The sequence below is a fragment of the Hyperoodon ampullatus genome (genome assembly GCF_949752795.1).
Source record: "Hyperoodon ampullatus genome assembly, chromosome: 10".
Classification (NCBI taxonomy): Eukaryota; Metazoa; Chordata; class Mammalia; order Artiodactyla; family Ziphiidae; genus Hyperoodon; species Hyperoodon ampullatus.
This window is the reverse complement of record NC_136923.1, coordinates 68,210,662-68,354,840: the sequence shown is the minus strand read 5'-3', so window position 1 is coordinate 68,354,840 and position 144,179 is coordinate 68,210,662. Positions and strand designations below refer to the sequence as shown.

At 46.1% G+C, this 144,179-nt stretch overlaps 3 protein-coding genes and 1 pseudogene across 5 annotated transcripts; 2 read left to right on the top strand and 2 right to left on the bottom strand.

The window, feature by feature from the left end:
• Nucleotides 1–11,671: 11,671 nt before the first annotated feature.
• ETV7 (ETS variant transcription factor 7) lies at nucleotides 11,672–17,013 on the top strand (the record flags this gene model as incomplete). The annotated part of the gene is given in 7 exon segments (XM_079712637.1): nucleotides 11,672–11,807; nucleotides 11,810–11,947; nucleotides 13,718–13,812; nucleotides 13,816–13,860; nucleotides 16,684–16,765; nucleotides 16,768–16,783; nucleotides 16,896–17,013. Coding segments are annotated over 7 exon segments (630 nt in total).
• A 34,720-nt stretch (nucleotides 17,014–51,733) lies between these two features.
• LOC307058940 (large ribosomal subunit protein uL6-like) lies at nucleotides 51,734–52,308 on the bottom strand (annotated as a pseudogene). The gene has a single exon. The product of its transcript is annotated as a large ribosomal subunit protein uL6-like (transcript).
• A 13,255-nt stretch (nucleotides 52,309–65,563) lies between these two features.
• On the top strand, nucleotides 65,564–77,869 carry BNIP5 (BCL2 interacting protein 5; the record flags this gene model as incomplete). The annotated part of the gene is made up of 10 exons (XM_079712636.1): nucleotides 65,564–66,191; nucleotides 69,831–69,895; nucleotides 70,131–70,371; nucleotides 71,395–71,526; nucleotides 72,710–72,768; nucleotides 73,092–73,332; nucleotides 74,199–74,330; nucleotides 75,231–75,295; nucleotides 76,702–76,944; nucleotides 77,834–77,869. The coding sequence occupies exons 1-10, from the start codon at nucleotides 65,567–65,569 to the stop codon at nucleotides 77,867–77,869; spliced, it is 1,839 nt and encodes a 612-aa protein (XP_079568762.1). The 5' UTR covers nucleotides 65,564–65,566.
• Nucleotides 77,870–79,308: 1,439 nt separating this feature from the next.
• PNPLA1 (patatin like domain 1, omega-hydroxyceramide transacylase) lies at nucleotides 79,309–122,830 on the bottom strand (the record flags this gene model as incomplete). Of its 2 annotated transcripts, XM_079712751.1 has the most annotated exons (10): nucleotides 79,309–80,945; nucleotides 81,644–81,749; nucleotides 85,203–85,328; nucleotides 86,536–86,614; nucleotides 89,190–89,759; nucleotides 94,064–94,124; nucleotides 95,002–95,211; nucleotides 96,158–96,223; nucleotides 97,715–97,947; nucleotides 122,611–122,815. In XM_079712751.1, 10 exons carry the CDS (start codon nucleotides 122,813–122,815, stop codon nucleotides 80,931–80,933), a joined length of 1,671 nt encoding a protein of 556 aa, XP_079568877.1. The 2 variants fall into 2 exon arrangements, with proteins under 2 accessions (XP_079568877.1, XP_079568878.1); XM_079712752.1 differs by lacking the exons at nucleotides 81,644–81,749; nucleotides 85,203–85,328; nucleotides 86,536–86,614 and having other exon boundaries at nucleotides 80,917–80,945; nucleotides 122,611–122,830.
• Nucleotides 122,831–144,179: the final 21,349 nt, after the last annotated feature.

Here is a 144,179-nt window from a genome sequence, read left to right as displayed (position 1 = left end):
GTCTCTGTTGAAAACAGTATGGCAGTTCCTCAAAAACTTCAACATAGAATTAACATATGATCCATCAATTCCACATCAGGGTATACCCAAAAGACTGAAAGCAGGGACTGGAACAGATACGGGTACACTCATCTTCATAGCAATATTAATCACAATAGCAAAAGGTGGAAGCGACCCAAGTGTCAATGGATGAATGGATAAACTAAACGTGGTATACACAAAAAGCACTGAAAATTCATCCTTAAAAACTAAGGAAATTCTGACACGTGCTACAACATATATTAACCTTGATCCATTATGATAAGTGAAATAGCCCTGTCACAAAAAGAACAAAAATGATATGATTCCACTTATATGAGGTATCCAGAGAAGTCAAATTCAAAGGCAGAAAATAGAATGCAGTTGCTGAGGGGAATTAGTGTTTAATGGCTACAGAATTTCACTGGTGAAAATGGAAAAGATCTGAACGTGGATGGTGAGGATATTTGTACAACAATATGAGTGTGGTTAATGCCATAGAACTGTGTACTTAAAATGGTTTAAATGGTAAATGTTATGTACATTTAATCACAATAAATAATGAATGAAGTGCTGATACATGTTACAATACAGAAAAGGTCACCCAGATCTTACGCATCCTGTGTACTTTCAATCCATCAAGGTTGTGATAATGAGGGAAAGTATCACTCATGGTTTCAGAAGAACAAAACAGGATCAGAATGAAAAGAGACATATCCTTAGAGTTGGGGCAGCTGGTGAAAGTTGAAGTGGGCCTGTGGATTGGATCATAATGTGGAAACCATAATATTTTCCTCATGTGGAGGTTTCGTGCTGGTTCCCTGGAAGAGTGTCCCTATTTGGGGACACTGAAGTGTTTTGTGTACAGTGGAAAATTTGAGTACTTTGTACTGCTATTTTAAATTTTCTATACATTTGAAATTACTGGTAAATAAATTACTTTTCAAAACAATCATGTCAATAAAAGGACAGAAATGTAGAGAAGACAACAACCTTTGCTATAGAGGCCAAGCCCTACCCAGATCCTGCTCACCCAGAATGATGATGCAATTCACCCTTGTAGGACTTCACATGTTTTTAAGGGACACTGTGGGAAGATTATATTAGTAGCCACTATGTCTTGGGTGTTGTGTATGACCTGGATGTGGTAGAAACAGTGGGATTTCTAATTCCAGTTTTCTGTATTAAATCATCAAAAAACTGTTAGAACCAATAAATGAATTCAGTAAAGCTGCAGGATACAAAATCAATACACAAAAATCAGTTGTGTTTTTCTACACTAATAATGAACCATCATAGAAAGAAATCAAGAAAACAATCCCATTTACAATAAAATCAAAAGAACCAACTACCTAGGAATAAATTTAACCCAAGACGTGAAAGAGCTGCACACTGAAAACCTTAAGATATTTGATGAAGAAACTGAAGACACAAATAAATGGAAAGATATCCTGTGCTCATGAATGGAAAGAATTAGTAGTGCTAAGATGTCCATTCTACCCAAAACAGTGTGCACATTCAATGCAATTCCTATCAAAATTCCAATGGAATTTTTCACAGAGGCTGAACAAACAATCCTGACATTTGCATGGAACCACAAATGTCCCCGAACAGCCAAGGGGATCCTGAGAAAGGAAAACAGCAGCTGGAGGAAACTCACTCACTGACGTGAAACCATACTACAAAGCTACAGTAACCAAACAGTGTAGAAATGGCACAAAAAGAAGCACACGGGCCAGAGGAATAGAATAGAGAGCACAGGAAAAAACCACACATATGAGGTCAGTTAATTTATGACAAAGCTGCCAGGGATATACATCAGGGAAAGGACTGTCCCCTCAATAAATTGTGTGTGTGATAGACAGAAGGAGAGAATTACTGTGTTGGTGTCTTGGGGACATTTGGAGGAGTTTCTGACAGTGGGGATGCAATCTGTCCATCTTTTCCCTCCTTGGCATAATCTCCATGACATGAGCCTCTCTAAGAATCCTCCCCGAATTGGGGCCTGAAGAAATCAGAGCTGAGATTCCAATTGTCTTTACAGACAATATCACAAGTATAACTATTACTTCAACAAGATAATTTAAAATGCTATTATTGGGAATTCCCTGGCAGTCCAGTGGTTAGGACTCCACGCTTTCACTGCTGCGGGCGCGGGTTCAATTCCTGGTCAGAGAACTAAGATCCCACAAGCCGCGTGGCATGGCCACACACACACACACACACTCACACACACAAAATGTTATTATTGCCCTTTATTCCAAATGTGTAAGAGGGGAAGTGTCAGCAGGAACCTAGTGTTTAGAGCTGTCTGATTTGATTGGACCTGTTCATTCATCCCCGACTGGCTTCAAACCCATCTGAGTGACCGGCGATGACCAAGCTGAATCCAGAGACTCGCCAGCGGGAAGGACACTAGTGGAAACTTTCCTATTACCTGTCCTGTTGCTTTCTCTGCACCTTCTGGTCACTAGGTTGTGTCACTCCCTATGGTGCTGGGGTATCAAGTTTTTTTTTTTTTTTTTTTTTTTTTGTGGTACGCGGGCCTCTCACTGTTGTGGCCTCTCCCGTTGCGGAGCACAGGCTCCAGACGCACAGGCTCAGCGGCCATGGCTCACGGGCCCAGCCACTCCGCGGCATGTGGGATCTTCCCGGACCGGGGCACGAACCCGTGTCCCCTGCATCGGCAGGCGGACTCTCAACCACTGCGCCACCAGGGAAGCCCAGGGGTATCAAGTTTTTAATACGATTATCACCAATTATGAGACTAGAAAGAACAGAAATTCAGGCTATCCCTGAATTCTCTCTGAAACTAGAGGACAGAGTCACTTTATTTTCCTGGTTTAACAGGTCAGTTAGTTGCTGCTCATTACTAAGTAGCCCTCTTTTACCATCATGCCAGGCAGTCAAGTGAGACTGACTCATAATTATATTTACGCTAGTTCTGCCTCAAAGAGCCTTCTGGATCAAACGTGTGCACAACATCACCTCAGTCTGGAAATACTGGAAAGGCAGAATAAATCCAGTTTAATGTGACTTATGTAAATCATTTCTTACAGGGAATTCTCTTGGTGGGAAAGGTCAATGTTTTCCACCAAGTAAAAATAAATATAATACTGATCTGATCTCATCTGATCTTAAAATCGTGTCTCTATATGCACACATACAAACACACACACACTGGTATGGGCACACACACGTGCACATGGGCAGACACACACCCTCTGCTAAAGTTACCAATAGCTTTTAAGGTCAGTGAAATCCATGATTATGAGCTTATGCTGTGATATGAGCTGGATCTGGGTTTAAATCCTGCTTCTGGCTGTGCAGCAGGGCACTTTACCTCCCTGCATGGTTTTCCTCTGCTGGTAAACAACACCCATGACAGAAGGGTTAATGTAAGGATCAGACAGAATACTGCCCACTAAACTGGTGCTTCTCCAACTCCAAAGTGCACACGAATCATCTGGGAATCGTGTTACACTGGAGATGCTGATTCCGATTCTCAAGTGGGGCTTGATGTTCTAAGTTCCTAAGTGACCTTACACTGCTGGTCCATGCACCAAACTTTGCGTAGCAAAGCACATACTGAAACCTTACAAAAGGGAAACCAAAATCGCTATCCAGTGGTCCTGCCAGCCAAGTAAGAGAAGAAAGCTAAGAGGATTTTTTTGGTGCCCAGTGTGAGCTTGGTATAAACTCAGTTTCTCTAGGTGGGGAGAAGATGACACGTCTGGGGCCAGGCTTTATTCTGTCCCCTCATGAGCCTCAGCAATGACTTAATTTCCATTCTTCTGCCCAGGGTCAGTCAGGGGCCATGCAAACCCACAGAGATGGGGACTCTCATACCTGTCATAGTCCTGGCAAATCTCCCCCATGGCCACCAAGGCCTTCAGGTACTCGCTGGGCTGCTACGGGTAGATGTATTGCAGGGAACAGCTGTTCCTGGGGTCCCCATTTGAGGCAGTGGACTCTACAGCTACCTGGAAGAGAAGACAGGCAAATGGGTGGATTTAAAGTGAACGCATCTGTACGACAAAGGAGGCAAGACTATACAATGATGGAAAGACAGTCTTTTCAACAAACGGTGCTGGGGAAACTGGTCAGCTACATGTAAAAAAATAAAATTAGGGGCTTCCCTGGTGGCGCAGTGGTTGAGAGTCCGCCTGCCAATGCAGGGGACACGGGTTCGTGCCCTGGTCCGGGAAGATCCCACGTGCTGCGGAGCGGCTGGGCCCGTGAGCCATGGCTGCTGCGCCTGTGCATCCGGAGCCTGTGCATCCGGAGCCTGTGCTCCGCAACGGGAGAGGCCACAACAGTGAGAGGCCCGCGTACCACAAAAAAAAAAAAAATAAATAAATAAATAAATAAAATTAGATCATTCTTTAACACCATACACAAAAATACGCTCAAAATGGATTAAAGACTTAAATGTGAGACTGGACACTATAAAACTCCTAGAGAAAAACATAGGCAGAACACTCTCTGACATAAATCACAGGAATATCTTTTTTGGTCCATCTCTGAATAATGGAAATAAAAACAAAAATAAACAAATGGGACCTAATTAAACTGAAAAGCTTTTGCACAGCAAGGGAAACCATAAACAAAATGAAAAGACAACACACAGATTGGGAGAAAATATTTGTAAATGATGTGACCAATAAGGGATTAGTCTCCAAAATTTACAAACAGCTCATGAGGCTTAATAACATCAAAACAAACAACCCAATCAAAAAATGGGCAGAAAACCTAAATAGACATTTCTCCAAAGAAGATATATAGATGGCCAAGAGGCACATGAAAAGATGTTCAACATCGCTAATTATTAGAGAAATGCAAATCAAAACCACAATGAGATATCACCTCACACCAGTCAAAATGGCTATCATCAAAAAATCCACAAACAATAAATGCTGGAGAGGGTGTGGAGAAAAGGGAACCCTCTTGCACTGTTGGTGGGAATGTAAATTGGTACAGCCACTATGGAGAACAGTATGGAGGTGCCTTAAAAAACTAAAAATAGAGCTACCATATGACCCTGCAATCCCGCTCCTGGGCATATATCCAGAGAAAAACATGGTCCGAAAGGATACATGCAGCCCAATGTTCACTGCAGCACTGTTTACAATAGCCAAGACATGGAAGCAACCTAAATGTCTATGCAATAGAGGAATGGTTAAAGGAAGATGTGGTACATGTACATAATGGAATATTACTCAGCCATTAAAAAGAATGAAATAATGCCATTTGCAGCAACATGGATGGACCTAGAGACTGTCATACTGAGTGAAGTAAGTCAGAGAAAGAGAAATATCATATGATATCTCTTATATGCAGAATCTAAAAAGAAATGATACAAAGGAACTCATTTACAAAACAGAAACAGCCTCATAAACTTAGAGAACGAATTTATGGTTACCAGGGGGGAAGGGTCGGGGGAAGGGATAGTTAGGGAGTTTGAGATTGACATGTACACACTGCTATATTTAAGATGGATAACCAACAAGGACCTAATGTATAGCACACGGAACTCTGCTCAATGTTATGTGGCAACCTGGATGGGAGGGGAGTTTGGGGGAGAATGGACACATGTATATGTATGGCTGAGTCGCTTTGCTGTGCATCTGAAATTATCACAACAGTGTTAATTGGCTATACCCCAATATAAAATTAAAAGTTAAAAAACTAAAATAAAGTGAACGCATCTTGTAGGAATTGCAATCAGCCCTGAGAGAGACACAGCCTGAGGGGGTGGGGGGAAAGCAGAACGTTATACACACTGCTAAGTGATAAGTAGGGTTAAAGAAGAAATTCATTAGCTTTAAAAACTAGTTACTAGGGAATTCCCTGGTGGTCCAGTGGTTAGGACTAGGCGCTTTCACCACCGAGGGCCTGGGTTCAATCCCTGGTCGGAGAACTAAGATCCTGTAAGCCAAAGGATCTTTTTTTAAAAAAATTAATTAAATTTGTTTTTGGCTGCATTGGGTCTTCGTTCCTGCGTGCAGGCTTTCTCTAGTTGCGGTGAGCGGGGGCTACTCTTTGTTGTGGTGCATGGGCTTCTCATTGCCGTGGCTTCTCTTGTTGTGGAGCACAGGCTCTAGGTGCACGGGCTTCAGTAGTTGTGGCACACGGGCTCAGGAGCTGTGTCTCGCGGGCTGTAGAGAGCAGGCTCAGTAGTTGTGGCACACGGGCTTAGTTGCTCTGCGGCATGTGGGATCTTCCCAGGCCAGGGCTCGAACCCGTGTCCCCTGCCTTGGAAGGTGGATTCTTAACCACTGCGCCAGCAGGGAAGCCCGGAAGGTCAGTTCTAATGTCTTTAAAAATGTGAAATTTTATTGGAAGTGCATTTTATGTTTTTGTTTTTTTGGCCAAGCCATGCAGCATGTGGGATCTTAGTTTCCCAACTAGGGATGGAACCCATGCCCCCTGTAGTGGAAGCACAGAGTCTTAACCACTGGACCACCAGGGAAGTCCCTGGAAGTGCATTTAAAATTTTCTGTCTTGATATTTGGAGACTCCAGTGGACTAGCTACTGTTGCCAAGGCAGTATGACTTTGGGCTATTGCAGGGATCCAAAGGGGTTTTTGTTGGTTTTTAAAAAAAATATTAACATGAGAAAAATGGAAAAAGTAAATATAGAAGCCAAATTCAGCCTCTTTTCTCTTCAAAATGCATAAAATACAGATCCTCTGGTTATATCTCTGATTAAAGAATACAAAGGCTCATGAAGTGACTTTCCCAACTGGCAGAGAGACTTTCTCCCAGTCTATGGAGCTGGTACCATTAGAGTTCTCTTCTCATTCTTTGTTCTGAATTGAGGTCCCTCTGAAAATGTGGGACATTGATTCTACACAATATTAACTCCTCACCTCCCAACATGTTTACCTCCAAATGGAAAAATCCTTTATGTGAATAAAGGTGGCCATCGAGGTCCAGAGTGTTCTCTTTGAGGGAACTCGTGAAGAGAAAACAGAGAAATGCATGGTGCAAACCATACAAATACATTCAGTTGGGTTCCAAAAGATTCAAATGCAGATGAGAATAAAGATCCCACCACCAACCCATTTTTTTTTCTCTGTGATTATTCCTTCTAGTCAGTATAATGTAAAAGTGTTTGGTCACGAAGGTGGGCTCAAATCATCTGATGATGGGAAGAATCAAAGCCTCTATTTCCTGGAATACTACATAAAAGTTCTGTGGAAACAAATTACATCTTTGCTTCCTACTAACTGGAATGTGGTATTTTAAAATCAGAAGTCCAACTGCAGATCAAGAAACCCTGTAGTACAAGGTGCTTTTTTTAAAAAAAATAAATTTATTTATTTATTTTTGGCTGTGTTGGGTTTTTGTTTCTGTGCGTGGGCTTTCTCTAGTTGCGGCGAGCGGGGGCTACTCTTCATTGGGGTGCGCGGGCTTCGCATTGTCGTGGCTTCTCTTGTTGCAGAGCACAGGCTCTAGACGCGCAGGCTCAGTAGTTGTGCCTCAAGGGCTTAGTTGCTCCGTGGCCTGTGGGATCTTCCCAGACCAGGGCTCGAACCAGTGTCCCCTACATTGGCAGGCAGATTCTTAACCACTGCGCCACCAGGGAAACCCAGTACAAGGCACTTTTTAATCAAAACCTCCGAAACCAGGGCCTCCTTAAGACAAGCCAAGGGTTCAAACAAAATGCTACGTTGCTACCAGAGACAGGGAGATAAACAGGAAGTCTTTGAAGTGCAATGAAAATACAGCTCACAAACCTCAGAGTAACGATTTTTAAAGAACAGTTTGGAAGCTCTAGGAAAGTGCTTGTCTCATGTTGGGAAGCTCGCTGGACCCCAACGGCTCCTGCTCCCAATAAATGAGGCTGGGAGTGTGTCTGGAAGAATAAACATGAGACTGAGCATTCATAGGAACAGTATAGGTTTGATGTCCATGTGCATCTTCACACGGGAACACGTGAGCAGATCTTTGGTTCCATTCTAGGCAAACTCCTCTCATCCGACCATTCAAAACTGCCCAGCCACTCCTACCATGGACAGATACTTCCTTTCACTGAATGCTCAGGGGAAATCACCTGGTTTGGATGCGGTTTGAGTTTGATCCTGTGACACCATCAGAATTTCCCACCAGAGATAAATGAGGAGATTCTGGCCTTTATTAGTATGCTATGAACACAGGTGTCCTGGCTGTACTTGCCAACCCTCCTTCTATTTTTATTCACCTACCTACCTGTGAGTGCCTTTGACCTACTCTGAGCTCAGACCCCTGATCTCAGTCTTGACATCTGACAGTCTTGCTTTAAAAATGAACAGCAATAAAATGAATTTAACCCAGAAGCAGCAGCTCAGCAAGGGAAATGAAAACATCAGAAGCACCTTTTCGGCCGGGGCCAGAGCTTCAGGGGTCCCTCCAGTCCCCTCCCCCGCCCCCTCCTCCCTGGTACTTTAATAGAGGAAGGAGCACGGAGGGACTTGGCTGAATCAAGGGACCTGCGAGACTACGGATGAGTTTTAAGCCCGAGACGCAATTAAATATTATTGGAACCTACTGTGAGGGGGGCGGGAAGGGGAGGTTAGGAGGCTGAGAGGCTGAGTCCCAACGCAGCGAGTCCAGCCCCGGGACCCAGCACAGACGACCCCACCCCCACCCCGCCCCCTCGATTCCCAGCAGTCAGGAGGAGGAGCCCTGCGACTCCAACCCGGACTCTGCGCCTCCCCCTCCCCGAGTCCCCTCAGGACGCGCAAGTCGGGCCCCTTGCTCACCCCAGCCGGCCCGAGCAAGCCGGGCGGTGGGCAGGGGCGAGATGAGGGACCGAAGTTCCCCTGGACGAAGATGCTGCGCGCAGCTCTTCCTAAAGAGCAGGGGCGGCTCGAAGCGAACCCCTGTGCCTCAAAAGTTGGTCTCGCCCGGAGGCCCGGGGACGCGGCGCCGGGGCCGGGCCAACTTACCTGGCGCACGGCCCGGAGGGCGGACGGATCTTAGCTGGCGGGGTCAGTCCAGCCCGCGGCGGCAGTTTGGCCTTGGGCGCGGCCGGGCCTCGTGCCGCCCTCCCCTCGGGCTCTGGGCACTCTGCCACGGTGGCGGGAAGAGACGCCGAGCCGGGAGTTCAAGCTCCGCGAGACCCGGGCTCCATTCTGGACGGCGGGGGCGGGGCCGCTTGGCCTTCTGTCACGTGCCCGGCCCTATTTCAGGCGCCCTAGCTTTAGGGCTGGTGCCCAGCCTTCAAATCATGTAAACCGGCTCCTTGTCTCTGAAAGGGCTCCAGGTCACTGTTTGCCCCTCCAGCCTGCAACTTCAAAAGTTGTAACTTCCTCGTTGACCCCAGCGCCTAACATAGCTTTTGGCAGAAAGGCTGAGACCCTTCTCTTGGGGGAGGGGTGTGGGGACAAGAGGAAGAGGCTCAGATGGAAAGGGAAGAAGGAAGTTTGGGGAGAACTCAAGAGAAAGGGCAGGGATGAACACAGCCCGCCCACCCAAATACTGCCGCTTTTACACGGTCCACTGTTCTCGACCACCAGCCCCGTTTTCCAGATGCCAACACCCACGCAGGCCTGCGGCTTGCAAACTGCAAGCCCAAGAGTCAAGCCAGGTAGTTCTGCCTCTGGAGAAACAAAGGGCAGTCAGACTGCAGACAGCCTGTGAGGCTGTCTGGCCACTGGGCCACCCGACCAGTCTGGAAGTGCCTCTTCGGATGCTGAAGGCTGAACTCTGTCTTCTCTGTGAGGTGAGGCGATTTGAGCCAGAGAGTCACAGGCACCCCGTAGCCAAGCCCTCCTCTCTGGGCACCTCCTTGCGGTTCCGTCAACCCCATCCAGCCCATGCTCTCCAGCAACGAGGACGAGCTGCACTGGCTGCGCTTGGCTGAGCAGGAATATTCTCTGCAGCACACCAGGGAGCAGGACTTTGAGATGAACGGCCAAGCCCTTTGCATCCTCACCAAGGACGACTTCCCATTCCGCTCCCTGGGTTCAGGTCAGGGTCACTCACTGGCTTCTCTGATGCAAACCCGGGGGAGCGGGCGGTGGGGGTGGGGAGCTCTCCTGCTCCCTCCGTCTCCCCTCCCCATTTCCATCCTACAGCCTCTGCCTAGCATCTCCATCAGCACAAATCTTATGAGGGACATGCCAGCTGTCACCTGGTCAGCAGCCTGCCCTCCCGCCCCGCCCCCAGCTGACATTCTGTATGAGTTGCTCCAGTACATCAAGACCCAGCGGCAAGCTGTGGCATGTGGGCCCTTTTTCGGAAGAGCTTTCAGGCAGAGGGTGCCCACTCAGCCCTTCCCCTGCTGCCTAGAAGGTGAGGAGGCTCTCTTTGGACCTCTGAGACCCTCCCCCAGATTGGCCTCATCAGAGGGCAGAGCTTCTTCCAGGCAAAATGATGAAAGAGGCAGCAGTGTGGGCCAAGCTCCCCATCTCCCCCTGCCCTGCCTCCCCAACTCTCACCCCTGCCCTCTGGGACTGTCCTCTAGCCGAGGGGCCTTGCCTCTCATCTCCCCCTTTTTCTGCTCTCCTCTCCAGCAGAGGGTTGTTTATGTGGCACCCCTCTCTTCTCCTCCTGATCTCTCCGTGGAAATTGCTCTCCTCAGGGTCTCCAGGGACCTGCACACAGGGCTGTTCATGTCACTCCCAGTCCTTACTCACTGCTGCAACCTTCCAATTGCTCGGGCCAAAACGCTGGATGTCATTTTTGATTACTTTCTTTCTCTCTCATCCTCATCCCAACTGTCAACAACTCCTGCTGGCTCTACCTTCAAGATCTACCCAGAATCCAACCACTTCACACATCTGTAGTGCTGCCCAGGGTCCAGCCCCTGCCTCCTCTGGAGAACCTCCTCACTGGTCTCCTCGCTTCTGCCCTTGATCTCCTATGATCTATTCTCAACAGAGCAGCCAGAGATTCATAAGTCAGGTCACGTCACTTCTTTGCACAAAATCTTCCAGTGGCTCTCATCTCACTCGTCAAAGCCCCAGTCCATACAATGACCTCCCTGCCCTCTGCTGTCCTCTCCCACTCCTCTCCCTCTTGCTCATGCTTCTCCAGCCACACCAGCCTCCCTGCTCATAGAACAAGCCAGAGACACCCCTGCCTCAGGGCCTTTGCACTTACTGTTCCCTCGGCCTTGCAATCTCTTCTCTATATGCCCACATAGCTCACTCGTCTACCTCCTCAGGTGTCTGTTCAAACGTTATCATGTCTGTGAGGCATTTCCCAGAATTCCCTATTTGCCTTGTACAGTAGTGCTTTATCCCTTCCCCCCATATTGTATACTACTTCTATTTCCTTTTTTATTTTAATCATCTGTCTTCCTCCCCCTCCCTACCCCACTAGAATATAAAGCTCCATGAGGGCAGAAGCTCTTTTCAGTTTAGTGATGTGTCCCCAACATTCTTAGAACAATGCCTGTCTCACTGAAGTTTCTCCATCAATAGTTATTGGGTGGATGAAGAGGGCACCTGGGTTCTGGACCTGGCTCTGTCACCTCTTGGCATTGTGAACAATTTTACAGATGAGGGAGCAGGTTTGAGAATCTAAGTCACTTGTCTGGGAGCTAGGGTTAGCACCTGGGCTGTCTGGCCCTCACCCACAACCTCCAGTGCTTCCCTTACCTTCTAACCAGGGGCTGGGTGTGGGGAGAGCACTAGGAGTGCAGCCCCACGGGCTCCTGCGCATGTCACTGAGGGGGTCTGGGTTGGGGGAGGCTCTGGGCCCAAAGAATCGATGGTGCTCCTCTGCTTGCAGAGGGGATCGGGGCCTCCTGCAGCAGCCACCAGCCCTGGGGCTTGCCAGCTCCTTGAGCCATGTGGATGCCCTGGCCTGGCCAGCTGGCCCCTCAGCAGGCAGGAGTCCCTCAGTTTATCTCACTGTGTGGAGCTCAGCTGCAGGGCTGAGGGAGTCTCCTCCTTCCCCACGATGCCACAGGCCCCCATTGATGGCAGGATCACTGGTGAGTAGGAGGCTGTGCTCCCCTGGCACACAGGAGGGAGGTGTGCTGAGGCTGAGTCCCGGAGGCGGGTGGGTGACAAGGAGGAGGGTTATTTTGATCTGGGGAATGAGAGGGTCTGTGCTTGGCAGTGGTGTGTGGAGTGACTCTCCTGTGTGCTGGTCACAGCAGGCACAAAATGCTGCCTGGGATTGCCAAGCCCACCCTATGTCCAGGCCAGGGACGATTTACCAGTCATAGTTCAGACAGTCAGACTGGCCTAGAGTATGCCCCCTCCCCCTTTAAAACTTTATTTTTATAATTAATTTTTAAAAATTAATTTGTTTTTGGCTGCTTTGGGTCTTTGTTGCTGCGTGCGGGCTTTCTCTAGTTGTGGTGAGTGGGAGCTACTCTTTGTTGCAGTGCGCGGGCTTCTCATTCCAGTGGCTTCTCTTGTTGTGGAGCATGGGCTCTAGGCATGTGGGCTTCAGTAGTTGTGGCTCACGGGCTTAGTTGCTGTGCGGCATGTGGGATCTTCCCAGACCGGGGATCGAACCCATGTCCCCTGCATTGGCAGGCACATTCATCACTAGGGAAGCCCAAAAACTTATTTATTTTTAAAATAGTTGAGTGTTTACTATGTGCCAGGCATGGTTCTAAGGCTTTTATTTAACCCCACAACAGCCCTCTGAGGTTGGTATTATTATTAGCCCCATTTTACAGATAAGGAAAATGAGGCACAGAGAGGTTAAGTGACCTTCCCATGGTCACACAGCAGTAAGTGGCAGAATTGAAGTGTGAATCCAGACAGTCTGACTCTAGGGCCTGAGCTCTAATCAGGTGATATACTTCTCCACGTTCATTGTTAAAGGACTGACTAACAGACAGGTAACTAGATGGACTGACAGATAAGCTGACTGCCTTCCCAAAGTGTGTTTTCTAGTCATGGTGGGGCCACTACATTTATCCTAAGACACCACAGAGGGGGCAGAAGCTTAGCTCCTGGGTTGAAAGTGACTGGGAGTCACTGAAACACAGTTATTTAATTTTAATATAATGCTTAACATTCTTTGAGTACTTACTCTGTACCAGGCACTGTGCTAAGGGTCTTTTGGTCGATTATGTGACTTAATCCTCATATCACCCAACACAAGGAAACTATGGCTCAGAAGAAGTCCGGTAACCTGCCCCCCATGCCCGAGCCAGGTGGCCCAGGTGGGACTTAAGAGCTTGCGCTCAGGCTCCCTCTGCCACTTGCCCTTCATGATAGGGCATGCCCTTCATGCACATTCGATTTTCCAGAACCTCCTACTAGGGTGCTGGCTGGATAGGATGGATGTTACAATCCTGATTTAATAGAGATCCAGGAGGTTGAGTGACTGGGCCAGGGGCAGAGAGGGACCTGGAGACAGGGTTCCAACCGCCAGCCACTGGCCAGTGCCCCTGCCACCTGCCCCCGGGCGAAGGGAGTTGGCTTTGGTGTCTGAAGAGCTGGGTTAGGCTCCCCATTCTGCCTGCTCCTTAGGAGTCTGGTGACTGGGATATGTCCATACCTCTCTGAGCCCATTTCCTCATCCCTTCCTGGGGGTAAAGGTCTCCACCTGTTAGAGTCAGGATGATTGAATGAGACGAGTAATAAGGCCCCACGCGTGGCTGTTTCTGTTAGTACCGTCGTCTTCACCATCCCGCTGCACGCCTGGGCCCTGGCTTCGAGAGCCCCAGAGCACCTTTCTCATGCTTGTCCTCACAGCTCCATGAAGGCGCCCCGTCTGCACCCTCTGTGCTCAACTGCAGACTGCCAGCTGCTGTGGGATTACAAGTATCAGCTGCTCTCTGACACCTGGTACGAGCCCTACATCAAGTGGGAAGACAATAATGCCAAGATCTTCTGAGTTGTGGATCCAAATGGGCTTGCCAGATTCTGGGGAAACCACAAGGTGAACCTCAGCCAGCGGGCAGGATGGTCTCAACACACATGACAGGGCAGGGCTCACAGTGGACCCCTCAGCACTAGGGGACAGGCCTCAACTGATGGGAGCTTCACCAGCAGCCCCAGAAGTGTTGGGATCATTTTTTTCTTAAATTTTTTTCTTTTTTTAAAAAATTTTATTTACTTAGTTTTTATACAGCAGGTTCTTATTAGTTATCTATTTTATACATATTAGTGTATATATGTCCATCCCAATCTCCCAATTCATCCCCCCACTCCCCACCCTCACTTTCCCCCCTTGGTGTCCATACGTTTGTTCTCTACATCTATGTCTCAGAAGCCTTGCAAACTGGTTCATCTGTACCATTTTTCTAGGTTCCACATATATGTGTTAATATACGATATTTGTTTTTCCCTTTCTGACTTACTTCACTCTGGATGACAGTCTCTAGGTTCATCCACGTCTCTATAAATGACCCAATTTCGTTCCTTTTTATGGCTGAGTAATATTCCATTGTATATATGTACCACATCTTCTTTATCCATTCGTCTGTCGATGGGCATTTAGGTTGCTTCCATGACCTGGCTATTGTAAATAGTGCTACAATGAACATTGGGGTGCATGTGTCTTTTTGTTTTTTTTTGTTTTTTTTGGGTTTTCTTTGCGGTATGTGGGCCTCTCACTGTTGTGGCCTCTCCCGTTGCGGAGCACAGGCTCCAGACGCGCAGGCTCAACGGCCATGGCTCACGGGCCCAGCCGCTCCGCGGCATGTGGGATCCTCCCAGACCGGGGCACGAACCCGTGTCCCCTGCATCGGCAGGCGGACCCTCAACCACTGCGCCACCAGGGAAGCCCGCATGTGTCTTTTTGAATTATGGTTTTCTCTGGGTATATGCCCAGTAGTGGGATTGCTGGGTCATATGGTAATTCTATTTTTAGTTTTTTAAGGAACCTCCATATATTCTCCATAGTGGCTGTTGTTGGGATCATTTTATTTTGGGAGATTCCGAGGGACAGGCAGTTACTTCTTGAGGATGGGGACTGTCCCTGGAACTCAGGAATCTTGCCTTCTAATTGCTTAATTCCACCTTTGCTTAGCATTTGAGGCTTTCAAAGCACGCTTACATGAATTGTGCATCATTTGCTGTTAAGCCAGATGAGGAAGCTGGTACCCTGGAGGAAGCTGGGACAGAAACCCAGGTCTCAGGCCCCGCAGGATCATCAGCTGTCAGGGCTGGAAAGGCCTGGGGATGACCGAGGCCGGCATTCCTAACGCGAGGAGCGCCCATACCTAAATGGGTGTCTGCCAGGGGATTTTAGGTGGTTTACTCCAAATTCTAATAATTATTTATTTTAGTAAGCATTAGGATTACAAAATTTAACTACTTTGTCAATCTCATGATTGACAGTGGTGATATAAAACCAGTGTGCTGGTCTATAAATAAATTCATTTAGGTTAAAAAGAGTCTTTAAAGGAAACTATTAACAATAATGATCAGACTTCCCCGCTGGCTCAGCGGTTGAGAATCTGCCTGGCAATGCAGGGGACACAGGTTCGAGCCCTGGTCCGGGAAGATCCCACCTGCTGTGGAGCAACTAAGCCCATGCACCACAACTACTGAGTCTGTGCTCTAGAGCCCGCAAGCCACAACTACTAAGTCCACATGCTGCAACTATTGAAGCCCTCGTGCCTAGAGCCCGTGCTCTGCAACAAGAGAAGCCACCACAATGAGAAGCCCCGTGCACCACAGCGAAGAGTAGCCCCTGCTCGCCACCATTAGAGAAAGCCCATGCACAGCAACAAAGACCCAACATGGCCAAAAATAATAAATAAATAAATTAAAACAAACAAACAAAAAACCAATAATGATCATCTGCAATATATAGCATCTCCTAAAATGGCATAGCATTTGATTGCCAAGCACTGCTCAGAGGGCTTTGCCTGTATTAACTCATTTAATCCTCACAGCAACCTCATGGGGTGGATATTATCAGATGGGGAAACTGAGGCACAGAGAGGCGTATCAACTTGTCCCAGTGTTTGCAGCCAGTAGGTGGCAGAGCAGAGACCTGAATCCAGACCATGAAGCTCTGGGCCCCACCCTGTTTTGTGGCCTCTGGGTAGTGCTGGTGGCTGGAAGGATGCAAATGACTAAAGTTTGGGTGTGCTTAACTGGAGGGAGGGAAACTGAGGCCCCAAGAGCAACAATTTCATTTAGTGAGCACAGACCACATGTTAAGCACTGTGCTAAGTGCTCTCATGGATTAGCTAATTTAATGCTCACAACAAATCTGTGAGATTGATGTTTTTAACTTCATTTTATAGCCGGGGCAACAGAGGCAGAGAGGTAAAGAAACTTATCCAAGGTCACACAGCTGCCAAATGGTGGAGCTGGGGCTTTAACTGACACCAAAGCCCAGCCTCTTTGTCCCTACTCTGCACAGTCCACTCCCCAGAGAGAGGAAAAACTGACTTGGTCAGAGTCACACAGCTAGGTGGCAAGGCCCTCATGCTACCCCACCATGCTGTCTCTCCTACTAACTATATATTTATTTGTTACTACTCGTGACATTTGCCATTTAAAAGCAACATGCAATTCACTCCTGCCCCATGGGTCTCAGTCAAGTAGGTGACAGAACCATCCCATTGTTTCTCTCCCCGGCCTTCCCCTGCCTTTCTCCTTCCCAAGGCATGAGAACTTTCATATTCCCTAACAGACCCCTGGGCTGAGGGGCTTAAGAAACCGTCCAGTCCAACCTGCTCCCTCCCAGGCCCGGAAGGAGAAGGGTGGGGAGTGGGGGGTGATGTGGGGCTGCTTTTCCTTCCAGAAGCAGGTGAACGTGACCTATGAGAAGATGTCACATGCCTTGTGCCCCTACCATAATCTGAACATCATTAAGAAGGAACCCGGCAGAAACTCCTGTTTAGGTGAGTGGCCTAGGGGCCAAGATGTCAGGGGGAGGAGAGCTGGGGTGGGGTGGCCTGGAAGCCCTCTGCAGCTGGGGCAGGGGCTGATTTGCAGCTGGGGCCTGAATTCCAGATTTCTGAAGACACCCAGGAAGATCAATCAGGACAAGGGCAGCAGCAGGGAGCTTCTGGAGAGCCAGGAGCAGGACAGGGTGGACTTCAAGGAGGAGATGCTGGAAGTCTCTCTGTGAAGGACATGTGGACTCCAGACACCAGGCACCAATGGGGCAGAGACTGAGTCTCCCACGAAAGCAACTAGCTGTTCCTCCCTCCTCCCAGGGCAGCAGGGAACCCCAGCTGGGTTTTGCACTCTTGGATCAGAGCTGGTGTCTCAGACCTCAAAGCTGCCTGGGGACCTGGAATAGCTGAGAACCGGCAGGCCTCACCTCCAGGACACTGTGGGGGAATTCTTTGGGTAGGGCAGCCCTGGTTGCTAAGTGGGAGCACAGGGAGTGAACTTTCTCCCTACCCTGCCCCTTAGTACCTGCCCAGCTCAGGAGAGGAAGCCAGTCGCTGAGAGAACATCCAGCCCAATTCCTTCAATTTATGGAAAAAGGAAGCAGAAGTCCCTCACTGAGCCTCAGTTTTCCTCATCTGCAAAATGGGCATGCTCATGAAACCCACCCTCAGGGGGCTGGTGCATGAAATGGAAAAAAGAATTACTGCTTTGTCAACCTTAGTAATGATAACAATGATGATGCCTGACAGTTAAGTGCTTACCATGTGCCAGGCCTTGTGCCAAGGGTTCTACCTATATTTTATCTCATTCAATTCACATACCAACCACCGGAGGCTTAAAGATGGGGAAATGGAGGCAGAGGCTTGCAGAGCTGGGATGCTTCCCTCAAACCCAGTGCTGTGACCTGTTTTCTTTTAGTGCCTCTGAATGTAATGGGCACTTCTCAAGCAGAGGCCATAGCCCTACCTCTCTGCCCTCAGCATCTTCATAAACAGTTTATTTCACCTGGCCCAACTCCCTTGTCCTCAGTTTTCAGTCCTTGGCGACTCTGATCATGACCCAGTAAAGATCGCCCACCCCGCCCACATCCTGGCTTCCTATGCTCCTACACCCGTATCTGCCAATTGACCTTGGGCAAGTTATTCTATCTCTTTGGAGCCTCATGTTTCTCATCTGCAAAATGGGGATGCTATTCCTAACCCGACCTCACAGGATTCCCAGAAAACTTGAATAAGATCGTAGTTGTGAAGTACATGACTGCCATATAAGGAGTTAAGAAAACTCTGCAAACCCAAAGCTGCTCTAAAGCATGAATATGCCTCTGCCATTGGTTCAGCTCCTCCTCACTGTTCCCCAGCCCCCCAGGTAACTCCTGATGGGGTCAGAGCCTCTGCCCTTGCAACCGCAGGGAAGCTGGGGGAGAAAGGGAAGGGAGTGTTTTCAGTTCACTGAAAACAGAACTTCCTGGATTCCCATCTTCTTTTCTGGAAGGAGGAAACCACCTCTGCCTCTTGCCTCCAGCAGGTCAGGAAAACACCCCCACCGGCCACCCCCATCTGGCTGGGCCTGATCTGGCCTTGGGTCACTGTAGCCAAGAAGCTGATTTGGGACTCAAAGCTGTGACTGCTCATAAGCAGGGAAAATCCTGGCTTAGTCCCGTCTTGGGCCCTGGACAATTCCACACTAGAAGGGGCCAGGCAGGGGCCTCGGCCAAAAGGTTTAGCAGGAAAATCCTAGGTCCCTTTAGTCTTCCTGAGACTATTCCATCTCCTTGACTTTGCTCCAGGATGAACCCATGCCCCATAGCTTTTCTCATCATCCCCAGCCCAGAACTACATAAGTGGACTGGGAGGGACCATCGAAATCAACTTGTCCAGCCTCTCCTCTTACAGACAAGGCAGCTGAGGCCAGAGAGGGGGAGTGACATGCCCAAGGACATACAGCCCAGCTCAGCATGCTGCCTTCTCACGGTGCCTCATTTCTGACTGTCTCGCATCTCATGGGTCCAAGATGTAGAGGTTTAAATAAGAGGATGGACTCATAAGTCACTTCTTCCAGTTATGATGTTGGCATCTGCCTACTGTTGTGTTAATGGTTGTCAACAGCTGCATATCCCAAAGACTATGTCTTCACGGCGGGGGCGGGGGGAGTGTTAAATCTCACCCAACGCTGGGACCGTTGGGGCCAGGAGTGAGCAGTGGGCTTGAGCAGAGTCCACCACCCCAGACCCCAGATCCCTGGACTCTCCACTCAGCTCTGGACTGAGCTGCACCCCGTTTCTCCAGGAACTTTAGGCCCTGGCCTGGGATGGATGCCTGGGTGCCAGGAATAAAGGGATTCATTCAGCCTTTCCTTCCATGAACATTAATTGAGCACCTCCTGTGTACCTGGCACGAGAGGAAGCTCTGGGTTTATATCCATTTTTTACACAATTAAATTCCTGAAAAGTGGTGGGTCACTGAAAACAACATATATCAAGATGGACTTCCTCACAAATCATCTTAACAAGCAGGAAATAGAGTCCCATGGTTTGAAAAAGTAGCCAGCCACGTCCTTTTTTGCCAGATTACATTAATGTCGACAGGAAATAAAGAGTTCATGAAAAAAAAGTGAGCATATTAAGAAGTTCATGATACAAGTCACTGTCTCCATCCAGTCAAGCCATTTACAGCACTAACCCAGGAGCATGGGCTCCATCATGTCCACCTTCTCCTTATGTGGATTCTTTTTTTTTTAAGATTTTTTTTTGATGTGGACCATTTTTAAAGTCTTTATTGAATTTGTTACAATACTGCTTCTGTTTTATGTTTCGGCTTTTTGGCCACGAGGCACGTGGGATCTTAGCTCCCCAACCAGGGATCGAACCCACACCCCCTGCATTGGAAGGCAAAGTCTTAACCACTGGACCACCAGGGAAGTCCCTCCTTATGTGTATTCTTGCCAACAAAGTCTTTTTCTCTTGAAAGGAAGCTCCAGATCTAGCACTTCCCCCCAGCTTTACTGAGACATGACTGACGTATAATGTTGTGCGACTTTAAGCTGTACAACGTCCACCACTTTCTCCCATCCTAGTGGCCCTGCCACGTCTCAGGCTCTTACTGCAGGAAGCCTGGGCTGATGCTGGTGACCTAACATCTTTCTCATGCAGGATCCTAGTTGTGACGCCTTTCTTGGCTTCTTCCTCTGGTTCCTCCCTATGGCGTTAGTCTACATTTTCTAGTCAAGTGTTCTCTTAAGTTTTATAGAGACACACAGAAAACACACACACAGAGCGAGGTCCTGATGCCTCCAAGCCATCCAGGGTCTGGTCGTGAACGTGAAGGTGGCCCAGGCTCAGGAGGAGCCCTGTGCAATGCTGGTGTCAGGTCCCCTCGGTCCCCTCCTCCACACTGGCTTGACCACTCAGTTTGATGACCTCTGAACTAAGCCACTCCTGGGACAGCCCCAAGATTTGGGTGGGGAGTTTTAAAGTGGGTTGTCCTGAAATCAGAATATGCATGTTTAAAAAATATTTTTATTTAAAAAAGTTTTATTTATTTATTTAGGCTGCACCACTCAGCATGCGGGATCTTAGTTCCCTGACCAGGGATTGAACCTCCACCCCCTGCAGTGGAAGCTTGGAGTCCTAATCACCTGACCGCTGGGGAAGTCCTCAAAATATGTTAATCGTGATTTTAATTTTTTAAATTCCCTAATGCTTGTAAATTAACTGCTCCTATGGGGAGGGCTGGGGGTGGTATACAAAGGAGAGTTGGGCCCTGCCCTTGGGAAGTTCACACATCAGTGGGGGAAGCAGAAGTAGCCGATGAGAGGACTTTGTTGCAGTCCCCAGGGGGAGGTCACTGAGAGGTGAATGTGGAGAATGTAGTGGCTCTGGTGAATTCTGCTTGGGGGGCAGGGGCAGGGAGAGTGTCCTAAGGAGATCACACAGGCTTCTGCTCTGTTTTTTTCCTTCCCTTTTGGAGGGGTGAAGTCTGGAGGTGCAGTGTGGAGGAGGGCCTTCTGATCATGAGGGGTCAGGGAGAATGCGGGGTGCAGGGCAAATGGGAGCAGGGCAGACTGCAGAGGCCCATCCCTGTGGCTTCTACCGGCAGTTACAGAGGCCTTTGATGATAATAAATGATACAGTAAGAAAATAAACAAATAATAGTGTAAAAAACATAATGAAAATATGCACTTTGGCAGACAAAATCTTTCAGAATCTGATACCCATGTAGCAAAAACATGGAGCTTTTTTTGTTTTGTTTTTTTACTTCTAGGCAAAGAAAATTCAAGGTCACTCCCAAATACAAAGATGAGTGGAATGAACAAATGAGCCTCGTCCTGCACCCTTCCCCCGCCCTCAGGTAGCTTCCCAGTTTGTCATCCCAGGAATCCAGAATAAAGTGTGGGAAGGACGCGTTCCCTCCAAATCCAGGGATATGCCTCAGCAACTCCTGAGCCCTGTTAATAAGTCCTCCCTGTACTAGTGACCTCTCTGATGCCTGCTGGTGCCTGGCCCAGTGCAGGGTGCCCCCCTGATTTCTCACAAACCCTGTGGTCTATTCTGGTTTCACTGCTTAGGATTCTAGGGACACTCAGGCTGCAGGCTTCTCTCCATGGAAGGGCCTGCAGTTTAAAACTATGTTCACCAGGTGGCGCAAAGCCTCTTGTGTTGGTGTTCGGGCCACTTTCTGCTGAGTGTCTGTTCTGTGACAGAGCATGCCTGCCCTCTCCTACTAAGATGTGAGTACAACTCTCCAGCTCAGGCATGCTCTGTAAGGAGACATCCAGCCCCTGCTTGAATACAGGGATGAGAGAGTTAGTAGCAGGAGTGAGGGTGGAATTGAAGGTACCAAAAAGCTACCTGTTCAGTGATGTCACCCACCCTTTCCCAACCAGCAGGGCAATGGTTTCTGAAATTCCTAGATTCCCAGTCTCTTTGTTGGGAATAACTTATCTGCTTTTCTTATGACCTTTTCCCTGAGTAGTTTACCAAGTTTCTGAACAGAGGCCAGAGGTGTGTCAAAAGTCTATCTACCCTCACCCGACACACTCAGCCACTGATTAGGAATCAAAAGGACTGAGGCTCCCTCAGTTCCCTGGTGGCTTTAGTGAAGTCAGCCTCCTGGGCCTAAGTTTCTACATCTGTAAAATGAGTAACAGCATCTTCTGCCCTGCTTGCCACACTTTCTTGAGAAACTTCAAATGAAATAATGTATTCATTTACTTCACAAATATTTACTAAGCACCTACGATACACTAGGCACTGTTCTAGAAACTGGGGAATACAGTGGTAACCAAGACAGATGAATAAGTGATAAACACAGCATATGATGTCAGGTGGTGATAAGCACCATGAAGGAAAATAAGACAGAGTTAAGTGAAGGGGCCAGTTTTAAATTGAGCTGCCAGAGATGTGAAACGCTTGTGAAAGTAGAAGCAAGTCATCGTCACGTACATCAACTTTTCCCCTGTAGTCTGCTAGTTATTTATTTTTGGCTGAGTTGGGTCTTCATTGCTGTGCACGGGCTTTCTCTAGTTGTGGTGAGTGGGTCTACTCTTTGTTGTGGTGCGCGGGCTTCTCATTGTGGTGGCTTCTCTTGTTGCAGAGCATGGGCTCTAGGTGCGCATGCTAAGTAGTTGTGGCGCACGGGCTTAGTTGCTCTGCAGCATGTGGGATCTTCCCGGACCAGGGCATGAACCTGTGTCCCCTGCATCGGCAGGCAGGTTCTCAACCACTGTGCCATCAGGGAAGCCCAGCAGGCGGATTCTTAACCACTGCACCACCAGGGAAGTCCCTGCCTGACCCCTTTTATTTGGCCTATGGTTCCCACCATAAAAGTCACGCCTGATATAGTCAATGTTGTTAGTTTCTGTTATGTGCAACCAAACTCAATCCTAATGGGTATGAATAATGCAGATGGGAAGGCCGGGAGGAGAAGACCAACATGGCCCAGAACTATCCCTCTCTATCCCCCTCCTTTGCCCATGGGGGAGCCACAAGATAAGACCAATGAGGTCATAAAGTCTCCTGAACAGACTTTAACACTTCAGGTTACTCTAAACACCCCAACTCAAGGAAGCCCTGTGTATTTCTTGTTCACAGTGCTCTGGCTGGAAAGCCCCAGGGTTCTAAATATGGCCCTTGAAATCCCAGTAATTCTGATCAGGAAGGGATTTCCCCTCAGTCAGATGATTGCCCACTCCAGCCAGTGACATGCTTAGGTTCTCAACCTGTGGCATGGGATGGGGGGGGGTGCATATCAGGTTCTCAGGGAGCAGATGGCCACAGTATGCAAATCTCCAAGAGATTCTGAAGCAACTGAAAGGCACTTTTCTTCCCACCAGCCCTCCCAAGCATCAGGATCTGGCCCAGTTTTAGGGATGGGGAAACTGAAGATCAAAGATGTCGAGGGGAGCTTGAGGGTCTGGGATCTGGCTTTCACTCAGAGCCCCCTCCAAGCTTTGGAATAGACCACGCCAACTCTATCCCTCCACAAACACTAAAGTGATTTGCAATTTTTAAAAAGTTTTGTTTCCCTGGCTGAACAGTGAATAAATCACCAACTCGGGTCTTGATCGGCATCAAAAAGAGAAAAGGGACTTTGACAAAGCAGGAGATCTGAACCAGAGCTGAAAGTGGACGGTCCTCAAAGAAATAACAGAAACAAAACTTGGTGGCTCAACCACATCTTATTTTGAGCAAGATGAAGTTCTTTTCTGATAATACAAATTAATTCATCTGACTCTAGAGTGAGGAAGACATGCCCAGGTCAAAATCCAGCTCCCCTTAAAGGGAGCCAGTCCTGATGATTCTGCACCTACTGTATTAGTTAAGGTATCTACTGTATCAGTTACAGCCGTAGCATACAAACGGAAATCTCAGCAGCTTATTAGCATGATAGACATTTTGTTTTGTTTTGTTTTTCTTCCAGTTTTTTGGAGATATAATTGACATACAGCACTGTATAAGTTTAAGGCGTACAGCATAATGATTTGACTTACATACACCATGAAATGATTAGCACAAGTTTAGTGAACATCCATAATCTCATATAGATACAAAATTAAAGAAATAGAGAAAAACTTTTTTTTTCCTTGTGATGAGACTCAGGATTTACTCTCAACAAGTTTCACGTGTAACATATAGCAGTGAAATTATATTTATCATGTACATTACATCCCTAATACTTATTTATCTTTTACCTGGAAGTTGGTACCTTTTTACTACCTTCCCCGACCCGACACACACTCCGTCTCTGGTAACCACAAATCTGATCCCTTTTTCTATGGCTTTGTTTGTTTGTTTGTTTTTGAAGTATAATTGACCTACAACACTGTGTTAGCTCCTAATACACAACATAGTGATTTGATATTTCTATACCTTTCAAAATGATCATCAAGGGCTTCCCTGGTGGCGCAGTGGTTGAGAGTGTGCCTGCCGATGCAGAGGACACAGGTTCGTGCCCCAGTCTGGGAGGACCCCACATGCCGCGGAGTGGCTGGGCCCGTGAGCCATGGCTGCTGAGCCTGCGTGTCCGGAGCCTGTGCTCCGCAGCGGGAGAGGCCACAGCAGTGAGAGACCCGCGTACCGCAAAAAAAAAAAAAAAAAAAAAAAAAAAATCATCAAGATAAGTCTAGTTACCTTCCCATCACCATACAAAGATATTATGTAATTATTGACTATATTCCCCACACTGTACATTTCATACCCATGACTCATTTATTTTGTAACTTAAAGTTTGTACCTCTTAATCTCCCTCACCTATTTCTCTCCTCCTCCCATCCCCTTCCCCTCTGGCAACCACCTGTTTGTTCTCTGTATCTATGACTCTGTTTCTGCTTAGTTATATTTGTTCATTTGTTTTGTTTTTTAGATTCCACAAAGAAGTGAAATCATACAGTATTTGTCTTTTTCTGTCTCACTTAATTCACTTAGCATAATACCCTCTAGGTCCATCCATACTGTCACAAATGGCAAGATTTCATTCTTTTTTATGGCTGAGTAATATTCTGGGGTGTGTGTGTATGTGTGTGTGTGTGTGTGTGTGTGTGTATCACATCTTCTTTATCCATTCATCTATTGATGGGCACTTAGGCTGCATCCATATCTTGGCTACTGTAAACAATGAATATCTTTTTCCATCCCCTTTTGGTCTGTGTGTCTTTAGATCTGAAGTGAGTCTGTTATAGGCAGCATATATATTGGTCTTGTTTTGTTTCCATTCACCCACTCTATGTCTTGATTGGAACATTTAGTCCATTTACATAAAGTAATTATTGATAGGCACCTACTTATTGCCATTTTAAAAATTGCGTTTGGGTTGTTTTTGTAGTTCCTTTTTTGTTCCTTTCTTCTTCTTTTGCTCTCGTCCCTTGTGATTTGATGACTATCTTTAGTGTTATGTTTGGATTCCTTTCTCTTTTTGTGTGTGTGTATCTATTACAGATTTTTGGTTTGTGGTTACCATGAAGTTTATATATAACTATACAACACACACACACATACACACACACACACACACAAAACCCTGCATAATCCGTGGCCTGCCATGTATCTTCTAACTTCCTCTTATAGATTGAATTGTATTCCCCCAAATTCCTGTGTTGAAGCCCTCACCTTCAATACTTCAGAATATGACTATGTTTGGAGATAGGGTCTCTAAAGAGGTAACTAAGTTAAAACAAGGCCATTACAGTGGGCCCTAATTCAGTCAGACTGGTGTCTTATAAAAAGTGGAGATTAGGAACTCAGAGGGGTTCCAGGGATATGTACGCACACAGAGTAAAAACCATTTAAGGAAATAGAAGGTAGCTGTCTGCAAGCCAAGGAGAGAGGCCTCAGAAAAAATAAACCCTGCTGGCACTAGCATCTTGGACTTCCAACCTCCAGAACTGTGATAAAGTAAATATCTGTTGTTTAAGCCACCCAGTCTGTGGTACTCTGTTCTGGCAGCCCTAGCAAACTAGTACCCTATGTTTAATTCTTACTGAAGCCAGTCAACACATGTTCTTTATGGCCATTTCCTTCACTCTCTACAGATGGTCCTGCTACCTACTTCCCAGAAAAATAGAAGAAATCAGGTGTGAATGAGCCCCCACTTAATTTAAACTTACACATGTACCCATTCTTCCTTTTGAGGATTCTCTGTGTTATGGTTCAGTACTTTGATAAATTAACCTGTGATGATGTTTTAATGGAGGTGATGGAGTCCCTCAAATTTCCCTCAGTAACATATCTAAACTTGAAACATGAATCTTCAATGCCTAACCCCTAAAAGAGATTGGCAGGGAGGTAATACAGGTATCAGCTCAGCACCCCTCTTGCCATCCTCCTGCTAATAATTGATTTTGCCTATGGAAGCGGCTCCTCTCCTACTCCATCACAGTCTCCTGGTCCTGGCAGTTGGGGAGGGCCCTGTAACCTAGGCAGGGCCACTGAGAGCAGCTCATTCCCCTGACCACAGTGATTGATCCAGAGATGGCACATGACCCAGGACAGGCCAATCAGAGATCTTCCCTGGGATTTTTCTAATTGGAGCTGGCAAGGAAGTTATCCCCAAGCTGGTGGTGGCATGTCCTCTGCCATGAGGGGACGCCAGGGAAGCAGGAAGGTGATGTGGGGTCCCAACAGGGGTTGGTCTGTCACGTCCAATTGGTGGGATTTCTGAGCTGTCCGAATCCCTGTGGATCTCCCTTCAATTCTTTGAAAAACTCAATAGCTTTTTAATAAATCTCTCATTTAAAATAGTTTGAGCTGGGGTTCTGTCTTAGGCAAATAAGAAGAATCTGACTATATTTTGAGGAGAAGGTATAATTTTCAGTCAAACAATTGCTTGGAACCTTTCAAGTTCACTCCCAAGCCTGATACTTTTCTCTTTCCTAGGAGGTAAGTTCCCCATGATTAGAGGTTTTCAAGCAGAAAGGGATGCCCTTTGGGATGAAACAGAGGGAATTATTGCATTGGAGCTCAAGAGATTTAACTGGATGGCAAGAACATTCTCAGTAATAATCACTGATCCCATTGTGTACAGTGTCCTCCTGCTAGGGATTAGAGGCCTAGTATTTGAATATGGTCCTAGTATTCTCTCAAACCCATGGACCAAGAGTTTATGATCATCAATGTAATACACCATATTAGTAAAATGAAAAACAAAACCCACATGATCATCTCAAGAGACAAAAGAAGCAGTTGACAAAGTCCAAATGCTTTTATGATAAAAATACTCAACAAACTAATACTATAAGAAAACGTCTTCAACCTGATAAAGGCCATTTATGAAAACCCCACTGCTACCATCATAGATGCTTTCCCCCAATATCAGGAGGTTCTATCCAGGGGAATTAGGCAAGAAAAAAAAAGGCATCCAGATTGAAAAGGAAGAAGTAAAACTACATCTGTTCACAGATGACATGATATTGTATATAAAAATCTTAAGGGAAAAAAAATTTATTAGAACTATTAAATGAGTTCAGCAAGGTTGCAGGATACAAGATCAATCTACAAAAAGTTAACTGTATTTTTATAAACTAACAATGAACATCTGAAAATGAAATTTAAAAGCAATTCCATTTACAGTAGTATCAAGAAGAATAAAATATTTAGGAATAAACTTAAACAAAGTGCTAGAGATATACTCTGAAAACTACAAAGCATTGTTGAAAGAAATTAAGGAAGACCAAAATAAATGGGCAGGGACTTCCCTGATGTCCAATAGTTAAGACTCTGCACTCCCAATGTAAGGGGCTGGGGTTGGATCCCTGGTCGGGGAATTAGATCCTGCATGCATGCCGCAACTAAGAAGTCCATATACTGCAACTAAGAAGTCCGCATGCCACAACTAAAAAAGATCCTACATGCCGCAACTAAGATCTGTTGCAGCCAAAATAAATAAATAAATAAAATGGATTTTTAAAAATGGGCAGGGCTTCCCTGGTGGCGCAGTGGTTAGGAATCTGCCTGCTAATGCAGGGGACACGGGTTCGAGCCCTGGTCTGGGAGGATCCCACATGCCGCGGAGCAACTGGACCCGTGAGTCACAACTACTGAGCCTGCGCGTCTGGAGCCTGTGCTCTGCAACAAGAGAGGCCGCGATAGTGAGAGGCCCGCGCACTGCGATGAAGAGTGGCCCCCGCTCGCCGCAACTAGAGAAAGCCCTCGCACAGAAATGAAGACCCAACACAGCAAAATTAAATTAATTAATTAATAAACTCCTACCCCCAACATATTCTTTAAAAAAAAAAAAAAAAAAAGGGCAAACATCCCATGTTCATGGATGGGAAGATTTAATATTGTTAAGATGGCAGAACTCCTCAAACTGACCTATAGATCCAGTACAATCCCTATCAAAATTCCAACCTTTTTTTTTTAGAGAAATGGAGACACTGATACTAATAGTCATATGGAATTGCAAGTGACCACCCAATAGCTAAAACAATCTTGAAAAGAAAAACAAAGTTGGAGGACCCATATTTCCTGATTTCAAAACTTACTGCAAAGCTACAGTAATCAAAACAGTGTGGTACTGGCATACTGATAGACATGTAGATCAATGGGATAGAATTGAGAGTCCTGAAAAAAAAAATAAAAGAATTGAGAGTCCTGAAATAAACCCATACATCTATGGCAACTGATTTTCAATAAGGGTGCCAAAAGTATTTAGTGGGGGAAAGAATAGTCTCTTCAACAAATGGTGTTGAGAGAACTGGATATTCACATGCAAAAGAATGAAGTTGTACCCTTACTTCACACCATATACAAAAATTAACTCAGAATGTATCAAAGACATAAATATAAGAGCTAAAACCATAATACTCAGAAGAAAATTAGGAGTAAATCTTCATTACTTTGGATTAAGTAAGAGTTCCTTAAATATGATAGTAAAAGCACAAGCAACAAAAGAAAAAAATTGACAAATTAGACTTCATTAAAATTTAAAACTTTTGTGCTTCAAAGGATACCACCAAGAAACTAAAAAGACAACACAAAAATTGGAGAAAACATCTCCAAATCATGAATCTGACAAGGAACTTGTATCCAGGATAAAGGAAGAATTCTTACAACCTAATAAAAAAAAGACAAATAGCCTAATTAAAAATTGTTTCTCCAAAGAAGATATAAAAATGGCCAATAAGCACATGAAAAGATGCTCAACATCATTAATCATAAGGAAAATGTAATCAAACCACAATGAGGGGCTTCCCTGGTGGCGCAGTGGTTGAGAATCTGCCTGCCAATGCAGGGGACATGGGTTCGAGTCCTGGTCTGGGGAGATCCCACATGCCGCGGAGCAGCTAGGCCCGTGTGCCACAACTACTGAGCCTCTGCGTCTGGAGCCTGTGTTCTGCAACAAGAGAGACCACAACAGTGAGAGGCCCGTGCACCATGATGAAGAGTGGCCCCCGCTCGCCGCAACTAGAGAAAGCCCTCGCACAGAAACGAAGACCCAACACAGCCAAAAATAAATAAATAAATAAACAAAATAAAATAAAATAAAAATAAAAACCACAATGAGATACTACTTCACATATACTAGGATGGCTGTAATAAAAAAGACAGACAATAACAAGTGTTGGAGAGGATGTGGAGAAGTTGGAACCCTCATATATTGCAGATATGCAGCTGCTATGAAAAAACAATTTAGCATTTTCTCAAAAAGCTAAAGTAGATTTACCATATGGTCCAGGAATCTCATTCCTAATCAATAACCAAGAGAATTGAAAATTTATGAATATATATATATATATATATATACACACACAAATGTTCATAGTAGCATTATTCATAAAGCCCCTCCCCCCCAAATAAACCCAACCCAAAGAAACAAACAACTGAAAAATGGATAAACAAACATGGCATATCCACACAATGGAATATTATTTGGCCATGAAAAGGAATAAAGTTCTGATACATGCTAGAACATGGATGACCTTGAAAACATTATGCTAAGTGAAAGAAGGCAAATACAAAAGGCTACCTATTGTATGATTCCATTTATATGAAATGTCCAGAAGAGGCATATTCATAGAAATAGACAGTAGATTGGTACCTGCCAGGGGCAGGAGGGAGGAGGAAACAGCAAGTGACAGCTAATGGGTATGGGATTTCTTTTCAGAGTGATGAAAACCTTCTGGAATTAGACAGTGGCAATTGACACACAACTGTATGAATATACTAAAAACCGCTGAACTGTACACTTTAAAATGGTGAACTTTATGGCATCTGAATTAGAGCTCAATAAAGGTGTTACTAAAGAGAAAAAGAGTTTATGAGCAAATAGAGCCCCTGTGTAGAGTGTCAGTTTCCTCTAAGAGAGCAGCTGGTCAGGGGCACTTTCCTAGGGATGCGGGAGTGGGACACAGCATAAAGGTTAAAACCCAGACTTTGAATCCTGATTGTTGTGAGTTTGAATCCTGCTTCCACCTCTTCTGAACTGTGAAATGTTAGGAAATTGACTGTGAGCCTCTCATCTGTAAAATGAAAATAATCTCTACTTTGTAGGGTTCTTATAAGGATTAACTTCATGGTAGCTTAGAGTATTCAACAAATGATAGTTATTTTTATTATTATTTTCTCTTGGACACAGAGGAAGGAGGTCTCTGGAAGGAAACTCTGGCCTTGGATGAAAAATGGGAAGAAGAGGCCCAGTTTCAATAGGCAGACAAACAGACTTCAGGTTAGCTTGGGCTAAAGGCATATGAAGGGGCCTCTCCAGGCATGGGGAGTGGTCAGTGTGCGTCCAGGGAGGATGATTGAAGAGAGAAACAGTACAGATACTCAGCCTCCCACTACTGCTGCCAGGTCTATGGGTTAGAACTAGGAGACAAATTGGATAAGTTATTATTATCCCATTCTGCTGCCACAACTTTTCTCCCTTATTATTGGGAAGTGGCTGGGAGCTGCTCTGCATTCTCAAATTAGATGTGAGCACCAAAATCAGCACAGGTTCCCCTTGGCTGAGCTGGTCATTCTGCATTCAAATAAACAGCAGCAGCTGATGATTAGGACCAGCACTTCAGAGGGGCTGAATGTTTTCTTCTCATCAATATTTGATTCTTGTGGAAAAACAGATGGTTTTTATTTCATTCTTTGCACGCTTTATGTACTTTTCAAATTTCCTACAGGGACAAGGTATCTGATTAAAGTGTTATTAGGAAAATCATAATAAGCATGATTCATGCCTGCACTGCCATTTGTCTAGACTTTTCTTTCTCGTATCTCACATGACTCCATCAAGACAAGTATTTGTGAGCTGTATCAGTCAGGGTTCAACTGGAGGAAAACAGAAACTATGTCAGCTAATTTTAGCAGAAAATGAATCAGAGGTTTACAAAGTCATTGGAAGGGCTGGAGGGGTAGGTTCCAGGTAGGACCTCCAGCAATGTTCCAGAACACCACCACCAGACAGCAACATGCTGGAATCCTGCTGCTAAAAAGTACACAGCTTCTCTTAATCTTGCTTGTTCCAGCAGCAGCTAAATCCACAGAAAGATCTGGGAAATGTACTTTTCAGTTTTCCAGCCTATGAGGTAGAGGAAGAGACCCTTGGAGGAGGTTGGGATGAATGTGAATGGGGTCAATCCATCAGGACAATCAAGATTTTAATATTTAATAAAATTTAAATAAATTTAACATTTAATACATTAAAGTACATTTAACTTTGCTCAATACTTACTTGAGGCAAAAACTGATGGTCCTTTTTTTGTGTGTCTGTGTAAAATTTGTATCTGCAGTGTGAAATGACTTTTTCCTATCTGTGAAGTCTATAAATTTACCCCTGAAGCCCTATCTGTGACACAAGCCCTTGAAATGTGGAGAAGTGGTTTCCTTTGAGAAGTGCTCATATCTGACTCTGAGTGCTTTGCATTTGGCTGACACTGAAGTGAAAAATTGCTTTCTCTACAGGAAGTGAGAAACTCCTGTGCGTTTTGGGAAGCAAGAGCTTCCTTATATTCTCTTGAGAATAATGAGCACTTCCTGGAGGAAACAATATAACTTGATAAGTTGAATATTTTTTTCAATTAAAGAACCAGCTGCTCAAGAATAAATTCAGAGTCCAAGAAGCATCTGAGAAGATGCTTAGCTTCACCAATAATCGAATAATTCAAACGAGAGTGAGTGACTCATGGATTGACAGCAATGAACAGGCTCAGTGGTGTCGTAGGTGGGAAGAAGCAGCCACACTCACAAACCACAGCTGGAGGTGTGAAGAGGTGCAAAGTTTTGGAAGGCAATTCGGTAGAGTCTAGTAAACATTTAAACGTGTCTCCCTTTTAACCCAGCCATTCTATTTCTAAGAATATACCTTTCAGAAATGTTCTCACATAACACAAAAATATATTTAAAGAGAGATTCTCCGAAGCACTGGGTTACAATCACAAAAGCTTGGGAAAAATCCAAATGACTAGCAATGGGGTTTGGATAAATAAATACAATGAAATACTATGCAGCTAATGTAAAGAAAAGCAGATCTGTAAGTAGTGACGTGGAATGGACATGTGGACCCCAGGTGCAGGGCTGGGGGTCTCTTGGTCATTTGCCAAATGTTGATGCTATCCTTGTCTATGAATGTTTGGAATTGGTAAAACCGTGATTCAGAGAACATGGCACAGCGAGGCTTAGGTTTTGTTATATAAGATAATTTATATAAATTGTGTCAAGGAATTAAACTAAGAGCATGGGATATTCTCTAGTCTTCATGTCTTCCACTAAGTCATGAGAATTTTACTTACCTCTCAGTGCTTCAAGTGAAAAAGGAAAAGTTGAACTTTGTCCTAATTGTCAACCACCTTGGGTTTAAAAGAGGGAGGGGTGTTACCTTGGGGAGGGAGGTAGTGACCTAGCTGTGGACAAGCTGATTCGGGCCCACCCCCTTGTCCCCTCCCTCCCCCCTGCTTGCCTAAGTTGAGTTGGGAGTGGGGGCTGGGAGTTCCACTCCAACTTTTGAAAATTTCAAGGAGAAAAGTTAGTCTGCAGAAGGCTGGGGCGCCAGTGTGTGTTAAATGCAATTTTCTTCATGTCACCTTGTGTGGGAAATACAGGGACATTGCTGAACACCCCTCCTGAGTATTGACTGTTTCTTGGAGTTCTGAACCCTTTCACACACTGAGTTAAAAAAAGAAACTATCTGGGGCTTGGAAGGGAGAAGGGGTTCTTCCCTGCTCTTTGGCCAAAAACTCCCTTAAGACAATGTTTATTGTGGAACCACCACCACAAGAACATCTAGGGGAAAAAAAAAAAGCAAGTTGTGGAACAGTATATATTGAATGCGTCCATCTGTGAAGATGATGATGATAATAATAAATGAGACTATGCTATTTTCTATTAAAAGTATCCCAGAAGAGCATATTCAAAACAGCGACTCTCTCCCACGTGTCCGGGTGTTATGGGGTCCCTGGTGTTTTAAGTCTCATACACAGATATGCATTATTATAGCAGTGCAACAGCTCTGCTCTCAGCAAAGTTCGCCCAACAGGCTTGCCTGCCTGTCAATCAGAGCTCTTGCTCTGATAAGATAAGACTTTCAAAGTCTGTCCTGGATAGCTCATTTTCTGGTTCCCTGGTGTAAGTAGAGTGATCTTATCTATCAATTGAGAGCACAGTCACCTGCTAATGTGAAGGTCCACCTATTCCTTGAAACACAGCTCCTCCTGGGTTGGATCCTAGCGCCTGAAATCCCACCATCTGATAAGATTCCCCAGGGAATTTCAGGACAGTCAGAAAAGACTGGCCCTCAAGTCTCACCTTGTGGGCAACCTCTGCAGGTGAAAACCTGGTCCTACCCCGTACTTAAGTGGAAGGTCAGCGCTGACTAAGAATGAAAGTCACTAAGGGCAGAAAAAAGCTGTGAGTAACACTCTAGGGATCAAATTTGGCTTTAGTTTCCTCAATACTGGTTTCACATTTTTTATTTCAAGACGAGTTATTTTCTTTTTTATTTCATTTTATTTGCTTATTTTTTAGAGCCCATAAAGGGAACACTTTGAAAGTAGCAGGATGGCACTGTCATCTGTCTGTCACGCACCCCTTCTGCTGGACAGGCAATTAAAATGAGTGCCCCTAAGTGCTTCCTCCAGCAGGAAGAGGACTATCCCAGTGGGTTCCTGACTCAAAGGAGATGGGCAGCTGAATCGTGAACCTGGATCAGAGTTAGCTGGGTAGGGGTGCCGGCACCTGGAGACCCTGGAGACTGCTGAATGGCCGCCTGTGAAAGAGTGTATGTTAGTTCCCTGTAGCTACCGTAACAAACTGCCACAAATCTGGGGGCTTAAAATAACCAATTTATTCTTTCACTGGAGACCAGAGGTCCAAAATCAAGGTTTCAACAGGGTTGGTTCCCTCTGGAGGCTCTGAGAGAAAATCCATTCCATGCCTTTCTCCTAGATTCTAATGGTAATCCTTGGCATCCGTTGGTTTGTAGATGCTTCACGCCAATCTCTGCCTCCATCTTTACGTGGCCATCTTCCCTCTGTGTATCTAAAATAGCCTTCTGCTATTCTCTTGTAAGAACACCTGTCATTGGATTTAGGGCCCACTCTAAATCCAGGATCTCTCATCCTGAGGTCCTTAACTTAATTACATCCACAAACACTTTTTCCCATAAGGTCACATTCACAGATTCCAGGGGTTAGGACTTGGACATATCCTTTTGGGGGTCATTGCTCAACCCACTAAAGAGAGGCATCCACTGGGACTGAGGACAGTTGCTGCTCTCATTGCCCTTCGAGCTACTGCAATTATTCCTGGCATGTTGCAAATCTCTCTTTGCCTAATAATTTGCATAACCTCCTATCTGTAAAAGAGGTCCCAGCTCCTGGGGACTAAACTGTATCATTTCAGTCTAGACCTGGCAGGAAGATGGGTGTAATGAAGCCCATTTGCAAAGGAAACTGGGATGCTGAATGGAAGGAGAAATAGACAGGCATCTGGGGTCAGGCGGCCAGCTCCTGAGGAACAGGGCCTTCTTGAAACTCCTCTCTTCCCCTCTGCTTATTGTCACTCCCAGGCCTTGTCCTCCCCACAAACCCTGCCAGATGGGAAGATTTGATTTGGGTTTGTTCAGTGGCCAGAAAGCCAGAGCCACTGCTTGGCATTCTCTTTGGGAGGGAGGTTGTGACAGACAGGGCCCAGCTCACAGCCAGAGTTTCTCCAGGGTGACATGTTTGAGACCCCATGTGGACAGGAAGGAAGCTTCCTGTGAGACATAGCAAACTGGAAGCTGTCACTGGGGGAGATACTCCAGGAATCCTCCCTTCAAACCTGCTTTGTTAAAGGGGCAAGCCATTTCTATAATTTGCCCGGTGGGGACCAGCCAGGGAAATACTGTTAACTAATTTTCAGTAACAGGGGACTTCCCCGGTGGTGCAGTGGTTAGGAATCCGCCTGCCAATGCAGGGGACACTCGTTCGATCCCTGGTCCTGGAAGATCCCACGTGTCGCGGAGCACCTAAGCCCGTGCACCACAACTACTGAGCCTGCGCTCTAGAATCTGTGAGCCACAACTACTGAGCCCGTGTGCCACAACTACTGAAGCCTGCACACCTAGAGCCCGTGCTCCGCAACGAGAGAAGCCACAGCAATGAGAAACCCACACACTGCAACAAAGAGTAGCCCCCGCTCGCCACAACTAGAGAAAGCCCGTGCACAGTGATGAAGACCCAACGCAGCCAAAAATAAATAATTTTAAAAATGTCAATAACAGGATACGTAAATAATACACATTTACTATAGAAAAGTGGCAAAGAATAAAAAAAATAAAACCATCTATAATTCCAAAGGAAAGTTATCTAAAATATTTAGGTGGTTGTATTTCCATTTAAAAAAAACACACATGGGCTTCCCTGGTGGCGCAGTGGTTGAGAGTCTGCCTGCCAATGCAGGGGACACGGGTTCGTGCCCCGGTCTGGGAAGATCCCACATGCCGCGGAGCGGCTAGGCCCGTGAGCCATGGCCACTGAGCCTGCGCGTCTGGAGCCTGTGCTCCACAACAGGAGAGGCCACAACAGTGAGAGGCCCTTATACCGCAAAAAAAAAAAAAAAAAAAAAAAAAAAAAACAACAAACACAAGTGTAGGGAGTTGCCTGATGGTCCAGTGGTTAGGACTCGGCGCTTTCACTGCCATGGCCCTGGGTTCAATCCCTCCCTGGTCAGGGAATTAAGATCCCACAAGTCAAAAAAAAAAAAAAAAAAGAAATTAAGAGTCCCCCTGTCATGGGGCTTAAAAAACAAACAAAAACTAAAAAACACATGTGTATGTTTTAACATCATTCGGATTACTCTGCATATGCAGTTTTATATCCCGAGTTTTCTACTTAATGTTGTGTCATAACATATATAAATGAAAGTAAACTGTGTTTATGAGGTGGAGTTAAACACTGACAATGAAGTTAAATGTTTATTATGTGCTTATTGATTACTTTTAAATTTGTATTTATTTTTGCATCCTTTATAAAATGAGAGTATTGCCTCTATTATTCATTGCAAATAATTTTTTCTAGTTTTGTTATTTGTCTTTTAACCTTTTATGGTGTTTTTGATGGGCAAAAGTTTATAACTTTTTTTTTTTTTCTTTTTTTGCGGTACGCGGGCCTCTCACCGTTGTGGCCCCTCCCGCCGCGGAGCACAGGCTCCGGATGCGCAGGCCCAGCGGCCATAGCTCAGGGGCCCAGCCACTCCGCGGCACGCGGGATCCTCCTAGACCGGGGCACGAACCCGCGTCCCCTGCATCGGCAGGTGGCCTCTTAACCACTGCGCCACCAGGGAAGCCCAAAAGTTTATAACTTTGACTTGTAAAGTCTACCATTCTTTTCTTATGTGATTCCTCTCATTATTGTTGGTTTTTGTTTTTATTTCAACATTCCTTTATTGAACCATGTATACTAGTGAAATATAAAGAAACCATAAGAGTTTACAGGAAGATTACCAAGACTGATGTCATTAATTTAATATGAGGCTTCATATACTGAAAACAATTCATCTTCATTATAGAGCATAGAACCTTAAATTTTTGAAAAGCTAAATAAAGCAGTCTGCCTAACTTCAAATCTGTTCCATGAACACGTCTTGCATAATCATCTGACATACTTTTAGGTGCTATACTAACAGCAAATAATTTAACAATAACTTTAACAAAACAATTTTAACTAAAAAAAAAAGTATAAAATTCTGGTCAGGGCTTCCCTGGTGGTGCAGTGATTGAGGGTCCGCCTGCCAATGCAGGGGACACAGGTTCGTGCCCCGGTCCGGGAAGCTCCCACATGCCACGGAGCGGCTGGGCCCGTGAGCCATGGCCGCTGAGCCTGCGCGTCTGGAGCCTGTGCTCCGCAACGGGAGAGGCCACAACAGTGAGAGGCCCGCGTACCGCAAAAAAAAAAAAAATTCTGGTCAGTCGTATTTTTTTTTAGTGATGTGGTAAAGGCTATAAATTATTGAGTTCCCTGCCCCCTGAGGATCTGGAGTATCCCTGTATACAATCAAACAATGTAAGTATAAAATGTTATTGTTAAACTATTAATTGCATAAGGAAAAAACATAGACTTCACTATAGCAAAGATGACTACTAGCTTTGGTTACTATTAGATTCAACCATCATTCATTCACCAAATTTTCTGAGTACCCACTACAAGCCTGGCACTATTCTAGGCACTGGGGATACAATGAACAAAAACAATAATAGTTTTTAATGATCATGGGACTTGCATTCTGCTGTGGGAAATAGAGAAAAACAAACACACAAAAAATAAGAATTGTAAGTGTGGTAAATGCTATTAAGGAGACAAACAAGGCTTTGCTATAGATTAATCTTTGAAAGCTGAATTGTGGAATCCTAAAACCTAAAAATAAAAAATTCATGAAGAGTTACATCAGGATGACATAGATTCTGGGACTTCTCTGGTGATGCAGTGGTTAAGAATCCTCCTGCCAATGCAGGGGACATGGGTTCGAGCCCTGGTCTGGTAAGATCCCACATGCCGTTGAGCAACCAAGCCCATGTGCCACAACTACTGAGCCCACGTGCCACAATTACTGAAGCCTGCGCGCCTAGAGTCCATGCTCCGCAACAAGAGAAGCCACCGTAATGAGAAGCCCGAGCACCACAACGAAGAGTAGCCCCTGCTCACCGCAACTAGAGAAAGCTGGCGTGCATCAACAAAGACCCAACGCAGCCATAAATAAATAAATAAACAAACAAATAAATAAATAATGACCTAGATTCTACAGAGCTTTGTTAATGTATAAGAAAACTACAGACACTGCCAGTGAAAACAGAGATCAATCTTTCATTGTCAAAGCTATTGGATGGCATTACTTGGCAATATAGTAGCCTCAGAAGATAATTAACCTCACAGTTCCACAGAGTTAAAAAGCATGTAAACATGCTACTAAAAAAAAAAAAAAATTTAAGAGGCGCTTAAGGAGACAGGACAACCAAATGTAATGTGGTATCCTGAATGGAATGCTGAAGCAGAAAAAAACAAAAACTAAGGAAGTCTGAATAAACTACAGATTTTAGTTAATAATGTATCAATATTGGTTCATTAATTATAACAAATGTACCATACTAATGTAAGATGTTAATAATGGGAAACTGGGTGGGGCTATTGCATAATCTTAATTTTTCTGTAAATCTTAAACTGTTCTAAAAAAATCAAGTATACTTTAAAATATATATATAAGATGGCTTCAGGAATTACAGTGGAAGGGGGGGAGTTAGTAAAGACTTAAAGAAATTAAGAAATGAGAAGCCATAAAACTCTGCAATGTGAATTAAAATATAACTCAAGAAATTCAAAGAAAACCTGCAGATACTTAAGTTATGATCTCTATTCATACTAAAATCTTCCTAGGACAGAGATCAATGGGTTTTTCATGCAAACGAAATAACTCTGCATCACAACATAAGCAGGCAATAACATCCCTGGAGTGTACAATAAGCACTTTAGATCCTATTTAACAATAATGACCAATAGGCTATGCTTTATGTATGGCACTGTCCTGAAATTGTCATAAAATGCCTGGACAAGGATCAACCTCATAGGTCTTACTAAGTTTTGCTTACTTCAAGAAACAAGTTTATACTTACTTCAAGAAAAATAAGCAAAGAGGAGACTTGGTAAGGGGGACAGGGAGAAAGGATTATGTATGAAAGGAGAAAAATGATTTCCAGGTCTAACTGGAAGCAATTTTGCCACTATTATTAACCTACTTTAATGCCATACAAATTAGTATAAATAGTTCAAGGTAGTAATAAAAGCTCTGAATTTATATCAGTTATCTTCTTTCCAATCAAAAGAAATAAATGTTTTCTATAGCCTAACTTAAAACATCTAGCAGGTAACTCAATGTCTGATGACTTGGGAGGAACTAATCTCTCAATGTCTCAGTTTGAAAGGTGGTCAGGAAAAGTGTGAGGAAAACAACGGATGATGATAATCTCTAAATTGTAGAGTGTGAAGTTTGCATAACACAGCATAAAATTGGAATTACCACAAGAAGTAATTTTAGAGACAGCCATCGCAAAGTTAGAACCTTATATCTAATACAAAGTACAGCCACAGCAGAAGCCTGATCAGGTAAATGAGATAACAATTTCACTCATCAGATACTATGGAATATTAACCACAGAAGAATCATTTAGCCAAGATAGTATTATATACTTAAATCTAATTGAGATAATTAGATGATGAAGTCTATTCCTTCTCTATTACTCCCCAACCCCAAAGGAAATCCTACAAAACAAAGATGTTTGTTATTCTAAAGCCTTCTCTCACAGGAATCTAAAATATATAATTGGAAAATATTCAAGAAGAAATGCAATAATTAGCATTTCCCCAGCAACTCCTGTTTGCCCCACTGTGAGGAGAATCACACACTGCTTCCTGCTGAAACGAGAAAAAGGAGAGGTGAAGTGTGAAAACTTCCAAGTAAATCCATCAATGACGTTGCATCTGGCAGAGATTGGAAAAGCATCAACATTGCCAAAAGAACTGTCAGTGATGGAAGTCAAGAGAAGAAAACGAGGTTTTCCAATAAACCATAGCCCAACCCAAGGGACAAAAATCGCCCCTGCTCCCGCCACTCCCTCACTCCCCAACCACTCCATCCTCAAGCCGCCTCCGAGCCAAATAGACATCCTCTATAACCCACACCAATTCCCCATCCAGGTGAAAACAATCCAAGAATCTTCTAGAACCTCCACTTCCCACTTTCCATAAGATCTGCACTTCTGGGGGCCCAGCCTCTGGGGAAAACGGTGGCCAGATCCCACCCTCCTTTCAAGGTGGAAGAGGCCGGGTCCCTCGAGTGGGGCTTCCCGGGGGGGTGCCTCACGGAGCTGACCTACTGGGACGAGAGCAGGGAACAGGGTGGGGCTCAAGAAGGGAGCTGGGGTTGGTGAGACCACGCGACGGCGGCGGGAAGAAAGGGATGCACTGGAGTCTGGGGCTGGGCGGGGTGAGGGCCGGGGAGGCAGGTGGACGGGAGAGGGCCGGGCTGCGGGAAAGGAGCCGGCGGAGTAGGGGACGGACGGGAGGTCAGAACCTGACCCTCGACAGCGGCGAAGAGGAACCGGTGGCCAAGAGGGGTCGGCCATCGCGGGCAAGGGCTCGGCCATCGCGGGCAAGGGCTCGGGGGTGGAGCTGGGCGCGGACTGCAGGGCCGCACTGGGGGAGGCACTGGGGAGCCGCGCACTCACTGCTCTGCGACCCCAAGAACGCGGACCGGAATTTCCTCAGCTGAGTTCGGAGGCCTCCGCCCGCGGACGTGAGGGAGCCGGAGGAGCTGCCGCCGCCTCAGCCCACGGGCCTCTCGCGCGGACGCCGCTCCCACCCGCTGACAAGAGATTTTTCGAGGAAGGGCGAGCGCCGAGCTCCAGCAGCTCCTGCAGGGCCCGGCGGCGAGTGAGGCTGACGGCGGGGGTTCTCTACACAGAGCAGCAGCCCTCGGAGTCGTCTAGCGCCGAGCGAGGCCCGCGGCTGGGAAGCGAAGGAGGGCGGTGTCGGAAGCAGCCATGGGTGTGCTTGGGCATCCGGAGGCTCGAACCGCTCCCTTCTCAGCACCCGGACTCGGGTGAGGGCGGCGGGGCCCGAGCGCGGACGCGTCCGGACCCTCTACCCGCGCGCAGCCTCAGTGCTGCCGCTGCCACAGCCCAGCCAGCTGAGTGCGGGGCGCGGGACGAGCCTCTCATTATTGTTTTTATTCTTACAAAGCCCTTCATCCAAATTTAGTTATCTATCTTTTTTTTTAAAGTTTTTTTTAAAAGTGACGTTACTGTTAGATTGAATGCTTTAATGCGTCTGGAAAGTAGTGTTTTATACTACAGCATAAAGTGTAGATCTAAACTGATCCTCTGATTTCCAGCCACGTTCTCCAGCATCATTTGCTGCATAATAAATCCCCTCTTCTTTTTGGTTTGTGAGCTTTCTTTCTCAATAAATTCGTATGGTACTTTGAATGGCTTCAGAGCTTTTTTTCTTTTTTCCTGATTGATTTGCCCATTAATTCTTGTGGTTGCAGCCTTGTTTTACTTCTTTGTTTATAATACATTTACTATCCAGCAGAGAAAATGTCCCTTCCTCGTTTCAATTACTTTTGTTTTCCAAAATTTTTATAGTAAACTCATCTGTTAATTCTCCAGTGAAATATATAGCCAGGGAAATTTTGTCAATTTCTATTTATTTTTAAAATAAATTTATTTATTTTTGGCTGCGATGGGTCTTCGTAGCTGCATGGGGGCTTTCTCTAAGTTGGTGGGGGAGGAGATGTGTGTGTGTGCGCAGGCTTCTCACTGTGGTGGCTTCTGTTGTTGCAGAGCACAGGCTCTAGAAGAGTGGCCTTCAGTAGTTGTGGCACGCGAGCTCAGTAGATGTGGCTCTCAGGCTCAGTAGTTGTGGCTCACGGGCTCTACAGCGCAGGCTCAGTAGTTATGGCGCATAGGCTTAGTTGCTCTACCGCATGTGGAATCTTCCTGGACCAGGGATCGAGTCCGTGTGCCCTGCATTGGCAGGCAGATTCTTAACCACTGTGCCACCAGGGAAGTCCTCAATTTCTAAATTCTAACTGTGTCAAATTCTTTTGAATTTTAATTGGAAATGTGACGAACTAGGAATTAACAGAGAGTTGACTTTTTTTTCCATCAGCTTTCCATTCAAGAATATGGATGTTTCTGTATTTTCTCACATCTTTCATATCGTTTATGGATCTCATGCATTTCTTTTTAGGGGTAATTAGAATATTTTAAAATTGCTTATTGTGGCTGGAATATTTTCTGCCATCATACCTTCTAAGTGGTTATATAGAAATACAGTAGATAGTAAATAGAAAATAAAGTAAATAACAGTAAATAGAAAGATTTGACTTTTTTGTGTATTTATTTTGCACAGAGACTCTTTTGTGTTATTCTTAAAGTTTTCAGTAGGTTCCAATTTTCTGGCTGTATAATTATATTTTTACAAATGATAACAATATTACCTTTCTATATCTGTATAATCCATATCCATATCTATAAAGGATTTCAATCTAACATGAATGAAAATATGAAATGGAGAATCTCACATGTGTGCCCTCAGAAGAACAGTACTTAAGAACAGCGAGACTGATTTCCATTAAATGTCTGATTTACAGAAGACTGAGGCTTATCTCCTTACCAAAGAACATTTGCCAAGAATCTCTCCCCATCCTTAAGCCAGTGAACTTACTGCTTGGACTCTAGCTGGACTTTCCCACTCTTTGCACTCCTTGCCCATAAATAGAGTCCTTCCCAAACCCTCAATTGACTCAATTGACTGTAGCTTGCTACAACATGCATTTCCCAAATTGCAATTCTTCTGCTACTCCCAAATAAACTCAAGTTTCTGGTAATTTGAGCTTGCCTCGGTTTACCTCCTTGTTTAGGTTGACATTCAATGGTGTCAGAAGTGGGATCCAAAGGAGATGACCCCTGGAGGGACAGTGACTCTCAGAACTGAGCCAGGAACCTGCACTGAGCCCCTTAAGCTCAATGCACCTTAGAGTCACCTTCTTCTTCTGGCTTGGTGAGTCTCCTCTTGGCTTTCAACCTCCCTCCTTTTGGTCAAGCTCTCCAACTTTATTCGGGATTTGGATAAGGACAGATTGTCCTTCTGGTGAGTGCTCTTTTGGTTTCTAAATTAGAATACACTTGGTTTAGATTTAAACTAGTGGATTTTCCTGAGAGCAAACCAAAAACCAAAATTGGTGAACACAGATTGAGCGCCTAAATGCTGCCAGAGTGCTCACCACCTGTATATGAGAGACAACCATCCTCCAAGCACAAGATTCCTGTGTAAGGATAAAATGGTCACAGGTGAGCAAGTTTTCCAGTTTTCCTCTTACCACTCACAAGAAAATTCCGTGCAACAAGGAACACCTGGTCATAGGTTGGGCAAATAGGGCAAAGGCCATCTGCCAGAAAAAAGAGGTATCCCATGAAAGGCACACTGTGAAACAAAACACAAGTTCCAACCATAAACATATCCCTTTGGCTCTCTAGGACTTCTTTTTCTTCACTCTCGGGAAAACTCCAAAACTGGGATCCCACTCATTTAAATGCTTTAAGGGTGGCCCCCTCTTTAGGGACCCCAGCCAGTTTTATGTTTAAAAAATTATGGTTTCTCCACATGTGCATGGACCAATCTTACTGAAGACAACCTAGAATTACAATGGCCACTATGAGGTATGTTCCAATTAGACAAGATCATTCATTTAAGAGGTGAACTTGAAGACAAGGGTTCCCAAATCAAACAAACAGAATGGGATAGCTATTTTAATTGGCATGCAGAAACCCCAAAGAAGCTTCAAAATTCCAAAAATTTGAAGACTTCGTTGAAAGATTCATTGCAAAAGGCTAATGAGAAATTAAAGATATAAAAGGTACATATAACAGAAGACTATGAGACTGATGTAGCACCTACTGCTCCCCTCTATCCTCCTTTACTTGGTACTCATTCTATTGATGCTAATCCTCTGTCTGAATTGCCTTTCTACTCTGAAGAGACTACATGACTGCAAACACAAATTCACCAAGTTAGTTATCCTCATATCTACCCTCAAAAGAATGGCCCCTGTATTGGTCTGTCCCAGAGTTGACAGGACTCTGAGGGATATTCTGGTAAACTGCTACTGTTCCCAGTGAATCTGAGGTTCTTTCTTCGTCGTGAGAGAATTCAGACAAGTGATACATAGAAAATGGATGTTTTTAAGAGAGTAACACACTCCACAGACAGAGTGTGGGCCATCTCAGAAGGTGAGAAAGAGCCTCAAAACATAGCATGGTTACTTTTTATGGGCTGGTAATTTCATAGGCTAACGAGTGGGAGGATTATTCCAATTATTTGGGGGAAGGGGTGGGGATTTCCAGGAATTGGGCCACCACCCACTTTTGGCCTTTTATGGTTAGCCTCAGAACTGTCATGGCGCTGGTGGGTGAGCCATTTAGCATGCTAATATATTACAATGAGCGTATAATGAGGCTCAAGGTCTACTGGAAGTCGAATCTTCTGCCATCTTGGACCTAGTTGGTTCTCACTAGTTTTTGTCATGTACTATGGCTATGTTATTATTTTAGAGGTTGTGCCCTGCCCCCTTCCCTCCTGTTTCACTACCAGTTATTCCCTTAAATAGCCAAGGAGAAACTAAATTTAGAAGTAATGGAAAACCTTGCCAAATTTTAGTAAATACCAGAACTACACTGTATTTTAAACCCCACTCACTTTGGAGCCTGCAGATTGGATCCTAGAAAAACTGGCAGAAGCCAAGTGAAGGGTGAGAATTCTTACCAGAGTCAGCTCTCCTGAATCTCTGTCTATAGTACCCAGTCGAGGGAGAAAAATAAAATTTCATATTGTCCCTGCCTTTCCAAACCCAGATCCATTGGTTATTGGTCCTTTCTCTCCTGGGATAGCTTTTACCTTCTTGTTTGTCTCATTTTGTGTCCTTAGAACTTGGCTTGACAATCATCAGGTTGGGGATCCCAAACTATGGCCAGACAGAAATGTCAGTTGCACCCCATTTATGACTAGATGTGGCTGGACAGAAATGTGGATTCCAATGCATTTGCAGTTAGGGTCTATGGCCAGCCCTCAGGGCAATTGTCTAAGTCTTTTTTTATTTGGTTATCTTTGGGAATGGCTCTGGATCCTGGGAAGGCAATCCCTTTTGCACTCTCTTTGGGACGCCTATATGTGTTTATCCCATGTATGTCTTCCTCTTCCTAAAGAACCCTGTTTATTGTTGAATGTGTATCTTTTTGCACGTGTTCTTACAAACCTGGCATTGTTGTTTTGCCTGTTTGTATTTTTAATTTACATAATGTTATTTGGTACGTCTCATTCTGTTTCTTACCTTTTTTCAGTAAATACTACATCTCTAGGATACTTCCGCATTGCTATGTGTTCATCCAATCAGTTGCCTCTAATATGTAAGTAATTCCCCAGGGTGTACATGTACTACATTTTATCTGTCCTTCTCCCAGGATCTTTCAACTCCCTGCTAACACAAATAGTGCTGCCATGGACACCCTTATTCAGGTGCCCTTAAATAGCTGTATGAGAATGGCTAGGAGAGGAATTGCTAGTCCCTGGGGAATATGGACACCAGTTTTCACTAATACTGCCTGATTGTTGTCCAGAATGGCTACACCAGTCCACATGCTCCCCCACCCCCAGCAGAGCATGGAATTCCTGTATCCCTACAGCCTCACTAACATTCAACACATCATAGTAATACATGAAACCCAGTTGAAGAATCCTAGCATTGCAGGAAAACTACCCTCACTTCCAATCCCTGGAGCAACTGGTCTCAATTTTTGTTTTCAGTTTTTCCAGTGGTTACTTTCATTTATCTAAATAATATTTTGGACATTTTTTAAGATAAATAATTTTTATCACAAAAAAAGAAATACCCTTCCATGCCTAGTTTTAAAAATTCCCATTAGGATTGCATATAGAAATTGTCAAGCAGTTGTTTAAACCTATTGACATGGTTCCTTGATAGTAACAATTCCTTAATCTTAAATCATCTTGGATTTCTTAAATACAGTCTAAGTATGGGATGGCTAAGTCACTTAGTGTACTTTCAAGTTTAATTTACTTCTTTTTTTTTTTTTTATTAGTTTCTGCTTTATAACAAAGTGAATCAGTCATACATATACATCTGTTCCCACATCCCTTCCCTCGTGCATCTCCCTCCCTCCCACCCTCCCCATCCCACCCCTCCAGGTGGTCACAAAGCACCGAGCTGATCTCCCTGTGCTCTGCGGCTGCTTCCCACTATCTATCTACCTTACGTTTGGTAGTGTATATATGTCCATACCTCTCTTTCCCTTTGTCACAGCTTACCCTTCCCCCTCCCCATATCCTCAAGTCCATTCTCAAGTAGGTCTGTGTCTTTATTCCCGTTTTACCCCTAGGTTCTTCATGACATTTTTTTTTTTTAATTCCATATATATGTGTTAGCATACGGTATTTGTCTTTCTCTTTCTGACTTACTTCACTCTGTATGACAGACTCTAGGTCTATCCACCTCATTACAAATAGCTCAGTTTCGTTTCTTTTTATGGCTGAGTAATATTCCATTGTATATATGTGCCACATCTTCTTTATCCATTCATCCGATGATGGACACTTAGGTTGTTTCCAGCTCCGGGCTATTGTGAATAGAGCTGCAATGAACATTTTGGTACATGTCTCTTTTTGATTTATGGTTTTCTCAGGGTATATGCCTAGTAGTGGGATTGCTGGGTCATATGGTAGTTCTATTTTTAGTTTTTTAAGGAACCTCCATACTGTTCTCCATAGTGGCTGTACCAATTCACATTCCCACCAGCAGTGCAAGAGTGTTCCCTTTTCTCCACACCCTCTCCAGCACTTATTGTTTCTAGATTTCTTGATGATGGCCATTCTGACTGGTGTGAGATGATATCTCATTGTAGTTTTGATTTGCATTTCTCTAATGATTAATGATGTTGAGCATTCTTTCATGTGTTTGTTGGCAGTCTGTATATCTTCTTTGGAGAAATGCCTATTTAAGTCTTCTGCCCATTTTTGGATTGGGTTGTTTGTTTTTTTGCTATTGAGCTGCATGAGCTGTTTATAAATTTTGGAGATTAATCCTTTGTCAGTTGCTTCATTTGCAAATATTTTCTCCCATTCTGAGGGTTGTCTTTTGGTCTTGTTTATGGTTTCCTTTGTTGTGCAAAAGCTTTGAAGTTTCATTAGGTCCCATTTGTTTATCTTTGTTTTTATTTCCATTTCTCTAGGAGGTGGGTCCAAAAGGATCTTGCTGTGATTTATGTCATAGAGTGTTCTACCTATGTTTTCCTCTAAGAGTTTGATAGTTTCTGGCCTTACATTTAGGTCTTTAATCCATTTTGAGCTTATTTTTGTGTATGGTGTTAGGGAATGATCTAATCTCATACTTTTACATGTCCCTGTCCAGTTTTCCCAGCACCACTTATTGAAGAGGCTGTCCTTTCTCCACTGTACATTCCTGCCTCCTTTATCAAAGATAAGTTGGCCATATGTGCGTGGGTTTATCTCTGGGCTTTCTATCCTGATCCACTGATCTATCTTTCTGTTTTTATGCCAGTACCACACTGTCTTAATTACTGTAGCTTTGTAGTATAGTCTGAAGTCAAGGAGCCTGATTCCTCCAGCTCCGTTTTTCGTTCTCAAGATTGCTTTGGCTATTCGGGGTCTTTTGTTTTTCCAAACAAATTTTGAAATTTTTTGTTCTAGTTCTGTGAAAAATGCCAGTGGTAGTTTGATAGGGATTGCATTGAATCTGTAGATTGCTTTGGGTAGTAGAGTCATTTTCACAATATTGATTCTTCCAATGCAGGAGCATGGTATATCTCTCCATCTATTTGTATCATCTTTAATTTCTTTCATCAGTGTCTTATAATTTTCTGCATACAGGTCTTTTGTCTCCTTAGGTAGGTTTATTCCTAGATATTTTATTCTTTTTGTTGCAATGGTAAATGGGAGTGTTTTCTTGATTTCATTTTCAGATTTTTCATCATTAGTGTACAGGAATGCCAGAGATTTCTGTGCATTAATTTTGTATCCTGCTACTTTACCAAATTCATTGATTAGCTCTAGTAGTTTTTCGGTAGCAACTTTAGGATTCTCTATGTATAGTATCATGTCATCTGCAAACAGTGACAGCTTTACTTCTTCTTTTCCAATTTGGATTCCTTTTATTTCCTTTTCTTCTCTGATTGCTGTGGCTAAAACTTCCAAAACTATGTTGAATAAGAGTGGTGAGAGTGGGCAGCCTTGTCTTGTTCCTGATCTTAGTGGAAATGGTTTCAGTTTTTCACCATTGAGGACAATGTTGGCTGTGGGTTTGTCATATATGGCCTTTATTATGTTGAGGAAAGTTCCCTCTATGCCTACTTTCTGCAGGGTTTTTATCATAAATGGGTGTTGAATTTTGTCGAAAGCTTTCTCTGCATCTATTGAGATGATCATATGGTTTTTCTCCTTCAACTTGTTAATATGGTGTATCACATTGATTGATTTGCGTATATTGAAGAATCCTTGCATTCCTGGAATAAACCCCACTTGATCATGGTGTATGATCCTTTTAATGTGCTGTTGCATTCTGTTTGCTAGTATTTTGTTGAGGATTTTTGCATCTATGTTCATCAGTGATATTGGCCTGTAGTTTTCTTTCTTTGTGACATCCTTGCCTGGTTTTGGTATCAAGGTGATGGTGGCCTCGTAGAATGAGCTTGGGAGTGTTCCTTCCTCTGATATTGTTTGGAAGAGTTTGAGAAGGATGGGTGTTAGCTTTTCTCTAAATGTTTGATAGAATTCGCCTGTGAAGCCATCTGGTCCTGGGCTTTAATTTACTTCTTGATATTAAGAAATACTGTTATATTTATTGCTCTAAGTGATCCTGCTGCATCCCTAGAATGATTTGGAAAACCCAAAGCATGTGACCCTCAGTATTAATCAGGGTCAGTAAACTATGTTTTGTCACCTGTTTTTGTATGGCCTGAGAGTCTTTGAGAATGGTTGTTACATTTTTCAGAGGGTTGAAAAAAACTTTTTTAAGAATAGTATTTCATTGGGTCATTTGTAGAGATGTGGATGGACCTAGAGACTGTCATACAGAGTGAAGTAAGTCAGAAAGAGAAAAAGAAATATCATACATTAACGCATATATGTGAAATCTAGAAAAATGGTACAGATGAACCAGTTTGCAAGGCAGAAATAGAGACGCAGATGTAGAGAACAAACATATGGACACCAAGCGGGGAAAGCGGGGGTGGTGGTGGTGGTGTGATGAATTGGGAGATTGGGATTGACATGTATACACTAATATGCATAAAATAGATAACTAATAAGAACATGCTACATAAAAATAAATAACTAAATAAAATAAAATTTAAAAAATAATATTTCATGACATGAAACTAATATGAAAGTCAAATTCAATGCCCATAAATAAAATTTTATTGGAATACAGCTAAGCTTATTTGTTTTCATGTTACCTATGGCTATTTTCTTGCTCCAGCCACAGAGTTGAATAGTGGCAACAGAGATAATATGGCCCACAAAGCTGAAATTATTTACCATCTGTCCCTTTACATAAGACCTTATTGTCAGCCCCTGGTATAAATGATTCAATCAACAAAAGTTTATGGCGAACCTACTAGTGAAGGACGTGCTATTCTGGTCCCCATGGGTGTTTACTGTCCTGCTAGAGAGACAGTCACAACCCAGGGTGACAAGTGCTAGGATGGGACAGCAAGGGGCGGTCCAGGCGGATAGAGCAGAGGCCTGTAAGCCAAACTGGGGAGTTCAGGGAAAGCTTCTCACAGGTGTTTCTGTCCAAGCAGAGACCTACAGAGTGAGAAGGAGCTGGCCATGTGAAGATGGATGAGGGGAGGTGACAGGAAGAATGTTCTGGGTAAGAGAACAGCAAGACCAATGGCCAGAGGGATCAGACCATGTTGCTGGAGGAACAGGGAGATGTTTGCATTATCATTTGCATAATAGGCTTATTTGTAGTTAAACCAAGTTTAGTTTGCATATGAATAAATAACTGATATATAGGGCTCTTAGTGATCTAAGCAAGGAAGGAAGAAAGTGTTATCACTGATTGATTGATTCACTCATCCACTCATTCATTCATTCATTCATTCATTCTTTCAATAAGAATTGACTGAGCACCTTTGTAGTGCTGAGCACTGGGCTAAGTCCTGAGGATGCAGAGGAAAACCTGAGGAGGGCTCCGTCCTAAAGGTGCTCACAGTTTATTGAGGAGAGCAGACAAAAAAATAATTTCCGCAGGTGCGAGGACTGCCCATACTGCCGTATCATGGAGGGCCCACCGCATTTCCAACCCCCTTCTCTCTGGCCACCTAGTCATTTTCCCAGCCTCCTGTGCAGCTAGGGGTGGGCATATAACCGGTTTTGGCCAATAAAACGTAAGAGAGATCTGCTGAGAAGTGTCTGGGAAAACTCTTCAGATTAAAGGTGAAGCCACAGAAGATACCACCACTTTGCCCCTCTTGCCTGCCTTTGAATAGAATTGTGATGATGGCACAGTGGGTTCTGTGGCAGCCACCTTGTGATCATGAGGTGATGAACACCAGCATAAAGCTGGTCCCTGTTGGCTTCATCGACCTGCTGCACCAAACCTGGAATTACACCTACCTTCAGGGACTCCTGGTTGAATTAGATAATTGCATGTTATTATTGTGTAAGCCAGAAGTTCTCAGCTGGAGGTGATGACATACAGGGGACCTTTGGCAATGTCTGGAGACATTTTTGGTTTTCACTATGGGAAGGGGGTTACTTCTGTCATCTAGTGAGTAAAGGCCAGGGATGGTGCTAAATATTCCACAATGCATAGGACAGTCCACACAACAAATAATTATCCAAAATGTCAATAGAGCCACGGTGAGAAAGCCTAGTGTAAGCCATTATTGACCAAGTGCTTTCTTTTTTGATATAGGGAGTGGGAGAGCCTGGCCAGAGCGACGGGACGGGGAGATAGGAGGAGGGGCAACGTCTACCTTAGGACACAGGAAAGAGGAGTGCAGGGCATTATTCCAGCTGGCTTCACTCACACTGTTAGGCTTGGAGCAAGCTCCATGAGAGAGTTGTGGACCCCAGTCCCTCAGGTGAGACCCCACTGTGGGCTCCTCTAGACCTAACCCTGCCTGTACTGTGCCCCAGGCTAAGTGCTCATGTGGATCGCCTCCTCGAAATTTCCCAGTGATTCTGAATGGTCAGTATCATTTATTCCTGATGAAATAAAATTTCATATTCTAAGGCAAGTCAAGGAAAATTTAAACATAAATAATTTTCTTTGTCCTTTGGCCGCCTCTCTCCCCTCTGCTGTGCATTGTGTGTCTGCATTATGCATCGACCAAACCTCCCCACTGGCAGAAATACCTGCTCAACCATAAGGAGCAACTTTCTCCACTCCTTAAACTATAACATTCCTTCTTAATCTTGTAAGGGGCCACCATGACCCATGACCATGACTCGCTTTGTGTCACCTGTCAATAATACGTCACTTAATGTACAGCCCTCTGTCTCAAAACCTTATATAACTGTGCTTTGACCTCTAATGGGCAGAACAGTCCCTAGAGCTTTCTGAGTGGCTGTTCCCAGGTTATAATCCTCAATTTGGCTTGAATAAAAATTTCCATTTCTTCCTTAGACTGGTTAATTTTTTCGTTGACATTCCCATTGTACAGCTGTGAAAACTGAGGTGCAGAACAATGGGGTCCCATGGTTAATGACATGTTTTAGAGATTGACTAACACGTTTTTTTAATCGGCCATTTAGCAGTGTCCCTTAAGCATCTTAGTTTATCATTTTGTTTTGTTTTGTTTGTTTGTTTGTTTCCCAAGTCAAAAGAGCTTTTATTCATTTTTAAAATATCACAAAAGAGTCTGGCCTCTTGCGGTTTCTGTAGCTGGATCACTCAGATCTTATTTTTCAGCCTGCTGAACTGTTTCTTTTTCAGAAACATAGATACCATCCAAAAATTTTCTGATATCCTTGTTTTTAACTGTTGTGGCTTGCTGAATCAAAGCAGCCAAGTTTGACACAAGTTCAACGTTGTTTCCTTCAAGAATCAATGCATCTTTCTGGGCTTGAGATACTGAACAAGCAACGCCTGGCCTCATCCGAATCCTGAGGATATATTTTTCACCCCAAAAATTTCGGATTTCAACAAGAGAAGCATTCTCCTGAATAACAACGTTGATGGGGAAGGAAGCATACACAGACCTCATCTTGCAATGGAAGCCCAGTGTAACACCCTTGATCATGCTCTGTACATGGCTACAGATAGTGCAAACAGTCACCTGTTCCCTTCTAATCCCCGAGCATTTGTCAACCGGAGCCTCTTTTTCTTTCCAAGGAGACTGAGTTCTACGTTGATGTGATTGAAGTCCCTCTGCAGGGTACCTCTGGGGCCCTTCACAATAACTGTGCATCCCTTCAGAGTAATGTTGACATTTTCTGGAATGTCGACAGTCTGATTGCTGAGAATGGTCTTCATTCTCACAGTAGATAGAGCAAAAAGTTATTTTATCATTTTGATCATCACTTTTCAGATCTGTAAAACAACACTATCTACTTTATAAACACTATTATGGGGTAAAAATAAATAATGCATGTAAAGGGCCTGACATATAATAAACATTTCACAAATGGCTGTTGTTGTTCCTACTATTTCTTTTTTTTTTTTTTTTTCGGTACACGGGCCTCTCACTGTTGTGGCCTCTTCCGTTGCGGAGCACAGGCTCCGGACGCGCAGGCTCAGCGGCCATGGCTCACGGGCCCAGCCGCTCTGCGGCATGTGGGATCTTCCCAGACCGGGGCACGAACCCGTGACCCCTGCATCGGCAGGCGGACTCTCAACCACTGCACCACCAGGGAAGCCCCCTACTATTTCTTAGTATGCCCACTTGGGCTAAGGAGCTGGGGCTGCAGTACAAATGTCAAAGCCAGGCCATCATCACAGTCGCCTGAGTCACCCACTTACAGTGGGGACCCAGAAACAACTGAGGGAGGGGAGATTCTGGGAGCCACTGTGGAGACAGAAAAAGTCATTGAGATAGGGGAGTGTGAATGCAGACTGAGATTCACTGAGTACTTTAGGCACAAGACCTAAACACAGTTATTTTGCACAGGAACCAAAAGACTTTTTTTTGGCCACGCCACACGGCTTATGGGATCTTAGTTCCCTGACCAGGGATTGAACCCTGGGACCCTTGGCAGTGAAAGCACTGAGTCCTAACCACTGGACTGCCAGGGAGTTCCCCCAAAAGACTATTCTGAGACTACCTTCTGGCTGGGGGACTTTGGTCCTTGGTCTTTACCTGGCTTGGGAAAGAGTGAGGTCACAGTCTTTCAGGTACGTCTCACCGAGGAGAAGGAAGAAGACATCCCTCCAGGAAACTTGGAGGGTTGGAGTCCAAACACAGATGGGGGGTGGACCTTGCATTGGTTGATTCCCGGTAGAGGGTGTGGCCCTGGGAAGGAGGGTGGGTTCACACTCTTTTTTTTTTTTTTTTTTTAGTTTCTGCTTTATAACAAAGTGAATCAGTTGTACATATACATCTGTTCCCATATCCCTTCCCTCTTGCGTCTCCCTCCCTCCCACCCTCCCTATCCCACCCCTCCAGGTGGTCACAAAGCACCGAGCTGATCTCCCCGTGCTATGCAGCTGCTTCCCACTAGCTATCTACCTTACGTTTGGTAGTGTATATATGTCCATGCCTCTCTCTCGCTTTGTCACAGCTTACCCTTCCCCCTCCCCATATCCTCAAGTCCATTCTCAAGTAGGTCTGTGTCTTTATTCCTGTTTTACCCCTAGGTTCTTCATGACATTTTTTTTTCTTAAATTCCATATATATGTGTTAGCATACGGTATTTGTCTTTCTCTTTCTGACTTACTTCACTCTGTATGACAGACTCTAGGTCTATCCACCTCATTACAAATAGCTCAATTTCGTTTCCTTTTATGGCTGAGTAATATTCCATTGTATATATGTGCCACATCTTCTTTATCCATTCATCCGATGGTGGACACTTAGGTTGTTTCCATCTCCTGGCTATTGTAAATAGAGCTGCAATGAACATTTTGGTACATGTCTCTTTTTGAATTATGGTTTTCTCAGGGTATATGCTCAGTAGTGGGATTGCTGGGTCACTCTTGCTCTTTGTTCCTGGGAGTCACCAAAGACACGTGTGCTCCATTTCCATAACGCAAATTCTCTTGCCAGGTTGCGGGCAGATTTCTGGGGATTGAGGCTCCAAACATAGACAGGTGTGAGTGTCTCTTGTGAAAATTCTTCTTCTCTTAAATATGTCACTTAGAACTACTCTACCGATGGCTCCTGAGACTGGGGCCCTCTCTTCTACCCACTCCTCTGCATTTTCACTCAAGAGCAAGTTTATCTTCTGTGTTGCACACCCAGGCCACATAAGAGGGTAAATAGTCTTTCTAAACAAACAAATATACAGACTCTCAGGGGGAAATAATATCCATTTTGTGACTATACCACCATTTATTTATTTACTCACCTTATTGTTCTGGGGCATTTGAGTAGTTTCAAGTTTTTGAGTTTTTGGCTATTACAAATAGTGCTGATGTAAGCAGTCTTATTAATGTTGTTTTGGGGGAGCACATGCCTGCATTTCTGTTATGCACGTATCTAAGAGTAGAGGTGCTGGGTCAGCTTTACTAGATGTTACTACTCAGTTTTCCAAAGTAGCTGTACCATGGTCCACTCCCACCACCAGCAGTACATGAGAGATCAGGTTGCCCCACATCCTCTCTGACATTTGGTGTCACCAGTCTGAGAATTTACAGCTACAGCTGCACACAGGAGCATGGCTGCATCTCACAAACATGAAATAGAGTGAAAAAGGCCAGACATAAAAGTAAACATGCCATCTAACTCCCACTTACATAAAGCCCCCAAACAGGCAAAAATAATCTAAGGTGTTAGAAGTCAGGATAGTGGGACGTATGAGAAGCAGGAGGGGGGCTTCTAGGGTGCTGGTGATGTTCTGCTTCTTAATCTGGGTGCTGGTTACACTTTACTCCCTTTGTGAAAATTCATCAAGCCATGTAGTCAGGATTCATTCACTTTTCTGTTTGTTATACTTAAATAAAAACTTCAAAAAAAAATTCTCTCAATCTCCTTCTCTCCTTTCCTCTGTCATCTTTCCTCATGGTACTTGGTTGGGAACTGTCCCCATCAGAGTCCCCTTCATGGCCCTGCGACCTGTACAGTTGCACAGGTTCTACACTCAGAAGAACCTTTGATTGGTCTCATGCTCTGCCATCTTTGTCTTGAAATTCTTAATACTTTTTGAACAAGGGGCCTTTTGCTTGCTTGCTGAGCCTTACACATCACGTAGCCACCCTGGCCACGGGCAGCTGCCAGTGTCTCTACACAGATCCCCACCTAAGGCTTGGTCTCTGCTGGGCACTGAGGACAGGGCCAGGTTGCTGATCTGCCTGATCAGGGAAGGTGCCAAATGCCCATTTTGGCCCCAGGATGGTTCTCCCTCCTGCGAGAAGCTGGGATTGTATTTACCTGCAGATGGAATTACCGGGTCATAAGGTAGGTTCATGCATAATGCCCCTTATGGCTCTCTGCCCCTGTGCTTCCATCTGCCTTAAAAAAATTTTTGTAAAATGTACATAACATAAAATTGACCATCTTGGGCTTCCCTGGTGGCTCAGTGGTTGAGAGTCCTCCTGCCGATGCAGGGGACGCGGGTTCGTGCCCTGGTCCGAGAGGATCCCACCTGCCGCGGAGCGGCTGGGCCCGTGAGCCATGGCCGCTGAGCCTGCGCGTCCGGAGCCTGTGCTCCGCAACGGGAGAGGCCACAACAGTGAGAGGCCCGCATACCGCAAAAAAAAAAAAAAAAAAAAAATTGACCATCTTAACCATTTTCAAGTCTGTAGCCCAGGGGCATTAAGTACAGTCACATTGTTGTACAACCATCTCCACCATCTGCCTCTTGAACTTTTTCATCTTCTCAAACAGATACTTTGTACCCATGAAACAATAACTCCCATTCCCTTCCACGTGCTTTTACGATTTTTTACCTGTTTGTCTCTCTTGCCAGTTACACTGTGAACTCCGTGAGGGCCGAGTGGGGCTTACTCCCCTTCAAATAAGGAGGAGCATATATGATGTACACAGGGCCTGGAGGACGGGGAAGAAAATAGTTTTGTTAAATAAATTAAAAATATGGGATATAATTTAACCCTTGTTTGAAATCTGGGCTGATTCTTGGGCTAATAAATTCTCTAAATTCAGTGTTGAGCCAGTACCCAGCACAAAGCTGGATCCAAAACCTCTTTGCTGACAGAATGAATAAGGCATTAACTCTGCTACCAATAATAAAATATTGACTCTTTATTAAGCACTTACTAGGGGCTCAATATTCAGAAAGGACTTAGTATTTGACACTCAGTATATTTTCTTCTTTTCTTTACGAGCATTATCACGTTTGACCCTACGGTCACCCTCTAAAGCGGCCACTCAGTTTTCGAGTGAGAAACAAATTCAGAGACATTGTGTCGCCTGCCAGAGGTCACGCAGCTGGCAGATGGTTCCAGTCTGGGCGACTCCAAAGCTCAGTGCTTTCAGTATTTACTTTACAATGCCTCCCTGGCTCAATTAACCAAAACAGAATTTCTGACAGTTTTTTACTTTTGTTTGAATAAAACTAGTTTTCCTTTTCTGATTACAAACATGGATAAATTCTCTTTAAAAAAAATTCAGGCACTACAGAAAGTGAAAATGTGAACTTTTAAGACTTCTTAGAATGTTCTGTCAAGACTCATGGTAACCCTACCAGGGGTAGCAGAATTTGGAAAACATGTTCCTCATCAACTCCTTCTGAATTTTTTTTTTTTGATTTTTTTTTTGCGGTACGCAGGCCTCTCACTGTTGTGGCCTCTCCCGTTGCGGAGCACAGGCTTCGGACACACAGGCTCAGAGGCCATGGCTCACGGGCCCAGCCGCTCCGCAGCATGTGGGATCTTCCTGGACCGGGGAACGAACCCATGTCCCCTGCATCGGCAGGCGGACTCTCAACCACTGCGCCGCCAGGGAAGCCCCCTCCTTCTGAGTTTTATCTCCAGGTCAAGGAATATATATTACATACAATGACCTTTCTTTCTAGATCATTCCCTCTTCAGAGTTCTTTGGAGAGAACCGAGGAAGGTTTGCAGGTGCTAAAACTACCTCCTCCTCCTCCTTTCCCCTGACTCGTGTTTCCCATAAGAGTTTTTCTTTTCTATTCCATGGACTGGCCTTCCTCCAGCCAGGCCTAAGTTTGTTTTCTGAGCATTGGTTTCTCTTTGTAGGTAATAAGGAAGTTGTCAAGCAAAACTGTTTTTTCCAGGGTAGCTGAGGTAAGCCTCCTATCTGTGGAGGAGCGGAGAGCAGCCCTGGGATAGGATGACAGGGCTGTAGCTGGTGGCCCCTGGATTGGCTGCCCATGAGCTCACCTCCTGGGACGTATGATATATATGGCTCTGACCAAAGCATCTTCTGAGACAGTCTGGAAACTGGTAGCATATTCTCCCTGGGAGAGCTGGGACTACTACCCCTCATTGGATACAACTTGCAGCAGACAGGGAGTGGTGCCTACACGTTGCTGAGAGCACGCAATGCAGAGCCCCCCAGTTGGAAGGTCCGGACTAAAAGTGTCCTGGGACAGGAGCAACTTTCATGGTCTGAGGTTGGTTGAACAATAGTCTCCCCTTTGAAGGCTGGAGTAGTGGGTAGGTATCTTGGGGTCCTGAAAGGAGGGTAGACCCTGAATCTAGTCCCAGTGCTGCTTCTAGCTTGCTAGGCTTCAGTCTCTTCATCTCTAGAAAGATAGAAAATTCAATGATGTGATCTCAACCAGGCGTCATGCAAAGAGCTCTGAACTAACTTGGACACAGAAGCGCTGAACTCAAGTCCTAGCTTAGCAATCCTGAGCAGGGAACTTCACTTCTCTGGGCCTCAGTTTCCTCATCTGTAGAACAGGGACAGCATTACATACCTCTCCTGCTCATTTCCCTAATGGAGGTTGTAGAGGTCAAGTTATAGGCTTTATGTGAAGGTACATAGTAAAGGGAAACCACATAAATGAGGGTGCTGTTATTACCTATGGCTGGATTAAGATTTTATCATTTTAAGTTTCTTGGAAGCTAGCCCAAGGACAGGGAGATCTTATGAAAAGAGTTCTGGTGGCCTGCTGCTCTGACAGGGATCTGAGAGGGGATTATAACATTGCATGGTCTGTGGTCTTGCAAAGAGGACAAGACGGGGTGAGAGCACAGACTCTAGTGCTGGATGGAGGGGAGCCGTGGTCATTTTTGGAGCTCTCCAGCTTTGTATGTGATGACGCCACTGTCCCTGCAAGTCTGCCCCACTGCTGTATCATGGGGCCTGAAGTTCCACCATTAGGGAGTTCAATCTTTTGGGTTTCGAAAGATCCTCAAAAGATGCAAATCCCCAACATTTTGGAAAACAGGTATCAGGTGACGTGTGTTTGATGGTGACAATCGGATTGGGCAGATGGTACAAGTCCAGCCCTTTACATTGAGCTGTGGGTCAGCTCAGGCAGAGGTGACCCGCACAGGGGCACCACGTGGCTGCTCAGATATCTCTGTGATCTGAAGCTTTGTGCAAAACCCCACTGGGCCCTGCTGTGGTCAGCCCGTGGCTGGAGCCCTCCGTCCCAGCCTGGCCTCACATTTTGAAGTGGACAAGGACCAGCTGGGGAGTTCCCAGAAACGGGTGCCCAGGCAGGGGATGGGTGCAGAAGCAATGTGATTTGAGGAACCACCTAGAGACCCAAGTCATCGGGTGATGGGCTGGAACAGAGAGGACTCAGGGGGTGAGGTGACCTCTCCTCAGGCCGTGAGGGCCTGCTGCCAGCCGAGTCAGCTCAGTCTAAGGAGGACTGTCCTTAATTCCTGCTGGCTGACAGTGGAATGATTTGTCTTGAAGGGTGGTGAGTTCCCATTGCAGGAAGGGTTCCAACAGAGGATGCGAGTCTGCAAAGCAGTCCTACCCTACAGGAGGTGGGCTGGATACTCCTTAGGTCCCTTCCAACTCTAGGAACCTCCTAGGGACCCCACAAAGGAGAAGGAACACCTGAATTGTTCAATTCTAACACCTGGGAGCTGGGCATGGGAGCAGGATGGGTCTGGTGTTGAGGGAAGAGTTGACCACCTTGTCCCCCACTCGAGTCCTGCAAGTGGAGGTTGGAGGTGTCCTCCCAGGAGCATGTGGCCTGTGGATGGGAGGCACACCATCTCGGGAGCCCAGATGGAAGGCTTTGAGCTTGAACAGGCACTCACCCTTGGGGTTCTAAGTGTCCATGGGCTCATCTGTGTCGATGAAAAGTAAACGTGAGCTCAGGGTCAGCCCTTGACCCTCCAGCCCATTGACTGGCTTCCAGCCAAGAGTCTGTGAGCCCCGCAAAGATTGTTTACAATCTTTGCCTCTGGCACACAGATTTCAATACCTGGGCAGACGTGAATGTCTGACTCCACGGGTACAGGTCATGGCAGGCACGTGTGTGGACGTGGGTTATCTCTGTCAGTGTGAAATAGCAGATTTGCTCACCTCTAAGTGTGTGTGTGTGTGTGTGTGTGTGTGCTTATGGGAGGTCTCTCAGTGTGGGAGAAAGAATTTAGAATCCAGAGAAGTGGATTCAAGCCCCAGCTCTCTCCCCTTCCAGGCTGTAGGACCCTGGTCAAGTCTCTTAGTCAGCAGAGCCTTAATCCCCCACTGCCAGCCTCGCCCATTGCCAGGGCTGTGGCCAAGTTGAATTGAGATCATGAAGATGAAGGAGGTGCTGGGTGTCATGTGGCTGGTGAGCACATATCTGTGTATTGTATATTTTTTCCACAAACACTGAGAGCCTCCTAGGCAGTGTGGACACAGCAGAAACCAGGCAGGCTTGGGCCCTTTCTGTGGAACATGGATCTAGACAGAAAGGGCATTCAGCAAATAAATACTCAGATAATTATTTCCTTTACACTTGGAGTAAGGGGAATTCCAGGGTATTGTGAATCCTTGTAAGTTTACGGCATACATGAGCATGTTGCTGAGTCACATGACTGTCTTAGCCCGTTTGGGCTGCAATCACAAACTATCATAGACTGGGTGGCTTATAAACAACAGAAATTTATTTCTTACAGTTCTGGAGGCTGGAAGTCCAAGACTCAGGCACCGACAGATTTGGTGTCTGGTGAGAGCTTCCTGGTTCAAAGACCAGGTCTCTCCGTGACCTCACGTGGTGGAAGTGGCAAGAGAGCACTTTGGGGTCTCTTTTATAAGGGCACTAATCCCTTTCATGAGGGCTCTGCTCAAATGACTTGATTATCCCAAAGGCCCCACCTCCTACTACCATCGCACTGGGGATTAGGTTTCAACATATGAATCTGAGAGGGACACAAACATTCAGTCTACAGCAATGAGTGTCTGTGGTGTGACTCTGGGTCCACACCCACTCCCCCTCGGAGTAACCATCTGTTTATTGAGTATCTATTGTGTGAAGTCCAGCGGGGGGAGAAGGGAAGCGGCTAAATTCCTCTAGGAAATGGTACCAGAGCAGTTACAAAGTAACACGACAGGTGCGTGATTTAGAGAATGGTGTACAGATGAGGTCAGGGTATAATTTAGAAAATAAACCCAAAATAGCAGCATGCTTGGGAAAAATTGGCAAACTCTCCACTCCACAGTAACTTAAGGTCAGCTCTGTGAACTTTCTTTGGTGTTTTGCTGTTGATACTTTTAAACACATCACCGGTATACGTCATGTCTTACCAGAAGTCCTGTGATCTGCAGATCATTTGGGTATTTCTGAGCAGACTCGGACTTCGCCCTGAAATACACTTTCTGCCAAGGCAATCAGCAAGTTTACAAGAGCAGCTGGGTTTCCATGCAGCTATGGTCTGCTGCTGTCTCAGGGTTACTGTCTGGAAGCATGGACCAGACAGGGTGGGATTTCCTGACAGGCAGGCAGAACTTGGGTGAAGTCCCAGGCAAAGCAGGGGCACAAAACAAGAAAACAGAAGAAGGAAAAAGAAAGACTTGCTTTGATGAATTCTAGATAGGCAGAGTTTTACAATCAGAAAGTCTGGAAAGATTTAATTTCAGCACACATAGAATTTGTGGGCATGTGTATGTATGGCGTGTGTTGGGGGGGTAATATTAAAACACCATCTTCTCAGGCTTAGAGGCTTTAAATGTCTGAGGACACGTCTGCCCCACAGAAGATCTTCCAGGGTGTCTCCCTGGGGGAGGGTAGGTTTGCCCTCCTAGGTCAGCCACACTCTCTCAATTCTGTGCTTAGTGTTGGAAGACAGAATCTTTGGAACATTATAGAGGAGGAGCGGCCAGGGGGGTAGGAGGAGAGTGGGTCTGAGCTCTGTCACAGCTTCCCAGAGAGGAAAGAGTTGCAGGAAGAAGTAAGAGCACGAGGTATCAAACACTGCAGCACCTTGAGGGAGGATGAGGAATGGGAAGAGGTCACTGGATTAGGGTAGGAGGCCTTGGGAGATTCTGAAGTTTCTCTTCACTGGGGAAACACTCTTGGATGGCCAAGGTCACACATCACCCACACTGCCTCTCCCTGCCTCTGGGCTGGGGGTTGCTCCTCCTTCACCTTCCCCTGGGCTCAGGGCACTGTTGTTCCAGGGGGTGGCCAAAACAAGGCAGTTTTCTTGAAAAAACATCACAAAAGAAAACCATTGCCAGGTGGAATTGTACTGATGCTCTGATTAGAAGTAGCAACGTGTCCTTTGAATGCAGTAGGAGGATGCTGCAACCATCAGCAATGGTGAAAACTGTTTCCATAGCAATGACAGTTTTTTAAGAAATTACTGCACCTCTTTTCTCATTAGCTGGGGAAGGATGCTGTGCCCTCATTGCGGTGGGCCCCCTCGAGCCAAGTTAGCACAGGAAGAAAAGGGGCTGGTTTGGTGGTTCTCTTACTGAACAGCTTCTCTGCCAACCTCATCCAATTTGCCCTGATCACAGGAACATACGGAGCAAGCAAAGAGAACCCTGACATCATTCAGTGAATATTTCTTTCTTTTATTTTCTTCCTTCCTTTCTTCCTTCCTTTCTTTCTTTCTTTCTCTCTCTCTTTCTCTCTTTCTTTCTTTCTCTCTCTTTCTCTTTCTTTCTTTCCTTCTTTCCTTTCTCTCTCTCTCTCTTTCTTTTCTTTTTCTTTTTCTTTTTCTTTTTCTAGCTGTGGGGCTTGTGAGATCTTACTTCCCCCACCAGGGATCAAACCTGTGGCCTTGGCTGTGAAACGTGGAGCCCTAACCACTGGACCACCAGGGAATTCCCTTAGTGAATATTTCTGGATCAGCTTACTTGGATCTTAAAATCAAATAGATCTTTGACCTAAACTTATCTTCTCTTAAGACCCCGTGCTACTAAAGAGAGAGAGTAAGGACTTCCCTGGCGGTCCAGTGGTTAAGACTTCACCCTTCCACTGCAGGGGGCGTGAATCCTGCATGCCTCACAGAGCATGGCCAAAAATAATAATAAAAATAAAATTAAAAATAATAAAGAGAGAGAGTAGCTATCAGGGAAATAGAGCATTACTGTCATCACCACCTACTAACACCTCCACTCCCACCCATGTGAAGAACTGAACATTCTCTTTGAGGGCACAACCTGCATCTTGTTCCCTAGCACCGAGCAAACTTCCTGGTACATAGTGGGTGCCTATTAAAGGTTTGTTGAAAGAAATTAATGAGAAGAAAGCAAAATATTTTCTTCTATGATTTCTTTTCTTATCCCACTTAACGCCACATTTTGGAAGCACAACAATAAGGCAGCCTCTGAGGCTTTCAAGAACATTAGTCAATTTCCAGATAAATTAGAGATGTGTGTTGCTAAAAGTTTTCATGTAACTCAAGTATTCCTTTAAGGAACATTAAACAACAAATAAAGCCTTCCAGATTGCCTGCTTCTTCGTTTTCTCATTTCCTCCAAGACTGTCCATGTGTGGACACTCCGCAGTGCCGGCGGTACCCACTGGCCTCTAGCCATCCTCCCTACCCTTCCTCCCAAGACCCATGTTAGAAGGAAGAAAGGCATCCTTGACTGTTACTGTCACCTTCAAATCTCTCTGTTATGTCCCTGTGCCTTTTCTTCCCTCTATTTATGTATCTTCCTCACATTCACATGGATCCCTACACATCTGAAATCATAATTATAGGTTCTTATTTTTGCCTCTAAGCGGGACATAGTAATAGAGTACGTTTTAAAGTAATGAATCAGTTGGTAAACACAGAAGATACGCTATGAATACATAATACATAAATACTTAATACACTAAATAATAGTAAATGTGTGATGAGGCTATAATTACAGATTAGAGTAGGCAATCCATAAATCTAAACTCCATAGGAATCTCTGGGAGCTCAGGACTGAGGTTCAAAACATACTTTATTTTTCTTTTAACTTCCACCAAAGGGCAAAGGGTTTCTTTTTTTTTTTTTTTTTTTTAGTATTTTTTAATTTTTTTAGCGGTACACGGGCCCCCCACTGCTGTGGCCTCTCCCATTGCGGAGCACAGGCTCCGGACGCGCAGGCCCAGAGGCCATGGCTCACGGGCCCAGCCGCTCCGTGGCATGTGGGATCTTCCCAGACCGGGGCACGAACCCGTGTCCCCTGCATCGGCAGGCGGACTCTCAACCACTGTGCCACCAGGGAAGCCCTTGGGCAAAGGGTTTCTGAACAACTCTGGAAAAATTGGAAAGCCCCAGGTGTTTCAGATTAAAGACACACAAATCAAGTGAGCTGCCCACACCCCAGCCTACTTAAAAAGCTGCCCAGGAGGAGGTGGTTCTTTTGTCTTCCATGGGCAGCTGCTTCATTCTAGATGGACAACGGAAGGGCCCCGGCTGCTTTAAGATGGAACTGGTACAAATTCATTTATTGTATGTTAACTACACATCCTTAGGTATTGTTCAGTTTACTAAATGTTTGTTATACATTTATTCCTTTGTTTAATAAGTACATCATTCTAGGTACTCAGGATACAAGACCTAGCAAAACAGACAAAGGGGAGGGAGAGGGGCTCAGACAATAAACCACTAAACACAGAAAGATATGATATTGCCTAACATTGGGGGTGCGGTAAAGGGGGAGATGGTGTGCTAATGGGGGTGCAATGGGAGGGCCCCTATGGGAAGGTGACATTTGAGCAGAGCCCTGAAGGAAGTGAGGGAATAAACTGTAAGGTGGTCTAGAAAGAGGGAACAGCCAGGGTGAAGACCCAAGGTGGAGCAGCCTGAGGGACAGCAAGCAGGGCTGCATGAGGGGGGTGGAGTGAGTAAGTGAGTGGGAGGGGACGGGAGAGGTGATGGGGCCGGGTCAGTGGGGCTTTGCTGGCCATTGTAAGGACTTAGACTTTGAGCCATTGGAGACAGGAGAGTGACAGGCTCTGACTTAATTTGTAAAAGCTCCCATGGCTGCTGAGGGGAGAAGTTACTGTAAGGAGGACAAGGGTAGAGCAGGGAGATCGGTTAGGACGTGACTGCAATAGTCCAGGTGAGCAGAGATGGGGCCTAGACTGGATGGTGGTGGAGGAGGAGGGGAGATGTGGTTCGCGGCCGGGCGTGCTTTTTTAAAAGATTTAGTTAATTAATTTATTTATTTTTGGCTGCGTTGGGTCTTCGTTGCTGTGCATGGCCTTTCTCTAGTTGTGGCGAGCGAGGGCTGCTCTTTGTTGCAGTGCGCGGGCTTCTCATTGCAGTGGCTTCTCTTGCTGTGGAGCGTGGGCTTCAGTAGTTGTGGCACGTGAGCTCTAGAGCGCAGGCTTAGTAGTTGTTGCGCACGGGCTTAGTTGCTCCGCAGCATGTGGGATCTTCCCGGACCATGGCTCAAACCTGTGTCCCCTGCATTGGCAGGCAGATTCTTAACCTCTGTGGCACCAGGGAAGCCCCGGGGTGTGCTTTGAAAGTGGAGCCAACAGCCTCTGCTGATGGATCAGACGTGGGGAGTGAGAGAGAGAAAGGAGTTAGGGATGACTTCAAATGTTGGACCTGAGCAATTGGAAAAACAGAATTGCCGTTTACTGAGCTGTCTTGTGAAATATTCTTAACGGCCTGTGAGATAGACAGGTAGGTCTTAGGCACATTTCAGATGAAGACACTGGGCCAGAAAAGCTGCAGGAGCTGCCCACAGTCCCAAGGGGCAGGACGTGGCCTCTGGCTCCAGCTGTATTCATTTCCTATTGTTGCTGTCACAAAATACCACAAACTTTGTGGCTCTGGAATAACATGAATCAATTCTCTTACAGTTCTGGAGGTCAGAAGTCCAAATTCAGGGAATTCCCTGGCCATCTGGTAGTTAGGACTCCACACTTCCACTGCAGGGGCCGGGGTTCCATCCCTGGTCAGGGTACTAATATCCTGCAAGCTGTGCAGTGCAGCCAAAAAAAAAAAGTCCAAAATCAGTCTCAATGGACTAGAATCAAGGTGTTGGCAGGGCTGTGTTCCTCCTGGAGGCTCTGGGGGACTAGCTGTGAGACCTGGGGCATGACCCCCTGTGGATCAGCTTCCTCCTCTGGGAAATGGCACAAGGGTAGCCCTTCCTCCCAGGGATGCTGAGGAATTTAAATGAGACAACAGCTTCGAGAGCTAATAGTACTCACAGTAAGGGTAGGTGGGTTGGGCACATGGGTCAACGCTGCTAGCCCACCAGGCAGACTCCGAGGCCTCTTCTAAGGGAGTTGTCTGTTTTGGTTGCAGTGCAATGGAGCCGCCGCGGGGCCCAAGGAAGCTTCTGTCAGGGAGGAGAGCCAGGTCTCTGGACAGGCTGCAGAACCCCCAGAAGGATTCAGAGTTGTGGGACTGCCGGTGCATTTCACGGCCCACCAGCCCCTTCGGGAGGATGCTGCGCCGGACAGCCAGCGATGGGGCCAGATGTCCCAAGAGCCCAGCTCAGTCTGCGGAGGCTCAGGGCACCACGGCTGCAGCCCTCAGCCCGGAGGAGACCAGGGAGTTTCTCCCCAGTGAGCAGAGGCCTCCGCAGGACACCAAGAAGGACAAGGCCCAGTGTCGGGCCCAGCAGGGGTGGCTGAGGAACATGATGAACTTCTTATTTGGGATGGGCCCTGAGGAACCTAAGGAAAAGACCAACAAGAGGGCCAAGGGGAAGGAGGGCTTCCCCGAGCCCGCAGAAACCCCCGAGACACCGGGCGAGCCAGCTCCCAGGAAGAAAGCCCACAGCAAGAAGGCCAGCCGCAAGAAACACGGTCACAAGAAACATGGTGCTGAGGAAACCAAGGGGATCCGAGATCAGGAGGCCAAAGGGCAGGAGGCCAAGATGGCTGGTGCCTCATGCTGCGAGGAGGCTGATCTGGGCCCAGCAGCTGGGGGTGAGCAGACCATGCCCGTTTCTATGGTAACCCCACAGCCACCATCCCCCACCCCAAGGGCTAGGGTACTCTGAGCTGGCTGCTCAGAGGGGGACTTGGAAGGTAGGGCCACTATCAGGAAAAACACCACTTCTTTTTTTTTTTTTAATAAGATTTTTAAAATATTTATTTTATTTATTATCATTTATTTTGGGCTGCATTGGGTCTTTGTTGCTGAGCGAGAGCTTTCTCTAGTTGCAGCGAGCGGGGGCTACTCTTCATTGGGGTGCGAGGGCTTCTCATTGTGGTGGCTTCTCTTGTTGCAGAGCACGGGCTCTAGGCACATGGGCTTCAGTAGTTGTGGCTCGTGGGCTCAGTAGTTGTGGCTCATGGGCTCTAGAGTGCAGGCTCAGTAGTTGTGGCGCACGGGCTTAGTTGCTCCGCGGCATGTGGTATCTTCCCGGACCAGGGCATGAACCTGTGTCCCCCTGCATTGGCAGGCGGTTTCTTAACCACCGTGCCACCAGGGAAGTCCAGCGCCACTTCTCTGAGGCAGAGCAGCGCCGTGGCTGAGAACTTGAGGTCAAACCCCAGTTCCACCACTCGCTGGCTGTGTGACCTGGGGCTGGCGACTTTCCTCTCTGAGCCTCCATTTTTTTCCCCCTTGATACAATGGATATTATAACAGTTGCCATCTCGGGGGGTGGCCATGGCCCAGAGCTGACACATGGGAAGTGCTTCATAAGTGGCAAATGTTATTGTTAAGTACTCTGGATTGAGGAGCACGGACCAGGGAGAAATAGGAAGACAGAGGGGAATCAAGGAGGGAAGCCCTACCCTCCAACACTAGTCTACATGTGAGGACTGGGGGTGGATGACAGGGAAATAGAAACAGCTGGCTTCTGGGGTACAGGTTCTAGACTTGGCTCCATCAGGAATAAACTTGCTGTGTGACCTTGAGCAAGTTGCTGTCCCTCTCTGGAACCTTTGATTCTCATTTGTAAAATGAAGGAGCTGTTCCCCAAGGTGCCTTCCTTTTCTGACGCTTAGCGTCCTGGAGTTGAATGTTCCACAGGCTGCTGGAGGAAGATGAAGCTTTGCACTATAGGACTCAAAACTCACCATGTTTTTAATGGGGGAGAAGGGACGCAAGGAAGATCCAAGATATGTTGGGGGTGGGGGGAAGGATGTCTGGGTAGAGGCAGCCTCTTTTCAAATGGAAACCTTGGTGGGTTTCTGATTTTTTTTTGGTTAAGCCTAGAGCTGCTCCAGCAGTCCCTGTCCTGCTGTGAATTCTATGCTGTTTTATTGTGTTGATTAACAAAGTTGGAAGAATGTCACTGACACCCACACACTGCCCCACTCACTTGGTTTCATCTTTATGACAGGAGGGGAAGTTTCTGACCTCCGCCAGTTCTTGCTCCTTGAAGGTGGAGGTGCTGGAGTCGGGAAGGTTTCTTCCCAAGCCACAGGTCACCAGGGGGAAGAGGAGTTTGGAAAGCCTGACAGTGAGTCAGAATCTTCTTAGTGCCCTCTTTGCCTGCAGCTGGGGCAGCTGTTAGCAAATGAGGTGGAATGCTCCCGATGCCTGCTTAGACCTTGGATGCTTAGACCTCTCAAAATGTGTGTGCTGGGCTTCCCTGGTGGTGCAGTGGTTGAGAGTCCGCCTGCCGATGAAGGGGACACGGGTTCGTGCCCTGGTCCAGGAAGATCCCACATGCTGCGGAGCAGCTAGGCCCATGAGCCATGGCCGCTGAGCCTGCGCGTCCGGAGCCTGTGGTCCACAACGGGAGAGGCCACAACAGTGAAAGGCCCGCGTACCGCAAAAAAGGAAAAAAAAAAAAATTGTGTGTGCTGATCTCGCCCATTCTGGTGCTTCTGGTCACATTTACATTAGAGTTTCACAGAAGGGAGTCTCAGGAATTAGACTGGCTGCTGGCAAATACTCCTGCCTTGTGTGTTGGGCATGGGACTTTTTTTTTTTAGTCATTTTAAACTTATAGAAGGAATATATACATATATATACATACACATATATACACATATATATTTAAATATAGAGAAGAGTGGAAAGAGTAGTTCTATGCACACTCATATACTCACAATTGTTAACAGTTGGCAATATTTGCTTCGTGTGTGTATAATTTTGTTGCTGAACAATTTTAAGTAAAATGATGCTTCAACCTTAAATCTTAAGCACATACATATCTGCAAGAAATAAGAACAGTCTCATACACAACCATAGTCTTGTTATTGTCCCTAATAAAAGAAATAATGCTGTATTAATCTAATTCCCTACAAAGAATGGGCATATTTTATTTTATATTTTATTTATTTATTTTTTAAATGAATTAATTTATTTACTTATTTTTGGCTGTGTTGGGTCTTCGTTGCTGTGCGTGAGCTTCCTCTAGTTGAGGCGAGCGGGGGCTACTCTTTGTTGCGGTTTGCCGGCTTCTCATTGCGATGGCTTCTCTTGTTGCAGAACACTGGCTCTAGGTGCATGGGCTTCAGTAGTTGTGGCACGTGGGCTCAGTACTTGTGGCTCACAGGTTCTAGAACACAGACTCAGTAGTTGTGGCTCACGGGCTTAGTTGCTCCGCAGCATGTGGGATCTTCCCGGACCAGGGCTCAAACCTGTGTCCCCTGCATTGGCAGGTGGATTCTTAACCACTGCGCCACCAACGAAGTCCCAAGAATGGGCATATTTTAAATGATATGAAATGGAGAAGCTATGCATCTGTCAAAGAATAGCGAAAAGGCATTTAATTGGTTATTTTGCAGGATAATTGTCTTCTCACATGAGAGGGAGTTGTCTGGTAGACTGAGTCAAAGTACAAAAGCCTAACAGGATTTAGAAATGAGAGAGAAGAGAGGGGTGAAAAAACCTGCAGATAGCCTGGGAAGAGGGAATCTTGTTTGCACCTTCTTTTGTGTAAACTGATCAGCTGGCAACTAAGCAGAGGCTCCTTTGGGCACACTGTCTTTGGGTAGGTCAACTGAAATATCAAATAAAACCATTTATGTTGTTTGGGCTTCTCTGTAAAGCCTTGGCAGTGTAGTTGGGGCACCAACGGGGCAGGCTACCTGTGTCATGCCTGCTGGAATGCCTCTGTCCAGCTTAGTTTGGCCTGGTCTCCATCATTTCCCCTGCTGGAATTTTGTAGGTTGGATCAACATTAGCCTTGCAAAGTATTTCCAAGCACAGTCTCTCATTTGATGGCCTGAGAGCCTTCTGAGGGGACCAGGATGGGGATTATGATCCACACTTCACAGAGGAAGAGATGAAGGCCCAGAGAGATTAAGAGACTTACCCAAGGTCACACAGCTTGTCAAACCCCAAGTAGATACGCACAGGTCTGCAACGTTCAAAGGAAATCATGGGGCACAAGTTGAATGCTTGAAGGACTGACTTGAAACTGCCTGCATAAAATTTCATGCTTTGGCCTAGTACCCTTCGCCTGTGGATCTTCCAAGCCTCTCTCAGAAGGACCAGCCCCTGAAATGTGGTGCTTCTTCCACACCCCACCTTCCGTGCTAAAGGAGTTGTCTTAAGAGGACCCTGAAGGCCCAAGTTGGTCTCAGAACTCCAAGACAGTCATTAGAAAGAATTCTCTGTACATCTAGAAAGATTAACTGGGTGCATTTGTTTTCTTCCAGAGGATACCGTCATCCAGAAGATAGTGGAACTTCTCCAAAAAGTGGGAGACCAGTGGGAAGAAGAGGTGAGGGGCAAACTGTCTGCACAGAAGCCCAGGGGCCTGCTGCCTTCCCCTCCTCCTCCTTGCTCGAGCCCCACCTGTCCTTCTGAGCCTCAGTGCTCCCCTGTTCCAGGCTCTGTCACCTCCCTTGCCTGGGGCCACCCTGAAGCCCTTGGTTGTTCTTCAGTTGCTTCTTGGGGAGCTTTCCCCTCTCCTCAAGGTCAGGGGCCTGACTCAGTTTCTCTCATCTCCCCCACAGCAGCGTCAAGCCCCTCAGCCGGAGGTGGCGCCTCAAAACCCAGCACCAGTCTTCAGGAAGAAATCCCAAGAGAGAAAGTCTAGTCTCATGAAAGCCTTTTCTCATAAGAAACATGGTTCTGAGGACTCCAAGAGAGCACGGGCTGCAGATGTTTCCAGCCCAGAGTCCCGGCCGCCCAAGAGGCCCAGCTTTCTGCCCCTGTGTGTTGGTGGCCATCGGCCCTCCAGCTCCAGCAGCCCAGGTGAGCAGGCTCACAGTTACCACAGCAACACTGCAGCTGCCTACTGCGCTGGAACCTTCCCCAAGGCTTGCATTGGCCATTTTCAGAGCTGCCATCCCAGTTCTGACTTTTGCTCTGCCCTGAGCAGTGTGGGGAGGGCGAAAGGGATACCTCCACGCACGAAGCCTCACTGTGTAGGCAACTCAGCTAAGCCCCTAGTGGAAATTGTGTTCAGGGATTTCCCCCAACTATCCTCATCTCTCTGTAGCCTCAGCTTCCACACCTTGGCAGAGGGTAGCATGTGCAGGAAGGAACTGGAGCCGGGGAGGCAGGAGACCTGGGTTCTGGGCTCCATCTCTGTGCTTCAATCTCCTTGCCTGTAAAATGAGACACTTCCCTGCTGTGTATCTATATGCAATCAGTCCTCATTTTATGAATTACATCTTATTATCCTCATTTCACAGACGAGGGAACTGAGGCTTAGGGAGGTAAAACAATGTGTTTGTGGTCACATGGCCCATCAGTGATGGAGCCAGAGCTACAGGGAGAAAGGGTCAGCATGGGTGTCAGGGAGGAACAGCCCAGCAGGTCATCTTGGCCAGAAGAATGTATACTTTAAAAAGGAGAAGGCAGTGTTTAACACCAAAGAGTGGATCCCCCGTGGTGGGATTTCAGGCCACAAGGGGAGATATTTTCATGTAGGGGGATCCTGGCTGTGATGAGTTTAATTCGTGCCAGGGCATCAGGCATTTACTCTCCAATTCATGGATCAAGTCAAGATGGTGGAGGGATGAGGTCTCCAGGGGAGGGAGGAGAAGGGAGCAAAGCCCAGGAAAGGCAGCTGTATGGAAGTGCAAAGGGATGAGGGAGCTTGGTCTTCAGTACATCAGAGCCACGGCCCTGTCCAGCAGCTCCCCGCCACCCCAGCAAGGCCTTTGCATGCACTAGCCACGGAGTGCACTTTGGAGTCTCTGCTGACTTCTGTGCATTAGTTAACACCCTCAGACTGATGAAGCTCACTCACCATTTCCTCTTGCTTCTCAGGTGTGGAAGAACCTGAAGTCCAAGAGGCTCTGTCTACAGGCAGTGGGGATCCAAGTCCCTTCGAGCTTTCCAACCCAGCAGGAAGCCGGGGACCCGAAGAGGACCTGCAGCTGGACAGAGCCTCGGAATTCAGTCAGTACCCTCTCTCCTTTTCTCAGAGGCCCCTTGGAAGATGTCTGGTCTGACCCCTCTACTTGCAGAAGAGAAACTGAACCAGAGAGAGGCAGTGACCTGTCCTTACCTGCCTCTGAGTGAAGCAGGCTGGGGAGGCAGCTCAGGGTCCAGAGCACAGGCCCCGAGCCAGGCTGCTGTTACTCTGTCTGAGCCTCAGCTGTAAAACCACAACAGTGATAACACCCTCCTTGGTGAGGCCAACATAGGCGATACAAGGAAAGCATCGGCCCATGGCAAGGGGCTCGATAGATGGTACGATCTTTGGGCCTGGATTCAAATTTGGGCTCTGACCTCTCCAGCTGTGTGATCTTGGACAAGCTACTTCATCTCTGGTCTCAGTTTCCTCATCTGTAAAATGGGGGTAATAATAGGACCTACTCTCTAGAGTTGTTGGAGGTTCTAAATGTATTAATGATGATAATGCATTTAGAGCAGTACCCATGAGCAGCTAATAAATGTCAGCTGCCATTTATTGTGACTATTAGTGTTGTTGTCATGTAGCCCAGCTTGAGAACATAGCCTCAGGAGAAGTAAAGAGGATAGGAAAGGGGGTAGGGGCCTTAGGAGAGAAGCTGAACCAATGGTAGCTGCCATCACTATTATTATTATTTTATCATTGGCAGAGCCGAGCCTAAGATCATATAATCACTGTCAGTTCTGTGTGTCTGAAGATCCGCTTCCCCTACCTCCCCCATTCTGCCTTGTTTGCTTTTCACAGAAAATGTGCCTTGAAGGGGAATTGAGAAGGGCCCTTGTTCTACCTAGAAGAAGTGGAAAGAGCGGGGTGAGGGGACTTGTGGGGACCAGGCCTTTCCTTATGGTCTTGAGACACCTTCTCCTGGAGGCAGGGGCCTCAGCTGTTTCCTGCACCTAACAAGGCACATCTAGGCCCTTTCTCAGTGGTGAATGAATAAGTGAATATGTTCCCGTGAAGCCAGCTCTGCCCAAAGGTTACCTCTGAGGAATCTGTGGTCCCCATGGGTTGGGCCTGAGACAACCTTAAAGGCAAGCTCATTAGCACCCCACCCTGGAGACCTGTGAGAATCATCCAGGGAGCCATTGGGCCTTAGGAAATGAAGACTGGCCATAGAAAAGCTTTTCTCAACACTCAAGTGTGAGCAACCACTTTGTTCTTTTTTAGAATTTATCCAGAAGATCATTGACCTACTCCGAGATGCAGAGGAGCAGGGGGGAGACAAGGTGAGGAAGACATTCCCCATGTAGACCCTGACCTTCACTATGGACACCCCTACCCTTACCTGGCACAATAACTTCCCTGCCCCCCTCCCAATTCTACATCTTGCCACAGCCTGGCTCCGGTCTCTCCTTCCCAGGGCCTCCTCTGACCGCTGCAGGCTGTACTTGTTTCCCCAGCTCTGAGCACCAATCACCCTTCTCCCCTGGCCACACCCTCTGGTCCATAGTGGGTCTGTTTGTTTCAGGCGATGGTCTCTCTTCTCCGCTCACTTGTAACCTCCTCAAAGTAAGGGACCCTGACTCAGTTTCTCTTATCTCCCCCACAGCAACTTCAAGTCCAGGAGCCAGAAGTGGCTGTAGGAAACCTGGCCCCAACCTCCAGGAAGAAATCACAAGAGAAAAAGTCCAGTTTCAGAAAAGCCTTTTCTTATAAGAAACATGGCTTCAAGGAGCCCAAAAGAGGGGGTGCTGCAGGTGCTGCCAGCCCAGACTCCCGGCCACCAAAGAGGCCCAGCTTTCTGCCCCTGTGTGTTGGTGGCCATCGGCCCTCTACATCCAGCAACCCTGGTGAGCAGGCCTGGGGTTGCCATGGTAACAGAGGCTGCCTCTGGGCCCTAGGCTTCTCCAGGGTAGGGTCGGCCAGCTGCTTGGTGTCCCGTGCAGTCTTGACTTTCACTCTCTGCTCTGAGCAGAGCGGGGAGGTGTGGGAGGGCTGTGCAGAGGAGAAAGGGGCCGGTTGCTGCCAGGACCCACCCCTATAACACACACCTTCCCTCCCCCCCACCATAAACACCTAAAAACAAATGTGGTATGAGAGCAGTGCATCTGTTCCTCAGATACATGCATCAGAATCACCTGGAAAGCTCAGAGAAAAACAGAAACCCAGGTTAGATAAAGTAGGATATGGTCTGGGCCTCTGTTTTTTCAATACACCGAACTATGAGGACCACTGGTGTACAACAATTCTCCTGACATTTACAGAGTGCCTGCTGCCTGCCACGTTCACACATATTATCTCATTTAACACCCCCACTCACAACACTGTGAGGTCAGTCCTGTTACTCCCATTTGACAGATGGAGAAATTGAGGTTCAGACAGGCTAAGTGACTCGGCAAAGGCTCACAGAGTTAAAGGGGAAGTGGGCTCACTTGGTGGGACCTGTTGGTAGGTCTGCTTGTTTTCCTCCCAGACCATGAGGAGGCAAAGGGGGTGGTTGGAAGAAAGAATGAGATTTCTGGAGGCACAAAAAGCACTGTGAAGTCCTCTGAGGCAGGTCCAGTGGGGCTGGGGGTTCCCAAGGAGGCTGGGAAACCAGGACCCTTCTCGAGCCAGAGCCTTTGGACAGCTTCTTGTCAGAACCTGGGTTCAGCGATGTGCTGGTGGATTTGAGACAGGTGCAAACATACTCATACCAACTCCTCTTTGCCCTCAGATCCGGAGGATCTGGAGTTCCAGGAGTCCTCACCTGCAGAAGGGGGGCCAGTTGGATCCTCAGAAGCACCCTCCCAGGCCAGAAGCCACAAGCCTGAAGCAGGACCTCAGTCAGATGGAGCAAATGAATCTAGTTAGTGCCACCCTGCTCTCTCCTGGGACAGCTGCCCCGGGGCTTCCCTTTTGCATGGATTTCACAGCCTGAATCCTAGTAGCGAACTGGGAAGACAGCTGACAAGTACCCCAGGAGACTCTAGAAGGGCAGAGAGGAGACAGGGTTGGCCTTTGAACAGGCGCTGGTGGGGCAGAGTTGCAGGTGGACAACCTTCTTCAGGTAGAGAATACCTGTCCATTCTGTGGGATGTAATTTCACCCCCACCACATGCCATTGCTTTGCCTGAATGTTTCATATAAAATTCCTGTCTTGCTCTGGGTCTCATAACCAGTGGTGCACTGGCAAACAAACTCTGGGTAAGGGTGGGGGGATTGGGGGAAGCCCTGATTTGTAGCATTTGCAGATTTCTGTGGTATAAAATTCCCACCACGGCCAATTTCAAGCTGCTGACAGTTTATAACAACAGGTCCACAAATGTCCTGAGTATTTACAATTAACTCTTGGTGCAAGCAGCCACCTGCACTTTGCTGTTTATAGCCCAGGCTGATGGTTGCATCAGTTCCTGTTGCATCAGTAGCCATGACATTTGCCCTCCCTACATTCTGATGGGTTGTTCCTGGTCCTAGCTCCCATTCCTGACTACTCTGTAGCCTGGATAAGGTCTCAGTTTCCCCATCTGTCAGAATGGAGCTGAATGTGGTGACAGGTGAGGATCGGCAGGCCGAATTGCCTTCTATTTCTATACAGCTAACCAAAACAAAGCTCACATGCTCCAGCCCTAGTTTAGGGGAAGATTTTTCTTTGCCCTTCATATCTAATCTGTGTACTGTGTTTTAGAGACAAAATACTTCTGCAATCGATGGATGGGTTATTACAGAACATGTCAATAATCCCTCAATCCTTCTTTATTTTTCTTAGAGGAGCTGATCATCCAGAAGCTGGTGGCCCTTCTCCAAGAGGTGGATGGCCAGCTGGGGGAGCAGGTGAGGATTGCTCAGTCTCCACAAGGACTGGACCCAAGTTCAGTCCCCATCTTTGCATCTGGGTGACCGTGGTAGGCCCCTTAACCTCTATGAGCCTCTGTATTCTCTTTTGCAAAATGGGGGATAAATACCTACTTGCCAAGGTTAGTGCATATATAGAAAATGCCAGACACATAGCAGATGAGCTCAATGTTAACTTAAAAATAATATAAACCTATGTGGCTCCCCCTGCCGGCCGGGACCTCCCCCAGTCCAAATCCTCCTTGAAGTTCAGTTCATGAGCCACCTCCCAGGAAGCCTCCTTCCCTGAGTCCCGCTGATGTCGTCCTCTGCTATCTGCCTTTCACTCTGTTTTGGCACGCACTGCAGTAATTATAAGGTCTCCAATTCTTTCAAACTTTTATTAGAGTTTCTTCCCTTGCTAGGTAGCGTGTAACATAAGGTTCCCTGCCTTTGAAAACCTCACAGACTACTTGGAGAGACAAATGCAGATCCCATATGAAGAGGAGTTAGGTGTGAGCACAAGTCAGAGATGAGTTATCAGTGTAGCTGACCTTGTTAGTGCCTCTCTTTACCACCACAGAGCACCTGGCCCAGCTCCCAACTGCCGGTACCTGCATCCCTTTGCCTGAGGACTGGCCCCCAGAGCCATTTACCACCCACAGGTTAGGCCAGAATGAGCACTCTCCACCTCCCCAGGAGCAGCCCTCAACCACTGGCTGATGCGAGCTGGTGTACACATACCCCAGCTCCCTTATCCCTTGGAGGGATAACTCTGTGGTGTGTGTTCTTCGAGGGTTCCCCAAGTGCCCCAAGGGGATTAGGCTCAGCTGCCAGCCTGAGTGGGATGCCTTCCCATTCTTGCCCCAGGTCTCCATTCCCCCATCTGTGTTTGCCAGGATCACTTACCACATAAGTGAGCTGCATCCAAGTCCTGGTCTCTGGGTCTGTCTCTGGGGGGGAACTCAACCTAAGACATTTAGGTATTAAGAGGAGGAGGCTTAGGGTGGGAACTAAAATTCATCCAACATCCACTTTGCACAAAACATTAAACTATCTCACTTAATCTCCTCCCCCCAACGACAGTGTTGGGGAGGCACATATTATTACCCCCATTTTACACATGAGAGGTCACACAGCTCGGAAATGCTATTTAAGCATCTGTTATCTGAATCCAAAGACCTACATTTCTTTTTTTTGCCCCACTTTGTTCTGCTGGTGCAGCTGTACCTTGCAGAACAGATTCTGAGAGGCTGGGGATGGTGGATGAATTTAACAAAGGATGCTTGTCCCAGGGACAATGAGGCACCCAACCTGGCTGTATGGAGTTGGGGGGAGGGAGATGCTGTGGGGAGGCGTGTCCCTGCTGGCCAACACTGATGACCTGCCTTCATTTCTGCTTCCAGATCAGGCAACACCCCAGCTTTAAGAAGTTTTTTTACAAGCTCTCAGACTCTTCCCTCAGAAAGCTCGTAGCTACCCTGCGCACCCAGGAGGCCCACTCCACGGAGCCCAAGAGACCCTACCCGTTTGTCTTTGGTTTGGCTAACAAATGTGCTGGCAGCAATTACCAAGCCGTCCTCAGCCTCACGGGCCTACACTACAGGCGACCGAGTTTTAGCCAGTTCCCATACAGGGAGGACCAGCAGGTGAGAAAGGGCAATGTGGCATGAGGGGCCACAGACTCACAATCACAAAGATCTGCTTTAAAGGAATGAAATGTCCTATTGGTGTTGGACACATAGGACCAGAACTTCTATATCCAAATTGTCCCCTGGGAAACCAGAACTTTATTGCAATGATGTCACCATCACTCAAACCCTTTGTCTTCTCCTCCTGGAATTACCTTTAGAAGCCATGTGATAAGGCTCTCAAGAAAGCTGGTCTTATTTCATGATACTTGTACCTCATCATTCGAATGGTTTTCCTAGTGGAAACTCGTCGTGACCTTAGACCTCTCTTTTCTCAGACTCACTGTCTTCTCCTGGAGAATAGGGATAATTTGCCCTCTAAAGCGTGTTAGGTAATAGCTGATGGAGTGATCTGAGTTCTTTGTGAAAGATATTATAGAAACATCAATTCTGACATCCTCAGTAGCCCTAACTCCATCTTCTGGTTTTACTAGCCATTCATTCATTTATTTATTCAACCAATAGACATTCAGAGCTTCCTATGAGCCTAACTGTGCAAGATGCTATGAGAGCCTGTGGAAGGTTCTGCTAGTGGAAAAGTATAGAATGTTTACTGATGACAAAATTAAATATCAATTAAATGCCAAATTAGCACTAACTGAGGTCAATTAAGCAAGTTGGTTCCGGGAGCCTTCCAGGAAGTAGCAGGCATTGATTTTGACCTTGGAGGATGGAGAAGCTATAGATGGGGAGAAAGGACCAGGAGGACACTGCAGGCAGGAGGTACTGTGTGAGCAAAGACCCAGAGGTGGGGGCTAGTGGGTTAATGAGAAGTCTGTTGTTATCAGGGTGGGACCCATACATAATTGGGCTATGGCTAAGGCCTGTGTTCTTTTTCTCCTCCCAGAACGACACAAATCCTCAGAGCCAGAGTCCAGATTGAAAGCTATGCTTTGCACTCAAGTTCCCTGAATTATCCAAACATCGGCGGCTTTAGCCAGGAAACCCTGAAGATGTCCCAATCCAGTGCTTCACAGACATGACTGAAGACAAGAGTGGGCAGCCATTCTGCATCCTTGCACCGTTGTGAGCTTATCTCAGTGGAGAATGCAGAAATGTTCCTCCACAAAGCTGGAGGCAGAGGCCATGGGGGGAAATAGCACTGGACTGGGAGTTAGGAGACCAGGACTCCCCCTGCTCACCTGCCCCAAACTTGCTGCAAGACCCTGTCCATATCCCATGTTCCCTCTCCTCGCCAGACCTTGGATTCTGGGCTGGATTAGTGACCCATCAGATCTCTTCTGGCTCTATTATGCTGAAGTCTCTCTGAAGAGAGGTAGTAAGTGCTTTCACTCTGTGGCTAAATATACCCACCCCACAGAGCTGGAGGCAATCTTTAAGTACTGACCAAATAAATGAATGGGGGAAACTCCTGACATCTAGGCAATTTTGCCAGGTATTCTCTGGGAGGCCTTGGTCCTCAACTGGAATTGTGCAACCAGTGGTTCTATCTCTAAACTGGGAGCTAGGGAGGAAATGGGGGAGGAGCTACCTCAGCGGGCATTGGTCCAGAGCACTGGACTGGGAATCAAGGCCTTTGCATTCTGGGGCCAACCCCAGTGTGTAGTGCCAACTTATGTGCCCTTATTTTTTTTATCATGTGTTTTCTTGATCCACCAGGGCTGAAAATATGCCTACATCATGTAGAAGGCCTGTTGATACTTTTTTCAGATGTTGGTTTTAAATGTCCTAGTTTTAAAAATAAATTTTTGTTTAATCTCTCACCAGAATGTCCACATGCACTTAACAGATGGGCATCTATGTCTAACACATATTTTATTCAGTTGGCTGCACTGTAGGTGCCATTCAGATATGCTTGTTTGGAAGACCAGGAAGTGTTCTGGCCTCAGGGACACCTCCTGATTTCAAAGCACAGTGACTGGCACATCAAAAAACAACTCATTAGTGTCATTGTTGTTGTTATTGTTGTTGCTTTTTTAAGGCATAAAAAGGAGAAAGGAACTATTAGGGTTGCCAAATTGAGCAAAGAAAAATGTGGGTGGCCCAGTTAAATTTGAATTTCAGATATACAACAAATAATTGCAATGCTGGGGGCACACTTACACTAGGTAATTATTCGCTGTTTATCTAAAATTCAAATTTAACAGGGTATCCTGTATTTTTTATGGCAACCCTGGAACTAATGCAAGAACAATTCTCTAATTACCTCAGAGCATCTGGGCCCTAAATACAGGCTTTGAGTTAAAACAATAGTTAACATTATATTCAATCCTCCCTTGCACACCAGGGAATAAGTGTTCCTGAGTTGTACAAGGTTGAGATCCTCCCTCCCCTGGCTCACATGTCTCAGGGCCTCTGGGCACATAGTCACCTGCAAACAGCAAGACCTTCCTGGGGAAAAGGACTGCAGCCAGCAGGGCTGCTCCACGTAACTCCCGGGTGCTTCCCTTGACTGGTCTGGGCCCCAGAATTGGAGAAGGCAGAGGGTACAAGAACACCTGAGATCTGGTTCTTCTCAGGCTTCTCAAAGGTACACTTAGGTTCCTCCAGGTAGAAGCATCTGAAGGGGGCTTGTGTGGACTCTTGTTCCCTGACATGGTCCTGTTAAATGTAGCTTCCACCCAGGCCTCTGTGCCATAGCCTCCCACCCACCATGGGTTAAATTTGCATGTGTCCTTCTCAAGGGCCACAGTTCAGGGCTGTCTTCCACCCAGTCCACCGGGGTTAGCATTCTAGGATTGTTAAGCAAATGCATCTGAGGCCTGTGGGCAGCCCAGGCTTCCTTACTGGGTCTGGATGGAGCTAGAGGTTATCCACACTCTGGGAAGAAGTGAGTTATTATTATTTTTTTTTCTTTTCTGGACAGGCTGGAAAAATTGAGGTTAAAGACACCTTTCTTTTTTTTTTTTTTTAAATAAATTTATTTATTTATTTATTTATATTTGGCTGCGTTGGTCTTCGTTGCTGCGTGCGGGCTTTCTCTAGTTGCAGCGAGCAGGGGCTACTCTTCGTTGCGGCATGCGGGCTTCTCGTTGCAGTGGCTTCTTTTGTTGCGGAACACAGTCTCTAGGCACATGGGCTTCAGTAGTTGTAGCACACGGGCTCAGCAGTTGTGGCTCACGGGCTTAGTTGCTCGGTGGCATGTGGGATCTTCCCAGACTAGGGCTTGAACCCACGTCCCCTGCATTGGCAGGCAGGTTCTTAATCACTGCGCCACCAGGGAAGTCCCAAAGATGTCTTTCTTGTGGGCCATTTTCCCTTGGGTGTGAAGCGCCAATGGAGTCTGCCCTCATTTGGGCTGGGAAAGCAGGGGGAAGGGGACATAAAGCTTCCCGTTTCCTCTACAACCATGGGAGGACTCCGCGAAGGCCAGGGCTGCCCACTCCACCCAGCTGCACCACATAATCCCTCGGGAGCTTGTAAAGGCTGCATGCCAGATGAGCCCCACCTGGGGACTTCCATGAGTGGCTGAGGTGGAGCCCACTGGTTCCAAGTCAAGCCTTTTTTACGCTGTGTGAACAAAAAACAAGCAACAGAAGATGTGGTCTCGACACCACAGGAAACAGGAAAGAGTGTCCATGGCTCAGCTCTGCCTGACCACCAACAGTTTTGCCCTGTGGATGAGATCCTGGGGGGCTAGGATCTTGAAGAAGTGAACTCAGGCTAGGTTGGGAGGAAGACCCAGATCCCAGTCAGCTGGGAGGAGGCTGTGCTGCTCGCTCTTCAGTGCCCATCTGCGCTGACGTCCATCTGTCTGTCCAGAGCAGAGTAGTGGAAGGACTGCAGGGAAGCTGGGAGGATGTTTAAACAAGAAGGCTCTTGCCTGGGGGAAGCAGGACCCTCTACACCAACAGGCTTGGTAGTGGGTGGCACGCAGATCCCCGAAAGGCCTGGGGTGAGAGGAGGGCGTCTGAGAGCAGCGGGGAGAAGCCTTGGCCTTGCGGCCGTCAGGTTCTCTCCCGTTCCAGCTCAAGTTTTCTCTCTCAGCTCACAGTTTCCTAGAAAAAGGACACAAATTCATCATTTCTAAGACCCGAATCAATGACTTCCCTCCCCTTAATTCCACTGAGAACACTCCTCACAGATTTATATGCCTTGGGCATCCTGAGCAAGTAGCCAGGCTAATACGTGGAAATTGGAAAGCTCAATTTATACCAAAAGCCAGTTCGAGGGTTCACTTTATTATACAAGGGTCTTTTGCAAAAGGAGGATTCCACTTGCAGAGCAGGAGCTGATAAAAGAGTGTTTGAAATATTATTCGACTTGCCAAAGTCTGGTTGGTATTTGGTTTTGCAGGAAGAGGGAAGAAGTGGAGTGGCCTCCAGAGTGCAGAGGACAGTTTGTGCAGACTGCACACTGCCCAAGGGTACACTGCCAATATGAAAGGGTAAGCACTTCACAGACATACTTACATGTCATTTACACAGCTTTCTAGCAGTTGGCAGTCAATTGTTCAAATGAAAGCAGTGTATTATGACAACATTCAAGCAGCTGGCAGTCAAGTTCTCAAGGAAGGGGTGCTGTTTTCTCAGTGTACAAGGCATTATATGGGCTAGTGTTGGCCCTGACCGTGACCAGGAAGAAGCAGGTGGGGGCAGAAAGGAAGTTGGGGCAACAGGGCTCAGAGATCACCACAGTATCCTGGGACAGAAGAGGCAGTGTCCGGTCTCCAGGGACACGCTGGGGCGTTCCACACCTCAGGGCAGCTGTATTCCTTGATCCGGCTGGGATGAGGTCTGTAGGTGACCCAAACTGTCTCGGAAGTGGAGAGCAGAGAGAAGTCGAGTGGGCAGGGAGCAGACCTGGATGCGAGAAGTTGAGGTTAAGCACACGTGAGGGGAAATGAGACAAAAAGGGGCAATTGGAAGTCCTGATTTCCAAGCTCTCCTCCACCTGCTGTGTGACCCTGGGCAAGTCACTTGCCCTCTCTGGGAAACTGCAGGAAGACACCTGAAGAGCTCATCTTGGAGAAATGTTGGGATGTGGACTTGCACATTCTTGGATAATTTTCAAATCTGACTGTGTCATTCTGTTGTTTAAATCCTATGATGACTCCCCAGTAACACAGGTGAAGTTCAACCTCGTTAGCATGGCACATAAGCCAGCCTGACCTACCCCCTGCCATGTTTCCAAGTGCACCTCCAGGCCTCTCCTGTCCAAATGGAGGAACTAGACTAGACTCTGTGACTTCAGATTCTCACTCCAGTGCTCCTTCTACCCCAGGAGACTGTACCACTTGGTCAACATCAAGATTCTGGTGACAGATGATCTGGATTCAGATCCTGGCTCTGCCATCTACCAACTGTGTGACTTTGGGCATGTTACTTAACCTCTCTGTGACACAGTGCTTGGAACATAATAACTACTCTGTAAGTTTTAGCCATTATTAAATTCACCTTTGAATAAGGGGGGATTCCATAGTAACTCAAAGGAGGGGCTCTTTAATGGTGGAAATCTGGGGAGTCTGACAGACTTGGCAGCAATTAGAAGGATGTGGGTGGCAATCAGCAAGGTGGACCTCCTCCTTTTCCATTTGTAGCCTGTAGGCAGTCTCTCAACTTCTCAATCTGTCTCTCTACTTTGATGTCAGTACACAACCTGAATCCGATGACCACTGAGAAGAGATAAGACTAGCAGAGGAAAGCTAGGCTGATACATATATCTAGCCATGCTCCAGGAGAAGGGCATATCTGGCATTATTGCTGGTCCTGGAATAAAAGGGACAGGGAGCAGACTTGACCCCAACCTGTAGCCTAAGCAGAGCTATCCCAGCCAACTCATAGCCCTATGAAAGAGAAGAAAAATTAATGTTTGTTTTGTAATCCACTGAGATCTTGGGGGAAGAGGGTCATTTGTTATACAGCATTATCATAGCAGCAATAACTGACTAATACAACCCACACCAGAGTATGGATTTGAACTTCTAATTTAAAACATACACACACACACATGCACGCACGCACACACATTAATGTATGGGAGATTTACCCTGAGCTTTTATTCTAAACTCTTTCCTCTGCTGGGAGAGATATCAGCTGGGGACCAGGAATTTACACAGGACTAGCCTGTGGATGTGACAATGTCTCTTGTGATTGTAGTTTGTGAACAGACCTTTCCTCTTCCTGGACCACTCCCACCTCTCTATGCCTAATACTTTTAAACTTTTTTTCCCTGCCCACTAACCTTGTATTTGAACTCAAAGCACGGAATTGCTTAAAATCAATTGGTAAATTGCCCCCAAGTAGTTTCATAACTTGTTCTATAAAGGAGCACCGCACACAGGATGTGTGACCCACTGACAACAGTGTTTTCCACAGTTTATGAATGTTGTTTTGTTTGTTTTTTATCACAGCCTGCTTCTTTATAAAGCACCTTGATTCCTAGAAGTTTATCAACCAAGGTAGCTCTGGCTGAACTGCACAGTTCCCAATGCTCTGATGTATGGGAAGAGGCCTGGCTCTAGAATCAAACACCGGAGTCTGGACCTGGCTTCCAGAGGGCACTCCTAGCTGCAGGGAAGCTTCCCCACACCCATGGCAGACCTGCCTACATCCTCATGACCAAACCTGACCCTGAGCTTCTAGAGCCAGACTCAAAGTTCAGGGAAGTTTTGGGGATGGAGACCAAGGAACAGAGTGAGACTAATTCCAGGCAGCAGTGATTCTACAAACCCCAGAAACCACCAACTGCCCTCTGGGTCCTACACCCTTGCTGCCCATCCTTAATCCAGAAAGTGACACATAGGTCTGCCCTACTTCCTGCAGCAGCTCTGAATTTCCTCCCCACAATACTGCTTCCTACCACCCACCAAGTACCTACTTGCCCAGATTTTGCAGTGGGCTTATGGCTGCCAGGGTGAGCCTCTGACCCTCATCTACCTGATACATCCCTGTGCCTACCCAGGGACTCCCACCCGGGAATGGATGTCTCATAGAAAGAGTTAGAAATTTTTCCAACCAATTAAGGCTTGAAGCAAATTAAATAGCAAGGTCTGTTCCATTCAGAGAATACTTCAATAGTCCTGTGAAATAACTGTAGATGATACCTGGCTTGATTTGGGTTTGAGGCTGGCATTTTGAATTTGTGAGTGTGTATGTATATATGCATGTGCCTTTAAAAACAATTTTATGGTTCAGTAAAAAAATTAAGACTTGGTTTATATGGGGCTCACAGTTTGGCAAATTAGTTGGTTTTACTCTTGTCTTTGGTCTGAAGTTCAACTTTGGGATAAATTCTTGAAAGTTTGGGATCAAGTTGAATTCATCTTTGATATCCCCAGAACCCAGAAGAGTGCTTGGCATTTAGTAGGTGCTCAGTAAAGGTTGACTGATTAAATCAACAACAGTCTAATACAGTCAAAAGCTATATAAGAAGCAGGCCTACATCAGTCAGGACTGTTAGCTGTAGGTTGGCAACAGTTAGGAACTCTACCTGTTGAGTCACATGAGTACCCACCTGTTTGTTTGTTTGTTTAATATTTATTTATTTATTTGGCTGCGTCGGGTCTTAGTTGCAGCACGCAGGGTCTTTGTTGAGGCATGCGGGATCTTTCGTTGTTGTGTGTGGGCTTCTCTCTAGTTGTGGCACGGGCTCTAGAGCACGCAGGCTCAGTAGTTGCGGCTCATGGGCTTAGTTGCCCCATGGCATGTGGGATCTTAGTTCCCTGACCAGGGATCAAATCCGTCTCCTCTGCATTGGAAGGCGAGTTCTTAACCACTGGACCACCAGGGAAGTCCCCTGTTTGGTTTTTAAGTACAGTTCTTTTCTTTTTTTTCTAGGACAAGGAATAACAACTTTATTCCGGAAGCTAGCAGATGGAGAAGATGGTAGACTAGTGTCCCAAAGAATCATCTTCTTTAAGTGCAGTTCTATTCAGAAGCTGAGAGGTGGCTAGTTAACCTCTGGGAGTTATATAACCATAATATCTACTAATTATTGAGTGCTATTACACATCTTGCACTCTGTGAAACAGTTTACACAGTTGACCTCGTTAAACCCTCACAACAACCTTATGAGCTGGCATTAGCCCTATTTTACAGATCAGGAGATAGAGGCTCAGAAAGACCAAGAGTCCTAAGCGCACTCACCGGGTGAGACTGTGGCAGAGCAGGGATTTTATGTTGGGTGTGTCCAACCCCAAAGCCCAGCTCCACATCCCTATCCTTATTCATTCCCTCACTACCCCTGTAATCTTCCTGCAGACCATTCCCAAACCTGCTCCTCCCTGTGGAATTAGAAACATGAGTCATGCTCACTGCATTTTGTTGCCTGGTTTTTTGGATTGTGGATGTCTTGGGAAGCCTTTTCTGGTGCCACTTGTCTTTTGTTTGTTCTTCTTGAATACCTTGCTCACCCAATTGGAGTCTTCAGCAGTTCTCTCCCTGGGAAAATAGATGAAATAATGGTTGGTTAATGACAGAGCCCTGCTCCAGCTCAGAAGGTAGACAGAAACACCAATGCCATGGTTCTCAACCCTGGCTGAACATTAGAGTTCCCTGGCGAACTTCTATTTTGTAATCAATGAATGTTTATCTAAGTAACATCATGCCAACTAGTCAAATGAAACTCAGCTAAACTTTTATACAGTTATATGTCAATGCAATAAAGTTTAAGTCATGTGAACAAAATGCATAATTCATGCCCAAGCACAAAATTATTTATGCAAATTCTTTCCAAAAGTTTTATAATTAAAACTATACTTAATGTGAGAAGCAGGTATGTTTCAATATACTTGATATGATATCGAGTGGGAATATCAAAAATTAAAGTGCCTCAGGCCCTGTTCTCTGCAACTGTGGCCATAGAAAAACTCAGCCACTGCCAGAGCTACCCCAAGGCAGGAAGGGATGAGGTCGGGGGGCAGAAATACCCATGATTCACCCTCTGATCTCCTGCTGTTGCATTCCACTGGCTAACCCCACTGGCATTCAGTCAGCAAAGGAGTCTGGGTATTGCGGTTCCCAGAGAGGAAAAAACAAACAAACAAAACAAACAAACAAAAAACAGCTCCCCAGGCCCTCTCCCCATCACTGCAAAGACAATAATGGAGTACATGTTAAACAACCCAGCAACCCAGACAGTTGGTGTGCATTATGAAAAAAGATTTTCTGGGGACAATCTACAACATAGGAATATTAGCCCTCTTTTTATGTTGATAGAAAATAATTTGGATTAGGGGAAGTTTTTGGTAGAGTCTCTTAACTTATATTGTGCAGGATCCACCAAAGGCTAGAATGTAGCATGCCTGCCAGCTCTTTTGAACTGAGACATCAACAGAGAGTCAGATACGAGGAGGGGTACACACTCTCCCACTGCATTTAGAGAAGGTACATTCCCCAGTGTGCACAGCAGGGACTGGGGGGAATGACACTGTCAGCATGAATAGGTTCATGCCCCACACGTTGCCTTCACTGAGGAAGAGAGAAGAGGGAGTGGTGGTCTGCAAACGGTAAGGGGATGGACTGAAATCACATCCAGAAAAGGAACCCAGTGCTCCTTGGGCAGCTAAAGAGATGGAAAATATCACTTAGCGGGACCCTCTCCCCTGACCAAAGGAAAGAACATGTTCCCAATTGAGGAGACACTTACATTGCATAAGGCTTGCTCATGGTTTCCTTCACATTAGCCAGAGGCACAGTGCTTTTGGAATTTGAAGAAGCAAAGGGAGCTACAGCCAAAAAAGAAAATACAGGAGACATGAGTGAGATGTGGTTGGGGAGGAGTACATAGTCATTTTTGAAATAACAATAGGAAGTAAGTGAAATGTTCAGAAACAGTAAAGAACTTTTACTCTCAAATTCTCGTATTTGGGACCAGAATCATGTTGTTGGATTTGACTGAGATCCAGGGCAGTGGCATCTGCAGAAGGTCTGAAGCTAACCCTTGATATAATATTATCAGCAATTCCCTCATAAAAAGCAGCCAGTTGTGTCAGGGAAAGTTGTCAAGAAAATCCCCCACAGGGGTCTAAACCTTCTAGCATCTGCTTTATGTAATGCTTTTGTCTTTTTTGCTGGAATAGGAAATACAAATAGTTTCATGACCATTGTTCTTAAGTAAGATCCTTTTTCTTTCTTTTTTTTTTTTTTTTTGGCTTGCGGGATCTTAGTTCCCCAACCAGGGATTGAACCTGGGCCCACGGCAGTGAAAGCCTGCATGCTAACCACCGGACCACCAGGGAATTCCCTTAAGTAAGCTCTTTGCATGTTTCTGATGAGTAGGGGGATATATAACACGTGAATATTAATATGTAATTATGTAATACATGTAAATAAAAATAATATAGAATAAATTAATAAATTCCTCTTCTGAACTTCTTTCATTTGGGGACCTGCTGGATATCCCTCACTCTCCCAAATCTATTTGTGGCTCCTTTGTTTATGGATTTTCCTGGGACTTTTTGCAGCACCTCCCGCCCCCAACAACAACATGGCCACTGCCAAACGACTGCTAACATGAACCCCTGGGGCTCCACTCTGCCCAATTCCTACAGGTGGCCTAGGGTGTCACTGCTGAGACCAGCTGGAGGCTCCAACAGGATGCCTCAGCCTTAGCACTACCGGCGCTAAGGGCCAGGCAATTCTTTGTTATAGGGGTTGAGCATTGCAGGATGTTTAGCAGCATCCCTGGCCTCTCCCAACTAGACGTTACCCACTTGGTGACAACCAAAAATGTCTCCAGATGTTGCCAAATGTCTCCTGGGGAGTAATATGGCCTGCAGTTGTGAACCACTGGGCTATCCATACCCTCTGTCCGCCCCCAATATGAGTGAGGAATGCCAGCTCTGGGTCCAGGAGTTCTCAGGCTCCTGAAGGTGGCTGCCTTTAAGCACAGGTGCGATAACATAAAATAAATGCATTTCATGTAACAGGGAAGAAGACAACAGGTGAAAGACTTTGAACGATTTTCTGACTCTTAATGTTCTGATATTTTTGTCTCATTGTTAAAAGAATCAAAGTGAACCTATTCAAAAAAAAAAAGAAAGAAAGAAAAGAAAAACAAAACAAAAAAAGACAAAGTGAACCTATTCCAGAGAAAGGGGGGTCACCCCTGACTCAGGGCAGATCCACAAAGAAGGAACCTTGCTAATCTCTGCTACTGTTTATCGTAATAACTATGGAAGCTTGGATGGTGGACCATGAGGACCCTACAACCTGGCTTCAGTCCATCATTTGGGCCCCTCTCCCTTGGTCCCCACCCAGACCACCCACAATGGCCAAACAGGTATCTTCTTCATCCTGAATGTACCTTGCACTTTCCTTCTCTGCACCTGAGCCTCTGGAATAAACAAAATCTGAAATGTTCTTTCTACTCTGTCGGATCCCACAAACCACAATTGTCAAAATCTTGCCCATTTCAAATCACCTGTCACCTCCAAGAAGCCTTTCTTATCTCCCCAGAGAGATGTGATCTTATTCTCTATTAATACCCTCAACACTGTTTTTGTCAGTTATATAGTACTTAAGAATTCCTTTTGCGTTTTTGAGGTTGGTATCCATGCCATTCCCTCCGTTGGAGGGGAGATTTCCTGAGAGTGAGGAATTAAGAGCTGCTCATCTTTGCAGCCCCCAGAGGGGTGCTTCACCTGTAGTAAAGAACCAGTTTTTTAAAATACTGTTTACAATCCATAATGGACTAGCGCTTTTGTGAAATACAATATAAATGAATTAGTAGGAAAATGACCAAGCTCTTGGATGTCATAGCTCTACTGTATTGCTATAAACATTTCTAAATGCTTGCTCTCACTTTCTGTACTCATTTCATTGTGAACTAATAACAAATAATTCAGGGACTGGCACTGGTCCACAGACCCCTTCTTGAGTAGCATTGCCCTGGCACAGCAGCTTTCACAATAAAAAATCTACTAGAACAGCTGCTCTCAAATGTGGAGGGCTTGTAAAAACTGCACACAGCTGGGTCCCACCCCTAGATTTTGTGATTTAGTAGGTATGTGGTAGGGCCTGAGAATTTTCGTTTCTAACAAGTTCTCAGGTGGTGTTATTGCTGCTAGTTGGGGAGCACACTTTGAGAATCACTGGACTAAAGAAGAAAAAAAAACCAAATGTCAAGTACACTGCCCTCTCGTGGTGGTCTGTCCTCATAGCAAGTAGAGACGCTAAAGTTACGGGCTAACTTCACCAATGCACCCCTCTAAAGCAACTGTTATCAGCAACCATGTCGTTACACACTTGCCAACAGGCTCCAGACATGAGGAAGCTGTGAGAAGCCAGAAGGGTCCATACCTTGGGGCTGTTCTGGGCCCAGTTCCTCCACAGGTGGCTGTGCAGGTGATGCTGAAGAAGAACACTGGGGCAATGTTGGAGATGTCCCCACAGCGGAAGGCCCCAGGGATGTCCTGGATGACATTGATGACTGGGGGGGTGGGGATCTGGGTGGTGATCCAGTCAGTTGTACCTGCTGTGATGGTGATACGGGTGACAGCCCAGGTGTTGAGCTGGGGAGGAAGTGCACAGCTGGGAGTGATAGAGGCGGCAAGTCAGTTGGAGAATGTGATGGTGATGAGGCCAGTGGCGATGCAGGTGGTGAAACAGGTGACTCCACAGGCCACTCACATGTGGATTCAGGTGTCTGCACAGGTGGGGACAGAGGTGGACTACGGCCACCTTTTCTTTCCCCTTTGGGAGCCCATTGTGTGTGAAGTTGTCTGGATTCTTCTGGACTGGCCCGCTCCGTTTGGAGGCTTGGTTGACAGTGTTCAGGGCACTCATTGCCAAGGGCAAGTTCTATCTGGCAGTACACTTCTACCCAGGGGAAAATCACTCTCTTGGAAGGAGAATTAAGGTAAGCAGCATCTAGGAAAAACAACAGCATGGGGTCACAGGTGGCATTACTAACCCCTGGCATCAGCATAGTATTTGCAAAAAATGGCTTCCCAAATTATTCTCATAAACAAGATTAGTGCTTTTCATTGTTTTTGTTCTGTTTTTGCTGCGCTGCACAACTTGCAGGATCTCAGTTCCCCGATGAGGGATTGAACCCCAGCAGCGAAAGCCTAGAATTCTAACCACTAGGCCACCAGGGAACTCCTGGATTAGTGCTTTTCAATGGCCTTTCTTTACTTACTTGAATTTATATTGAATATCTGATTGTGGGTTTTTTTTTTTTTTTTTTGTGGTACGTGGGCCTCTCACTGTTGTGGCTTCTCCCGTTGCGGAACACAGGCTCTGGACGCTCAGGCTCAGCGGCCATGGCTCACGGGCCCAGCCGCTCTGCGGCATGTGGGATCTTCCCGGACCGGGGCACGAACCCGTGTCCCCTGCATCGGCAGGCAGACTCTCAACCACTGCGCCACCAGGGAAGCCCTCTGATTGTGTTTTGATCCACTTATTCAATGGATAGTTATTGAGCATCTAATATGTGCCAGGCATTATACCAGGCACTGAGGAGTTGAAGGAGACAAAAATAGGCCTCTTGGAGCTTACAGTCTAGCCTGGGGGCAGGCACTAACCATGCCAATAACCTCAAGTTTTAACCAAGACAAGTGCTAGGAAGTGAAGAATGTGGTACTAGGAGAGACGGGAGCAGGGAGGGCTTCCCAGAGGGAGTGACGTTTGAGCTGAGACGTGACAGGGGAGGGGTCCAGGGGGTGCTCAGGGTGGGACGAGGAGGAGCATTCCAGGCAGAGCGAACAGCACACACAAGGGTCACAGGTTCGGGGGAGCAGCAGGAAGTCAAGGCCCTGCGAGGTCAGTGTAGGTGGAACAGGGGTGGGCATACTTGTGATGGGACATGGGGCTGAGGAGACCACAGGGGCCAGACCATGCAAGGGCTTACAGGCGGCATCAAAGACCCTTCATCTATCAAAAACTCTAAAAATGCAAATTAATCTATAATGACAGAAAGACATCAGGGTTTGCTTGGGGATGGTGGGATGAGGGAAGGTGGGAGGGATCCCAAAGGGGCATGAGGAAACTTCAGCCATGATGGATTGTTCCCTATCTTGATTGTGGTGCTGGTTTCACAAGTGTGTGTGTCTGTGTCTGTGTGTCTGTGTCTGTGTCAAAACTCACCCAATTGTGAGTGGGAGGAAGGGAGGGAGGAAGGTCAGTTTGGCCGGGCATGGCTGGATATGGGATGGATATTTCAGACCTGGCATCCTCTGAGCTCCGACCTCACCATGTACATGTGTCTGTGTGGGGAATGTGGATTTTCAAGGACGCCAGCAAGCAGCGTCTGCTGTCAGGGGAGGCCAAGGGTGGAGAGGGAGGCTCACCTGGTGGCAGGAATAATTAGGTAGATGTGAACCCTTAGGAGGGAGGAGAAAGAGGATGCCAGGATGTGAGCTGAGGAGTTCAGGGTGACACCTTGCAGGTGTGGCTTTCTACCTGAGCTGACCCCCTTTCAGAAACCAGGCAGGAGGCTGGAGCAGACTTCCGTTTTCTCTTCCCAGATGGTAGGTGGGGATTTCTCAGGCTATGTCAGTATTTCCTGCTTGCATCTGGTGCCGGGAGAAAACTCCAGGCCCACCAAACCCAAGAGGATTTAGGTGCTGGAGCTGAAACTTGCACTGAGAAAGCCATGCACACATTTGCAAATTGGAAGAGGAAGCAAAAACAGCTGGCAGCCAGCACAAGCTTTTTTCTCCCTTATGAGTTGTGTCTGTTCCTACTTGGAGTGATTCCAGGGCCATTGGGAAAAACCTGCCATCCTCCATATACTGCCCCAATTCAGGAGTGGATGCCTGCAATGCTACTATTAGAGTTTCATCCTTGGGTTTAAGACTGCTGTTCATACCTGTGAAAATGTCCACACCAGCTAAGCGTGGAAGCGGGGAGGGTGAGAGGGTAAGGAGCTACTGAGAAATGGGGGAGACTAGAGATGCTTAACAACCCACTTTGTAAGTCTTCCCAGGGCTTGCCCTGAGAGGAAGAGAAAGGAAAAGTTCTAGGCGAGAGACAGGTATGGAGGCAGCCAGGTAGTCAGGATGCAGTCTGAGGTGTAGCGGGATTTCCTGGGGCAGGGAATTGGTATCTGCTCTGAGATCCAAGAACCAAATCAGGGGCTCCCCAAACCTCAAGCCCTCGATATACACCATCACTGAGGAAAGAATGGAGGGGCTCCCCACCTGGGGCAGAAAGGACCACAGGCCCTAGCCAGACCCTCCTATTTCCTAAGCTCTGTAGGTGAGACTTCATCTCCACCACCACCACCCCCCTCAGGTTGTACAGTTTGGACAACCTTTTGGACACTGGGGGCTCAGCTTCATAGCTGTCACCTGTGAAAATGTGGAAGATGGGGCAGTTGTCAGAGGACAGTCAGGGTTAGGAGGAGTCTGTCTGCAGAGAGGTCAGAGGGGGCAGTGGACTGGATTGACCGTGGCTAGGAATAAAACTCAGAGGTAGGTTCCACCATCAGCCTCCTTGTACAGATGAGAAAACAGGCCCCAGGAGATGAATTACTTGCTCAAGTTCACATAGTTGGTGGTCAAAAACCAGGATCTAAACCCCTTTTACAGGGCTTCCCTGGTGGCGCAGTGGTTAAGAATCTGCCTGCCAATGCAGGGGACACGGGTTCAAGCCCTGGTCCGGGAAGATCCCACATGCCGCGGAGCAACTAAGCCTGTGCGCCACAACTACTGAGCCTGCGCTCTAGAGCCTGCGAGCCACAACTACTGAGCCCACATGCTGCAACTACTGAAGCCTGTGCGACCAGAGCCTGTGCTCTGCAACAAGAGAAGCCACCGCAACGAGAAGCCCGCGCACCGCAACGAAGAGTAGCCCCTGCTCGCCACAACCAGAGAAAGCCCGCGCGCAGCAACAAAGACCCAATTCAGCCAAAATAAATAAATTAAAAAAAAATAATAAATAAACCCTTTTTACAGATTTGGAACTAAGACTCAGAGAGGGAGAGTGATTTCCTGGAGCTCACAGAGCTTGGGGGATGGGGATCCTGGCCCAGGGCTACTTGCCTCCAGAGCCTACATTCTCTCCATCCTGTGTTCCTGCTCCCTACCCCGCTAGTCGGGAGAATGGACCCAGGAGAAAGTAAAGAGTTAGGACAGCAGAGCTTAGGAAAGCAGGAAGCAATTTTTTGGCTGCACCATGCAGCATGCAGGATCTTAGTTCCTCAACCAGGGATTGAACCTGCACCCCCTGCAGTGGAAGCACAGAGTCTTAATTGCTTGACTGCCAGGGAAGTCCCAGCAGGAAGCAATTTTGAAGAAAAAAAAGTGCACATATCCTACAAGAAAAACCTCATTCAACCCCTTAATCTCACTCCTTAAATATATTTTTTAAACTACATATACAAAAAGTTCACCACAGCATTGTTTATAATAGTGAACATTTGGAAACTCAAAGAATGATCAAAGTATTCTGTACAACTGTGATGGAATATTATACAGGTGCCAAAAAGCCAGTTACAAAGACCATATGGCAGCATGGAAAAAAATTTATGATATAACATTAGGTAAACACCCTTTGATCCAGAAATCCTTTTTTTCTGGAAATATGCTCTATGGAATTAATTCTAAATACAGAAAAGCATTTTTTCTTTCCTTTTAACAAAGATGTTTGCATGGCCTTCATGGAGTTAGCGTGTGTAGTGCCTGCCATTGGAATCTTCCTTCTACCCAGACAATGCACAGAGGATACACAGGGGTGGGACCATGCTTTCCAAACCAACTTAAGGCAAGGGCTCTTCTCTCTCATTTGTTGATCAATATGTCACTCAAAAGTCTCACACAAACATAAACTAGTCACATCTAGTTCTACATTAACAATACTGTTTCATTGGAAAGAGAATAAGATGCAAGAAAATGTAATGATATGAGAATGGAATGCTCCAGGGAGATATGAGCTATGTATTTCCTAAGCATAGTTTTTAAATTCAGAAACACATTTGTACAAAAGCCCTAGACAGTTAACCTAAAGTCCCATCAGTTAACCTAAAGCCCCTTTTCCACAGCGGTCCTAATTTCTGGCCACAGTATCATCTGGACAATGAAGGCTGTCAGGTCCCTGTGCCCATTTCCAGCTCTCCTGGGTGAAGAGCGCCTCCAGTTCACAAATTGGGGGGAAATGCTCCTCTATCCAGCCCTTATACTTCCCTTTGCCCCACTTTCCTCCTCTTCCTCGGGGCACCACACGGTACTTACTCAGCCGCCTCAAGTACGAAACAGCATCTTCGTACCCTCTGTAGTAATAATTGTGCAGGATCTGCAAGGTGGGGCACCAGGAAAATAACTAAGGCTGTAGCAACAGAGAGACCCATAGTCCTCTCTCCCAAAGCAGCTGCTTTCATTGCTCTTAAGCTTTATATCATGAGCTTTTCAAAATGTGCCCATCCTTCACCACCTGCTAAGAACAGCTGATCACCAGCTTCCCCTGGGCCTGAGAGGGTGCGATGTTTATAGTAGAACCAGAGAAGGTGCATTTGGACAGTATAAAGAGCAGCATTTGGAGACTGGGTTCAAATCCCAGGGCTGCCACTTATTGGCTGGGTGGCTGTGTGAATGTAACCTCTCACAGCCTCAGTTTCTTCACTTGTAAAATGGGTATAATAACAGTATCTATCACAGAGGATGCTGGAGGATTACACCAGATATTGCCCACAATGCCTTTTCTGTAAAAGGCCAAACAGTAAATATTTGGGGCTTTGTAGGCCACATATAGTCTCTGTCACTTCTTCTTGTTTTTTTTTTTTTTTTTTTAAACAATGCTTTAAAAATAGAAAGTCCATTCTTAGCTCACAGGCTGTATAAAAACAAGTCATATGATGGATTTGGCCCCTGGGCCATAATTTGCTGAACCCACATTGCATGTCAAAATGGGAGAGTTCAGCCAACATTGTTATCAGTGGTTCTGAGATCACCTCATTTTACAGGGGAGAAAATTGAGGCTGGGAGCACTTAGAGCCCTTGTTCAAGGTCACATACCCAGCTGGCAGCAAGGCCGGGATACAGCTTTAGGAGGAGGTTTAAGGGATCATTTGAGATGGACTGAGTGGGCCTCATTGGCTCCCCCATCCCACTGCAGACCCCATCGCCCTTTCCGGCTCTCCTTGCCCACCCCCCAGGTCCCTCCTGTCTCTTACCACCAGGTCTGGAGGGAACAGGGCATGGGTCATCCTGGCGATGTTCTCCAGGGAGAACTGGAAAGAGCAGTTGAACATGCGGAAGTCACAGAAGATGGCGGGGCAGTCCCGCGGGCAGATGTCCTGCTGACCACTGAAGGTGGAGATGGTGATGGAGTCCGTCCAGAAAGAGCAGGGCTGCATGCCCGAGAAGCCCCCGTCGATGTACCGCTGCAGGCGGAGAGGGGAGGCAGAGTGAGACATGCTCATCTGGGGTCATAGGTCCTCTCCCCCACTCAGGGAGAGCAAAGAAATGGGTCCCTTGGGAGAAGCTTTGACGCCGAGGTCCGGGGGGCATCCATACTCTGGATGAAGCAGGAATGAATGCTTCCCTGTCACGTTACCCTTCGTGGAGTCCCTCAACAGCTGAGGGCAGGGCCAGGGAAAGGAGCTCATCCACAGGGCCTTTTGAGAAGGTGCACATGTGGTGGGTCTGAGCAGGTTGTGAAATATCGCTCCTCCAGACTGCCCTGGGTCCAAGCTGCCTCCCTCTGTTGAGGTCAGACACCCTTACCACCCTCCAGAGCACCCCTGACCACCCTGTGTCCACCCTCAAGTCCCTTCCCCTCTTGGGGCTTCTGTTTCCTCAGCTGTGAACAAAGGATCACAGATACTGAGGCTCTAACTCTCTGGGTGCCTGCGAATTAAATGAATGATATGCAATACGGGGGTCCATCTACTAGCTGATTCCTAATCTCTGGATCTCATTTTCTTTATACATAAAATGAGGAGAGGGTATGGGTTAAATCTTCCTACTCAGAGTGTCGTCCGAGGACCAGGAGCACTGGCATCAGCTGAAGTTGATTAGAGGTACAGAGTCTCAGACCTACTGGATTGTCCTACTGGGGAAATCTGGCAAACCTGTGGAGCCTTGACTTACTGGGTTCAGTAATGTGTTGGTGGGTCCAGAGAGAAGCCCAACTTAGGGGCAGAAGGTCTTCTTAAAGCCCCAGAAATCTATCTACGCTGGGAATTCTGAGTAGGAAACCACAAGGACCTTTTCAATTCTTGGTCTTCCCACTGAATTCTGAGACCACTCCTCCCAAATGTGGGTCACAGGGGCCCTGAGGCACCCCTGGATCCCAGCTCACCCCCCATCCCATACTGAGGTACTTACCACGCCTCGGTAAGTTGGAGGAATGAGGCCGCAGTACACAGGGACAAAGCAGCTGCAGTACAGGGCCTGTGGGGGAGAGGACAGGGTTGAGATGCCCAAGGCCTGGGGGCTGGGTGGGGAGGGATCACCTGCAGGCACCTGGGCCACCGTCAGCCTGGCCCTCCTTAAACCCAAGGTGGAGTCACTGCCCTGGGAAGTGGAGCCCCAAGTTCAGCTCCTGGCTGGATCCTTGGTAACCTACTTGGTCAGGCTGGGCCCGATGTCTCAGTTTTAAAGGGAGAGAGTGGCCTCAATGATCTGCAGGGTTCCTTCCGGCACCAAATTTCCATGAATCCGATGGGATTCAAAATCCATTAATGTGTGTCTGGCCTGGGTCTGGAATCAAAGGAGGGTGAGATGCCCACCCTTGGGAATGCTCAGAGGGGGAGCAAGCAATTAGGTGACAGTACATGGGGTGACAGGTGCTGTGATGGGGGTGAGCATGGGCATCGTGGTCCCAAAGAAGCACCCAACCCAGGGGTTGCAAGGCAGGCAGGTGATGAAGGAAAGTTCCCTGGCAGGAGTGACTGGAGTCTCACCAAGCAGGTGAAGTGGGGTGGGAAGGAGGGAAGGGCATCCGGCACGAGGCAGGAGGCGCAGCAGGTGCAGACACAGAGGCCTGCTTTGTGTGATTTGCTCTGGTTGGCATGGGTAAGAGTGGGAGGTGGTGTGAGAGGGCTGGGGAGAGAAAAGTCTTGAAGAGCTGGGTGCTAATAAACCCAGAGGACATGAGGTAGCTGGGGGAGGTATCCATGTCCCTGCCTATTCATCCCCAACCCCCAGGGTCAAGGCCATGCCAGTGTGGGGATGTGAGGATGGGTGGCGAGGGTCTTGTGTTCAGAGCAGGGGAGGGGATTGGAAATATGGGTGGAGGGTCATGCAGCTCAACTCTTGCCCTGAAAGAAAATTGGACATATTCACAGCACTCTCCAGCAATAATAAGTCATAACTAAAATGTATATTAATGAGCTTAGAACAATGCACTGTCAGAATCCCCTTTCCTAAGTGTTAACCCATTTAGTGATAAAACAGTCCTTTTTATCAAGGACCAGTGGAAGAGAGGGGGCGGAGGGAAGCTGTTCCCACAAACTGGGAGTAATTTAGTGGGGAAAGACTGAAGTCCAGGCCCTAGAGGAGCCATGGGACCTCTGTTGGTAATACCAACGGGCCTCTGAGAAGCTGCAGGATTAGAGCAGAGGGCAAGACAGAGGCAAAAGGAGGCAGACCCTGAGTGCTGAAGTGTAGGATGGTGAGCAAGTCTGATTAGTTTTTGGCTTCTCTGTGTCCATCTTGTCTAACAGCATGCCTGACACAGAAAGGTAGATGCCAGGAGAGTGAAGGGAGGGAAAAACTAGGGAGGCAGAAAGTAGAAGGAAGGAAGTGAGGCAGACAAGTGGACCATCCCAGAGGCCTGTCGAGAGAAGCAGGGCCAGCCTCTCCTTTCCTGTCCCAACTCCCTGGCCCCGCCCTTATCCCTAGCCCCACCCCCGCCCTTATTCCCAGGTCCCGCCCCCTTGCCTCGATGAGCTCTTCCTTGGACGTATATTCTGAAACCACAACACTCTCTCCATCCGTGAACCGGGTGAGGTTCACGTGGAGCTTCCCCGTGGCGACCTTGTAGGAGTCCTCAGGCAGGACCCGGTACAGAAACTGCCTCATCATCTGCACCATCTTACAGGACCGGGACAAGGGCCCCAAGAAGGATTTCTTCACCTCGGCCACAACCACATTGAGGACTTGGAGGTACTCATCTGTGGAGGAAGCAGAGAGGAGTGGGAGCTCAGCGGTCTCCGTGGCAAAAAGAGGTCAAGGGCGATTTCACCATCTCATCCTGCATCCAACAAATGGGGAAACCTATAATTCTGATGCAGGGAAGGTCTCAGGCATCAACCTGTCCTTCTGCACACAAGGAAAGTAAGGCATGGAGGAATGAAGTCACTGGCTCCAGAGAGCCCACAGCTAGTCAGGTGTCCTGACTCCTTCCTATTGAGGGCAGAGGACCACTTTCCTACCCCAGATAGCTTTCCCTATCACCATGCCTGAAGTCCACCACCAGACTGCATTCTTTCGAGTCTTAGAGGCTTTTGGCCCCATATGAGATTCCCATTAAATACGGCTGAAAGCCTTCACCAAGTGACACCCTGGGATGCTTGCTTAGTGCTGGCGAAGTCTGTGGGGCTGCCGACCTTGAGGCAGGGGAATTACAGGGAGGGGTGAACTTGGTCTTGAAGCCATTGCATCACCTTCCTTTTATGGCCCCCGGTACAGGCCTGAGAGGGAGAAGGCCCTAAATTACAGACCCAAGGCTGTGCTGCAGGGGTTCCCAGGAGGGTGAGATGAACCTTCTGTCTCCTTCTGAGAGGAGCACAGCCTGGGCACATAAGGGCCTACACGTGCCAGATGGGGCTTGGAGGGCAGATGCGTTGTCCAGGGGCTGGCAGAGGAAGGTGTAACCCACCTGCCCCCCACATTCCCCAGAATTCTACCAGGGAAGTTAGAGTTGTAAGCTTAATAAGAAGTGCCATCACAGCAATACTGTGAGGTAGGTATTTCTATCCTCATCTTACTGATCAGGAAACTAAGGTTCTGAGAGCTAATATAAGTTGCCCAAGGTCAACCATCTAGTAAGTGTACAAAGTGGGATTTTAACCTAGAGTGTGTGACCCCGGAACCCATACTCCTTCTGTTACAGTAAGCTAAAAGCTTTCAGAGCTGGGACTGTATCTGCCTCTGGCCAATTGCTGCTAATTTCTACCTTGTGCAAACCCACTGGGAAAATCAGGAGCAGAAATAGCTCTGAAAAGAACTGCTAATTTTTTTAACAAATATTTAATTGTAAAACATCATATACAGAAGAACTTTCTTACAATTAGTGTCATGCAGCAAGAGCTACCTGGGAAGTTGTGCAGTCATGAGCTCTTTGCCACTGGAGGTAACCAAGCAGAGGCAGGACAAGTACCTCGGTCAGAGAACTTATCAAAGGGATTCCTGCATGGGTGGTAAGGGCTAAGATTCCTTCCAGCCCTGAGATTCTGGGATTCTCATGGGCACCTGACAATAAATCTGAGAAGCCATCACAGTGCACGTTCCTTTCCTGTTTACAAATAGAGCATCTGAAGCACAGAGCGTTTAAATGATTTGCCCAAGGTCACACACAGCAATCTGGGGACAAACCACAGCTAAGGACGCTCTACTCCTCTTGCATGTTACCATTCACAGATGATTCCTCATTAATCCGGGGAGCAGGTAGGATAAGGAAGTTTAGCATCATTTTATAGATGTAGAAGCTGAGGCAGAGAAAAGCTAAGTGTCCTACCCGAGGTCAGACAGCCAGGCAGTATTTGTTCTGACTCCAGACTCCACCTTCTTTCCCTGAGTGTTGGACTGATCCCAGAGGCTGAGCGAGCCTGGGTTGCCATGGTGACGGCTTTTTCTCTCCAACATTCAGAATCACAACTGCCTCTGTGTAGTAGAGGCAGTAGACCTGATCAACGCAGCGTCTTAGCCATCACTCCCTTACAGGGGAGGGTGCTCCTGGCTAGCTGGGGAGGCCCTGCAGTTTTAGCAAGGTTAGCTTTACCAAATACCAACCTGTACAAACTGTTTTGCCTCAAGCGAGGGTGGCAGCCAACCCCCCAGTAGGTTATGAAGCAACTGAGCATTTTGATACCAAGGTGTTGGGTCATTGAGTTCTTGCCGGCAAGACCAGTCAGGATGGGGAGTGGAAACAGGGTGGGGACTCGCTGTTTTGGAAATTCTTAATGAGCAGCTTGAAGTGGCCTCGCAAGGGTTGGTGGCCCTTCCCACAATGCCTCAGAGCCAGGAGCACCTGATTCAGCTTGCCGTACACTCCTGGACTCCCAGCAGGAGGCGCTTGCTGGGACCACTGGAAGGAAATTTGTTCTCACTGCACAAGAAATACATGTTCATTGTGGAAAAAAAAATTTTTTTTAATGCAGATAAGCAAAAAGAAAAAAATTTTAATGTCTTAGAATCTCTCCACCTAGAGATTAACATTCGGTATATGTCTTCCTAGATTATATAGTTTATATTTATTCTTACTTATAAGAATACTTATATGAAGTCATACTGTACACACTATTTTGTAACTTGCTTTTTACACCTAATAAATCATGTCTTTCGACATCAATAAGTAACCATTTATAACCCAATTTACGAACAGTATGGACAGCTATTGTAAGGTTATACCATTATTTATTGAGCAGGTCCCCAACAGGGATTGGCTATTTAGTTTCCTTGCTTTTCTAAACAACGCTGCAATGAATAATCTCTTGCTAAATTCTTTGCCTGTGTCCTTAATTACTTTCGATAGGATAAATTCCTGGAGGTGGCAATGTTAGGTCAAAGGCATGCATATTTAGTCTTATAATACTTACTTAAATCATTGCTTTTGTATATTATCCACTTACAGTGAACTCTCAGCTATATAGGGATGGTGGCGGGTGACAGGGACAAAGCAGTGGCCAAGATAACACAGACATCTCCTATATACTTACATCTGAAAAACGGTGCTATCTGGAAATTAGCAAGGTAGACAGGGAGGAAGGGGGCAGGAGATTGCCTGATTTCTCCCACTCAGGTGCCCAGTTTTGTATTCTTCCCTGCTGCTCACCGGGGCTGTGTACCAAAGGATGCCTTTACCTCTGTCTCTCCTTGCTTCTCCTCAGGTGTCTCTCTCTGCATCTCTGTCTTCAGAGTCTCTAACTCTTTCTCTCTCTCTCTCTTCCCCTCTCTCTCTGTCTCTTTCTCAGAGAAAAACAACTAACCTTCTGGTTAAACAAGTCTCTGTTGATAGAAAGTCAGGTGTTAAGCATAGCAATTGCTGGGGGTCTACAAGAAGGGATAAATTTAGCTTGTTTCTTTACGCAACTCTGTTCTTTCCAGCACCTTCTCCCGTTTAAAGGCCTCCTTCCAAGCTGCAGGCTGCTGGGCTCTGAGACACAGTGTCCCACAGTGGCCAGAGCAAGTTGGGATTTAAAAGCAGCACTGTGGGAACTCAAGGCGGGCTGCTCCCACCCCCAGCCCACACTTAACCACATCCACTTCTGCTCCCTCCCACCTCCTTTCACACCTTTCTATTATCTAATTGCGGGTCTGTCTCCCAAACCCAGGAGATTCTCTGAGGGCAGGTGTTTGTGGTCCTCCTCTCTCCATGGCCTATCACTGCACTTTGCCCATGGAAGACCCTTCAGAAACTTTGCTCTAATCTGGGAACTCTTCAAGGGGAGGGATGGGCCCCAGTCACCTACACCCACTAAGCCTCCCACAACACTTGGTGGGTGCTTGGTATTTGTTCAGTATGTGAACAAAGGAAAATACAAACCCAACAAAGCAAGCGATGGAGATGCTTACAGGGAAGAGTTACTTGACTTAATTACCCAATAAAAACTTGAAGGCAAGATCATCACAGATAGATGGATAGATAACAGAGTTAACTATATTGATAAATGCGGCCAATTCACCAGGTTTTACAAGCCTATTGTGCCAAGAAGTTCAGCAGGAAATTAAATAAGATCCTGGGACTGGGAGGTTTTGAAGGGCATGTGGAAGCCACTCCAGTGTCAGCCACTCAGAGACTCTTTTCTGTGACCAGACCCATTTCTTGGAAAAAGATCAGGCTTTGGAGCCAGGGAGATTTGGTTCAAATCCCAGCTTTGCCACTTACTATCTGGGTCACCACTGGCAAGTCAACTAACTTCTTCCAGCCTCAATTTTGCCACCTATAAAACGGGAATAATAATAATACTTACCTTACTGGGTTGTTATGAGGAAGATAGTTTTTTAAGAGCTGGCACATAGTAAGTGCTCAATACTGGTTATGCCAGTAATTCTCCATGTGACCATGGATAGGGTTTCTTGATGTTTCTGGCTTTCAGCTTTCTCATCTGAACAGGGGACAATGATCTCCGCCCCATATCTTTATCAAGGTGCACTCAGGGCTTCCCTGGTGGCGCAGTGGTTGAGAATCTGCCTGCCAATGCAGGGGACATGGGTTCGAGCCCTGGTCCCAGAAGATCCCACACGCCATAGAGTAACTAAGCCCGTGAGCCACAACTACTGAGCCCACGTGCCACAACTACTGAAGCCCGTGCGCCTAGAGCCCATGCTCCACAACAAGAGAAGCCACTGCAATGAGAAGCCTACACACTGCAACAAAGAGTAGCCCTCGCTCGCTGCAACTAGGGAGAAGCCCATGCACAGCAACGAAGACCCAACGCAGCCAAAAATAAAAATAAATAAATAAATTTATTTTTTAAAAAAAAGGTGCACTCAGGCTCACTTGTGGGTTCAAGAGAACAAAGTAAAAGCACTGTGGAGATGAGAGGATGTACCCCAGTTTCAGGGAGTGGTAAGGGTATGGATGAGGAGTAATGTAGTTTAGGCATGGTTGGCAGCAGCACTCCTTACCCTGTCAACTTGGGGGACCCTACAGATTTAGTAGGGGAAAAGGGGGGCTTAGTAAAATCATTGACGAGGAAGGAAAGAGATATGTGTTTATCTCACTTATATGCTTAAGTGCGTAATATTTCCCCCTTCATGAGGGCAAGGATGGTCTCCATCTCATTCATCCCTTTGTCCCTAGCACTTGATATAGTGCATGGAACATGGCAGGCACTTAATAAACATAGATGCATGCATGAATAATGAATAAATGAATGAAACGAGAAATCAAGGGAGGACACTGCAGCCCAGAGAGAGAAGAAGCTATTCAAGGTGACCCAGAGTGTAAAAACAGGGCTTCTCTTTCCCTCCCTCACATAGCCTCTTGCTAAGTGTTAAATCCTAGAAAGATGGGCACTTGGCAGCTGACAAGTTAAACTGCTGGGGATCTCGTTCACAGGGTGCCCGAATTAAATTGGCTGTGCAGGATGAATCTGCAGTGGAGGATGGGACTAGAGGCCCCAGTCTGCCTCGGACTGGTAGCCTAGCAACAACTTCCAGTTCAGCCAATCACCGTGAGGCCCCTCTCACTGCGGCCCTTCTCCCCCACCTGCGGGAGCTGTGGGCACTGGGGAATCAGGGGGCTCGGCAGCCTCTGTGGAGGCGTTGGCGAGCAGACTCGCGTTCCCAGGAAAGCCATGCAATTCTCCGAGTCCCTGTGTGGAGACCCTGGGAGTCAACTGCTTTTACCTGATCCCTACTTGTAGGCTGAATTATAGGCTGTATTTCCCTGTGGGCATATATTGACTGCCTGACTCCACTATGATCATTATTATTAGTATTATCTTAACAACAGTCGTTTACCCAAGCAGGTTTTCACACTTGTAATCTCAGTTTATCCTCACAGAGACAGTGAGCCCCTGCAAGGGATGGGGGTGGGGAAATGGTTTATTCACCATTTTATTTCTAAATCCTACACTGCAAGGGCACTGATTGGAAAAAAAATTGGCTTGAAGATTCAGTGTCACCACTGCACAACTGGATGGTCCATAGAGACCCTCCAGGGCAGCGATTTTTCAGCCAAGGAGCCTCCATTCAAAGAAAAGGAAATAAAAGGAATCCAAATCAGAAAAGAAGAAGTAAAGCTGTCACTGTTCGCAGATGACATGATACTATACATAGAGAATCCTAAAGATGCTACCAGAAAACTACTAGAGCTAATCAATGAATTTGGTAAAGTAGCAGGATACAAAATTAATGCACAGAAATCTCTGGCATTCCTATACACTAATGATGAAAAATCTGAAAGTGAAATCAAGAAAACACTCCCATTTACCACTGCAACAAAAAGAATAAAATATCTAGGAATAAACCTACCTAAGGAGACAAAAGACCTGTATGCAGAAAATTATAAGACACTGATGAAAGAAATTAAAGATGATACAAATAGATGGACAGATATACCATGTTCTTGAATTGGAAGAATCAACATTGTGAAAATGACTCTACTACCCAAAGCAATCTACAGATTCAATGCAATCCCTATCAAACTACCACTGGCATTTTTCACAGAACTAGAACAAAAAATTTCACAATTTGTATGGAAACACAAAAGGCCCCGAGTAGCCAAAGCAATCTTGAGAACGAAAAATGGAGCTGGAGGAATCAGGCTCCCTGACTTCAGACTATACTACAAAGCTACAGTAATCAAGACAGTATGGTACTGGCACAAAAACAGAAATATAGATCAATGGAACAGGATAGAAAGCCCAGAGATAAACCCACGCACATATGGTCACCTTATTTTTGATAAAGGAGGCAGGAATGTACAGTGGAGAAAGGACAGCCTCTTCAATAAGTGGTGCTGGGAAAACTGGACAGGTGCATGTAAAAGTATGAGATTAGATCACTCCCTAACACCATACACAAAAATAAGCTCAAAATGGATTAAAGACCTAAATGTGAGGCCAGAAACTGTCAAACTCTTAGAGGAAAACATAGGCAGAACACTCTATGACATAAATCACAGCAAGATCCTTTTTGACCCACCTCCTAGAGAAATGGAAATAAAAACAAAGATAAACAAATGGGACCTAATGAAACTTCAAAGCTTTTGCACAGCAAAGGAAACCATAAACAAGACCAAAAGACAACCCTCAGAATGGGAGAAAATATTTGCAAAATGAGCAACTGACAAAGGATTAATCTCCAAAATTTACAAGCAGCTCATGCAGCTCAATAACAAAAAAACAAACAACCCAATGCAAAAATGGGCAGAAGACCTAAACAGACATTTCTCCAAAGAAGATATACAGACTGCCAACAAACACATGAAAGAATGCTCAACATCATTAATCATTAGGGAAATGCACATCAAAACTACAATGAGATATTATCTCACACCAGTCAGAATGGCCATCATCAAAAAATCTAGAAACAATAAATGCTGGAGAGGGTGTTGAGAAAAGGGAACACTCTTGCACTGCTGGTGGGAATGTGAATTGGTACAGCCACTATGGAGAACAGTATGGAGGTTCCTTAAAAAACTAAAAATAGAACTACCATATGACCCAGCAATCCCACTACTGGGCATATACCCTGAGAAAACCATAATTCAAAAAGAGTCATGTACCAAAATGTTCATTGCAGCTCTATTTACAATAGTCCAGAGATGGAAACAACCTAAGTGTCCATCATCGGATGAAAGGATAAAGAAGATGTGGCACATATATACAATGGAATATTACTCAGCCATAAAAAGAAATGAAATTGAGCTATTTGTAATGACCTAGAGTCTGTCATACAGAGTGAAGTAAGTCAGAAAGAGAAAGACAAATACCGTATGCTAACACATATATATGGAATTTAAGGAAAAAAATGTCACAAAGAACCTAGGGGTAAGACAGGAATAAAGACACAGACCTACTAGAGAATGGACTTGAGGATATGGGGAGGGGGAAGGGTAAGCTGTGACAAAGTGAGAGAGTGGTATGGACATATATACACTATCAAATGTAAAATAGATAGTGGGAAGCAGCTGCATAGCACAGGGAGATCAGCTCGGTGCTTTGTGACCACCTAGAGGGGTGGGATAGGGAGGGTGGGAGGGAGGGAGACGTAAGAAGGAAGAGATATGGGAACATATGTATATATATAACTGATTCACTTTGTTATAAAGCAGAAACTAACACACCATTGTAAAGCAATTATACTCCAATAAAGATGTTAAAAAAAAAAAAGAAATCTCAAGTGAAAACCTAATGTGTATTACAAAACAACTAAAAACAGGGCTGTTCTGGGTTGAAGGCAAGTGGGGTCTCAGGCCCAATCACCCCAGCCAACCCTAGGAAAGAAGGCCCTGAAAGCACAGCCCTGAAACTCCTAAGGATCTAGGAGCCTAGGTCAAAAATAGTAAACCAGACTAATTCTCTCATTTTACAGGTAAGAAACCCAGCTCAGGATAAAGGTTGAGCTCAATAAATATGGCTGAATGGGTGGCTGGCTAGCTGGCTAAATGGAGAAATGAATAAAAGCTGGATAAACCCTAGGTCATGCTCTCTATGGTAGCAGAAACTGGAACTAGAATATATGACAAAACTCACATTTTCCTTCTCTGTTCTGAATGCATTATTGGCTTTAGCCAAAAGCAAAACAACCCTGACTTAGTAAGCACTTAAAAAACCAAAAAACAAAAACAATACTTCTTATGGATAATAAAAATATTCCACAGAGACCTTTTTCTAACCATAAGAGTTTACTAAAAAATTGGTGTAAAAAGTTCAAATCATCTTACATCAGGTTGCCATGGAAACAGCAGTGCCTGCCACTGGTTCCTCACCTGGATTCCTGTCAAGGTACCCTCGGAACTTTTTCTCAGGGCCTGGGGCCTCACTCAGCCACCGTGTGCCTCTCCCCCAGAATCTAGACACAATCTCCACAACTTTCCACTGAAGGATCTACTGATTACCTTGAGATGAAACAGGCAGAGAGCATGTATCTAGAAAGTTCTCTGGAACCCCACAAAGTTCTCAGGGCCATTGCCCCTGCTCTTCTCTCTCTGTTTTCTTTGGTGGACCCAGAAGTCCATTCAGGATTCTGCTCCAAGGTAGAAACCAATACTGCGCCCCTCCAGGCTGTAGCCTGTCCTACCCTACAGACTCTCCCTGAACTACTGAGGGGACACTGGGATAATGCAAATGTTGTGAACCAGTCACCCTACAGTCTTAGTGTATATATGTGTGTGTGTTTGCATGTATGTAGTCAGGGGACCTCCAGGTGAGCCTCTGCTATAAAGAGAAAAGACCATCTCAGAGCATCTACTCATTTGAGATTTGCCCAAATTAGGGCACCACTGCAGAGGAATGCCCAGGCCTCCCTCTTTCAGAACCACTGATAGTTGAAGTTCATTTCTGCTGACTGGCAGTATTCACTGCCCCAGCTGTCCAAGACTTCAGTTGGTGGGGTCTGTTACCTACCTACCTACCTACATAGACCTCCGTCTACCTTACATGAGTCTTGAAATTCTCATGGAACCACAGGTTTCGATCCCAGCAGCTGTTTACTGCTCTTACTGGCTACCACTCTTTGGTACCTCCTTGGTGCCAGGTGCTGTGCCAGGTTCTGAGGCCTCAGTTTCATGTAATCTTCATGACACCCCTTTGAGGTAGGTACTGTGGCTATCTCCTCTTTACAGATGAGGAAACAGAAGCTCAGCCAGTAGCTTGGCTACGGTCACACACTGGAAAACAGCAGAGCTAGGCTTCCAACTCCTGAGGGCCCCAAAGCCAGTGTTCTTTCCGCCACAGCTCACTGCCTCCACCAGGGACACGCCCTTCAACTCCAGAGCCTCCAGTTCCCACGGTGAGGTAGGGGGAGCAGGGTGGCTCTGCAAAGGCTCTTGGGATCTGCCTTTCTAGGATTTAGTTTAGGCACATCTCCTAAGGGCTCAGATGTCCCTGGGAGACAGGAAGACTCTCTTTAGAGCAACAGAACTCAAATCACGTCTTCAAACATATGCTCCTCTGTCCGCATACCCAGAGACCCTTCTCAAGCCAGGCCAATCTCTTCTCTCATCAGTAAACACAGAGTGCACAATCCTGCTTTTCTTCCTGCTACACAACTTCTATTTACTTATTTATTTTTTACTATCTATGCAGACTTCACCGTAAAGCCCAGCTTAAGATCTGGGCTTTCTCCTTAAAGCCTTCCCTGATCACCCTCGCTATTAGCTCTCTCTTTCCCCATACCATCTGCACCATTTATCTCAGGTTGCCTTCAGTGGTCTGTCCTGTCTCTCTGGTTAGCGCATTCCTTGAGGACAGGACCTGTATCAAGAACACCCTTCTCCTGGGACTTGCCTGGCAGTCCAGTGGCTAAGACTCCGTGTTTCCACTGCAGGGGGAACGGGTTCGATCCCTGGTCAGGGAACTAAGATGCCTCAAGGGGTGGCCAAACCTAGCTCTGTGTTGAACACTTAGTAGGTATTCAAGAATAAATTAAAGAACTATTTAAGGTTCCATATTTCTGGTTTGCTCCTTTTATACCCCCAGCACTTAATTCAGTACCTGGCACACTGTAGGGACTTAATAAATGTTTGCTGAATAAATTAATAATGAATGGTAAAGAATGAATGAACTGAAGGAGGAGATCAAAGAGTATCTTCTCTATTGGACTGCTGGGACTCTTCCCAACTGGTGGTCAGGAAGGTGGAATTCTTCAGTGACTCAGCCGGACTTGGGGCTTGACCGAGCAGTTTGCTCTGTCAAGCCTGGTCCTAACTCTTGCCCCCCATTAATGGACGTGAGACCCTGAGCTGGGGCAGAAGAGGAGCTTTTTCTTTACGTGTTGATCTCAGGAGGACAGAGGTGAGTTACCCTCAGGATTGATGAGTCAACTCCTAATTCAAATGAGAGTCAAACCAGCCTGGAGATTTGTTTATCATTTGTCTGCTTCTTTTCCCTGTAGAATTAGAAATGGAATTAGAATTTGATCCCAAAGAGAAGCAAAGAAAACATTGCTATTTTAATATACTCTCTAAGTGAGCTGGACTAAAAATGGATCCACCAAATGTAGTGTGGGATGCTGGATTGGATCCTGGGACAGAAAAAGGACATCAGTAGAAAAATTGGTGAAACCTATAGTTAATACTAATGTACCAGTATTAATGTCTGAAGGTTGGCAAATGTACTGTGGTTATATAAGATGGTAACATTAGGGGAAACTGGGTGAAGGATGTATGTTGCTATCTGTATTATCTCAGCAACTTTTCTGTAAATCTATCATTATTCCAGAATAACAAGTTAATAATTATTAAAGTAAGGAAAAAAAAGAAAGAAAGAAAGAAAAAACAGGGAATTCCCTGGCAATCCAGTGGTTAGGACTCCGTGCTTCCACTGCACGGGGCACAGGTTTGATCCCTGGTCAGGGAACTAGGATTCCACATGCCATGTGGCAAAAAAAAAAAAAGTGAAAAAAAACCCATAGATCGACCAAGGCTGTTAGACACTCAGCAGGGGCTCAGTTAACACCTGCTGATTTAAGAGGAGTGAATCAACATAGGTCACCTGCATGACTTGCTTTCCAAATAGTTAGATGTTTCTAATGTGTAACCAACACATTCAGAGTATCACCCGATTTTCCATTCAGTTGTCTTCTACTTGAGTCCAAAGAATCATTTGGGTAAAATAAATTTTTATCCATTTGGTTTGAGAGGTTAAACATGTAAAACACAAGTTACTTTCAGTGAACGGAAAGATACTGATTCCATCACAGTAGTAGGAGGCACAGCCACCACCACCCAGAGGTGTCATTTCTGTACATGTTACAAAAAGGTTTTTTTTTGCATACATCATGTTATTTGATCTCACTTTCTTAACCAATGTGCAAATGATTGCTTGGCCCACGGAGTCTGGTAGGAAAGCTGGGGTGTTGCTTGCAAAGCAATTCTGAACTCATGATTAGAGAGGATATAGAAATGTAGAAATTAAGAAAGGTTCCAGTCTTGGCTCATTGTGTTAGCTAATCTCTCTGAACGCCTGTTTCCCACTCTGTAAAACAGGTATAAATATAGTATCTAATTGATAGGACTGTGAGAAGATAAAAGTAAATGGTTTATGCAAAGATTTGGGCATAGTACCTGCCACATTCCCAGTGACTGATAAATAGTATTATTAGTGTGACACTAAGATATGAATCAGAGCAGAGTTCATTCTACAGAAAATGCTGTCATCTCAGGCAGATAAAGAACTCTGGGAATGATTTTTTTTTTTTTTTTTTTTTTTTTTTTTTTTTTGCTGTACGCGGGCCTCTCACTGCTGTGGCCTCTCCCGTTGCGGAGCACAGGCTCTGGACGCGCAGGCTCAGCGGCCATGGCTCACGGGCCCAGCCGCTCCGCGGCACGTGGGATCCTCCCGGAGCGGGGCACGAACCTGTGTCCCCTGCATCGGCAGGCAGACTCTCAACCACTGCGCCACCAGGGAAGCCTGGGAATGATTTTTGATGAGGACATTCTGATTCTGAAAGTGCACCTAGCAGCCTGGGCTGAACTTCAGGTTATGTCTGGGCAACACACATACACACACACACACACACACACACACACACACACGCCTGCAACAGGAAAAACTGGTGGTTCTACTCATGTCTTAAAGAACTTTGGAGAGACTTCTAGCTCCAGTAATAGAGTGCTAAGCTCAAAAGGAACCTCTCCAGCTTTAGGAACATCATCATCATCATCATCTTCAACAACAACAACCAGAACAAAGAGCATGATATAAAATAAAATCATGAGACATGGTTGACTTCACAAGAAAGAAAGGGCAGAAATGAAGAAGGAACTGAAAGCCAGTGCCATGAGAGAGAAAGCTGATGCTGTGATTATTACACCAGAAACTGGCAGCCACAGGGCCTGTCATTCTGGGCTGTGTGAGGGGCAGTTGAACTGAGACACTGCTTAAAGCCGGGATCCTCCAACAGCTGCTGGGCCGATGAAACGTGCCAATGGCTAGTCTCTGAGCAGGGCTCTGGGTGAAACTACACAAAGTCTCCCATAAAAACGCAAAGCCCCAAGCCTGTATCACCTGTGGTTTAGAGCTTGAACTGACACAACCTACAGGGTGATTACCATGAAAATTGGTCCTGAGTTGCTGATAACCCTGGGTACCTGGCCAGGGCCAAAGCAAACCAGTTCAGACGGTCCTTCCACCGCCCAAGCCACACAGAATTCCCATAGAAAAACCAAGTCCTTGTGCAGATGAGCTCACAATTAAAGCATTAAAAAATATTAACCAGACCAGGTTGGAGTCCAGTAATCTGTTTTAATAAGTTTGATGACTTCTCTAGGATGTTCTTCAGTTAAGTTTGAAATCTGCTGCATTACCTATGCTTTTCTATTTCAAGATCATTTTCTTTTCACTTGTTGATCCATTTATTCAACATTCACTCATCAAAGGTACTTTGTGATGAATATTTGCTAGGCACTTTGCCAGGCACATCCATGACTTCTTTTGTCCCTCACCGTAACGTCCAAGGGATGTGTCCCCACTCCCAAGTTACAGATGGGAAAACTGAGGGGGAGGCAGGTCACCGGTGGGTGGAGGACCCACAGTGATTAGTGGCAGAGCTGAAACACCAGCCCAGTCCTCCTTGTTCCTGGGATATGAGTTCTCCATCAACCCTGGGGTGTCTTGTCCCTCAACTGAGTGACAAAGACAGGCACATGGGTGACTGAGGAAAGAAGTCACCAAAGTCAAGGTTCTCACAGAGGCAGTGTTGTCCTCCCAGCATCCGCCCCTGAGGCCCCAGTGGGTCCACTACCCAGAACACACCTGAGCCACCTGCCAATGACAATAACTTCAGCCACACTTGGCTCCGGGGCCTCAGGAGGGGTGGCACGAGCTGCCCAAGGCAGCACTGGACCAGGCATGGGAGGCAGACCAAAACACCTGTAGTGTCCCCTGCCTCCACGGGAGGAGTTGTGCCGGGTCCTGCTGTGCCTACATTTGTGGGGTGGGCACCCCCACCAGTCATCTGGCCTGCTTAGGTGCTTTGCAAGGTCTTTTTGGAACTCACTTCCTGCCTGGAAAGACAGCTTGTCTTCCTTCTGAAAATGCAAGCACATCTGTGTGCAGGGCTGTTGCACCTGCTTATGTCACAGCCTGGAATGCTCTCCTCTCAGAGTGCGCGGCTCTCCCACCCTTCCTTCTGCCTGAGTGGGCCTCGCCACCCAGCCCACCTGAAACTTTACCCTTTGATCATTCATCACCCCTTCGCCTGCTTTATTTTCTTCTTTGAGCATGCATGCTGATATTTTTCTGTATGTTTAGTTATTTATGGCTTGATTTCACGAAGAGAGTGTCAGCTTCATGAGGGCAGACTGTTTTGTTCGCTGCTAGATCCCTAGGACCTAGAATGAGTGACTGGACAAATGGTCTATTTTATCATTGTAAATTCAGCCAGAATCCGGTCCTCAACTTCTCTGTCTTCACACTAAGTAGATTAGACTCAAACAGGGGCTTTCAAACGTGAAAAAAAATATATCACTGGAGATCAGGAGAGGCACAGAAAAAAAAAATCATTGGAACACTTTCTTTAAGAGAAATTTTATAAAGAGTGGACAATAGCAGGGTTGTACTTGTTGAAGCTGGGGTAAGGGCCCAGGGCTTCAATGTGTGTCCTTTCCCTGCTCCCCTGTTCCAGCCTTCCTAACCCCACCTTGGCCCCCATGGAACCCTGGGGTTCCTCAGAACACAGTTTGGAAACCACTGGCCTAAGTGAGGTCCACTTCCAACCAGTCACTTCTTCTTCCAAAGTCTAAATGCAGTCATCCATAAAGTGGAGGAGTTGGACTCGCTGACCTTCCTTCTATGACATTCTAGTATTATACGTCATATCAGGTAAACCCCAAAGTAAAAACTGCAAAGACACATTCAGTGTCACACTTGTCAATGGCCAGCAATTGTCAGGAGTCTATCAGGCATTTCTTGTTGGATCAGCAGTTTGTGGGAGCCACTGAACCCGTAAGATGTCAGATTGCTCAACCAATCTAGTTGATGGGATGAGACACAGCGTCTGAAACAATTAAGATAGGATACTGTCAAGTGCTAGAGTAGGTGGACAGATTCTATAGGTAAACTCGAGATCATGGAAAGAGATCCAGTGGGGTAAAATGGGAGGATATGTCGGGAAGAGGTGTTATCTCTGGAGAGAAAAACAGAAGGTCATTCTAGGTAGGGGACACAGTGGGTGCCGTGAGGCACTGCCCAGGACCCCTAGCAAGACTGGAGCACTCACATGCCAGCCGCCAGGAAGGCAGTCTGCTGATGCTTCAGAGCTGAGCCCCTTCCCAGCCAACACACTGGACTTGACCTGGTGGTTATGGAGTCAAGGTCTGGGTCCCAGGCAGGGACAGAGTTTTTCCATCATCATCATATATCCAATTACGGTTATTGTGACAACGACTGCTAATTGTCCCCAGTATCTATTCTCCCCTTCTTCCTTAGCAGTTGAACCTCCAATTTTTAGCTGGACAAATGGCCTCCCGCAATAAAGTCTACATTTCCCAGCCTCCCTTGCAGTCAGGTGTGGTCATGTAACTAAGTTCTGATCCATAGGATGTGAGGTGACATGATGTGTGTCACCTTCAAGGTCTGCCCTTAGAGGGAAGAAGTGTGCCCCCCTTTTCCTTCCCCAACTAGCTGGAATGCAGACATGGTGGGGAGCCCTCTTGGGCTGTGAGCCACATGATGGTAGGAACCTGGATCCTAATTCTGTGGAGCCACCACACCAGGCTTGGAGGGCTGGAGTACCAAGGCCACATGAGCGAGCAACGCTCTCTGGTCTTGTTGAGTCACTGCTATCCCAACCAGTGCAACTGCAGTATCAATCTGAGTTTGCAAAGCTTGTTCCCAGGGACCACTGCCGACCCCACTGCTGATCCCAGAGCCAGCAGTCAGGAGGGCTCAGCAGGCATTATTCCCTCCCACTGCTCAGTAGCTGAGCTGAGGCTCAGGGTGGCTTGTCCAAGGCCACTCACTGCTGAATGGATTCCTGGGGCAAGAGGAAAGGGAAGGTGGACAGAGTTTGGACGTTGGGGTCAGACCAACTTTGGTTTGAAGACCACCTCCCTGCTTACTAAACCCTACTCTGAAAGACCATGTGAAAATAATGTGTGTGGCAAGCTAGGCTCACAATCTGACTGTAGACACTTTTGCTCTCAGAATCCAGAGAGCCTGCTTCCTTAGACAAGTGCTCTTTCCCTGGGGGATTCTGGTCTCTGAGTCAAGGGCTCTCCGAGAGCGAGCTGTGGGAGCACCAAGGACTTAGTGCCTGACGGGGATGACGAGAGACTCTCAGAGGAGGTGACATCTGCGGTGGGCCTTGGAGGATGGGGAGATGCAACACAGGGAGAGAAGAAAGGGGATGGCGTCCCAGCGAGAGGGAACAGTGTGAGCAAAGGCACAGAGGTATGACACACCCTGAGACTATCCTGGACATGAAGAGCTCTCAATCCCAGCCCTCATCATCAGGCCCACCCCTTTAATACTTTATTTAGCAGTTTGGGTGTTTGGTGGGTTGGCTTTTTTGAGCAGGCAGTGTAAGAGGTATTGGAAAACAATTAATTTTAGAGGCCAAAACAAAGTCACCTGATGAGCACAGTTAAAAGTCAGCTCAGTCCCCTGTCCTACCTGCACCCAGCAGGGGAACAGCCACTGAGGCTGGTACTTCCCAGCACCATTCTGTGCCGTGAGACCAGCCAGCCTCACCCCCCTCGGCTTCCCCTCGGGCTCACAGTCCTTATCTGCAGAGATACATGTTGCGAAATGTTCCCGCAAGAAAACAAAGCCTAAAGAGGTTACATGCAACTTCTATGCAGATTTAAAATTATTTCAAAATAATATAAAAAAACAAAACAAAGCAGGGTTGGGAGTATACAGATGAAACCCAGTTGGTAAGTGTTGGTAAGAATTGAAGTTAGATGATGTGTTCTTGAGAATTCATTCTATTATTCTCTCCAAGATGTTTGAAATTTTTCCATTTTCAAAAGTTATTTAAGGACTTCCCTGGTGGTCCAGTAGTTAGGACTCTGCGCTTCCACTGCAGGGGGTGTGGATTCAATCCCTGGTTGGGGAACTAATATCTCACAGGCCGCGTGGTGTGGCCAAAAAAAAAAAAAAAAGTTATTTAAAAGTTTTAAAAATGTACATGAATGTTCATAATAACATTATTTATAATAGCCCAAAGTAAAAACAACCCAAATGTACATTCCCTGATGAATGGATTTTAAAAATGTATTATATCCACACAAGGGAATATTATTTGACAATAAAAAAGGAGTGAAGTACTGACCCATGCTACAACGGATGAGTTTAGAAAATATTATGCTCGGTGAAAGAAGCCAGACACAAAAGGACAAATATTGTATGATTCCATGTATATTAAATGTCCAGAATAGGCAAATCTATAGAGACAGAAAGTAGATTAATGGCTTTCAGGCACTTGAATGGCGGTATTGAAAGTTAACAGCTAAGAGGTATGGGGTTTCTTCGGGAGGATAATTAAAATGTTGTATAACTGATTGTGATGTTGGATGCACAACTTTGTGAATATACTAAAAGCCATAGAAAAAGAAAAACAGACAGTAGAAGCTCTGAGCCATGGGTCTCCACAGGCTTCTCAGAAAAGCAGACTGGATGTGGGCTTGGGCTAAGGGCAAGGGATGGACCAGCCCCTGAACCAAGGTCCATCTTCCTCATTTGTGACCCAGCCAGGGGAATTCACAGAATCTAGTCCAGTCTAAAGCCACTGTAGGAAAACTGTTTCTCTCTATCCTGGAAAAATACATATCCCACTAATAATCAGATATGGAATTTTCATTAGTCCAGGACTATGGTGGGCATTTTACAGGTTTCCATAAGCAATGCCTGACCAGTTTCCACCGCCTGGTCATACAGTCCTGGCATCTCAGGAAGGTAGTACATCTTAGTTTTGCAAAGTGCACTGGGGCTTAACTGTGGCTGCACACCAGGATCACCTGGGAGTTGAATAAACACTGGTGCCGGGTTCCATCCCCAGATATCCTGATTTAATTAGTTTGGGGGAGAAGCTTGGGCAGTGGATGTTTTAAAAGCTCCCAGGTGATTCAAACGTGCAAGATTGAGAACCATTGACTAAGTGAAGAATTCTTTAATGACTAGAAGAAAATATCAAAATTGTAGCATGGAGTATGGTAAAGTTTCTATCATGAAACTTCTCTTTTAGATTTATGTTCACCCTGGGTCTCAATACAAAAAATACTTCTCACTGTAGGTTCCAGTCTGGGAAGCTGGAGACCTCCTATCAGTCACCGAGCTAAATGAAGCGGACTCACCAGTAGCAATCAGGTGCTTCCCAGCCTCTCCGTGGGCCTCTCGGAGGGCAGGTGCTCCCCTGCTTCCAAAATAGCCCTTTCCCACCTTGGAGAACCCTTGCCGAGTCAAAAGCTGCCTTTCTGAAACTTTCCCATCAACCCCTGACATCAGGGGACCTGCACTCTTCACTCCCTAGAGGCATCACATTTCCCCACCACGTGACTTTGTCCTGTCGTTATGCAGCGTCCTGGCTAGAAGCTGAGGCTCCTGTCCAAACTGTCTCTACCCGTCAAATTTCTACCCACCTTTCAAGCACTAGCTCAAATGTCACTTCCATGAGGCCTTCCACTATGGGAGCTGTCTGCTCCCTTCGCCTGCACTCCTCTGCCTTTTAATTTTCTAACATTCAGTTGGAACTCTTTGGATTGTAACGACTTGGTTACTACCTTGGGGTGTGAGTAGACTGTAAGCTCCTTGAGGGCATGGGTAGAGTTTCATCTTGTATTATATCTCTGTATCCTCTGCAGGACCCAGTATATGCTCAGAAAACACTCGTTGAATGAATGAATGAATGAATAATTGGCTTGCCGTGAAGTTTTTATAAGGGGGGAAGGTGCCAAGTAGTAGCTTAAGTGGGGATGGGGTTTTAAGTCCACCGAATGCCCATTCTCTGGTAAGACAAAATTATCTTTCAAAGTCATGCAAATGCAGTTTTGAGGCAAGTTCCTAGCCCCAAATTGGAAATCATGAATCTCCGCACTGGTTGTCAGGGAGACCATCTCTCCTCAGCTGAATAAATGAGTGAACAAACATTTATTCTCTAATTCATCTTTAATGAAAACCAGGCACTGGGTTAAGTGTTTTATAAACATTTTCATATGCCCCCAAATTGGCCCTATCACAGAACTAGGCACACATGGCCAGAAGATGGACCCACTGCTGCCTAAGCTTCCACAGAACAAAACACAATCTCAGGACAGAAAAGCCCAGACTGGGAACAAAAGGAGGGGGCATGGGGCTTCCCTGGTGGCGCAGTGGTTGAGAGTCCTCCTGCCGATGCAGGGGACGCGGGTTCGTGCCCCGGTCCAGGAAGATCCTACATGCCACGGAGCGGCTGGGCCTGTGAGCCATGGCCGCTGAGCCTGCGCGTCCAGAGCCTGTGCTCCGCAGCAGGAGAGGCCACAACAGTGAGAGGCCCGCATACCGCAAAAAAAAAAAAAAAAAAAAAAAAAAAAAGGAGGGGGCATGGCCTGGAGGAGAGAGGTCTGGGGGCCACATGTTGAAGATTTTTTTAAATTTATTAATTTAATTTATTTATTTTTGTCTGCGTTGGGTCTTCGTTGCTGCACTCGGGCTTTCTCTAGTTGCAGCGAGCAGGAGCTACTCTTCGTTGTGGTGCGCAGGCTTCTCATTGCAGTGGCTTCTCTTGTTGTGGAGCATGGGCTCTAGGCATGCAGGCTTCAGTAGCTGTGGCACGAGGGCTCAGTAGTTGTGGCGCACAGGCTTATTTGCTCCGCAGCATGTGGGATCTTCCCGGACGAGGCCTCGAACCCATATCCCCGGCATTGGCAGGCGGATTCTTAACCGTGGCACCACAAGGGAAGCCCAAGAGTTTCTTTTTTAAAGAGACAAACCTCTAGCTATATGCAGATAGTATGATTATTTACACATAAAGTATGAGATAATCTACCAAGAAACTTTTAGAACTATTAAGAATGTTCATGAGGTTGCTCAAAACAGTATCATTTAGCAAAAACCATCAACATCCCTTTATATCAGCAATAGTCAATTAAATTAGAAAATGCCATAGAAATAAAGATCCCAGGACATCCCTGGTGGCGCAATGGTTAAGAAACCTCCTGCCAATGCAGGGGACAAGGGTTCGATCCCTGGTCTGGGAAGATCCCACATGCTGTGGAGCAACTAAGGCCGTGCGCCACAACTACCGAGCCCACGTGCCACAACTACTGAAGCCCGCATGCCTAGAGCCCATGTTCCACAACAAGAGGAGCCACCGCAATGAAGAGAAGCCCCCTCTCGCCGCTACTAGAGAAAGCGCACACGCAGCAACGAAGACCCAACATAGCCAAAAAAAAAAAAAAAAAAAAGAAATCCCATTCCCCATAGCAAGAAAAACTAATAAATCTAAGAAAAGACACACAAAATCTTTACTGAAGGACAAAAAGGAAAGAAAAAAGGCCAGAAGAAATAGAGAGATAGATAGACTATATTATAAATGGGAAGATATAATTTTAATCAAAATTCGAATAGAGCTTTTCACATGGGGGAAAAAGAGGGTTAAGAATAATAGTCAATATTCGAAGAAGAAACTGAAAAAGGAGGAGATGACTGCCATATATGATGTACTCCTTATTATAAGCCTATAGTGATCAAAACAGTGTGATTTGGTGCAGAAATAGACAAATTCACCAAAAGAAGAGAAGAGAGACTCCAGAGACAGACTCTTGGGATTCTAGGAACTTGAATAAGCCAGAGGCAACATTTCAAACAAGTGTGGAAAGGGCTGCCTATAAATAGTGTGGGGTAATTCGTTATCACAATTAAAAACTTCTATTTCTACCTCAAACTAGCCACAAAATAAATTTCAGATGGGTGAACTTAAATATGAAAGAGTAAAACTTTAAAACTTTTGAAAGAAAATATAGAAGAAGTCATTGTAACAAAGAAAGATTTTAAAAAACAAAAATTCTGAGTGGAAAAGATTTATTGATACATCTGACTGCATCAAAATTGAAATTTTCTGAATAACAACAGACATGGTCAAATAAAAAGGCAAGTCATGGAATGGGATAAGATAGCTGCAATGTCCATAACTGACAAATGACTCATGTACAGACTATATAAAGAACATCTACAAGTTGAAGAGAAAAGGATAATGGTAAAAAAAACAGGAAAAGGTCAGGAGCAGGTAAGTTACAGAAGAGGAAACACAAGTGGTCGGTAAATATATAGAGATGCTTAACATCCCTAGTTATCAGGAGGTACAGATTAAATAACAAAATAAAATGAGATATAATTTCACATTGATCAGATTGACTTAAAACTCTGCGGTCTTGGGAGTTCCCCAGTGGCCTAGTGGTTAGGATTCTGGGCTTTCACTGCCATGGCCTGGGCTCAATCCCTTGTTGGGGTACTGAGATCCCGTAAGCTGCGCAGCACGGCCAAGAAAACAAAAACAAAAAAACTCTGCAGTCTGATAGTACCAAGGGTTGATGACATTGTGGGGAAGTTAGAACTCATATATGCTGCTAGTGGTTAAATTGGTACAACCACTTTGGAGAGTAATTTAGCCAAGTCTGGTTAATTTCATGTGCCGTGTACCCTAGGGAAACATTCCATGTGGGCCTGGGAGACACAAACAAGGATGCTCATTGCAGTGTTGTTTATAACAACAAAAACTTGGCCATGTCCATCAACAGAATGACTAAATGAACCGTGATACAGTCTTAATGGAATAAACACTGAAAGAGGTAAAAGAGGTAAAGAGGATTGAAGAAAGTCAGGAGACCGAGTCCTGGTTCTTGTTCTGCTTCTAACTGATGACAGGATGTTATACAAGTCACGTGTCCCTCTTCATTGAATGCTCTCCCCAGATATTCTTGTGGCTCACTCCCTCCCCTCCTTCAGGTCTGTGTGCAAATTCCATCTGCTCAGAGAAGCTTCCCTGACCCTGGTATCCATACAACTAGCATTCACGCCCCCTGACACTGCTTGGTCAAGAAGCAGAGTGGCTTAAAGGCCGGGCTAGGTTCAAACACCAGCTTTACCAAGTACTGTTTGTATCACCTTAGGCAAGTTATTTAAGCTTTCTGTGACTCAGTTTCCTCCTCTGTAAATGGAGATAATAATAGTTTTCACCTCAGAGGATTGTTGTGAGGACTGAATGAATTAATACACCAAAGAGTTAGAACAGTGCCTGGTACAGAGAAAGTGCTGGTTAGTAGTAAATTGCATGGCAGTTAAAAGGAATGAAGTACACTGGAGTGCCGTGGATCAATCTCATAAACATGCTGCTGAGTGAAAAGAGCAAGTCCCACACACATGTCGCCCTTCCCTCCCAATTGCACGCATGCGGCCCAGCACACGGACCAGCCCTTGTTTACACGGCCATCAGGTGTCCTTCTCATGGGTCTGAGTTCCTCTCCCCTGCTGTCCACATCGGTCACAGACTGGCCAAGTCAGTTTTGAGCAGTATTTATTGAATCGATTGACTTGAATTAATTCTGAAAGTCCTCGAATGCCTGAGGATTAAGACGATGGTGTGTTTTAAGAAGTTGAACTAAAGACATGAGGAGGGTGGCAGCAATGGAGGAGGTGAGCAACACAGGTACCCGGAAAGAGAGAGACTCCCAGAGGCAGAGTGTCTCCAAGGGTAGGATTCTGTGACTCCAGGACCAGGGAGTGGGGTCCATGGTGTGACTGAAACATTAACTGCTACATTCACAGATGTCTTGGCAAAAAAAAAAAAAGATCTAGAAGGATCCAAGCAGAGCCCTTCCACTGGCTACAAGAGGGAAAGTGGGATTGGGGACAAGGGGGAGGTGAGTAGAGGCTTTTTAAAAAAAAATCTAGATACTTTTGCATTGTTTGAGAATTCTGTAGAGTAAGAAAGAATTTGTTACTTGTAAATTATTAGAAAAAAAAATATCTTGCACAAAAGAGGTACTCAGGGAATGGGCGTTACAATTATTCTTTAAAACAGAGACAAAGGGCTTCCCTGGTGGCGCAGTGGTTGAGAGTCTGCCTGCCGATGCAGGGGACACGGGTTTGTGCCCCGGTCCTGGAAGATCCCACGTGCCGCGGAGCGGCTGGGCCCGTGAGGCATGGCCGCTGAGCCTGTGCGTCCGGAGCCTGTGCTCCGCAACGGGAGAGGCCACAACAGTGAGAGGCCCGCGTACCGCAAAACAAACAAATAAAAAAAAAACAGAGACAAAGACTTCCCACCCAGCTCAGACCCCCAGGCAGGAAGGGGCCCTGCTCGCACCCTTCCTCACGCACTGCAGCTGGCCCTTCAGCAAGTCTCATTGGCTCTACCTTCAAAGTGTATCCTAAATCCAACCGCTTCTCACCACCCTCACTGCCCAGGTACCTGCCCTGCCCATCCCTCGTCTCAACGTACAACCTTCCCCTACTGCTCTCCTTGTTTCTCCCTTGTCCCCTCCATCTCACTCCCCGCAGTGGGCCGGGGTTCCTTAAAAACCCAAACCAGGCAGTTGACATGTACCAAGTGCTTGCCATGTGCCAGGCACAGTGATAAGCAGTTCACTCACTTGCTCCATTAACCCTTTAACAACCCCGGGAATGAGATACTAGTAGAATCTCAGCTGGAGAGATGCAGAAGCTGAGGCACAGAGCATCCAGTAATTTGCACCAGGTCCACATCATGAAGTGCCAGCACTGGGATCCAATCCCTGTGGATCGCGTGCTCTTAGCTGCCTCCCCACTTTGCCTCCCTCCCAGCAGCCTGTGCTCCCCACTTTCCCAGGGTGAAATCAGAGCTCATGCTCCGGCTACGAGGCCCCACATGACCTAGCCCCTGCCTGCCCCTCCAGCCTTATCCACCACCTCCCTCCTCGTCAACCACCGCTCCCCAACCCCACAGGCTCTCCAGCTGGTCCTCCACCTAGAACAGTCTTTCCTTACTGATCTTCTAATGGCTTGTTCTCTCGTTTCACTCAAGTCTCTGCTTGAATGTCACCTCCTCCCAAATGGCCTCCCTGACACCCTTTCTAAAATAGTCCTCACTTTATTCTCTGACTCTTTTCTGCTGTAATTTTATTCATAGATCTTATCACTTCCTGATATGACGTTATGAGACTACTTTTTGGATGGTTATTATGTGTCTCCTCTCTCTAGAATTTCTGTTCCATGAGGGCCGGGACTTTGTCCCCAGTGCCTGGAACAGAGGCTGGCACAGAATGGTAGTGCAGCCAATGAATAAATGCTCACCCCCTCCCGAAGCCAAGGCAGCCCAGGGCTGCTCTGGGACCAGGTCTGGGCCTGCTGTGTGGGGCTGCTCGGAATGTGCCCACTCCCCTTTCACGGGAGGGTGCTTCTGCCTCTGGATGTGTGGTCCCATCCTTCCCTCTGGGCCCCCTGGACTAGTGGGGCAGGAGGCAAAGTGAGATCTCCCATATTCCTTCCCAGTTTCCCTCCTCCGCTGGCCCCTCTGGCCATCCCTCCAGCCCCAGGGCTTGCACCTCCAGCCACCTGGAAGCTGGTCTGATGAATCCATCCCCATCAAGATGATGAACATGCCAGTTTGTCCTTTGCAAGGATATTTGCATTTTAAACGAGGCCATGCAGGAGCAGCTCTTCACCCCAATGTATGATTGTGTCACGGTGTAACTTCCAAGCCCAGGACGTTTGAGAGAGATACCGCTTTTCCCTCTCCCAGACCTTGGGGGAAAGGGCATGGCAGGTAAGGGTGTTGAGGGAGAGGGAGAAAGGGTTCCAAGCTCACCCGGTGGGTCAGAGACTGGGACCCAGCAGACCCCAACCTCAAATGCTGTCCCACTCGACCCACCTTTCCTGCCACCCAGAAGGCCTGGCTTTGTTCCCCAAAGCACCCCCAAGCCATCCTCAGGCTCTGCTTTGTGGAGTCCCTCCAGAGGCTCCCCAGGGAACCTAGAACAAAGGCCTTACCCATTTCAATCTCACAGATGACCAAGGCTGCAATCACCGCACCTGCCGACGTCCCAGCAAAGCGATGGGCCGTTTCCAGCATCCGGGGAGCCAGGTCCCGAAAGGCATCCACCACCCCGGCCTGGTAGAAGGAGAGGAATCCACTGCCCGAGAAGGAGATGGAATGAGGGGTATCTGGGTCCCCCTTGAACACCTGTTCTTCCATCTCCCCAGCCTGGGGCCTCCCGGGGTGGGGAGGAACCCCTCAGTGCTGGCCTGCCCAAGCTCAGGCCGCCCTCCTGTCGGAACTCGCTGCCAAGCCTCCCTGCCAGCCCGGAGCCTGAAATGTGGCCGTCTCTCCCCAGGCGGCTGGGACACCCATGGGTGGCTCAGGCAGCAGCTGCCTGGGCCTGTTGAGCTCCGTCAGTAGGCAGTCCCAAAGCCTGGTAAAGGGCCCAGGCCCAGGACGAGGTGCAGGAAGTGCTGATGCGTGAGCAGCGCCCTGGCCCTGCATGCGTGCTGCTCAGCCTTCGGCCCTGAAGGGTTCACTCATCTGGTTGCAAAACCTCCAACGATGGTTATGGGATGGCACCTCCTGCCCCAACACACTGCAGTAAAGGAACTGACCTCCCACCAGGAGGACGGTATCCCCTTCCTGCAGCGGCAGGGATGCCAAGTTGGCTCTGGTTTTAGAGGGAAACACGGCTCACAGCACCCATGCCTCCACAGCGATGCCCTTTCCTGGGATCCTTCTCCAGGCTTTGTGTGATGTGTTACACAATTATTTTTATTTGTTCTTCTTACATAAGTGCCCCTTTGCTTATTCACTTTTTTATTCACATGTTAGGACTGGCCACCAGCAAAGTTGTAAAGGAAAAGAGTTTTGGTTTCAGGGACACCACCCACCACCGCCTCTCCGTCTCCCACCTTCTTTTCTCCTTGGCCCTTTACTGACACACTAACTCTTAGTCAGTGCCCTCTCTCCAAGCCCTGAATCTTTATGCTGTATCCTAAATGTCCCAGAAGAAATCAATCTGGAATCTCGATCGTTCTGTTTGGGCTTCATACTGTGCACTGTTCTCACTTTGAAATGAGAAGTCTGAGATGCCAGTATTTAACCCCAAGGATGAACAGCTTGGGACGCCAGGTATGGGGGCATCTGGGTCAGGGCAGAGAGATGATTTGGAGCCCAAAGGGAGGTGGCGGGGGGACCAGGGTTAGCTCCAGGGAGCACTGGTCATGCCCCTCTAGAGCTGTGCAACGTGGCCCTGGCAAGGAGGGCCTTCCTTACAACCGGCAGATTTCACTGCCTGAGGAGGTCACAAAGCAGCGAAGTGGCAAGATCACGTCTCTCCCTTCAACATCCCCCCAGGCCACCTAGAGGCAGGATCAGAATTGGAATCGACAAAGTCCCCTGCCCAATCCCCAGTCCAGCTCCATACTCTGTTAGGATGTGATAGCCATGCTGAACCCGCCCTGGGGAGCTCCCACCAACTCTGTCCGCCTTACTGATCCATATTGGAATTTCACATTGGGGGCAGCGCCCAGTGATCGGTCAGGAGGGGGTTTTCTATCTCAGGTAGGTAGTTCCAAGTATATTGCCTCTGTTTGAGAAGGGAACTCCTAACTACATGTGTCTGCAACAGAGAAAACGCGCGCTCGCCCGTGACTCTGCGCTTGCGTGTACGTGTGCGCATGCACACACGGGGCAGGCTCACGTATGTTCACAAAGATCTGAGGCAACCGACTGGCTGGGGTGAAGGGTGGGGTGGGGCTCGGTGGAGTCCAATCAGCTTTTGCAACATGGAGACCCTGCCTCCTTCCTGGGAAATCCGGTTGGCCTGTCCAGCTCTGCGCTGGGGGTCCTGGGAGATGGGAGGGAGTGGAAGCCCCATCCCCGAACTCAGACGCCTACACTTGTTGGGAACAAGATAGACAAATGAGAAATAGCCAGAGACCCATACAAGGGAGTCTATAATTAAGTACCAAATTGTGCAGGGCTGAGATTCCTGCCAGAAAAGTTAAGAGATGAGAGTGAGTGGCATGGGCTGGAACCATCAGAGAAGCTATGTGGTAGAGCCCTGGGTTGGGGTGTTTGAAGAAGTTGGAAGGAGAAGGGAGGGTATTGTGGCAAGAGCAGCATGAGGTCCTTACAGAGAGGGAAGGGGTGTGATGGCAGGCAGTTACAGAGGATGAAGGGCCTTGGAACAGACAGACGTGGGTTGAAGCCCATCTTTGCTATTTATAGGCAGTGTGACATGTGGTAGCCGCTCCAGGCCTCAGTTTTCCTCATCTGTAAAAGGGACAATAATGCCTATGCTGTACAGGAACTGTAAAATTTAAAATATAGCTGTAAAATGCCTGGCACGTGGTGTGTCTCATTATCAAAGGTCAGAAAGGGCCAAGGCTTCTGGAACAGATGGACCTGGGAGAAAAGTTGGAGTAGAAAGATGGGGTCAGTAGATGCATTTGCATTTGCAACATGCAGGAGGAGATAGGAGAGTTGTCAGGCAGGAGAGTCTTGGAAGGGCAATGAGACAGGCTGGAGGATGAGGAAGGAGGATAGTGCTCTATCCTCCTATGGATGTTGGTGGCCAAGCCGGGGTGGAGGCTGACAAAAGCTAAGTTAATGAAGCCATTGCCTCAGAGACTCTCAAGACCTGGGGACTGGTTGGATGGGCAGGATGAGTCATGGCTGATGCCTCATTTTTAGCCTGGGTGCTGGGAGGGGTGGGGCTGCCTTTGGCAGTCTTGGGAAAACTGGGACAGAGCTGGGGAAACTGGATAGAGTATGAGTTTACTTTAGGACATGTCTGAGATGACAGCAGGACACTGGAGCTTTGGAGGAGAGGCAGGGAAGGCTCCAGAGACAGGGACAGAGACCCCTGCCATTAAGTAGCAGAGAAGGGTGAGCAGTTGGAGGTGGGCACAGGGTCATGTTGAAGGAAGACAACCTTGGACAGGTATGCTCCTTCCCAGTCATCTTGCTATTCCCAGTGAAATAGGAGGCAAGGCCACTTGTTCTACATGGACTGCAGGGCCTCGAGAAGGCTGGGGGACCACCACCCTTTCAAAGACAGCACTATGTCCTGACTCAGTCCCTGGCACCTTGCTCTTCAGGCCTGGTTGTTGGATTAGGCCACAGGCAAACTAGAAATTCATGATTGCACTTAGGAAGGCCCCATTGGAACTGTTAACATATTCCCATGCTCTGACCCTGGTGGAGTATTCTACACCTCTGACGAGGGCTGGGGGCGGGCCGCAGGACTCGCCCATTCAGTTCCTTGGTGTTAAGTGATTGAGAAGGTTCGTCTCATTTCCTATTGTTCCTGACATTATGCTCAAAGCCCTAAGAACTCCAAGTGGATGCCTTCAAGAAAAGATCACATTCTGACATTTCTGCATTTGATTTTTTTTTTTTTTTTTTTTTTTTTGCGGTACGCGGGCCTCTCACTGCTGTGGCCTCTCCCGTTGCGGAGCACAGGCTCCGGACGTGCAGGCTCAGCGGCCATGGCTCACGGGCCCAGCCGTTCCATGGCATGTGGGATCTTCCCGGACCGGGGCACGAACCCGTGTCCCCTGCCTCGGCAGATGGACTCTCAACCACTGCGCCACCAGGGAAGCCCTGCATTTGATTTTTAAGTCGGCTCATAATCCTCTCAGGATTACACTAAGTTAATGCTGCTCGTATGACTCATCAGCCTCTGAGGAAATCACATGCAAGAAACTGAGACTGCTTATCACACTCAATTCCAACAAGACAACCCAAAAGGAACTTATAGAAGAACCTAGAGTTTCCCTAAATATAAAATATGTGAGACCACCCGGGACACATCTCTCAGGGAAAAAGACAGCATTAGGATTCTGGGTTAGCTTTCATTGATGGTGCACCCCCCCTAACTTAAATCTTGTAAAATGTTTATTGAGTGAAGAACGTGGTTGTTTCTGGATGTGAGAGAGTATGAAGGTCACAGCATCGCACATGAATAATCTTGCCAACAGTGTTTACCCTGAATCTAAGGGAGGCCTAACTTCCGGTTACCATGAATACAGAGTATGAAGGAACAAGTTAAATGATGCCAGGTGAAAACAAAGACAGGACTTTCCTGGCGGTCCAGTGGTTAAGACTGCACTCCCAAAGCAGAGGGTGCAGGTTCGATCCCTAGTCAGGGAACCAGGATCCTGCATGCTGTGCCACGTGGCCAAAAAAAAAGAAATGGAAACAAAGACAAAGTGAAACTGGGAGAAGGGCTGGTAGATAACTTGTTACTACACAGCAGCCATTCCCGGCCCACTGTTCCTTGCCCACTTCCCTACAGAGCAGCTGAAAGTTTAGATATTTGATTTCCAAGTCTCCCTTGCAGCTAGAGTCCATCATAAGACCCAGTTTTGGCCAATGAGGAGTAAGGGTGAATCTGCTGGGTGGCTCCCAACAAAGGTTTTCCTCCTTGATAAAAGGAGAAAGGTACATAAGGAGAGCCCCTTTCACCCCATCCCCCTTTCTTCCTGCCTGAGATGCTATCCTGTGAGAACATGGAGGATGGAGCTACAGCAGCCATCTTGCACCCATCAGGGGAAACAGGCAGCCACACTGAGTGTATTAGTTATCTATTGCCGTGTCACAAATTACCTCAAAATTCAGTTCCTTCAAATAACAAACGTTTATGGTCTTAGACAGTTTCCAAGCATTAGGAACCCAGAAATGGATTAGTTCCAGGCTCGGGGTCTCTCATTAGATTGTAGTCAAGCTGATAGCTAGGGTTGCAATCATCTCAAGGGTCATTGGGGTGGAACAATCCACTTCCAAACACACTCTCATGGTTGCTGGTAGGCATCAGTTCTTAGCTGGCTATTGATAGAAAGCTTCAGTGCCTCACCACATGGTCCTCTCCACTGGGCTGCTCACAAGATGACAGCTTGCTTTTCCTAGAGTGAGATGTGCAAGGGAGTGAGAGAGAATAAGAGATAGAGAGTGTGAACCCCCAATGGAAGCCATAGTCTTTTTATAACACTGTGAGAAGTGATAACCATCCCTTCTGCCATATTCACACCCCTCCTACATTTTGCTAGGGCTGGTCTATGTGACCAGAAAGTGGGGATTCTTAAGGGACAATTTGGAGGCTGGCTACTTCACTGAGGATAGCAGAAGAGAGAGAGAGAAAGAGTCTGGGTCCTTGAGGAGATTGTTGAATGACTGTACCAACCCCCAAACCATTTGTACCCTTCCTGTTATATCAGATAATTGAATGCCTTTATTGTTGAAGCCACTGTGCATTTGATATTTGCTGCTGAAAACCTCAGGACTAATGCAAGGACTATTCAGTATTTCTAGTAAAATGTAGAAATATCATCTTGAGAAGAACAAATAAAAACTAGTTCTTTGTTTTTAGGAAAAATAAAAGAAATGCTTGAAGTTATAGTTTATTATAGCTGAAATCTGATTCATAAAAATTCTGAAAAATTCAATCTGAAAATTTCAGAAGAATTTTATTATACCTTTTAGAAATTGTTTACCAACTATTACTTTTGTTAGAATAGAATATTTTTCTCTTCCTTATTCCTCCTGAAAAACAAGTGAGGTTCTGCTCATTAATTGAACAGCCCTCTAACATAGCACTTGACTTTTGAGGTCTGTGACTTAATTTTTGAATACTTGATCAACATATATGTATATCCTCTGTGGGTTGCACATGTTTACACCTTTTCTAAAAAGTCAGTAATTAAAAAAAAAAAAGACAAGGCGAGAGGAGAAAATTTGACACTCTTGAGATGGGGACAGAGCTTGCTAGCACCCTGTCATGTTGTCCTTTTACATGACCTTGAGATCATTCATGCAGCCTAAATCACATCTTATTCTCATTATGAAACAGCTTAATCATACAGAAAAGTACTGAAAATAGAATAGCAAACCACCATGTACCTACCTGACAGATTGAACTAATCTTAACATTTCATCACATCTTGGACAAATACTTGCTTGGTTTTAAAGAAATGAAACATCATAGGTAGAGGTGAAACCTCCTTTGAACGCTTTCCTAATTGTACCCCCACTCTCCCTCCCATGGGAAAACCATGTCCCAGATTGGAGAGAGTCTTTCCCTTTCATGTTTTTATATTTTTATTACATGCATATGTTTTATAAACAATATATAGTATTGTTTTATAAATATTTTAAATTTCACATAAGCAAACACATTGACTTATTCTGCAGTTTGCTGTTTTCATTCAGCATTGGGATACATGGCTCTGGTCTTTTCCATGTTACTGCTTTGGTAACCTATTATGAGGCCATGGGGCAACATTTTCATTATTCTCTTACTGATGGACATTCAGATTGTTTCCATTGTTTTACTATAATGACCAATGCTACAGTGAGAACCCTTTTATACATCTCCCTTTTTATCATATGGGAATTTCTCAAGGTCACAATGTGGATATACCAGTTGTAGCCATGGGATTTTAATTTATGGAGGTAACTGAGTGGTGACATGGAGAAGCTAATGCCGATGAAAGAAAATTTTTATTATTTACACCCTGATTCAGGGGGGCTTGCCATGCCATGCAGGGCTATAGGGGGAAGCACCAGGTTTGGTCAGGAGGCAGACGGGATGAGGGGAAAGCATGGCCCAGAAACTTGTTTGTGTTTTCTGCAAGAAAGGCAAGGCAGGGCAGAGAAACAGCTTAGAACTGGGTGATTTAAATAGTGTCAGCAGGCTCTGGACTATAGAGGTGGTCTCAAGTGGTCTGGAACCTAGCCCTGGGTGATTAGGGCACAGGAATATTGCTTCCTGGAGTATAATAGCCAGATAAAGGAGGTGGTTCAGAGTAAGGGCTCTGGATTGGTTACTTTGCTATGAAAGGTGTGCTTTGAGCCCTTTGCTATCACTAAGAATTGGTTAACCCTGGGAGGGGTGCTCTCTCCCCAGTCAGGTAGGCCAAATGCCAGACCATCAAGAATACACACAATAGGAAAATAGGGCACTTCTTCAATTTGACCAGTTGCTGCCAAATTGCTCTCTGGAGTGGTTGTGCCATTTTACGCTCCCAGACAATAAGAGATCTAATTGCTTCCCTTCTCTTGGTATTACCAGATTTTTAAAACGTTGCCAATCGGAAGGGTATGGACACTATCTTATTGTTGTTTCATTGATATTTTCCTGATTATTTACAAGGCTAGGCATCATTTCATATGTTCATTGTCCTTCCTCTTCTCTGAATTGATTGTTCTTAGCCTTTCCCCATTGGGGTGAGGACAGCATTTGCCTTCTGTTATTAATGTGTAGACATTGATACTAATAATAGCTCCATTGAATGCGTTGCAAATATCCTCTCCCAGTTTGTGGCTTGTCTTTTAACTTTTTTATGATGTTTCTATGGTACAGAAGTTTAAAATTTTAATGTAGTAAAATGTATCATTCTTTTCCTATATGCTGGTGTCTTTAAGTCATAAAGATGTCCTCTCATATAAAATAGAGTCTTGGTTATTTTAAATGATTTAACCATCAAGCCTAAGCTATTCGTTCAGTCTCTATTGAAAAACTGCAGTCTGGTGCGCTGTTTGGCACCATCTGTTTTAAAATAAATGCTTGTAGGAATTTATCTTGCAGAAATACCCACAGGAGTCCTCCCAGAACCCCAATATATGCACAGGGTTGTTAAATACAGCACCAGTTGTAATAGCAAAAATCTAGAAGTAACCTAAGTATCTCTCAGTGGAAAGTTAAATTAATTCTGGTATATATTCATTTACCATATAATGTAATTCTCTGCAGCCATAGAGAAGAATAAGGGAGATCTGGATGTGTTCATATGGAAAGTTCTCCAAGATATATTGGTAAATGGGAAAAATAAAAATTTTTTAAAAACCCCTAAGAATCCAAAGAATAAATATGCTACCATTTATGTCAAAAATGGAAAAAAAATTCCTTATGTGTATCATGTAAAATTTCAGAAACAAAACTACTCACAGTGGCTACTTCTGAGGAGGAGGGCCAGGGTTTGAGGGTGCGAGGGAAACCCATTTTTCATTGCCCATCTTTTCTGTTTTCCTTGTTATTTCCATTACAGTAAACAAAGAAGAATTGCTGCAGGTGGTCCCCATTGCTGTAAGTTGCTATTTGTTTTGGCGTTTGAAATATCCTGAGGTGAAGAGAAGAAATTGAATTATTAGAAATGGGGCAGGAGACAGCATCATTGGGACACTTTGATTACATGTGTTCTGCAGCTGGGTCTGAAGGCATAAGGGGCAGTGCTTGCAGCAATGTGCTGGTTGATGAGATCCAGGCTTGCCTTTGTCTGGGGGAGCAGCAGTTGTCTGGGAACTGAGGGGAAGTGGTTGGGAGAAGCAGGGAATGAGAGGGAAGAGGGATGGAAGGTTGGGGCAGGTCTGAGCCAATTGGATTCGCCTAGGTCCCTGCTGTCTGAGTCTTGCGGTCAGGGCCACCGTAGGCTCTGAGTCCCCTTGCACTGTCTGGCTGCAGGGTAAGAAGAGGCTCTGCACCCACTCCCCCAGTGGAGGAGGAGAGCTCCCACCTCAAAGGTACTGGTAGGCAATTCTCTGGAGAGGAAGAAAAGCCAGGCTCAACCTAGGAAAATGCTCATCCAATAAATGGGAATTAAAGGCACCCTGAGTTTATCCTTGTCGAGATTTAAGAAGGGAGAGGGATTGGGCCGGCATTCACAGAACAAAGACAAATTGTACCCCAGGGTTGAGTCCAATGATCTTCCTCAGGACAGTACAGTGTAGGTGGTCAGGGATCTGGGCCGTCTGGGTTTAAATCATAGCTATGTTGATTCCAAGTTACTTAACATCTCAGTGCCTTAGTTTTCGTATGTATGGGAAAATAATACCTCCTAGAGGGTTGTCCTAGTATATGGTAAGTGCTTACAAAGTATTAACCATTGTAATTCTTTATTAACCACCTCTGTAAATTCACGTAACTGGCATCCTGGGCAGTGACATAGTCGGCACTGGGGGGGTTGGATCTGTATCTGAGGTGGATGCACGTTAACCAAGCTCACAACCCTGATGAATAAGCTGTAACCAACTCATTCATTCACACCGGCCAGTGCTTGTAGGCGGATCTGTCACCACCTTGATCTCTCTTTTCCCCATGTGGGATCCCCGACTGTACTCAGAGGCCCCTTGGGGGATTGGGGACACTTCTGTGCTCTTATTCATTTCCCTGGCTACTCCCGCTGCATGACTGTCAGTCCCGTGGGGGAGGGCACTTTGGTACACTGGAGGATGGCAACTCATGGTTGTCAAATAAATACTTGCTGAATGACTAAATGGTCATCATGTGTTCCATGTCATAACCAAATACTGGAAACAACCTAAATGCCTAACAACAGGGAGTTGTTATTAAATTGTGGCCCATTCACTCCACAAAACCAAACAGTCATTGAGAAGGATAATTATAGCAATTGTATAGAAAGATAGAGAAATGCTTGTGATGTAATCTTAGCAAAACAAAAGAAATCAAAATGGTCTTGGCATGATGTGGATCAATCTTGATATTTTGTTAAGTGAAAAAGCAAGATCCTGGAAAAAGAGTATGAGATGATGCCATTCATGTAAAAAAGGGGGCAAAAAATAGAAGACTTCACTTGCAGTTCTAAGCACAAAATACCTCTGACCAGCAAACAAGTGACTGAAAACACCTGGGCCTCTAGGGAGGGGACAGAGAGGTGGACATTTGGGAACAAGTCACTGACAACTTTTCTACCCTCTGAATGTTGAACCAGGTGAGCGTGTTTCTGATTCAAAAAATCAAATAATTTAAAACACTTCCTGGTACATAGCAAAGTAAAATAGATAAATATCTTTTTTCCTACTATATTCCTCAACTCTAAGGCACAATTCTAACCCACATTTTAAAGTTTCCGTTATCATAATATATTTCAATCAATGGGCATTCTTAATAGGTTCTTGTGGTGGGTTTTTTTTCCCCCTAAAAAGCTTTTACTAAATCAATGCTGAGGCTTAAATTTGATGGTATTTTAGAACCAAGGAAATATAGTACAGAAAGATGTGTCATCTAGAAAGGAACTATAACAATAAAAACCATTGTGTGGTGGGATTGTGGGGATCTTCCTTTCTCAAAATGGTCCTTACTGGTAATTTTACATCATCTTTTCAATAGTTTTTTAAAAACATATTTTAAACTGTTTTCAGGAGATAATAAATGTTTTTAGAGGGAAGCATCCCCCAGCACCGGGGTATAGAGAACCTGCCAAGCAGTAAACCCATGAAAATCACCACTTCCTCAGCTTAGTTTAAATAATTATCAGAGCAAAGCTCTGGGCCCTAACTTAAGCTATGGTTACAAGGAGAGACCCATTGTCCTTGGATTTTTCCTGAGATACTCACCTTCCAGGAACAGTTTGTCAAACCTGAGACAACACTTACTTGGTCACCATGGGTGTCTATTTCAGCAATCGGTTCAGACCTTTGATCATATAACATGTGGGATACACTAACAACGGTCCAAACTGATGACTTGAAGTCTGTCAGGAATCGACTATTAGTAAATTTCATGTTTGCAAATTGCTGCAAACCCTTGTTATTCAAAGTGTGGTGTGTGAACCAGCAGCAGCAGAATCTCATGTCCCAGACCTACTGAACCTAAGATCCACATTTTAACAAGACTCCCAAGTGATTCATACGCACATTAGAGTTTGAGAAGAACTACTGTAAACTGTAAATTGCAATATAGATGTTAGGTGCATTATTATTAATGAAAACAAAAAGCGAATAATAATTTCTTAATCTGTTTTCAGAGACCTTCACATTATCACCTCATTTGGTTTTTATAGCAATACTAAGAGTTAGAATTTTTTTTGTTTTTTTTTGGCTGCATTGGGTCTTTGTCGTTGCACGGGGCTTTCTCTAGTTGCAGCGAGCAGGGGCTGCTCTTCGTTGTGGTGCGGGTGCTTCTCATTGTGGTGGCTTGTCTTGTTGTGGAGCATGGGCTCTAGGCGCGCCGGCTTCAGTAGTTGTGGCTCGTGGGCTCTAGAGCGCAGGCTCAGTAGTTGTGGCGCACCGGCTTAGTTGCTCAGCGGCATGTGGCATCTTCCCGGACCAGAGCTCGAACCTGTGTCTCCTGCATTAGCAGAAGGATTCTTAACCACTGAGCCACCAGGGAAGCCCCAGAGTTTTAGAGTTTTTAAACCCCGGTTTATAGAAGAGGAAATGAGATTCAGAGAAGTAAAGGGAAACTTATATTGAGTTTTGATTAGTCCTGTAGTTAGGAAAAAGATTGCCAATTCATTGTTCAGATACTCTTGTGATTTTTCAGTGATGCAGACATTTGATGTCTAGCCAAACTGGGAGGTAAACAATAAATGCTAGAGAGGCTATGGAGAAAAGGAAACCCTCCTGCACTGTTGGTGGGAATGTAAACTGGTACGGCTACTATGGAGAACAGTATGGAGATTCCTTAAAAAACTAAAAATAGAGCTACCATATGATCCAGTAATCCCACTCCTGGACATATATCCAGAGAAAACCGTAATTCCAAAAGATACATACACCCCAATGTTCATTGAAGCACTATTTACAATAGCCAGGACATGGAAGCAACATAAATGTTCATCAACAGAAGAATGGATAAAGAACATGTTGTACATAGATACAATGGAATATTACTCGGTCATAAAAAAGGATGAAATAATGCCATTTGCAGCAACATGGATGGACCTAGAGATTGTCATACTGAGTGAAGTAAGTCAGACAGAGAAAGACATATATGATATCGCTTATATGTGGAATCTAAAAAAACAGGCTACAAATGGGAGGTAGGCCCCTGCCATCCCTTTGAACATCCTTTTCCAGTCTCTGCTAGGATTGTGCTTCTCTCTCAATGTCCAGGACCATCCTCTTCCACAGGAGGAGACAGATGACAGTCCAGTTCATGTGGCTAGCCCCTCTTGTCTGCTTATCTGGGGCCCAAAGTGGTCTCAGCCTCTGTGTGTGGGGGGCAGGGGAGTAAGGGGGTCTGAGCCCAAGGCTGAGAGTTAAGTAGACTCAACAGCCAGTATAACAGGTTGCTGGTCTGGGAAGCCAGATAGGTCCTTACATCAGCCCTGCAAGGACTTTTTAATTCTAACTCCAATTAGAATGGCCCATTCTAATCAGAGGACCAAGACCAGGATGAGATTAGGCTGTGCTTGAAAATAATTCAGGATTAGTGAGAAAAGAATAGAAACATTTATTTCTCAAGAAACCTAATTATTATTTAAATCTAAGAGTTTACTTTTTAAAAACAAATCATCACGTCAAATTATTTACTTGGCTATTTAATGGTTACTTTGTTTAGCTCTTTGATGAAGGGTTGGAGTTCTGTTTCAAGAAAAGATGAGGAAGCATATTGCTTTCTAGCTCAGTTAACTATATCTCCAACTTAAGCCATGTATTCAGACCATATGAGCTCAGAACAGGAGCAGCCCACCCTGACTATTAGGAACCTAAGATGAAAAAGAGAGTCCTGAGGGCGAAGCTCACAAGGTGAAAATAGCCATAATACATACTAAGTTCTTCCTGAGTCAGGTGATCCAGTTTTGCATTTTTCATATTAAACAAAAATCTCATGTGCAATGATAGAAGCATTTTGGAAGGCAATTTGGCTATTTATCAAGAATTATAGCAGCTGTGTCTTGGGTGAGGCTCACTGCTTTCAATATTTCTTTTAATGAGTTATTCCATTCCTGAAAATTTATCTTCAGGAAATAATCTAAGGCATAGAAAAAACTCTAGCCAAAACAGCTCACCACAGCACTATTTTAATTTTTTTTTCCTATTTTTTGGCCATGCTGTGCGGCGGCATGCGGGATCTTAGTTCCCTGACCAGGGATCGAACCTGCGCCCCCTGCAATGGAGGCACAGCATCTTAACCACTGGACCCCAGGGAAGTCCCACCAGAGCACTATTTTAGATATTCAAGCATTGAAAACCCATAGCATCTGAGAGCAAGGAAATAGGTAAATGACCTACAGCATGTCTACCTAATGATTTATTAAGTAGCCATATTTTAAATGATGCTTACATTTAAAGTACATTTGGTATTGAACTGGATTGTCCCTCTATTGCCTTTCATCTACTATGTGAAAATGGTTGAAACAAAGTTAAAAATGAAAGTTTTAAGACAAAGACTATTTGTAAAGTACTAGCTATAAAATTTGGTCTAAGATATATTAGGAAGGTTCTGCCCAGACTATCATCATCTTCTTTATCCATCCAAACCCAAAGTCCAGCCATTCTTCAAGTCCTGTGCTGCCTCCACATCCCTCCCTCCTCACCTCTCCCTCCTCACAGCTCCCACAGTACACATTGGCCCGTGATAGACTACCTCGTGCAGTTGGTGTTTTCATTCAGTATGTATCTCTCTCACTGGGATCCTTGACATCAGTGACTGGGTTTTAAACCTCTTTTATTCCGCACAGCACACAGCTCAACCCCTGCACCCAATCAGTCACAAGTCCCATTGATTTTACTTCCAAGCTTTCCTCAGCTCTATCTTTTCCTCTCTATCCTTTCAACTAAGCCTCATCTCTCACGTGGGCTCCTGCCACATTGTAGCAATCAATGCTGTATCAGTTATGGTGCTTTAGGCTGCAAGTAACAGAAAAGTCAATGTGGAGTAGCTTACACAATGAGGAAAGTCTGTTCTTTCTATTTGAGAGAAAAGCCCTTTCCAGAAAGCCCCCCAGAAGACTCTCCCTCGGGGCCCACTAGCCAGCACTGGGCCACACATTCATGCCTTAGCTGCAGGGGAGGCTGGGAAAGCCATCATTTGGCAGTTTCAGTCTCAATAGTGGGATGCAGGCTCTGCCAGCAGGAATGAGAAGAGCGTGAAGAGGCAGTTTCTATTAGGCTAGGGAACCAATAGTGTCAGCCCCAAACTTCCTGCCTTGGGTGTCCCCACCCCTTTAATCCATTCCCAACACTGCCACTATTAATTCACTCATTCATTTAATTAATGATTCATTCATTGTATTAGGTTTGGCTAGTTTATGTTCCAGCAACAAACAGCAAGGGGGAAGAGAGAGCACAGAGATTGGCGCCGGCTTTTACCTGCTTCCGCCTAAAATGGACCTATGTTTAACCCATCGTCCCCCAACCCCCCTCCCCGCAACCATTAGTCTGTTCTCTGTATCTATGAATCTGTTTCTGTTTCATTATGTTTGTTTGTTTCGTTTTTAGAGTCCACATATAAGTGAAATCATATGGTATATGTCTTTCTCTGTTTGACTTACTTCATTTAGCATAATACCCTCCAGGTCCATCTATGTTATCACAAAAGGCAAGATTTCATTCTTTTTTTAACCATTCATCTATGGATGGACACTTAGGTTGCTTCCATATCTTGGCTGTTGTAAATTATGCTGCAGTGAACACAGGGGTGCATGTATCTTTCTAAATTAGTGGGTTTGTTTTCTTTGGATAAACACTCAGAAGTAGAATTGCTGGTTCATATGGTAGTTATATTTTTAATTTTTTGAGGAATTTCCATATTCTTTTCCTTACTGGTTGTATTAATTTACATTCCCACCAACAGTGCATGAAGGTTCCCTTTTCGATTCTGCTTACATTTCATTGGCTAAAGCAAGTCCTGTGGCCACACTTAACTTCAAAAGGGCACAGAAGTGAGATCATCCTTCATGCAGGGTAAGCCGCACGAACGGTTACCAAATCCAACAAATATTTATTGAGTGTTGGCTATGTGCAAAGAGACGTGCAAGAGATGTATTGGTAAGAAAAACAAAGTATCTGTTCTGAAAGCTTTTACAGTCTAGAAGCAATAGTCTACCCCTTCCGTTATGTGCTCAGGCTAACATTTAGAGACTTCATTTGTATCACCACTTACATTTTCATTGCATTAAAAAAAAATGCTTGGCTGTCTTCCTGAATAGGCGGTAAAACCTCAAAGATGTCTTATCCCTTCTTGTAAACCTCATACCTAGAATTGTGCCTAGTACTAGTAGAAACTTCATGTTTGTTGAATGATGTATGAGATAGGATGGGCTCAGCTAGGGTTTGTATTTTAACATTTAGTGAGAAGTCTAACAGCCAGCAGCTGCTGGGGCTGATTTCTCTGTTCAACAATGTCATCCAGGACCCAGACTCTTTCCAGCCTTACACTTTGATACACTTGGCTTGTTGGCTTTTCCTCCCTGTGACTGTGCTTCATGATCATAAGACTGCTGCCACTGCTCCACATAATATATTTTTAAGGCAGGAAAAAAACAGAAGGGGCAGCAGCAGGGGGCTGTCCACTGGTAACTGTCCCTTATAGCAGGGAACAGAAACTTTCCTAGAAGACACCCGGTAGCTTATGTCTCATGGGCAAAACATGTATCACATGGCCACCCCAAACTTCAAGCAAGGCTGGGAAAGAGAATATCGGGATTTCCAGTCTCTGTGGTTGGAGATGGCTAAGAAGGGGCTGGGAATGGTTTGGGTTGCCAACCGAAAGTTTCACCACCAATGAAGAATATGTGCTCAATAAGTACTTATTGGTGGAAGTTTAGATTTTTATGATCTGGTTCTTTATTGATTTTTAATAACATATAAAGAACACTCATCACTGCTGTGTCTAACCAGTACTGAGTGCATCTTCTGTTCGTGCTGGGAACTATGGAATTTTCTCATTCAGTCTTTGCAACCCCGTGACAGAGGTATTATCAATCTATTTTACATATGAAGAAACTGAAGCAGCTTGTTCAACATGCTCACTTACCAACTAGTAAATGATGACACAGGGGTTTGAATTCCAGTGTCTGAGTCCAGAGCCCATGATCCTATCCTAGAACTTGAGGTCTAGAGGTGAACAGAGAGCTCATCAGACACAAGCCCTTTATTTCATAGCGCTGAAGCCCAGGATGGGAGGTAACCTGCTCAAGGTCGCACAGCAAGCCCAAGTCAGAGCCAGGCCCAGGACCCAGAAGTCCTGACCCCCAGGCCACGGTTCTATCACTCTGGGCTGCCTCTATTTAGAAACCTCACGTTAGTTCACTGATCTTTAAAAAGACAAAAATGCCAAATGGGATCCTGTGGACAATTCAGTTTTTTAAAAAAATGTATTTGACCTAAGTTTTGGCAAATTAGAACAAGTTGTTTCCTTTTTTGGAGTCAAAACTTAGCGATTAGTTGGTTCAAACTCTTCTACCCATCTCAGTGGAAAGTCTAGTCTGTACAAAATTTTTCAGTTCTCAAGTGATAAAGAGGAAGGAAAGAATGCAATGATCAGAGCCTCAGCTGGGACTTACCAAGATTACTTTAAATTCCAAGCTCATGACCCCGAAATGCCTTATTTGTGGTGTTTAAACATGTTCTATGTAACACTGCCTTGGGAAGTCTCTTGATAGAGTAAAATGTGTAAGTTTTGAATCACACTTCTACCACCAACTAGCTGCGGGAACACATGACCTAGGCCCACTGTGAGAATTGAGTGGAGCTAATGTACAGACAGCATCTGGCACAAAATGGGACAAACCAAGTGTCATTTCCCCTTCCCCTGTCCTCTGGCACTTCCCCTTCAGACTTGGGGCTGAAACACCTCTAGCACACAATTTAACAAGGAGTGCCTGCCTTCCCACACTGCTTCCTGTTTCAGAGGGTCAGAGTCCCTTTTGTTGACAGGACTCAAACCTTTCAGGGGAAAAATTTTGCTTAAATTGAAAAGTCATTTTTGTGTTGCATTTACGACCCTAGAGCATCAAGGTTATAAGCATAGGCTCTTGAATCACACAGAGGCTCCGTCACTTCCTGTGTGTGTAGTTGTGTAACCTCCTTGTGTCTCCATTTCCTTCTCCATACAATGGGGGTAATAACAGTACCAAGCTCAGGAGGCTGCTGTGGGGATTAGATGAGGGAATGTGTGTCATTCTGTAAGCATGTCATACGGGTTTGATGGAGCCTTGTTGGATCCTTCAATCTAAGATAGGCTGGGACCTAGGACCCCCTACCAGAGCGACACAGTACAAAGAAACTATAAGGGACTAAAAACAACTATATACATGCACAGTTGGGGCAATTATGAAGAATAAGGCATAAAAAGGCCATAAACCTACTGCTATTTCTGAGGTGCTAGGAGAAAAACAGGGTGAGCCCTGTGCATGACTCCTGCACACAGCACCACCGAGGGGGTGGGCAGACCACCTAAGCTACCCCTCTGGCCCGACCCACCAATCCGCCCCTACCATCACCCCATGTAAGGGACCAGCCCACCCTCCTAGGAGAGTGAGCATGGGAACCCATGATTTGTTTTTGCTCCCAATAAAGCCTTGCCTGAATTCCTCGTCTGGCCTCTTATCAATTTCTATGGATTAAAGAGTCCAAGGACCTGAACTGGTAACAAATCTCTTCCACAGCGTTTCTCATGAGTGTTCAGTGTGGGTTAGACAAAACATTTTCTCTCCTTTTAAGGATAAGGACAATTGGGCAAACGACAGCACAGCGGGGCAGCATAGCAGACAGTAGGAGAGAACTCAGGACTGCAGGCAGGATACTGGGTTCTAGTCCTGGCTCTGCCACCAGTGCCCATGTGTCCTTCTGTTCCCTGGGCTTCAATTCTCTGCTAATCACGGCTATTCAAATGTCTTCTTGGAAGCCTTAAGTGACCAAGACTAGCAGGAAACAACAATTTGGTAAAGGTTTAGAATTCTGTAATTTGGGCTCGAGAATGAAGAACTCTTTCAAGATCTTCTACCAGAACAAGAAGAGGCAGTTAGGAAGGAACAGCAGCATTTTCCTTGGGCAAACTTGAGGAGTCCCCCGCTTGTCCTCCTCACCCTTCTCCCCCTCCTCTGTTCCTCCTTGGACACAATGTGACTTCCATCCTCCACTTTGCCCCCAGATACCACCATAAACGAGTTCTCAGATCCTTCTCCACAGTCTGAAAGAGATGCATTCAGCAAACATGCACATTTACCTTGTCAGCCCCACGAGGGCAGGGACCATGCCTCAGTCCACTGCTCTGTGTATGGACTGAGACACAGAGCAGTGGACTGAGGCACGGTCCCTGCCCTTGTGGGGCGGACGTACTATAGGGGCAGACAGAGGCAAGCAAAGTAAACAAGTAAAATATACAGTGGAGCAGGTGGAGCTGGCCGAGAGCTGGATTTAACTGGGCTGGAGTTTTGCCAAGTGAGTACAACCTAGAAAGCTTGAGGTACAGGAGGGGAGGCTGTAGACAAGAGAAGAGTTGTAATCACTAACGATGGAGTTGAGGCAGGGAAAGGAGGGGAGAACGGATTTCAAGGGGACAGTGAAAGGTAGTGAGATCAGTGGACTACGGGGCCCATGGGAGTAAAGGCTTGAAGAGAAGAGCTAGAAAGAGCTTTGAACATGGGACCTTCAGAGGGCCTAGGGCTTGAGTGTGGGGCTGAGTAGTGAGCCAGGGAAGATAAGATCACCGGGGGAGAGGAGGCCATGGAGCAGGGAGGCCAAAGCATCAGTGGATCGGGCAAATGGATGGTGAAAGCACTGAGCGTGGTGGCAGGACGAGTGGGACAGAGGACAGTGAGGTGGGAGTGAAACTGTGTGGGACACTTTAGGACCTCTCGGTTGTACTAGCCACCCCTCCCATGTTCCCCATCTCTTGAGGTAAAAGGCTTTGCTTCAGGCCCCCTCTCAGTTTCAAAAGTCTGGCTCAAGAGTTAAAGATTAGGAAATTTGAACACACAGAAACAAAGAATAACTGTTGGGCTAGGAAACATAACAATTTAGACTATAAATCAGGCACATAGCAGAGTCACTGAATTCCCAGTTCCCTGAAAGATATAGATAACGAGGTCTGACACACATTCCTAAACTGTTTTTACACAAACCAGACTTCTCCCACTTCCAACCAGGAAAACTGCTGTCCACAAGCACATAGACCCCCAGGCCAGTTGGGACCAGAAGGTTGATGATGTTGATTCCCAAAACCTCACCCTGTTACCTCACTACCAACCAGCCAGAAGAATGCAACCCACACCCTTAATATTGCCTTTTAAAACCCTTCCCTGAAAGCCACTGGGGAGTTTGGGTCTTTTGAGCATGAGCTGCCCACTCTCCTTGCTCAGTGCCTTCAATAAATGCTGTACTTTTTTTCACCACAACCTGGGGTCAGTAGATTGGCTTTGCTGTGTGTCAGGCAAGCGGATCCAAATCCAGTTTCTGTAACAGGAGATAAGACCTTCAGATAATTCATAAATAGTGACAGTGGTGAGAGGAGGAGTTTGTAAAGTCATATTTAATAGTGTGATTTAATGTTACATTTGAGTAAAACCTCTTTTGTTTTACTGTAAGAACTATAGAGAAGGAGAGAGCTGCTCATGGCATGAAAAGCAGGACTGAGCATTAAAAAGTTGACAAAGACCTGGGAGTATCTCATTTCATGAAGGATCAAAGCTGTCAGCCTAAGGGATATAGCTCTACTTGTGCAATCATAAGCAGCCCTAAACTGGTGGGAAGGTATTTAGTTTTTTATGGGTAAAGGACCTTCCTTTATTGTTTGTTTGTTATTTTATTTTATTTTTTAAAATGAGCACGTTATTTTTTTATTTTTATTTTTTTGGGGGGGCCATGCCGCACAGCTTGTGGGATCTTAGTTCCCCTACCAGGGATTGAGCCCACGCCCTCGGCAGTGAAAGCGTGGAGTCCTAACCACTGGACCACCAGGGAATTCCCCCAAGGACCTTCCTGTCATCCCTAAAATACCAAGCAGAGAGCCACCATTTCAACAGAGGCTTGAAATAATATTATAATGATAATTCATTAGTGTCATATATTAAAAGCCATTGACTGAGAGCCAGTGGTATAGAAAAGTTAAGAAAGTGGACTCTGCTTGAGTTTAAATCCCAGCTCTGCTACTTACCACTCATTTAACCTCATCTGTATGAGGGGAATAATAATGTCTCAGCTTCTGAAAAGTAAATGAGCTGAGAGGTTGCCTGGATTGTGTGAGGACTCAAAAAGTGTTGGTTAGATATTCTGATCTTTCTAATCTTTGTTGGCAAATAAACAAGAAAATAAGGCTTTAGTTCTGTGTACGGAAAAACAGCCAGAGAGTAAGGCTGAGACAAGGGTCCTACCTCAGCTAATTGCATTTCAACAGCCCCTGGGAGGCAGTGTGGCCCAGGGGTAGTGAATCTGTGCCGGGAGTCAGAAGTCCTGGGTTTCTGTTCCTCCTCAGCCTGAGGCCAAGGCCAAGTATGGCCAAGGGCAAGACAGGGTGTCTCTGAGCCTCAGCTTATCCACCTGTAAAGTGGGGACGATCATTCTGCCAGGCCCACACACAAGGTCGTTTTGAGGACCAAATGAGGAAATGTTCCATGAAGATAAATGGTAACTCAGTTCACCTGTGTTGAGTGCCCACCTACTGTGTGCTGGGCACAGGAGAATGAAATTAGGCCTGCTCCCTCCCCAAAGAAGTACCCAGAAGACAGGACATGTACCCAGACAGCCAGAGTCTATGGGAGAAAGTGCTAAGGGAGTCTGATTACGGAAGGAAGAAGTATCTTTATGGTTGAGTCTATGAGCAGATTCAGGGAGGATGTACTGAATGGTGCCCAGTGCACTCAGCAGCTCCCCTTCTAGAGCCTCATCCAGCAGATGTACCTGCTCATGCCAGACGACCTGAGGTCAAGGCTGTTCACTGTAGCATGCTTTATAGCTGCATAAATTCAGACCCCCCTAAAACACCCACCAAAGAGAGAATATGTGGGCTCTATAGCAGAATAAGGAAAAGCTCTTTGTGAACAGACATGCCAATTTGGGCTTCCTTCCCCTTCCTCCAGATGCTCTCAGACCCTGAACTTGCATCTACCATAGTCATTTTCATGGGCTCCTTGAATTAGAAGTGTCCTTGATAACAAGGAAAGCTATGACCTGCAAGTGCATGAACATAGGCCCCACTGGGCCCCAAGCCCCAGAGAAGGGTTACTGTCCTCTTTCTATAAAGAAATGAGGCCCAGGTTTGCCAGGGCAGCACAGCCAATAGATGCTGGGCTGGGATTTGTCCTACGACTGACTTCCTGGCTGTTTTATGTATCTGTTTCCCCGCCCCCTTTGAGATTATTCATTCTGTAAGGGCTGTGGTCAGTTTTCTTATCCTCTCCTTCAGGGCCAGGCAAAGTCCACCCCCTTAGGAAATACTAATTCTTGAGATGGGGATGGTCAGAAGAAGGAGATGCCAGGGTAGAACCGTCCCTAAGGAATTTGTGTGTGGGGGGGCGGGGGGGTGGAGTGTAGGGGTGAACAAGTTGGTTCTGGGTTGGTTCAGAGGGAAGGGGGTAAGGTGAGCATCACCATCTGAGAGAAAACTGTGGTGGTGAAGCAAGACAGGACAGATACAGTTCCCATTTTGGGAACTTGGGGAATTAAGGGAATTTGCCGGAAGCGGACAGGTCATGGGCCAGAGGGGAGCAAAAACCATCTTCCATTTTCATCTAAACGCCTCAGAAGGTCCCTGTGTAAGAAACCTACATATAGACTCCCTCAGGTACAGACACAATTTACCATCTCTATACAAAGCTATTCATTGCACAATTGACTGTAAAACAATGGAGCCAACTCAATGTCTATCAAAAAGGAACTGGTTAAA